This window comes from Vigna unguiculata, chromosome 10, assembly GCF_037176805.1.
Source record: "Vigna unguiculata cultivar grain cowpea cultivar isolate G323 ecotype 2 chromosome 10, ASM3717680v1, whole genome shotgun sequence".
NCBI classification, from domain to species: Eukaryota; Viridiplantae; Streptophyta; class Magnoliopsida; order Fabales; family Fabaceae; genus Vigna; species Vigna unguiculata.
In genome coordinates this window covers 4,369,211-4,513,389 of record NC_140801.1, presented here as the reverse complement: position 1 = coordinate 4,513,389, position 144,179 = coordinate 4,369,211, and the positions used below count along the sequence as shown (strand labels likewise).

Below are 144,179 nucleotides of genomic sequence, written 5' to 3'. Positions count from 1 at the left end.
TTAATATTTGTTGGTGAAAATTATGACTAAGTGGACTGCAAAGTTGAAAACTTATTTGAGAGCTCAAATTTTAGGGAATGTGGTGGATGATGGAAGTAATCAAACTCCATTACAACACAATGCAGCAATGACTCTGATAAGTTTTCCTCCCTTTTACTTGTGCACCTAAAACCTAAAGCTCTCTTATTGTATTTTTTTTTTCTGTTTTTCATCCTTTGTTTCACTGTGTTTGATTTTGTAACACTACCCAATGAAGGGCTTTTTAGCCTTACCTATAAAAGTTAACTCTGTATCACTTTATAAATGTTTCATATATAAAGTTCATTGCTGGATAATTAGTTGACTATTCTTTATATGATGTGTCAATAAAATGGACCAAGTGAAAGGAAAAACAGAATAGTGCTAGAGTTTACTTCATGAAATATTGTACCAAATACATAACAAAAGTATAATCCGAATTGATTTCACTTAATTATCATGATTACCTAAAAAATCCTATTTATGAATTTGTTCTTTGTGTAATACATAAAGTTTTCCTTTCTGCATTTTTAATGATATACAGTAGCTGATAAGTCCATTTGAATAACTGATATACTACCAATTGGTCTTCTGACAAATTTAGTGATATGGTTTATCAATGAAGGGGTTAGAGGGTGGAACTTTCTTTTTTAGTAGCCATGACAGATGGAACGCTGCAGATATATACAGATTAATGATGATCTTGTTTTAACATCTGAGGTAATTTATCTGAGGTCTATTTTTTTATTCAGTTATGTGTAGTTTTAATATCTGTGGTAATATATTTTCACCCAGTTTTAAAACCATTTGAATCAGCAAGTTAGTCTTATGAAGACATGTTTTCACAGGATTTTAGGAACATTTTAAACAACAGTTATGAAAGTCATCTAGTGAAGTTGGACCTGTTTTGAAATAGAACAATTTCTTCCTTATGGTTTTTCATGAATGAGGTTTTCTAATACTTTTGTGTGTTATGTATACAAAAGATAAATGATTAAATATGTTTTTAGGTTCATAACATCCCGTTCCCCTTCCACAATTATTTAGGTCCATAAACTAGGGAACTCGGCGAGTAATTCTTGAATAGACTCCCAAGCTGAGTCTTCTGGATACAATCCTTGCCATTGAATTAAAGCTTGAGTGTTTCTAGAACCTTCTACCTCATGCCAATCCAAAATTCCTAATGGATGAATGTTAGGCTGGTTATTATGCACCTCTTCCGGTAACGAGAGACTAGGCTCTGTAACATCTCCATGACATGGTTTCAATTTGGAAACATGAAATATTGGATGAATTTTGTCTAGTAACGGTAAAAGGGCCATAATAACGTTTTGCCAACTTTTGAATTCACGAACCCCCCACTGATACATGTCGATAAGGCCTTAATTTAACAAATACTTGGTCACCCACCTTAAAAGAGTGTTGGAGGCACTTCTTATCAGCATAAAGCTTCATTGAATCTTGAGCTTTACGTAGTTTAGAACGCAACTTTGCTAGGAGCATTTCACGGTTGGACATTTCTGCGTCAACAACTTCATTTTGACTGGTTCCCGCAATATATTGAGGTAAAGTTGGTGCAGGTTTGTTTTAGACCACTTCAAAGGGAGTCATATCGATGGAACTATGTTTGGCAGTGTTGTAGTGCCATTTTTCCCAATGTAAGTATTTTCCCCATTGCTTGGGTCGATCATGAACAAAAGCTCGAAGGTACTGTTGCAAAACCTTATTCACGGCCTCTGTTTGGCCATCACTTTGAGGATGATAAGCCGTGGACATCCGTAATTTAGTGCCGCTGAGCCGAAATAGTTCTTGCCAAAATTTGCTCATGAAGATGGGGTCATGATCTGATACGATACTCTTAGGCATTCCATGAAGTTTGCACACCAGAACAACAAATAGTTCCGCAAGTATAATTGCAGTGAAGACGGTGGGAAGCATTCCAAAGTGGGTAGCCTTAGAGAAACGGTCAACCACAACCAAGATAACAGTGTAGTTTTGGAAAGAAGGGAGCCCTGTGATAAAGTCCAGAGAGATGTCCTCCCATACTGCCGTGGGTAGGGGTAGGGGTTGTAGCAACCCATAAGGCAATTGTGAGGGTGACTTTATTTGTTGACATGTAATACATTTCTTTACGTATTCTATGGCATCGTGTTTCATGCCCGTCCAATAAAAGTTTTCACTAAGTCTCCCATAAGTCTGGTGGTCTCCCGCATGACCCGCCATAGGTGTAGAATGGAATTCTTCGAGCAACATTTACTTGAGAGGAGAGTTGGCTGTGATGAAAATTCTGCCTTTGTAAAATAAGACTCCTTGGATGATCTTGTACTCCGGATGTTGAGTTGGGCAGCGAAGGACCGCTTGATACTGGTCTTTTAAGATAGGGTTGGAGGAATACTCAGTTTGTATTTTGGACACAAGGTCACATTGGGGTACTGTAAGTCCCAGCAATTGCGGTTCATCTTCCTACATTCTACTTAGGGCATCTGCCACACAATTTGTAACTCCAGGTTTATACACAATCTCATATGAAAAACCCATCAACTTGGATAAATAATATTGTTGTTCAGATGTTTGCACCACTTGAGTCATGAGTTCACGGAGACTTCGTTGATCTGTGTGAATGGTGAATTTTCTGCCCAACAAATATGTCCTCCATTTTTTAACTGCCGCCGTTATAGCATGTAATTCTCTAACATAGGTTGAAGCTGATAAAAGTTTTGGGCAAAACTTCTTACTAAAATAGCAAATGGGATGACCCTTTTGCAATAACATTGCACCCATACCTTATCCTGATGCATCGGTTTTCAAAACAAAGTCTTCCTGAAAATTTGGAAGGGCTAACACCGGAGCTTGAGACATAACAATCTTCAATTCGTCAAAAGCTAATTGAGCCTCGTTAGACCAAACAAAAGCATCTTTCTTGAGCAGATTTGTCAGAGGAGCAGTAATAGAGGCATAATGACGAATAAACTTGCGATAAAAACAAGTCAACCCGAGGAAACCCCGCAACTGCTTCAATGAAGAAGGTGTCAGCCAACCTTGCATTGCCCTGATTTTCTCTGGATTTGGTCCCACCCCATTCCTAGAAATGATGTACCCAAGATAATTGATGGAATGCTGTCCAAACAAACACTTGGACTTCTTGAGAAAGAATTGATTGGAAATCAAACATTGGAAAACAATATCCAAATGCGAACGATGCTCCTCCAGGGATTTACTGTAGATCAATATGTCATCAAAGAAGACTATAACAAATCTTCTCAAATGTGGGTGGAACAACATATTCATTGTTGACTAAAATGAGGCAGGGGCGTTGCACAATCCGAAGGGCATGACCAAGAATTCATAATGCCCTTCGAGTTCGGAAAGCAGTTTTTGGTATGTCAACTAGGCTCATGCGTCTCAATTGATGCGAGGAAGCCTTTTGCGGAGCTTCGCGAGTTTGGCCTTCCAACTGCACCATTTCGCCATCCTTAATAAACTTCATTGTCAGTTTTTCATAGTCTGTAAGTACCGGCCCCAAGGTAGTAAGCCATTGAACTCCCAATACCAGCTCTACTCCACTTAATGGCAAAACAAATAGGTCAACTAGAAATTTGTGTGTCCTTAGGGAACTTGCTTGCACATAGATTTACAAGAAAGCTCTTCACCGTTGCCAACAAGGACATGGAACCCTTGCTCTGGAACCGCTTGAAGACCTAAAAACTTAGCCTTTCGATCTTGTATGAAATTGTGAGTGCTGTCACTGTCCACCAAAACTGCAATGGATGAGGACTGGATGTGGCCCAAAACTCTCAGTGTCCGCAAAATGGAATGGCCCAATAAGGCATTGAAACTAATTTGGGCTGCAACATTATCTAGTGGATCGGGTGGGTCAAGTTGATCTTGGGTTTCAGCCTGCAATAAAAGGGTCAAATCCTCCTCTGCATCTTCCGATTCACCAATCAATAACAGAAATTGCTTCTTACATTTGTGTCAAGGTTTGTACTTGTCATCACAATAGTATCATAAACCCTTCTCTCTTCTATTTTGTAGTTCAGCGGCCGAGAGTCGTTTTATAGGAGGATTGTTTGTGTTTGGGCTTAATTTAGGAGGACAAGAATTGTTTGGGATGGATATTGGTTTTGATGAAGGAAAATCAGTGTTTACTATTGATCTTTGGGCTATTGGTGTGAAATGCTAGGAACGAATAGAGGTTGCAAGATCCGTAAATTTGTCCTCTTGCAACTTGGCTAGGCTAATAGCTTGTGACAATGAAATGGGTTGGAAAGCCTGCTCTTCTAATCTCGGGTTTTGACCCCGAAACAAAACAACTCAAAAAGAATGGAGGAGGTAATCCCACAATTCTATTGGCAAAGGGATTCAAACTGAGCCTAATATTCTCTCACGATGGTCGTTTGGCATAGCTTGAAAAGGGCCCCTTTAGGATCCTTATAGTGCGACGGCGCAAACTTGATTTCTAGACAATGGATGAAAGTTGCCCATGAGGTCAACTGATTATTAGCATGCATCCATTGAAACCCATTGAGAGCCTCTCCTTCCATGGAAAATGAAGTTATTTGAAGTCATTGCTCTTCCGGTATGTTATGTAAGTAAAAATATTGTGTAATTTGAAAAATCCAGCCCAACGGATTAGATCCATCAAAACGCGGAATGTCCAGCTTTACTGTGGTGCGGGAAAACGAAAGAATCCTGTTGTTAGAGGATTCCGGTCCGTTGTTGTGACGAGAGAGAACCTGTGCTTCGAGATTAGTCATGCGATTGCTCATTTGCTCCTGAAAGATTCGTTGATTTGCCAACAGCTGGTTCATAGTTGCTTCGAGCTTATCCTGATTTTTTGATGATCCTATCATGGTCGCTAAAAAAGAACTTTCAACGAGAGCACCAGAATGTAAGACCTTCTTCGAGGGAAGGCTGCCTCCAAGAAGATAAAAGACAAAATAATTGCAATATTCTTCACTTTCTTTATTCAATGAAATATTCACATACAAATAGCAAGGAAATGGTCTAACGGCACCAGGCACGTCACCACTAGGGATGGCAACGGGTCGGGTCGGGCATGGATAGTGTCTACCCGCAACCCAACCCGCCAAAAAAAATTCACCTGCTACCCGCCCGTTTATCCGCTGGGTATCCGCTTAAAAAATACCTGCAGATATTTTTAAAACCCGCGGGTACCCGTGGATACCCGATACCCGTAAATAATTAAGAATATATATTTTATAAATTTTCTAATATAAAATTATATTTATAAAATAAAATAAAATAAAATAAAATTAAAATTAAAATTAAATTTGTCATACTAAAATATACTGTTAAATTTAATTTTAATTAAATTTAACTTAATAAAATATAAATTAAATTTTAATTTTAATTTTTTGCGGGTAACGGGTACCCGCAGGTATGGATAGTATGATACCTATACCCGACCCGTTTATAAGCGAGTATTAAAATACCCGATACCCGTTGCCCGTGGGTAATAAATACCCATAGGTAGTAACTATCTGCCGCGGATATCCGCGGACACGAGTATTTTTGCCATCCCTAGTCACCATTGCTCAGAAAACAAATCTAGCATATATCCTAACAACCCAAGAGAAATAATACCCTGCACCCCAACTCACGTGCACCTCCTCACCCACTAATCAGTAACATAGTCTTCTAGATACTTGGGTTTGGCTCTATTACGCTTGGGCTTAACATGTGTAATTGGGTTGTCTATCTCACAGTCCTCTGAACTCACTGGTTCACCATTCTCATTTAGGTTCATAACACTAATCCAACAGGAAATTGGGTAATTAACAAGTCTTTATAGTCCAGTAACGTCTGAACGCGACCAATAATACGCTTTACAAGTTGAGCATCATGTCTTCAAGAAGAATGATAATGTGTTACCAAAATTAAAGAACAACCTTAACATATGCTTCATTCACCCTTAAACAAAAGAAAGTAGGAAGGTTCATTTGTTTACCTGAAATCTCTGAAATCCTAACCAGTCATACCTGCGACTTTGGTGAGTGCACGTCTCCATCTGGACAATGCATGTTCCACTTGTTCTCCTGAATAACTTTTGTGTGCAGCTTCTTCCAATGCTTTTCCAAAATCATTCTTCTGATCACGTACACCCAATGGGTCAATCTCATAAAATATGGGCATAACTATTTGATCAAAAGTTTTGAGACATGTAATGATGTTTCGGAGAAAACGATTATTGCAATCTTAAAGGCTGCTATTGCTCGCATGTGTTCTTCCAGCTTCATTCCCTCCTGCAGATTCTCCTCGTTAATCAATGTTTTGACTTGAGCTTGTAAAAGGGAGGAATGGAGATGAGAAATGAACCTTCTACTGATGTTGTTGACAAACAAGTCTAAATACTTTCTATATTCAGATTTGTTGTATTTTGAAATGAAGCATTACATGGTTCTTTTATAGGCCTCTAAACATGACCCTTCAACTACATTCATTAAATATAATCATTACCTAACCCACAATTAATGAACTCTATTACATGCTTAATCAATGCTAGACCCACTCTCAACCTTTTGCACTCTCCTAAACAATTATAACAACTTCCAACTACCCACATTTAAGTTTACCTAACAAAATCCCCATGTAAACTTAAATGTTCTTCTTGTCCTTCATTCCAAGTATCATCTTGTTGTTCTCGAACAAAGAGGATGGCAGCAGCTTTGTAAACATATCTGCAGCTTGTGCCTAACTTTTGACATTCTCCAACTCTACATTTCCTTCCTTCATTTGTTCTCGGATGAAGTGAAATCGAAAATCAATGTGCTTGCTTCTCTCATGATTGATCGGATTCTTTGCCAATTCAATGGTTGAATTGTTATCAACTCGGATCACAATCCCCTTTTCTTACTTCAATTCCAGTTTGCTTAGAAGGTTTCTAAGCCAAACTACATGGCAGAGACTCCAAGATGCTGCAACATACTCAGCTTCACATGTTGACAATGTTACAATGGGTTGTTTCTTTGAAAGCCAGGTGAATGTCATGCTCCCCATGAAGAATACATATCCAGACGTGTTTTTTTGATCATCGACATCTCCACACCAATCATTGTCCGAGTAGCCGACTAGTCGGTAGTCATCTGTCCTAGTATACATTAGGCCAAGTGACATTGTTCCTCTCACGTAGCTTAGAATTCTTTTTAGGACCTTCCAATGAGTATACCTTGGTTCCTCCATATACCGACTTGTTATTCTAACACTCAGCATTAAATCTAGTCTGGTATTTGTAAGATATCTGAGACTTTCAATCAGACTTCAGTATTTGCTCGCATCAACTCGGTCTCCATCTGCATACTTGGAAAGTTTTGTGCCCGGTTCCATAGGGGTGGAAACTGGGTTGCAACTCGTCATCTTGAACTCCTTTAAGACCTCCTCAGCATACCTTTCCTGCGAAACAAAGATATCGTCCTTCCCCTAAATGACTTCCAAACCAAGGAAATACTTTATAAAACCTAAGTCGGTCATCTCGAACTCCTTCTTCATCACTTCTTTAAATGCTTCAATTATCTTGACATTATTTCCTGTGAAGATAAGGTCATCAACATAGAGGGCAATGAACATCACATCTTTTCCTTTCTTCTTTATGTAAAGAACATGTTCATAAGGGCACTGCTCATACCAATTCTTCTTGAAGTAAGTGTTGATTCTTTCATTCCATGCTAGTGGAGCTTGCTTCAGGCCATAAAGTGCCTTCTTCAACCTCAACATTTTCTTCTCTTTGCCTCTTCGCATGTATTTGCATTGTTGTTCAACATATACTTCACTAGTGCAGTACCCCCTTTTAGCCCCGGTTATTTTTGAGATTCTGCCTCGGTTTAAGAACCGAGGCATATTAAAGCGAGGCCAAAAGGCACCCCTTTTGGCCTCGGTCATTACCCGAAGCCATAGATCTCTTTTCTGCCTCGGTTGCAGAGAAACCGAAGCCATAGATTCAATATTTAAAAAAAAAAATTCGCAAGACCGAACTTCATCTCGTCGGCAGCACCCATCGCGAATCCTTTGCACAGTTCACCAAGCAGTGACGAGAACTCCATCGTTCAGCCATTAACGTTGCAGCAGCAGCAGAAATCGTAACCACCTGCACCACCGTTTTATCGTTGCACTTCGCCTCATCTTCCAGCAACACCTGCACTTTTGTGAGCCACCGTGAATGCCAATACTGCACCGCTCACCATGGAAGCGTTTGGAACAGTTGCAGCAGTGAAATGCTATGTTGAAATCCTCTTCTCTATTTTGATATTTCATGATTGTGGCCTTTGAAGCGGGAGGGCTCCTGAGGGCTATAGTGTTGGTTCTTTTATACCCTTTTGTTTGCGTAGTAGGAAGCGAGATGGGGTTGAAGATAATGGTGATGACATGCTTCTTCGGGACAAAAGCATCAAGCTTCAGAGTGGGACGCTCCGTGTTGCCAAAATTCTTGTTGGAAGACGTTGGTGCTGAAATGTTTGAGACACTCAAAAAAGGAGGGAAGCAAGTGGGTGTGACCAAACTCCCTCGGGTCATGGTGGAAAGCTTCTTGAGAGAATATCTGGAGATCGATTTCGTCGTAAGAAGAGAATTAGGGAAGAAGATGAATAGTGATTGGGGTTCACGATTTGGGAATTTTAACAGGCTTTATGGCCTCGGTTATTCAAAAAATCGAGGCCTAAAGTGGCTCAATGGCCTCGGTCGAAGGGGACCCGAAGCCAAAGGTGGCGGTGCTGATGAAATTTTTAAATTAGGGTTTCTGGGCAGAGTTATAGGCTTCGGTTCTATTTCAATCGAGGTCTAAAACTGTCCAATATCTCCTCGGGCGAAAAGCAACCGAGGCCAAATGTGTTCTCGCTGGCGCCAATTTTAAAATTTTCATTTCTGGGCTGCCTAATAGGCTTCGGTTCTTAAGGAACTGAGGCCTAAAGTTGCTTGCGGCACCGGTTGTTTGTAGAATCGAAGCAATATAGGTTGCTGAAATTGCAAAATTGCCACCGCCTCCTTATAGGCTTCGTTCCGCCATAACCGAGGCCTATAAGGCGAGGTAAAATATCACATTTGCACTAGTGCTTTCTCCTCCAAGGCTCCATTCAGAAATGTTGACTTCACATCCATCTGCAAGATTGTCCATCTGTGTTGAGCTGCTAAGGAAATCAACAACCTGATTGTTTCCATCCTCGTTACTGGAGCAAATACTTTGTAATAGTCTATTCCTTCCTTCTGCTTGTATCCTTTCACTACAAGCCGAGCTTTATATCGCTCGACTTCACCATCAACATTTGTTTTCTTCTTGTACACCCACTTTATGTCAATAGGCCGAGCTCCTTTGGGCAGATCAGTTAGCTCCCACGTGTTATTGTTTTTGATTGCTCCAATCTCCTCATTCATCACCTTTTGCCACTTCTCCTCCTGCACAGCCTCTTCAAAGCTCAAGTCTTCTAAATCTGCCAAAAAACATACAACATGTACTTCGTCAGTCGAGTTGTATATGTCTTGCAAGCTTCGTGCTCTAGGCTGTAGAGGTTCATCTTCTTCATCAGAAGTCTCATGATTTCTCACAACTGGTGGTGTATCTATTTCCAAGCTTTTAGACTCTGTCTCTAAGTTGTTCCACTTCCACTTGCTCTCTTCATCAACTTGAACATCTCGACTCATAATCACATTCTTTGTTATTGGGTTGAACAACCTATACGCCTTGGTTTTTTCATCGTACCCAATAAACACGTACTTCTTGCTCTAATCTTCAAGTTTGGTTCTTTGTTGAGCTGGAACATGACCATAAGCAATGTTGTCAAACACTTTGAGGTGAGACACACCAGACACACTCAGCTTTCTTCCACTCCAGACTTCTTGCGATGTCTTCTCGTTCAACTTAGCATGTGGACATCTATTTTGCACATAGATGGCACATTGCACTGCTTCCGCCCAAAACTCTTTAGGCACGTTCTTGCTATTCAACATTGTTCGAACCATGTCAAGTATGGTTCGATTTTTTCTCTCAACTACTCCATTTTGTTGGGGTGAGTATGGTGCTGTTAGAAATCTCCTTATTCCTTGCTCCTCACAATACTTCATGAGCTCGGGTGAGATGAACTTGCCTCCTCAGTCATACCTAACCGATTTGATAGGCATGTGGATCTCCTTTTCAACCATTGCTTTGAACTTTTTAAACACTTGGAACACCTCAGATTTCTCCTTCAAAAAATACACCCATGTTTTTCTTGAAAAATCATTTATGAAAGAAATGAAATACCTTTTCCCACTAAAAGATTCAGGGGTAATTGGTCCACAAATGTTTGTGTGAATTAATCTGAGTTGTTCCTTTACCTTGTACTCTTCACAAAATTTCTTTTCAAACTCCACATGCGGGAGTCCTCACACCATCTCCTTTTTCACCAACTCAGCCAACCCACCAAAATGCAAGTGGCCAAACCGGAAGTGCCACATCATAGCTTCATCCTTCACGTCAAGTTTCAAGCACCTTTCTTGGACTATTTTCAAGTCCAACTTGTACATCCTATTCTTCTTCATCTCTACTCAAGCAATCAATCGATCTGACTTGTCTTTCAAGTATAGTACTTAGTCTTTCATCAAAACCGAGTAACTTATCTCCATCAGCTGGCCCATGCTCAATATATTGCTCTTGAGATCGGGTACATAGTACACGTCTCTGATTTCTCCAACTCCATTGTTCTTCTACAGGTACCAGATTGTACCTCGGCCTTTTACTGCCACCTTTGATGCATCTCCAAATGATACGTGTCCAGTCTCAACTTTGGTGAGCTCCTTAAAAATATTCTTGTCCTTGTTGCTTGCTCCTGTATCAAGGTACCAAACTGATTTGTCAGAACAACTCAGACTTAGATCGGCACCTAATCTCCTGGACATCATTAATACTCCTTCTTCCTCAACATCCTTAGAAAGGAAGTTCGTTTCCTTCTTGCTTTTAGATCAGCAGTCCTTCACAAAATGTCCAACCTTCCCACAATTGTAACATTTAACTCCTAAGTAGCAGTCTTTGGCAAAATGACCGTACTTACCACATTTGAAGCACTCAACTCTTGAGTTGTTCGACTGACCTCCTCGACCTCTACCACAATGACCTCTACCTTATCCTCGGCCACGTCAGTTTTGTTGGCTAACCTGTTCTTGACCTCTTTCATATCCTCTTCTGCCTTTACCACCTCGGCCTCGAGTGTTCTGAGTATAAGGAACCTTCTTCTCCCTAATGGTTGCCTTTGCTTGGAGTGCTTGATCAAGGGATTCCTCCTTCTTCCTTCTTCGTGCTCATGTGCTTTAAGCGACCCGACAAGCTCTTCCCCCGAGAGCGTTGTTAAGTCCTTGGATTCCTCTATTGCGTAAATTATATTCTCAAAGTCGTCGGTTAACGACCTCAAGATTTTCTCCACCACTCGGTAAGCAGGCAGCGTCTCTCCATTTCTACTGAGCTGATTCACTACGGTCTCAACTCGGGAGACGTACTCGGTAACCCCTTCATCTTCCTTCATTTTCATCCTTTCAAGCTCGCATCTGATAGTTTGAAGTCAAACTTGCTTCACACCACGGTTATCCCCTTTGTATGCCTTCTCCAAAATATCCCACGCTTCTTTAGAAGACATAACATTTGCTATCTTCTCAAAGCTGGACTCATCAACAGCTCAATACAGCACATACAAAATTGTTTTGTTTTTTTGCTCGTGTTGCTTTTAACGTAGCAAGCTGGGCTATTGTCATTTCTCCAACGTCATCATTTGGTATCTAGAGCCTAGGTTATCTTGAATATGGTGTTTTTCATGTGCTAACCTTGTCTTGTTGTAGCTATCTTTGTATGGTTCAAATCCACTTCCATTGCACACAAAAACAATGCTGGCAGAAACTGTTCACGATTTTAAAAGATTAAACTGCACCTGCTCAGTGATCCAAAAATTACGTTCTTGATGTCAAAAGAAAGCTCTGTTAGTCTAGTTTCTAACAAAAAAAGAAAGCTCTGTTGAAAAACACCATATTCAAGATAACCTAGGCTCTAGATACCAAATGATGAAGGATTAACTTGTTCCTTTTTATGGAGAAATGACCTAGGCTCTAGATACCAAATGATGAAGGATTATCTTATTCTTTTTTAAGATTATTGAATATGGTGTGAGTTGATTAAGAAAGCTATGCAAAATCCCCACTGGACATTAAGATAGCAAGCTATCTAGATGTGAAGGTTCCTTTCACAAAGCTCAAGAGAAGAAGATGATGGATTGATTCAAAACAAAAAGGAAATGGAAAGCACATAAACCATAGAAAACCAAGAACAATTAAAGGAAGAAGAAAACATAAAATGGAAAGGAAAGAAATGGTAAAAATGTGAGAAGCACGCCACTACAAGGCTAGGCTAGAAGCCATGACAACCTTGAAGATGAGTGGATGTGTGCCGCCACTTGCTATGCAAGATAAGGCTTAAAAGTATTCACTCCCTAGGGAGGAAACTCTCACAAATGGTTGAGACACAAGAGTGTTTTTACTTCAAAATGTTCAACCCAAAATGTAACCCAAGTGTTTAGATCACTCTCCCAAAGTAATAAGGCAAGGCTACACTCAAAGCTCCTCCAAAGGAGTGAAGCAAACACTTTTAAAAACTTGTTCAAAACCTTTCAAATGCAAGACAAGTGATTCGGCCACAACATCCCAAGAGTTTCAAGAAAAGAAAACTACTAAGACAAAACAAAGAACACCTAGTGACAAGCAAGAAAAACACAAAAACAAGGAAAGCTAAACTCTAAAGAAGAAAAGTTTGAGACAAAACTTTTAACAAGACTAAAAAAGAAAAGCACATTTTAAAGACTCTATGGAAAGCACTTAACAAGCATCTTCAAGTCTTAAATTATGCATACACCAAGAAAGATCATAACCAAGTTAAAGCATGGAACTAATTAGCCAATATCACCCAATTCTCAAGTATGAAAACTAGTAGCATAACACCTAGTGAAAAACACACTTTTAGTTCACCAAGGAGCAAGGTTGCTCTCGGTTTCTAGGTAAAAATTGGTGCAAATTTTTCTTCTTTCACAACTAGTTTCATAAAATGGTGAGAAAGAGTTTTAGGCCAAAATAAATTTCATGGAGCATACATCAAGCAAGACATAAAGTGAAAGCAAGATTCAAATACTTGGAAAAACAAGAATAAGAAAACTTCAAGCTAACATATGACATATGACTCAAGCAAAAGTTAGGCACATTTAAAGACTCAAACATGTAGCTATCATGCATTTAAACTTTTGGAAATGAAGGTCAATGATTAAGCACACAAAGACATGTTATCCAACAACATTTAGGAGTAAGAAGAGTAACAAAAACAGTAGCCAAAACTGCCCAACATAACCTGAAAAATGTTGATTCGCGGTGATCTCGGCAGCTCTGACCTTTGCTCACTATTTCAATCATAACTCTCTCCAAAGAACTCCAAATGCATTGGTTCTATTTTTGTTAGAAACTAAACTAACAGAGCTTTCTTTTGACATCAAGAACGTAATTTTTGGATCACTGAGCAGGTGCAGTTTAATCTTTTGAAATCGTGAACAGTTTCTGCCAGCATTGTTTTTGTGTGCAATGGAAGTGGATTTGAACCATACAAAGATAGCTACAACAAGACAAGGTTAGCACATGAAAAACACCATATTCAAGATAACCTAGGCTCTAGATACCAAATGATGAAGGATTAACTTGTTCCTTTTTAAGATTATTGAATATGGTGTGAGTTGATTAAGAAAACCAAGGAAATCCCCACTGGACATTAAGATAGCAAGCTATCTAGATGTGAAGGTTCCTTTCCAAGATTCTAGAGAGGAGGAGAATGGATTGATGGGGAGTAAGAAATCAAAAGGAAAAACATATAATAGAAACAATATAAACCAGGAAGAGTAAAGAAACATAAAATGAAAAGCAAGGGAAATGGGACGAATGGAGGATTCACGCCACTACAAGGCTAGGCTAGAAGAAGCCATGGCAACCTTGAAGATGAGTGGTGTATGCCGCCACTTGCCAAGGCAAGATAAGGCTTGAAAGAACTCCACTCCCTAAGGAGGAATGCTCTCACAAAAGGTTGAAACACAAAGTGTATAATTTCTCCAAAATGTTCAACCCTTTTACATGTCTAGGAGCACCCCTTATATAGAAGAGTTTAGGGGCCTCTAAGCAAATAAAAGATACCAAGGATGTCTCTACAAAAACCTAACCCTAGCTTTTAGAAACTAGGTCAAATAAGGTTACAAAAATGAGAGACAAAAGAGCCAACTATGGTGTGTGCAAGGCTAATTTCGTTCTAGCACAAAAGGAGACAAAGAATGTGTCTCATATGTCTCCAAAAAGTGGCCAAAGTGTGCTAAAAATAAATGAGACCAAAGGTACATAGGTACACTTGTTTTATGCCTTTTACTTTATGCTTTATGCATTTGCTTTACTCTCTCATCCACATCATTTATGCTCCCCAATCACCATGCGCCACCTAGCATTGCTTTCTTACTCCTAATTAACCTACAAAGCAAATAAACATAGATTAGCATGTTGGCTTAAGTCAAGTCAACTATAGTCAACAAGTCAAACCTAGTCAAAGGTCAACAAGTCAACTAAAGTTGATTCAACTAAGTCAACTTAGGGAATCAAAAATAATAAACACAAATGAAAGGGATGAAGGATTAGTGAACTTCCTTTCTAAACATGCTAAGTCTTCTTAAGCATGTGCCTCCATCCTTGGTTGGGGTCAATCTTTCATCACTGGGCTATTGTCATTTCTCCAACGTCTCTCTTGCTGCCCATTTTCGACCACCTCCCATACTTCTTAGGAACCAAGGAGAGCCTTCATCTATAGACTCTAATTATCATAGTTCACCAGTGCAGCAAGGGCTTTCTGCCCCGGTTATTTTTCACATTTTGCCTCGGGTCTGCAACCGAGGCATATTGGGGCGAGGCCAAAAGGTACCTCTTTTGGCCTCGGTTATCACCCGGAGCCATATACCCAGTTTTATGCCTCGGTTATTTCATAATCGGTGCCATATACAGAGTTTTCTTCAACGCGTTTTGCACTTTTGAACTCGTTTCAGAGGATGAGTTTCACAGCTTTTGAGTTTCACAGCTTTAGATATTTTATTATACTCAGATGATGGGCTATTAGCCAACTATTTCCCCCATTAATATTTACCTTTGGATAATTTGTAAAATATTTTAAAAATTTCCAGCACCAGTATTATGTTATGGAAGTGCTTCCCATCAATGTAATCGGTGTTTTTTTGCAGCTTTGCAGGTACCTTTAGTGAGAAGGTAACAAGAACAGTAAGGCAATTTTCACCACATTGCACTTTTGAACTCGTTTCAGAGGATGAATTCCAACTCAAAAGTTCCATTCGCGGCCACAGAACCCAGCTTGGAATATCTCTCAACTTCTTCAACATAGAGATTTTGAGTGAATGTTGACCATTTCTCCCAATCCAAGTTTTCTATCATAAATCTCCCAAAAGAGAAAGATTCTCCAAGCGCAGGGATAGGGTTATCCTAAAATCAAAGAACAAAAACAATAAACACAAATATACATTTCACATGTCTCCAAACTCAACAACACAGCAAAATCGTAATATTGATACAAATTGTATCCACAACAGAGCAATAGCAATGGTGAATTTACCATTGACGTCGGAAACCATGGGTGGTCCGTTTCCTCGAGGCCATAGGCGACGCCGCGACAGTGGGTGCAGCGGAGAGAGAGAGAGAGACGTGCGAGAGAGAGAGAGAGATACGCGAAATGGAGGTGCAGCAAAGGGGGCTCGTTCGCGTGGTGGTTGCAATGGCCGGAGGTGGTCGACTGTGGCCGGTGGCCGGAGGGTGTGGTGGCAGTGGGTGCAGCGGAGAGAGAGAGAGAGAGGGGAAAGAGTTGTAGGCGCAGGCGCGGGGAAGAAGGGTTCGCGAAATTTGAACCCTAAATAAATCCTATGGCTTCGGTTGTTACGGGAACCGAAGCCATTGACCCCCTTTTGGCACCGGGTCTCCTTGGACCGAGGCCAAACAGCTAACGTCCAACAACTTTTTGGCTTCGGGTCTTACTGGACCGAGGCCTATACCGCTGTTTGGCACCGGTTTTGAGCAAACCGGGGCCTATACCCCTCTTTGGCTTCGGGTATTTGGAGAACCGAGGCCTAAAACTTGGGTCTAATTGCAAAAATGCCACCGTGCCATTATATGCTTCGGTTCCTGGCCAACCGAAGCATATCAGGCGAGGTAAAATGGAAATTCTGCACTAGTGGTTGATGCCTTTTGATAACTTCGGCAGGGGCATGTTGTTAGCTAAGTTGGCCATCTTGATCAAACTCTTTAACTCACTCAAACACTCAGGCTTTCGAGCTCTGATGCCAATTTGTTGACAAACAAGTCTCTTTGGATAAATACTCTCTATATTCAGATTTGTTGTGTTTTGAAATGAAGCACTACATGGTCCTTTTAAAGGCCTCTGGACATGACCCTTCAACTATATTCATTAAATATAACCACTACCTAACCCACAATTAATGAACTCTATTGCATGCTTAATCAATGCTAGACCCACTCTCAACTTTTTGCAATCTCCTAGACAATTATAACAATTTCCAGCTATTCACATTTAAGTTTACCTAACAGATGTCACATCTCGTATATGAAATGGGGTTCTGATTTTAAGAAGGATGAAAATGATGATGATGAAGCCAACTACATCAAAGGAATTGAAGTGAAGTCTTCAAAGGGTAAAGCAATAATGATAAAAGATGTCAAAATCCAGCTCATATATGTTTATACGTAATCTCGAAGTCGGTTGAAGACTCATATATATTTATATTTTTAATCGAGAACCCAGCTCATTGCGCATAATATTTAAAATAAAAAACCGGTTAGTGCTGCAAAGATTAATATTTATTATATAATCTCGAAGTGCGTTATGATAGACCCACATATATGTTTTATACTTTTGCTCGTGAACCCAGATCAGTGTGCATACTTCTCTTATAAGAATTCACGTTAAACTTATAGAAATACAAGTGTTTTTTCTTTGGTTTTTATTGATTAAAGTGCGTGGCTCAAGACTATGGTTTTGATATTATTTTATAAAGTGGATTTATGCCTAATGTCATTTTAGATGAGATATTGAAGTTCCACACCATTCAAGAAAGAGATGTTCTGATACTGATGCATAGTGACACAAGCAGTTGCTTTTTCATCAGAGCATCTACTAAACTATGAAGCTCGGCCACATTTGATAAAAGATGTGTATCTCTGATACATATCAGACACCGACATATATATGACATTGGTACGATACATATTCGTCGGTAAAGTACTCAATTTGAAAGATATTTTTTTGTCTTTGACATAATTTTGACATGATTTCAACACAATGCATGTTAATAACCATAAATATAACAATTTTCTAAAAAACTCCTGAACTTGTAAATTTATTATGATTATAGAAATAAAGATTAAATCTTACATGGTCACTACTTTTTACTTTTGGATATTAGATAAATAATTAATTGACAATATGTTTAGATTATTATATTTATTAATCTTTATAGATGATTTTGAATATGTAAATACATAATGATCTAATTTATATATATATATATATATATATATATATATATATATATATATATATCTTCCTTACATTTTGGAAACTACACATGTCAAAATATTCGTGTGTGTATCGTGTTTAGTGTTCATGTCAATATTTGTGCTATATATCATTTCCTCCAATTTTACTTTAAAAAAAAATTAAGAAATAGACTACCCAACTCATGGATGTCATTGTCATAAGGATAGACAAAATATAAAAATTGTGAAATTAAATCCATTGAAAGTATATTTAAAAGGATTTATCCTAAATCCAAATTCATATTTTTAGGTTTTAAGTCTTCACTTAATTGGATGTGGATCATATTTAGATTACATCATTTTTTGGATTTTGAAATTTTCAAATCAAGTTGTGTCTAAGCCCGACCAAGGTGGTGGGGTATCATGTCAAGCCTACGCGGTTGAGGAAAGTCGAGTCAAGTCGAAAAAGAGTCAAAGTGCCAACCCGAATCAGGTAGAGCTAAAGAATTGACCGAGTTAGCTCAGACTGAAGGGTTAAGTCAAGTTAGCCCACACTGAATATCGAGATGAGTTGGCATAGACCCAATGTCAAGACATATGTTTGAGTAAAGGTCGAGTCAAGTTTGCGGGTCAACACAAAAAAGCCTTTTAACGTCCGAGATTTTCGACCTTTGACGTCTGCCCAAACACCGACGTCGTATCGGGAGACGTCAAAATAACGTCAGAAAAAAGAGCAGACGTCACTTGACGTCGGCCTTTTAAGTGTCCGACGTTATCCAACGTCGGGGCTAGTAACACAAACGTCCATTTTCGCGCTAAAATGAGGGGAAAACCTAAGCAGTTTAACGTTTGTTAGAGCCCGTCAGACGTTAAATAACGTCGGCCCTGGTACGGTCAGACGTTAAATAACGTCTGTCAGGGCACACCAGACGTCAAACTGTTCCATTTTTTTAAAACAAATTTGACTGTTTTTAAACCATCCATACACCTGAAAATCAGAAAATTCCCAGAACAATTTCATAATACTTTCAGCACAATTCTAGAGTTACAGTTATATATAATAGAACTTAAGTTTCAACATATATTCTAAACTAATATAAATAACAACAAACTAAAAATTTCAACATGAAATTCTTGTACAATAAAGTTTTTGAAAGGAATTCTAATTCATGTGGTATCAACTCCATCTCTCCAATAGATATGCCGCCCATTCCTGTCTTAGTGTGTGGATAATGTCATCTGGCAGAGGTGATGGATTCTTGAATCACTGAAAAGGTAATACAATTTCCTTATGTATGAATATCATTCTTTAAAGTTTGATATGATTTATAATATGTGAAAGATATATATAATTACCTCTATCCATTCATCTTTAACTGTAGCTCGAATGATTGTTCTTATCCAAGACATGACATAATATCCACATTCCCATGAATCTTCTTGCTTGTTACACTGAACATTACAAATAAAATAAACACATCAAAGTCATAAGTTGACATACAGAAATTAATAACTTTAAAATGAATGAGTTCTAACCTTTGGATATATGACTTTAAGTTGTTGGCCTCTAGGCTTACCCACAATTCTAATGAAATTTTGGAAACATAAAACATATGTAAGTTTTTATAACTAAGTACATACATAAGTTAGGATTGAAAAAAAAAAATACTTACTCTTGTAACATGTTTTTAAAAGCTGGTGGAATCTTCCTATGGCATGAACAAAACCATACAACTAGGCATTGTCTTGGAATGATGAGACAAAGTTGCCAATGATACCTACCATCAATCACAAGTACTTAGCCAAAATAATTAATAATACTTCACAAAATATTATTAGCAAAAACACTTACGAATTAATGTATGGTGCAAAGTAGATCTCTCTATTTGACTCAACCATCCATGTTTGCAAATAAAGTTTGATTTGGTCAGGTGAGTTTCCCGAAGGTTGAATTGTTTGAGGTTCAATGAATCCATAGACGGAAGATCGACCTTGGTCCACAATGACTTTGTCCATGTACCTACAAGAAGACAGTTAGGTATAATATTAAAAGGTACCAATTCCTTGCTTTAAATATGAAATACAATAAAAAAAATCTTACATGCACCATAGTTGTATGACTAAAATATTTAACATCTTGTCTCCTGTAATGATCTCTAGTGCATCATTCAGGTTTATGTACAATGGGACATGACAATGGAGGCCAAATACTCTTAACTCCCACTCTAGCTCTACCGGTCCTCTTTTCAACTTGTGTAATTTCAAAAGCAGCTTTCCTAGAGGATCATCTTCTGCTTCTGCCATTTCATCATCTTCACGTATAACACGTGGACGTCGGACCGGTTGTTTTTCAGGACGAGTGGACTGAAATAAAGATTTAGAAAGGTTTGACGTTAAAAGTTTTATAAATTGTAAGATTGAACTACTAAAAACATGATGTCATAATACCTTTGGTGGGCTAAAGTATGGCATGATCAATGCTTTAGGCCAAGCAATAAATGTGCCTAAAGCTTCCCCAACAAATTGGATTTCTGAAGTTGGCACAGGCACTTGGGCATGGGGATCTCGAACTTCATCAATCATCACATTCGCGTAAAGTTAGTGCATCCTGGGTACAATTGTTTCTCTGCATCGGACTTAAGAGAATCATATAAATGAACTTTTCCAAAATTCTCCTCCCCAACATCACGTACCATATCTTCTAAATGATCATTCATCCAGTCGTCTACATAATCTGTTCCTCGTGACGTTGTAGGCTTGTCTATTACTTCTCCATGCCAAGTCCAAAGTGTATAACTTCTCATTATACCAAAGATGAATAGATGATCACGCATTGTTCCTAAGTCATGACGTATTTGATTAAGACAACGAACACAAGGACAAAAATATGTCCCGTTACTTGAGATTGCGTGTTCTTGAACATATTGCAAAAACTCAGAAACCCCCTTTTCATACTCTTCACTTATGCGACGCTCATTCATCCAACTTCGATCCATACTATGTTCGTAAAAAACTCAATCAATCTCAAACTTTTAACTCTCACAAGGTGAGGCCCTACCCATTCGAAAAAATTATTTTTCATAATTTGCTAACACATGTACAAATAAGTCAAACATCATAAATTTCACAAAATTTTGACAGCATTTCGCATTGGTCTCTGAAGTACACGAAATGAAAGTGATTAATCATGATCACAATCAAGTATGCATCCAGAGAACAACACAAATTAGCCTCAATCGAAATTTTATGAAATTTATGCGTAAACCTCAATGTACACATTGTAGCAAATTATGAAAAATATTTTTTTCAAACTGTCCAATCGGACAATTCAAGATTTAATACAAACGATTAAAAATTTAATCATTTGTATTAAATCTCAAACGGGAACTAAGTTTCGCTCACTGTATACTATAAGTATAATAAATCTACATATATAAAATAACATTGCAACAATAATATTCAAAAATAAAATGCAATGAGAATTATTTAAACATGCATATATCTAATAATAAATATAATTTTATTTCCTAATTTTACAAATATTATTATAAAATTTTAAATAAAATAAAAAAATAGGCAAAAAAAATTAACAAAAAAAATAGTCTAAGACTAAAACTATAATGACATTTATAAATTAATACAAGTAATTCTATACATACAATGAACAAATATATACATACAATGAAAAACTAACCTCTTCTAATTGAAAGACGAACTTTGAGAGGAAGTCTAGGGTCTCCGCACACTGCTGGCCAAATGGGAACGAAGAGCAAGTGGGACGAATCTCAAAACGCTGCAAATGGAGATGAAAACGGAAAATAATCGGTTCAAAACGCGTAAAATCAACCCATAATCAAACCCCAACAAGTTTGATGGCGAAAACCTTTTGAAACTCACCTGGAGGGGGTCGGAAATGGCGTCGCCGGCGGGAATCTCGCGTAAACGATGAACAGCGCGAGGGTTTCTGCGTTTCGCGCAGAGATAAACTGAAACTTAACGTCGGGGTGTTATGTCCGACGTTAAGTGACGTCGGGGGTGGGAGGGGCCGACGTAAAGGGATGTCTGGCGCGCTCTGGTCCGACTTCAAGGGACGTCTGGCGCGCTCTGGTCCGACGTCCTTTTTTGAGTGACGTCGGGGTATTTTTTAACAGACGCTAAGTAACGTCTGCCCGCTCCACGTCAGACGTTAAAAAGGTCTCGTTATTTATAAAAATGTCACCGCACATTTTTAACGTTGGGCTTTTTTTAGGCAGACGTTATTGGGGTGACGTTAAAGGCATTTTTTGTGTTAGTGAGGCGACTAGACACAAGTCAAAAGTTGAGACAAGTCGACTTGAGCCAAAGAGTAGAGCTAGGTCATCACATGCCCAAAGTATAGCCAAATTGGTCTAGATCGAAGAATCGAGTCAAGTCGGTCCAAACCAAAGAATCAAGTTGAGTTGACTATGTCTAAAGGTAGAAAGTCGAGCCGACTTGGCCCATGGTGAAATGTCAAGCCATGTCGAAACAAGCCAAAAAATCGAACCAATTCGTCTTGGGATGAAAAGTCGTGCGGAGCCAATTCGAGCCAAAGAATCCAACTGAGTTGACCTGGTAAGAAGGTTAAGATAATTTGGCCTAGGCCAAAGAATTGAGACGAGTCGACATTGGCTGAAGAATTGAGTTGACTCATCCTAGACCAAAAGTCAAGACAAGTTGGCCTAGCCCAAAGATCAACTCAAGCTCATTCCGACCAAAGGTCGACTTAAGTCAACCTTGGTTGAAAGTTGAACCAAGTTAGTCAAGGCCAAAGATTAAGCCAAATCTCCCAGGACGAAAGGTTCAACTGAGTCAGCCTATCAACCAAGTCGACCCAAGATAGAAACTCGAGTTGAGTCATTTTAGACTGAAAATCGATTCAAAACAACTCGCACAAAAGGTAAAGACGTGTGTATTCATACCAAAGATTAAGCTAAGTCTCCCATGTAAGACATAAGAAAAAAATATTTAACTTTATAAAATGAATAAATGACGGGTTAGGTTCATATATATATATATATATATATATATATATATATATATATATATATATATATATATATATATATATATATGTATATATATATATATATATATATATATGTATATATATACATATATATATATATATATATATATATATATGTATATATATATATACATATATACATATATATATACATATATATATATATACATATATATATATACATATATATATATATATATATATGTATATGTATACATATGTATATATGTATATATATATACATATGTATACATATACATATATGTATATATATATATATATATATATATATACATATATGTATATATCTATACATATATGTATATGTATATATATATATATATATATATATATATATATATATATATATATATATATATATATATATATATATATATATATATATTTATTTAAAGCTTTTAATTCTCTCTGTTTTTCTTTTACTGCTGTTAGATTTTTGTGGGGTTATATATGTACATAAACACTAAAGTTTTCCTGTTCTTCTCTTACTCTAATATTTGTTTCTTATATTCTTTATTTCTGATTTAATACAATTTCTTTAATTACATGCTTATACATATATCTTATATCTTACAAAACTCATAGTATTAGTCATCATAAAAAAGAGTGATTGTTAAGATCCGTATGATTTATACTTGTCAAGAACCACTAGACTTTCTTTGTATAAGGTTTTAGTGATAAAAAAGTATAAACACACTTTCTTATGTTATGCTTATAAGCCTTCTGATGTGTATTTTATGAAGTAAAAGTTGTTAGATCTACTAAAAGCATATAAATCAAGCAAGACACTGCCGTATATGGTAACCTTAATTGATTAACAAAACACGTGCTCATAAATATCCTTTTACCCATAAAATCAATTGTATAGAAAGTTTCAATTTGCTCAAATTAACTTAAACTTTGCACTTAAAGTTGAGGCGCAATTTTCTTTTATAAATGCAGAAACAACTTGTTTGAATAATGTTAAAAAATAAACCTATATAAAGAATCACTGGTTGTAAGAAACGTGAAGCAATCAATATTTGTACAATATCATAAACATATTATTCCAAATGTTCTTTCAATATTTCCTTATTTATAAGGAAGCGCAACATTTTACAAGACCATGTAGATGCAAACGATTGTGTTATCAATGACAAAACGATTGTATATTTCTTTATAGATACAAAAAAAACTTCAGCTATCTTTATTTCATAATGCAGCATCTTTTGCGAGGATTTCTCAATGAAATACTATATGCTAAAAGGTAAAAAATTGACAAAACCAACAAAGAGAAAATAAATACAATAAACAACTCAAGTAAAGCTAAGGAAGCACAATGCGAGGAGCAGAAACAAGGTAAAATAAACATGAATTTCTTAACTGTAAGCTAGCCTATACTGAAAGAAACACAAGGAAAGTATGAGGAAACATAAATTGCACTCATGGTCAAAAGGATTAATCCCAAGAGATCTTGCTGTTCTCAAAGAAGATAAATGACTTATCAGAGGTCACATTACAACTTTCTTTACAAATCTAACGAGGGAATTTTTCTTTGGCGCAGGCTCCTTTTGTAAGTCATTTAATTCATCACATATCAGATAGACAATTGTGTTCTTGACTACCAATTCATGAGCAGAAGTCACACAAATCTCCACCTTGTCTCCTGATTCTAAATTTGATATTATACCTTGCCAATCTATATCATTAAAGGAAATTACCGTTCCATGGTTGTGTATCTGAAATGTGCACTTTGTGTAATTAACAATTAAGACACTTCTAAGGCATACAGGGGCCACAATTTCAGGTGTTGATAAATAAAAAACACACAAAGCCATTCCCTTCAAGTCATGATCTCGAGGCACGGTGAAAAAAACAGAACGACCCTCACCCATGTGGCCGAACCAATAAGGATCATTATCACCTGGGAGAGAAACATCGCGTGACTCATTGCTTGCAAATACCTATATCATGAGATAATCATTTTTGATTAAACAAAAATTAATACTTGGTTAAAACAAATCAGGTTAATAGTTTTGTTGAATGTATATCATCACCATCATTTCTTTAGGGATTCAGAATTCGGTTCTGTTTTTTTCTCTCATAGTTTATATTTCTACGATCATTGGGAATAAAACAATCATGTACCAACTAAAGCAAGAAAGTGGGAATCAATTTGCTAGTACTTAGTACAAGCATCATCACTTGGGTAGTTGGTTATTAAAATCAAATACTTTTGGATGAAGTTGTCTGTCTATAGAAGTGTTGGGTGCTAAAAGTTTAGAATTGTAGTTTATGTCACATACTTTATTAGGATTATTGTGTTCTCTTAATTAATAGATAAAATGACTGTGAAGATAATGAACGAAGGGAAAGCTAGAGAAGAACCTTAGAAATGATATCACTGACAGCATTGAAGAAATCCTTGCATCTTCCAACACCAATCAAAGAATACTTGAAGTGCTGCTGTGAAATTTCTGATTTTGAAATATTTACTCCATATTCGATCAGAATAGTTTCAACAAGCTTAGATAATTGAAACTCGGTGTCACATTGTACCGAAACACTTCGAAGATTTGCGAGGGTGCTAAGCAATGGTGCAAAATCATTCCAACCATTATCCTCAATATCCATGCAAATTGAGTGAATATAAGATAAGGGATTCATTATTGGTGATATCCAAGACCGAATGATAGAAGGAAAAAGATTAAATGAAAATCCCTCACATCCACGTAGAAATATATATCCAATGTTTTTTGAGCTTACAATTGAAATGGGCACTTGTTTCACAGCTGCATTTTCAGCAATTAGAATTATCAAGGACTCCATTTGCACTATATATTTTTCCAATAGGTCGATCTTCGAACAACCAGAGAGAATGAGAGTGTTTAATGATTTTAACTTGTATAACTCTCTTGGGAGATTGCTTAGACTTGTACAGTCCTTCAAATTTAGCAATACAAGATTGTTGAGACATCCAATAGAATGGTGTACTTTACGCAAGCTTGGACAATCTTTGAGAATGAGCTGTTCAAGACGTGGTAGTCCGGAAAAGTCAGGAGTTTCTCTCAAGTACATGGAGTGACTAAGATTAAGGACTCTTAGCGACCTCAAAACCTTTACAAGGATAGTATTTGACAAAATATTAGAGAAGAAAATAAAAAATTGAAACAGTTATAAGTGGAAACAAATAGTATTTTTATTTTAATTAATCTAAGTTTTAAAAGAAAATGACACGTGATAAAAACCTGAGGTTCTTTCCAGACGAATCGGAGAAAACTGTTTTTTAAATCAATCGCTATTGCATCATGCAGATAAATGTCTTTAGGTAGGTTTTCTGAAGAAAACCCATGCAAACTGATCCATCTCAATTTACCAAAATCTCTACTGAGTCTCAGAAGCCTTGATGTGTCTCTTACCATTGAAGGATAACGTTCCAATAACTCTCTTGTGGCTATTAAAAACATTTTCAAAGACAATCTCTGAATGACTTTTGTCTGCTGTGATGAGAAGAGCTAAGAAAAACAAATATATTGCACATGAGAAAGCAAACACTTCCAAAAGAAGTTTCAAAACTATAGATAAAAAATGTTCTTACAGTGTTCTCTAACAGATCATTTTCTGCATCCTGACCAAACCATAGTCGAGCGTTCTTTCCAAGTTCCTTTCCTGAAATTTCACGAATAATTTTTCTTCCCATTTTTTGTAGCAACGGTTGCATTCCTAATTTGTTATTCTTTTTTACTTGTATGAGGTTACGCTCAATGAGAATTCTTATTCCACTATCAGCATCTACTCCACAATCATTTAGAATCTTTGTAACAAAGGTTCTGCCTTTACCAACAAAGAAACAACATACATCAAGGAATAAATCTTTTTCCGTTTGATTAAGTAAACCTTCGTAGCTTATTTTCAATGTCTGTGAAACTTCATGTTGGGGACTTTTGTCTAATTGTAACAATAATCTATTCCATTCTTCTTTCGTCCTTTCATACAAACAACTTCCAATGACTTCAAGAACTAGCGGTAGTCCTCCACAATAAACAACTACTCTTTTTGCAAGGTCATTGTATTCTTCTTTTGGTTTTTCTTCTCTAAATGCATGCCAACTAAGAAGCTCAAGGGACTCATTTGTGCTCAACAGATTCATCCGGAAAATAGAATCAACTTGATGTATCCTTAGTAGGTGTTCTTCTCTTGCTGTAATTAGTATGACAGTTCCTTTAGCGAACCAAACATGACTATCGTATAGGTCTAATAATGGATCGTATTTAGTATTGTCAAGTACGATGAGCAATTTTTTCCCGGAAAGTTTTACCCGAATCATTTTTTTTCCCATCTCAACGCTGCGTATCTCCATCTTTGTGTTTAGGACATCCGAAAGTAGTTGTTCTTGTAAATGAACATGCCCTCTTGTTTGAATAACTTGTGCAATATCTTCAATAAAACTTTTCTGTGTGAATGTACCATGAAGTTGATGGTAGATAGCTTTGGCAAGGGTGGTTTTACCCGATCCTCCCTCTCCCCATATTCCTATTATACAAACTTCCCTGGATTTATTTTTTATAATTTGAATCACATCTTTCACGCAGGATTGTAATCCAACTGGAAATTTAGTAGCAGAGAAGACTGGTAAATTAAGAACGCCCTTAACAATTTTGTCCACAAGTTCAGCATCACTCCTTCAAGTTGAATAGCAATTACAGAAGAAGTCACATATTACCAAAATTATATTCCTAGCCCAAAATATGGTTGATTGATTGAGTGAGTGATTTACCTGTAATTGCTCTCATCCCATCCAAATAAATTTGCTGCTTTGGTGAGTGCGTGGCTCCACCTGGACATGCCATGCTCCAGTTGTTGTCCTGAAAATGTTTTTTGTGCAGTTGCTTTGAATGTTTCTCCAAAATCACCCTTCTGAAAACGTACATCGGATGGCTGAATTTCGTAATATACAGGAAAAACATGTCGGGAATAAGTTTCTTGCCATTTGATGATTTGTTGGAGCTGATGAAGACACCAAGCAGATTGAGAATAGGTTTTGGTGAAAACAACTATTGCTACCCGACACAGATTGAGAATAGGTTGTTGGATGTGCATGTCATTCACTGCATTCTCCTCATGAAGGAAAGTAGTGAGCCCAACAGTAGAGAGAGCATAATCGAGATGAGAAACAAATTTCCTGCGGATGTCTTCTCCTGTGAAGTTGATGAGCACATCGTACTTCCGTGGGAGTTTGGAAGTTGAAGAGGCGAATTCTGTGGGAGGAATTGAAGACGCCATGAAGTGTTAGAAGCGAAAGCTATAATGCAACACAGTGAAAGAGATGATATCTGTACCGACACAAAAGCATTCAAAGTAGATAAAGATAGTAACTTTTTTATATTAGTGGAAGCGCATTATGACTACTACAAAACACTTTTTACTTTACCCATTTAAGAAATTAGACCAACACACCACTTTGAACCACAGACAAAAAATATAATATTAAAATAATAAGTATGAAAACTTTTATAATTATATTCTGTTTTTGTAAATTTACATATTAACTACTTTTTATTGTAAAAGCGTTATAGTATCTCTATTTTTATGTTAAGAATATATCTCTTTAAATTTTAAAAAAATAACAAATGCACATTAACGTATATCTATGGAGGCCATTGTAATATGAAAAAAAAAAAAGAAATTATAAATACAATTTAGAGAGATATATCTATTCCTGAATTTACTTTTAAAATAAAATCGAATCAAAAGAGATGTGTCATCATTCCTTTTATTAAAAACCCAAAGTAATGTAATTTTTCCTCCTATTTGAAATACAAAATTATATGGTACACATAACGTTATTTCAATATCATTTTTTGTTGTAATTATTAAACAAATATTTTATTTTTTTTCATTTATATTTATTATGAATTCTAGTTTTCTGGTCTATATCTCAATTTAAGAATTTAATCAGTTCTTGATTTACTAATTTAATCTGTTTTGGATTTACTAAAGCAATCATACCCTTAGCGGTAAAAAATTGCTTATGATTTTTACATGTGAAGTCAAAGGTTAAGGCTTCTAAATTCTGGTAATGACAATGATTCTTGGATTGAAATAATATGACCAATGGCAAATAACTTTTCAAAGATTTAAAGCCAACCAATATCACCAAAGTTCTGATAGGAATTGTGATTATATTTCGGTCAAAAGTAAGGGAATTGATGCAATAACAAGTTGCTCACTTACAAAGTTCATTTTTGACGTGGTTTTTGTACCCTAAATTCAACAAAATCTATTGAGTGTCGGCCAATTGATGGAAAGGGCTTTCAAAGTTGCTTTTGAAGACAATTTTCGCTTGATTAGAGATACAACGAATAAGAATATTTTTAATGTGAAAATGAAAGGGAAAAGTTTTGCTCTAAATCATCGGAGGAGGAGCGAGCTGTTTTCCCAGCCAAGGAAAACATTACAAAAGTTTGGCACAAGTGGCTTGGGCATTATATATCGCCGCAAGGGATCATAGAAATGAAGTCCAAGAAAATGGCAATTGATTTTCTAGAACTTGACGATCACATACCAACATGTCAACTAAACTAAAGAGGATGAATCCAATAACTACCAATAACTACCGTTGATTACCAACTTGAACAAATACTTATGAAAAGATATTTTTAAGATATTATTTTTTAGTTGCACTTCAAATTTGTAAGGTCATCTGTTTGTCTTTAATTTTTTTATATACACATCTATTTAATTATTTTAGTTTATCTAAAAATTCTAATGTAAAATCAGGATTGTATAAAGGTTGAGACACCCCTAAAGTATATATATATATATATATATATATATATATATATATATATATATATATATATATATATATATATATATATATATATATATATATATATATATATATATATATATATATATATATATATATATATATATTATTTTGTTGATAAAAAAAACATACCACCATGCCATGCTTTATTTGGAAAGAAAAGAAAAAAAAAAAAAAAAACCACTTTCCGGTCAATACATTTGAGTTTCTAAGACAGATCGGTGTTTGCATATCCTAAAACAAGGAAGTGTCAATGAGATGCTTTAGGACGGTCTACATTCAGAATTTTAGTTGTTATTGCTTTCCTAGTTTTAAAAAATTAATTTTAATTTATTTATTATCTCTATTTTCATGACTTATTTCTAGAATCACATTATTAGTGTAAGTTCTTCTTAAGTTCTATAAATTATAATATTTTTATTTCAAATAATATGATCAGATATCCTTTGTTTTAATTAAATTCTGCTTTTTCATAAATATTCCAACAAGTTCACAAAGATTCCAATGACCATCAATACATCTTTGGAATATCATAGATTTATCCGAATAAAAAAACGTATTTATAAGTTGAAAATAATTGCAAAAATAATGAAATAACGACATACCTCTGAATAGTATACATTAACACAGTTATACAACCACGTGGAATATACCTCTATATCTTAATATAATAGTATTCATCGATAAACCTTAACATCCTAATCTTACAAGAAATTAAAATCTTCCTGCAACTCTTTTTAGAGGCCAAATTTCTTATTACTGACGAATTTAATGATAAGGTTTATCAATAAAGTGGGTATCGAGCAAAGTATAAGGCCCACTTTTTCGTTATACCCTTTATTTAAAAGGTTGTTCCAAACTATTGGGCCTTATGGCTGGTCAAAAGGAGAAAACAAACTTAAGTCTGCTCTAACTCTCTTGTCTCTCGTCACTTTCATAAAAATCAGCTGTCACCTTTCCTTGCACCTAAAACAGTGCTCTGCTAGGGTTTAGTTCCCGCTCGTTCGTACTAGCTCAAGAGTTCACTCCATCTCACGTAAGTTGATTCCCTAACCACACCTTCCTTATTTCTGATTCCATAATCGTGATTGTAGCGAGGATTCACCGTAGTAACACGCTTTGAATCGGTTCTGCCATATTTTTTTCCAATTCGCGAATCTGCTCCGAGGTCTGTCGTGTTCACTAGCTTGAGGATCGGGGTTTTCTGCTAGCTATTCTAGGTAAGGGAAGCTAGGGTTTCGAGTTTTAAGTTATGCTTGGCTTGTTCTTGAGCTTGCTTGATGTTTGTATGGATTGATCATTTTTTTTTGGTACGTGAAATGTTTTGTATGATTGCTTAGACATGAAAATGCGTATGCTGCAGGTGAGATCAGGGGCAAGAACTGGTAATCTCGCCCAGGCGTGTCAAACTCGCCTAAGCGAGTCTGGCGGAGACTCGCCCATGTCTTCTGCGCGAGTTGTCGCTCAGGCAGGTGGTTCTGGTTTCGAGAGAGAGACTGCCTCGCTCAGGCGAGGAGAGCTCGCCTAAGCGAGCTAGCGCGTTTGGTCCTGCCCAGATTTATCGAGCTCTCGCTTAGGCGAAGGGGAGCTCGCTTGAGCGAGGGTACGCTCTAGTTTGGTGTTTCCTTTCCTGTCCTTTAATGTTTGGCATGTAATTGATGGGGATATTGTATAATGGCATGAAAGGTATAAATATGCATGAATGGGAGGGTGTATGAGTTATGAATGACAAACTTGAATAAATCCTTGGCATGAAATGAGCATGAAATGGTTGGTTGTGAAAGTGGCATGGTAGTGAGATGGGTTGAGATTCTAATTCATGGATGGAGCATGATGAGTTGGTATTGGTTTGACCTGGAATATAAAAGAGGTTGGTTATAAGAGTTGACATATATGCACTGGTGCAGGAAGGCCAAAAGAGCATAGCTTTTGGCCTCGGTTAAGAACCGAAGCCATAGAGCCCCCTTCTGCCTCGGTTCAATGGAACCCGAGGCCATAGAGCCCGGCCTTTTGGCCTCGGTTTTGGTTCCACCCGAGGCCATATGTCCTTTTTTTTTTTAATAAATTCGGTCCCCTTTTGGCCTCAGTTTTCGCTGCACCCGAGGCCATATGTGCTTTTTTTTTTTTAAATTCGATCTCCTTTTGGCCTCGGTTTTGGTTGCACCCGAGGCCAAAAATACGCTTTTTGCTTCAGTTCTGGTATGAACCGAGGCCTAATATGTTGTTTTTTTTAATGCAGTTTTTGTTTTGGTGTTATTCCCACATTTAAACCTGCAAATTTTGTTCAGCATCCAGCACAGACCAGAATAGACCAGAACAGAATATTTTATAACACATCCACAATTCAAATTCATTTAAAAGACAATTGCAAATCATTTACAATCAAGATACATGTCCTAATCAATAGTATTGTACATTTCAATTATATATTTGGCACATGCTATCCTACCAAACTTGATGGACTTTGCGGGAATTGCTGCAGGACTCTTGAATGTCTACAAAATAATAGATTAAGTTAAGTTAGTATGTAAAAAGGAAATATTGCAAAGTATTCGTTTTAATTCAAATATATATTACCGTTTTCCAATTTGTTGTAATACGAGCATGCACAGTGGTTGTCATCCATTGCATTATATAGTAACCGCACTCATATGAGCCGGTTTGTCTATTACACTACATTATATTAACAACGTTACAATTAATTAAGGAAGAAAATCAAGCAAACAATTATGAAGATATGAATAGAAATATCAAACCTAGAGAGAACACCATACAAGACCTTTTGCCTTAGCCGTTGATCTCCCTAACAACATGTTATGTGCAGCAATTGAACTATGATATAGGGAATAAGTTAGGATATTTTTATATAACATGTCATATTCATAAGATTGATATTGAGGTTCTTACCAATCTATCACTTGTCTAAGATGGTTGGGGGGAGGGCGATGCAAAGAGCAAAACCACACAGCAAGGTTCTCCCTTACGGAAACCACAAGTAACTGCCAATGTCGCCTGATAAGAAAATAAATTCATTGTTATGCATTAAAATGACTGATTATATTCATAAGTTAACAAAAATGACTTACCTAGCAACATAAGGGACAAAATAAATTTCTTTTCCACGTTGAAAGCATTTGGTCACATATGCTTGGATGTCATCAAACTTGTTGCCTTCATGGGTGAATTGGGGGTCTATAAACCCATATAGATCATTCAGCCCCATAGTTTGAGTGACACCAGACAGATACCTAAACCAAAAATTGATTTGATATAAGTAAATAGATAAATATATGAAATAACTATATATAATGACTAAAAGACTTACATCATTCATAACTGAATAATGGTAATATTGAGTTCCTCTTGTCCCCGTGCAAGCTCCAAGACATATTGGGAATGCAAGTAAAGTGGGATGTCAAATAGTTGACACAAGGACATCTGAACTTCACCTCATCATCACTTCTCCCCTCATAACGTTGCGCAAATTTTATAAATTCCTCTACTCCATTCTCATACTCAGCGCTAATACGTGGTAAATTAATCCAATCTCGATCCATACTGAAATTGCGTGAACAATTTCAGTAATCTTTGAATCAATGCTCACGTCGTAATCAAGGTGTGACCCTATCCCATTTAAGAAGATTCACTTTCTTTATTTTATTGGTACATATTACTTTTAAAATACATATCTTAAATTTCACGAAATTTTGCCAGCATTTCGCATTGGCCTTCAGGATACACGAAATAAAAGTGATTATACACCACAATCAAATATGCACCCGAAGATCAATACAAAACACAATTGACAAATATTCATGAATTTTAAGATATGTATTTTAAAATATATATATATATATATATATATATATATATATATATTGCACTAATAAATTACTAGAAAGTGATTAATCTTCTTAAACTGTCCAATCGGACAATTCAAGATTCAATATATTTAAATTATTAGTATTGTATCCCCTTATATCTAATTTAAAAAAAATGTAGTTTTTTCAAAATGAAAACTCGGGGACGATACATAATTTACGTATTGAATCTCAAACGGGAAACTAAGGCTAACTCACATATAAGAAAAACAAACAACATGTTTTAACAAATAATTAATAAACTATATAAAGCAAACAACATATTGGCATCATAGGAAAATATTAGAATTAGGAACCTGGGTAAGCGTAAAAAGAGCAGATGACAGCGGAAGATGATGCAATTCAACGCGTTCGAAAGCTACAAGAGATAACAAAAAACACAAGAGAAAGTCATAACAAATAAAAGCAAAAACAACAATTTCCTTAACATCATATATTACCTATTTAATTATAGTGTTTTTACAATTCTCTTAAATTCAGACTTAATGCTCTACATTTGAAGACACAATGCTTTTAAATTGGGACTCAATCCTTTCACAAAATTAATCAAAACACTCCAAACAATTTCAATCTCAATCCAAATTAACACTCACAATAACTAAAATTTAAAATTAACATACACAAAATCGAAAACCAAACAAAAACGCGTTGGAAATTTACCTTAAAGAAACCGCGACGCGACAATTGCGGCAAAAGAACGAAGATGTTCGCGTGGTGGTGGAGGGACGCTGGAACACTTGCAGAGAGACAGAGAGAGGGACGACTGACCAGAGCAGCGTGGCCGGATGCGAGACGAGACGGCGGCAGGGGGCTCGCGTGGTGGTGGCCAGACGCGAGACGAGACGGCGGTGGCAGGGGGCTTGCGTGGTGGTCTCGCGTAGTGGTAGGAGACAGCGACGACGGCAGCGCAACGGTGGCAGTGGCAGCACGGAGCTCGCGTTGTTGGAGTGGCCGGAATTTGTAGAGAGAAATGAAGGAGCAGCTGGCGCACGCGAGGAAGAAAGGGGTTCTGTTTTTGAGCCCTAATTAAACCATATGGCCTCGATTCAATTTAGAACCGAGGCATATAACCCCTATTTGGCCCCGCTTCCCTAACACCCAAGGCCTAAAACACCTTTGGCACCGACTTTTCCACAACCGAAGCCTATAGGTCCCAACGTCAATGACATTTTTGAAATTTCTGGCAACGTTTTTGGCTTTGGGCCTCCTTAACCGAGGCCTATAACTGCTTTTGGCACCGGTTTTTTTTGAACCGAGGCCAATAACTGCTTTTGGCCTCGGGTTTTGTGTGAACCGAGGCATAAAAGTTGCCTTTAATTTCAAAATTGCCATCGCACCGTTATATGCTTCGGTTCCTCGCCAACCGAGGCCTATAAGGCGAGGTAAAAACGCAATTCTGCACTAGTGATGTATGTATATATGCGTGATAATTATTAATTGGTTGTTTGAATATGTTTGGTTTGTGGTCAGTGCGTAATTCCTTGAAATCTCTAGGTGAGATTTCGGGGTCGTGCTTTAGTGGTCGGGACGTAATTCCATGGCCCCTGTTAGTGGGTGTCAATGGTGGTGCCCCATCTATATAACTTGGTAAGGATTCAAGGTAAGGATTGCATCCTAACGCTCTAAGGAGTCAGTTAGTCTCACTTAGAGCAGACTGACTCTTGTGGTGAGAGTAGCAGGAGGCCTGAAATTCATTAAAGGCTAACCTTGTGTGTGAGGGAAATTGATTCATTGTAACACTTGTAACACATAGCTCGGGGGTGAGCAGAGGTATCCACCACAAGTGTAAGCATCCGCTGAATCCGACCAGGTTATATGTATCCGAATGAGTCGAGTCGAGTTAGTGTATTGTTTGAGAAGTCATAACATGCTTGGTTGATATATGTATATCAAACTGTGAAAATATATTTGATTGTATTGATGAAATCTTCTTGGCTCTAGCTTACCCTTTCTTGTTTGAATGTCTTGTATGTTATCCTTCTACTTTTGCGATGATCATCAAATTATTGATGGGAGCAGATGCGAGAGGTACTCGTGGCCAACAAGGGAGAGAGGATTCCGCTGCATAGTCCACTCGGGCTGGGCTTGATGTTTTCTTGTTGGGTTTTTCTTTAGGGTTATGGCCCATGTATCAGTTGGCTTTTGATTTCTTTATGTTCCTCTTAAACTTTATAACTTGTTTTCCTATGACACCGTGGTATGCCTTGAGTCTTAAGGAGTTAATTTAAAACACCAGGACTACGCTATTATGTTATCTTGTACGACGTTTCCGTTAATTATGTTTGTTGATTAAATGGGACGTTGCACAAAGACAAATTAAGAGTTTATGAAATTTAAAACAAATTTAAAAAATAAAATATTTTATTTAGAATTTATTTTTTGAGCTTTATGTTTATACAAAATTATTTATTAAATTGTCATAATTAATTTTGTTTAATATTTCTTTTTGAATAGATCTTAAAGTTAATCCATTTAATATTTCTTGAGACATTGATGGTCTTAAATATATTTTTATTATCTTTAACTTTTAGAAACTCCTTATTTATTAGAAAAATTCACACTAAAATTGTTAACATTATTGGATAAGTTTTATATGCATTTGGAAAAGAATATATATTTTTTATATAATTAAGAATGTAAATTAGTTTATCATTTTTCAAACCTATAATTTTCCTTAAGATATTTAATTATGAAAATAAAAAATTCATCAATATCTAATAAAAATTATAATGTTTTAAAGATTTTTCAAGATTTAAACATTTTTCTTTCAAAAATGTACAATCTAGAGACTTTGATTTTTTAATACTAAATAAAAACCCAAAACTAGCTTCATATATTTTAAATTGTTCCAATCTACTATGAAGCATGGTAATTGTTTTATCTACAATATACAAAAAGTAGTCAATTCTAAATTATTCTTGAAGAGATTTTACAATTTCATTCTTAACATTTTCATTAAATACGTTTTTCACGAAATTTAGGTTCTATATTCATTTCAAAAGAAATTTCCTTGATAGAAATGAATGCATCTTCAAATCTATTTTCTCCATACCTTTCAAAAAAATGAAAGAAGATATTTTAATTGTTCAATAGCTTCATCAATGAATGAGATAAAACAATAAAACTTGGTTCTGCTCGTTAAGAAATCAACTCGATAGTAGACTTATCTTGAAGTGTCAAGTCTCTTTCTCTTTCTCTTTTTCTCAAGTTTCAACTTTTTCACAAACCTGCAGAGTTTATTTTAAGATTAATCATTATTAAAAATAATTAAAAAAATATTTTTCTTCAACTCAATAGTAAGTCTTTTTTTCCTTAAACTTGAATCATCTTCAACAGAAAACCCAGCTTTGAATTATGTTCAAATTAATCTTATCCACCAAAACACTAAACTCTAATCTAATTAATAGTTTTGTAGAAAAAAATGAGTTCCTCGTCAAAATATATGTAGAAAAAAAAACTCTCAAAACTCGAAAATCGAAAAGTACCGAAATACATAATTGGGCAAAAGAAACACATTTCTAATTCTAATACAAATCCAAAACAGAATAACATCTAGCGTAACATAAATAGAAAGAAAAAACATACTAATCAGAAATGAGGATGAAAAAATTGGTACACACAAACAATATGAGATTCAAGGAATATAATATGCTAAAACCCTAAGAAAATGATACTTAGAAGAGAAGGAAATAAGGAGGTAAGAGAAGTGACATAAAAATAAAAAAATAAAATAAAATCCAGAGTATTATAAGAGAATAAAGATAACTAATCATTATTTTTTTTTAAACAAAATTATAATTTTCTAAGAAAAAGTTCTAACTTATTATAATTATCATTTTTAATACCAATAAAAATTAGAAGACACTAATAATAATTAAATTAAATTTTATTCTCAAACATAAATTTATAATTAATTTAATAGAATTATATTAATAATAAAATACTTTTTTAGTTTTTTTTCTTAAACATAATTTTCTAATTAATTTAGTAGAGATATATTAGTACTAAATTTCTTTTTAGTATGAAATATCTAAGATAGCTTTTAAGTAAACGAGATAAAAAAAAAAAGCCATCAATGTCATAATCCAAAATGTAAAAGCTATATTTTAAACTATGACCAACAAAGAAAATGAAATATCAAGCAATAAACTGTCACTCATATAATGCTTGAGCAGAATCAGACAAAGTCTTAATTCTTGTCACACCATTTTTTATCAATCAAACTTAAAGCTAAGTAATTTTTTACCGCTAAAAGTATGATTGCATTAGTAAACTAGGACCTGATTAAATTAAATTAGTAAATCAAGAATTGATTATATTGTTCAAATGAGATATAGACTAACAAGCTAGAACTAAAAATAAATATAAATGATAAAAAATAAAATGTTTGTTTAATAATTACAACAATGTATTGAAATAATGTTACAAGTATGTGTATCATATAGTTTTGCATTTCAAATAAAAGAAAGATTACATTTACTTTGCGTTTTTTTATAGAAGTTTTCATATTTATTATTTTAATCTTTTTTTCATTTCAGTGGTTCAAAGTGAATCTTGGTCTATAACTTCTTAGATGACTAAAGTAAGAAGGGTTCTGTAATGGTATTAACGCGCTTCCACTACTATAAAACAAATATTAAAGCTTCGGCTACTTTGAATGCTTTTGTGTCTGTACCCAGATCATCTCTTCCAATTCCTTCCATGGATTTCGCCTCTTCAACTTCCGAACTCCCAAAGACGTACGATGTGCTCATCCACTTCACCGGAGAAGACATCCGCAGAAAATTTGTTTCCCATCTCGATTCTGCCCTCTCTGCTGTTGGGTTCTCCACTTTCCTTCTTCACCAGAATGCAGTGAACCCAATGCACATCGAAGAACATAATCTGAATCTGTGCAGAGTAGCAATTGTTGTTTTCACCGAAACCTATTCTGAATCTGCTTGGTGTCTTCATCAACTTCAACAAATCATTCAATGGCACCAAACTTATTGCCGACCTGTTCTGCCCGTGTATTACGAAAGTCAGCCATCTGATGTGCGCCTTCAGAACGGTGATTTTGGAAAAGCCTTCGAAGCAACTGCACACCAAACATTCTCGGAACAACAACTGGAGCATGGCATGTCCAGGTGGAGCCACGCACTTACCAAAGCTGCACATTTCTATGGATGGGATGAGAGCAATTACAGGTAAATCACTCACTCACTCACTCACTCTGTAAGCATATTATAAGCTTGTGTTTTAATTTTGATAATACATGACTCTTTCCATAATTGTTATTGAACTTAAAGGAGTGATGCTGAACTAGTGGACACAATTGTTAAGGGCGTTCTTAATTTACCACTCTTGTCTGCTACTGAATTTCCAGTTGGATTACAATCCTACGTGGAAGATGTGATTCGCACTATCGAAAATAAATCCACCGGAGTTTGTATGATAGGGATATATGGAATGGAAGGATCTGGTAAAACCACCGTAGCCAAAGCCGTTTACAATCAAATTCATGATAGATTCGTGGAGAAAAGTTTCATTGAAGATAATGCAGAAGTTAGTCGAACAAAAGGTCATGTTTATTTACCGGAAAAACTTCTTTCAGATCTCCTGAAAACAAAGGTGGAGATACATAGCGTTGAGATGGGAAGAAGTATGATTTGGGGAAGACTTTATGGTAAGAGGGTACTCATTGTACTTGACAATGTGAATGAGTATGAGTATGGTGCATTATCCGACCTATGGGAATGTCGTGGATGGTCAGGCAAAGGAAGTGTTATAATAATTACATCAACACATGAAAGCGTATTAAGGACACGTCAAGTTGATGCTGTTTTTAGGATAAATCCAATGAACGCGAACGAGTCCCTCGAGCTTCTTAGTTGGCACGCATTTAAAGAAGCAAAACCCAAAGAAGAATACTGTGACCTTGCCAAAGCATTAGTTACTCATTGTGAAGGACTACCTCTAGCCCTTGAAGTCATTGGAAGTTATTTATATGAAAGGACGAAAAAAGAATGGCATGGAGTATTGTCCAAATTAGTGAGAATTCCTCAGCTTGCAGTTCTACAGAAATTGAAAATAAGCTTCAACGGTTTACATAATCAAATGGAAAAAGATTTATTTCTTGATATATGTTGTTTCTTTGTTGGTAAAGGCAGAGCTTATGTAACGAAGATCCTAAATGGCGGTGGAATAGACGCTGATTGTGGAATAAGAGTTCTCATAGAACGTAGCCTCATAAAAGTAAAAAAGAACAATAAATTTGGAATGCATCCTTTACTAGGAGATATGGGAAGAGAAATTATTCGTGAAATTTCAAAAAAGGAACCTGAAAACAGTAGGCGGTGGTTTGATGAGGGTATGAAACATGCAATGCCAAAAACTACTGTAAGAACATTCTTAATCTACGGTTTTGAAACATCTTTTTGGAAGGGTTTGCTTTCTCAGGTTCAATATATTTGTTTTTCTTACCTCTTTTTATAACAGCGGACAAAAGTCATTCAGACATTAACAGATTTCTTCAAACCTTATCCTTTATAGGTAAGAGACACATCAAGAATGCTGAAACTCGCTCGACATTCTGAGTACCTCTCTAAGAAATTAAGATGTATCAGTTTGCAAGGGTTTTCTTCAGAATACCTACCTAACGACTTTTATCTGCATGAAGCAATAGTGATTGATTTTAAAACACAGTCTTCTTCGACTTATCTGGAAAGAACCCCAGGTTTTTATTACTTGCCATTTTCGTTTAAAACTTAGCTGAAAATAAATATAGTATTTATTTCCACTTATAACTATTTTATTTCATCATTTTCTTTTCTAATATATCTTATCAAAAAACTGTCTTCTTGAAGGTTTTGGCATCGGTAAAAGTCCTTAATCTAAGTCACTCCAAATACTTGACAAAAGCCCTTGACTTTTCAAGACTACCAAGTCTTGAACAACTCATTCTCAAAGATTGCCCGAGATTGCATGAAGTGCACCAATCCATTGGATGTCTGTGCAATCTTACTTTGCTAAATTTGAAAGACTGTACAAGTCTAAGCGATCTCCCTAGAGAGATATTTATGTTGAAATCATTAAAAAAACTCATTCTTTCTGGTTGTTCGAAAATTAATCTATTGGAAAAAGATATAGTGCAAAAATGGAATCATTGATAACTCTAATTGATGAAAATACAGCTTTCAAACAAGTGCCTTTTTCAATTGTTGGCTCAAAAGGTATTGGATATATATCCTTACGAGAACTTGAGGGATTATCACATAATCTTTTTCCTTCTTTCATTCGGTCTTGGATGTCACCAACAATGAATACCCTATCTTATAAACATTCGTTTTGCATGGATATGGAAGATAATAGTTGGGATGATTTTGCACCAAAGCCTAGCAACCTTGCAAATCTTCGAAGTGTTTTGGTGCAATGTGACACTGAGTTTCAACTATCTAAGCAAGTAGTAACTATTATGACTGAATATGGAACAAATAGTACAAAATTAGGAACTTCAAAGCAGCACTTCAAGTCTTCTTTGATTGGTGTTGGAAGATGCAAAGATTTCTTCAATGCTGTCAGCAATAGCATTTCTCAGGCTCTTCTCTATCTTTTCCTTTGTTCATTACCTTCACCATCAATTTAGTTATAAATTAACAGAACACAACAATCCTAATTACAAATTATGTAGTATAAACTACAATACCAAACTTTTAGCACCCAGCGCTTCTCCAGGCACACAAGTTCATCCAAAATTATATAATTTTAATAACCAAGTGATTATGCTTATACTAAGTACTAGCAAATTGATTTCCACTTTCTTGCTTTGCTAGATTCATGATTGGTTTATTCCCAATTATCGTTGAAATAAGAGAGATAAAAACAGAACCTTACTCAACAAAATTATTAACCAGATTTGTTTTAAACATGTTTTATCTCATGATACAGGTATTTGCCAGCAGTGAGTCATGTTATGCTTCTCTCCCGGGTGACAATGATCCTTATTGGTTGGCCCACATGGGTGACGAACATTCTGTTTCTTTTATTGTGCCTCAGAATCGTGTCCTGAAGGGAATGGCTTTATGTGTCGTTTATTTATCAATCCCTGAAATTGTGGCTACTGAATTTCTTAGAAGTGTGTTAATTGTTAATTATACAAAGTGCACATTGCATATACACAACCATGGCACGTTAATTTTCTTTAACGATATAGATTGGCATGGTATAATACCAAATTTAGGATCAGGAGACAAGGTGGAGATTTTCTTGATGTTTGGTCATGGATTGATAGTCAAGAAAACAGTTGTGTATCTGATATTTGGTGAATCAAGTGACTTAGAAAAGGAGCTCGTGCCAAAGAATAATTCCTTCATTAGAATTATAAAAAACTTGTAATGACTTCTGGTAAGTCATTTATCCTCTTTGAGAATACCAGCATCCCTTGAGTTATAGAATTAATCATTATCTCCTTCAGTGTCTCATACTCTCGTCGTATTTCTCCGAGTTTAGCTTACAGTTAGGAAATTCATGTTTCTTGATCTTCGCATTGTGCTTCCTTGGTTTTATTTGAGCTGTTTATTGTATTTACTTTCTGGTTGTTGCTTTTGTCAATTCTTTTACCATTTAGCATATAATATTTCATTAAGAAATCCTTGAAAGCATGAGCTTTGAAGCAATCTCTCCTAGTTGAATGCAGTTTCAGGGACAATTCCTGGGTAGATTTTCATGGTTTTGGTTCTCTAAAGCCAGGCTGACTAAAAAGCTAAAGTGACTCAATTTCGTTTATAGCATCCATTTTATAAAAATAATTAACTTTGAGTTCGTTCAGCACTTGAACATCTCTGGTTGTAATGATTATCACAGTTCCTTGACCGAACCATTCACGACTCTCGCATAGGTTTTGTAGTTGGCCTAACTCGTTCACATCATCAAGCACAATGAGCAACTTTCTTCGAGAAAGTTGTTTCTCGAAGTCCCTCCAAGTGTTTTTCAACCCGAACTTCAATTTTAGGACATCATAAAGAATGTATTCTTGCAAATCAACATTTCTTTTAATTACTGGATCCCAAACTTCTCTAATATTTTCAACAAAACTCTTACCAATGAATAGACGATGAATTCGATTATAGATGGCTTTGGCTAAGGTAGTTTTACCCGATCCTCCCATTCCCCATATCCCTATCATACACACTTTGGTGGAATTATTTTCAATGTATCCAATCACCTTTTCCACGTGGGACTCCAACTCAACAGGAAATCGTGTAATAGACAACTCTGCATAGTCTAGCTTAGTCTGAACACGACTAACAATTACCTCCACAAGTTCAGCATCATGCCTTCAAGATGAATGGTAATGTATTGAAAAAAAATTGAATGACAACCTTAACATACGCTTCATTCACTCTCAAACAAAAAGAAAGTATGAAGGATTCATTTGCTTACATGAAATGTCTGATATCCAGACCATTGATACCTGCAGCTTTGTTGAGTGCACGACTCCATCTCAACAACGCATGTTCCGTTTGTTCTCCTGAATAGCTTTTGTGTGCAGTTTCTTCCAACGCTTTTCCAAAATCATCCTTCAGATGACGTACATCCAATAGGTCAATCTCGTAAAATACGGGCAGAACAATCTGGTCAAAAGTTTGGTGGCATTCAATGATTTTCTCAAGCTCAATAAGACAGCAGGTAGATTCAGTGTATGATTTGGAGAAAACGATTATTGCGATCTTAGAGCCTGCAATTGCTCGCATGCGTTCTTCCTGCTTCATTCCCTCCTGCAGATTCTCCTCGTTAATCAGTGTTTTTACTTGAGATTGTGAAAGGGCCGAATGAAGATGGGAAACAAACTTTCTACGAATGTCTTCTCCCCAAAAGTTGATGAAAACATCGTATATGAACTGAGGTTCTGATTTTAAGAAGGATGAAGACGAAGATGATGATGAGGAAGAGAACTCCATTTGAGGAATTGAAGTCAACTCTTCAAACCTAAAGCACAAATGCTAAAAGATGATAGAATAAGAGTTGCTAATGGAATCTGATAAGACATTTCAGGATTAAAAAACTATATTAATATTTTGTATCAAAATTTACGCGACGAATTATAACTTGATGGAGGAAGAAATGGAGGATGGAAGAGAGAGAGGTGAGAGGAGCCGCAGCCAGAGGAGGCATGTGTTTGAGGACATTGATGTTGATTTGGTGGTAGGAGAGGAAGAAGAGAAGAAGAATGATGAGGTGGTGGGAGAGGAAGAAGAGAAAGCAAGAGTTAGCATATGTATTCCTCCCAAAAATGCTCTTTTATTGATGAGATGCAGATCTGATCCAGTCAAAATGGCAGCTCTGGCTAACCGTTTTTGGGAATCACCTGTTCACAAAACCAAATGTCAAGAAGAAGAAAAAGAAGGGGAAGAACATGATGAAGAAGACATTGTGGATGAAGATGAACAAGAAGTAGAAGATGATGACACACAGCAACCCATCAAAGTGAAAGAGGATGAGCAACAAGTAGAAGTAGAAGAAGAAGAAGAAGAAGAAGTTGAAAGAGAAACCATAGAAGATACCATTTGCCAAAGAGAAACAGAAACTATGGTGGTGGTCAGTGAAGAAGAAGAAGAAGAAGCCGGGAAGGAAAGCTATGAAGTTGAAAGCGTAGGAAACATAGAAAGCAGAGAGTTTCATGAAGTAAAAGAAGAGGAAGAAAAGAGTGACCAAGAAGCAAATGAAAATGCCATCGAAAAAGGTGAAACTTTAACACATTCTGAAGCTCATTCAGATCTCCACAACCTTAAAACCGAAGGAAAAGAGGTTAATCTCCAAGAGGCTATAGAAGTGAGAGAAAACAACGAAAGCTCAGAAATTTCTTCCACCCCAGAAACGTTCACAGCTTCAGAACCCACCCCAGAAACGTTCACAGCTTCAGAACCGGAAAACGACGACGGAGAGCCAGAAACGGAAGCAGTGACGACCGAAACTTCAGAAGGGTCAACGGAGGAGGAAGAAGAGAAAGTGACTACGGAGACCGAAACGCAAGAACTCTGAACCCCTCTCTCTCTCTTAACCCTTCTCTCTCTACCTCTGCCTTCTCTCTACTTGTGTCCCGCTTGTTTCTCCTCACCTTTCCTCTCTTGTATACTTGCAATCATAAATAAACGAGGAATTTCAGATCTCTCTCCCCTCCCTCTGGAATCGAAGTAAGTTTGTATGGAGTAGTTTCTTTCTAGGCATCTACGGATGCCTTGAGTAATATTTATTAAAAGATGCAATAATCATTTAAAGGCTTAAAAACATTTTATGTACAGAATTTTATCTTTCTGTCTTTATTTTTGTTATCCTAAGATGTAAATTTATGAGAGAATATCAAACCGGCTCTGCCAGATTTATATTCTCATAAGCTTACATTTCCCCTTTTCCATTTTTATTTTCCTCCTTATTTCCTTAAGATGTAAATTTATGAGAGAATATCTAACCGGCTCTCCCAGATTTATATTCTCATAAGCTTACATTTCCCCTTTTCCATTTTTATTTTCCTCCTTATTTCCTGGTATCAGAGCGAGAAATCCTTGGATACCTTTTGAATATTTATGTGATTGAAGTGGCTTGTATTCGCTAGGATACCCTTTGTAGATCGGGCAGGTTATGGCCAGAAGAGCCAATAGAGCCATAAGTCCCATCTGATCTGCCTCTGAGGGTTGAGGAATACTTTGCATATTGCGACACTCTTTGCATATATATTTTCTTGTTAATATGTTTAAAAAAAAAAGAGTTGTTGAGTCTTATGATTATTTATATTCTTTTATAAATATTACTCTACAGTGTATTCCGTAGATTCCTGACTCTTATCTCCTATTACTGCTTTTCCGCTTTGCCTACTTACTATTGTTTTGCTGCCACTACACTGCTTTCTTATTTTTCTGTTTAAAATTTTCTTTAATGGATAACATACAGCCATTCCTAGGCTCCGACTACAAATCAGCTCTAACCGCTGTTGAAAAAATTACAAACTCTCCTCCTGTAGGTTATAAAAAACCTACTTCAGAAGTAGACCCCGTACACACAGTCCTTATAGGACAAAATAACACTATAATAGCTCTTTTAGAAGAAGTTTCTAGAAAATTGAATCATATGATTGATTCTACTAAAGAGACGAACTTGTCCAAAGACATAGATGGTCTTATAAAGCAAGTATCAAAACTATCTTTAGGGACACATACACCTATAAAAACAACTTTTAAAAATTCACAGAAATTTATCAAAGTTATAACTAAAAAAGATTCAAAAGCTGCAAGTACCAACGCAACACCCTCTTCAAACAATGATAATAGTTTGTAATGATAACACAAACCAATACCTCTACACAAACACAAACTGATAATATTAATATGAATAGTACAACAGAACCTAGTAGCACACAAAGATTCTCTGGAACCCCCAGAAGACTAAGGGAACGTCAGACTAGAAGTCAAAATCTTATACAACATCCAGGAATCTTAGATAGATTCTTAAACAGACAAAGAACTACTAACATTAGAAGATTAGAAGATTTAGTAGATATACAACAAAGTACAGATATAGGATCTAACTCAAGGATAGATTCTCTAAATCTTAGACAATTATACAACATAGGGTGGCTAAGTTCGGAACGAACAAGCCTCTATCGATATAGGAGAATAGAAGATTTTCATCTCCCTGACAACACCTATGAGATAATCCCTCTAATATCTCCACAAACAGGAAGACAATTACAAAACCAATAAGGAAGATATGTCCACATGGGATTAATTACCATTGGAGTCAGATCCTTAGCCAGACATATGATTGGAGCTAGAGCTTTGATAGTTCTACACGATTCAAGATTTCAGAATAATGATTCACAAAGTGTAATAGGGATTTTAGAAGTAGATTTAAATCAACCCTTTTCTCTTATTTATCTTGCTCCAAATTTCACATTAACTTTACAAGATTTTATAAATCATATAAACTTAGAAGTACAAACGATAGGTTTTGGACCCAATTGGATTGGTGAAAATCTACATTTAGACATAACCTTCATAGGAAGAATAAGCAACCACATTTCTTCTATGTATAGAATAAACACTAGACCATTAGAAGAAGCCATTAGCTCTTATGGTACACAATTCTTACCAGCCCAAGCTTTCACAAGAAGAAATGAAGGACATTTATGGCAAACACACTTACCCAGAGAAGAAAATAATCCAATTATAACCCCTTCTTCTGCTATTTTACATAACAGGTCTAGAGGACTTAGTCTAAGTTTTGTAGACTACACAAATATACCATGACTGGACTTAGAACAAGATAGGTTAGCTGAAAATAGACATAGCACTTCAGCCATTCCTGATAACGAACACATTTCCATGATGAATATAATACAATACGAAGAAGATGAAAATGATGAAATGACTGATGAAGAATGGAATCATCATCAGGCAATTATAGCCATGTATAGACAAGGATCTTTGAATCCCTCTACAAACACAAATATTGAAAATATTTACGATGAAACAGACGATATCATAAATAATTTTCTTGATAACCTGCATTTAGACAAAGAAGACAGCTCTTCAGTAATCATTTTAAAAAGAAACCTGTAACTTATTGAACCGGTTTTTAAGTGACCGGTTACCTAGAGTCTAAGTCATTTAGTGACGTGGTCTGTATTTGGATGCTGTGTGTTTTTACCCTTCAGTCTATTACCCAGTTATGAGTAAAATTACTGTGTCACAGGTAAGAACACTTTACTGTCCTCTTTTGGAGACTACCGTAGAAATCATGTCTTTGGAATCTTCCTAAAGTATTTGGTCTGAGTCTTCATTGTCAGAAGGGAAAGAAGATCCAGGAGTTCCTTGTCCGTGGCTTCCTGTTTCTTCATAAATTTCTCTATATATCCTTTCTTTTTCGAATCTTTTAACCAGTATTGGACTGGCTTCTATAGGGAAAGGATGAAATTTGTTTCCCATAAACTTTTTCCAGTATATTTTGGTATTTATGGTTTCTTTTAAAAGGATATATTCGGTATTATCCTTTCTGGAGAAATTCCAATTTGACCCTTCAACATAAGCTTTCCAAAGTTGGTACTGGTATAGCTTTTCTTTGTTGAGTGATAAACCTTTTAAGGGACCGTGTTCTAGATGGACATGGGCCTCTGGGTTTGATTCTGTGAATAGTTTTATGACATGTGTTGCTACACTATCAGGGGTTGTGGCGCTTTTTGGGGATGAGGTGATTTGTAAACAGATATTAGTCATATATTCTGCCTGTATTTCATTTACTACCGAGTTTATCTCCTGGGTTAGAGAGTTGAATTTTTCGGTAGGTGGGATAAGAAGTGTTTGGAGACATCCTGCCTCTAATAATAGTGAGGGACATATGACTATGTCTCTATATAATTGATTTTTAAAAGTTTTTAAATCAATTTGAGCCTTTCTAAAAATGAATTTTATTTGGCACGTGCATTTTGTGGTTACTGTTTTGCAATAGTCCGAAGACTCTTGGCATGGTGTTTTTGTGTCAAAATAAGTTTGGGGTTTTACAAATAATCCATTGTAATTTTGTGTTTCTGCATGAACTTCAAACAAGAACTCTTGTATGACTTCGAATTTTGCAAGAAAAATGTTTGGGTTCATTTGTGGTGAGAGGCTACAAGAGGCAGCATAGGTATGTGTTTGGGTTCTTGGTTCAAATGTCAACCCTGTTTTTATTTTTTCTTCATCAATAGTTCCCAACTTTAAAGCCATTTGGGCTTCTTCTAAAGAATTAAAGCCTTTGTAAGTAGACCAGAATTGGTCTTGTTTTGCCTCAGAAAGGTCTTTGAAAGAAGTATAAACTCCTTTATTTGGCCCTGTAATTAGGGCATAATGTGTAAATCCTTTCCCAGAAGGAGAGGCTGGTGAAGTTAACAGAACTCCTTTGTTATCTGCATTGCAGAAATTGTATAGTGCACTAATGATGCTTTGTTTCACCTTAGTGACTTGGTGTTCATTTTGAACTGTGTATTTTGGAATATTCCATATGTTGTCAATTAAAACATTTAATTTGACATTTGTGTTATCTCTACCAGGAAAATGGTAGGTATTTGTGAGTATTGGCAATTCTTGTTTGCCATACTTTGTGTATTGTTCCACAACAAAAGAGGACTTGACTTGTTTAGGACCTAAAGATCCTTTCTTTGTGCTTTGTATAAATTCCATTTTGGAATATTTGTACCTGCAATATAGAAGCAAATATGTTAAGCAATAAAATGTCTGAGCATTTGTAGCTGATACTCCAAAACCCTGATGTTAGCTTTGTAGGAGATAAGTGTAGAATAATATTGGAAGGGATTTTGTTGGCATATTTCTGTTTTTCGTAACCTTAGGTAAAATATCCTTCTTTTAAACCTTTTTATTTGTTTAGCTATTCTGATGACAGGATTAGGACTACAGACAGGACCAATCCCTAGTGATTGTATTGGTATTCTGGCCCGAAATCCAGGAGGGATTTCAGGATCTTGAATTTGAAAACGCAAGATATTCATATATTATGATTGTATAGTCTCACTTTTGTATGATGTACCTGGAAAGGATATCAGCAAACATATTGTCAGATCCTTTGATATGTTCAAAATTTATTATTTTTCCAGAATTTATGTAATCTCTAAAAAGTAACAATCGTCTATGAGGTTTTTTGTCATTATTTATTTGGTTATTTCTGGTTTATTTATCAAAAATAATTTAAATGCTTCTAAGGCGTGTATAATTGCATTGACCTCATAATCAGTGCTGGTCTGATAAACTTGTGGTTTCACAGTATATTTTCCAGAAGCATATCTGCATATTTGTTCATTATCTTTTGACAGATATTTATTTTTCTTCCTTTTTAGGATAGCTCCCCATCCTGATTCACATCCATCGCATTCAAGTACTAAATAATCTGAATCTAATGGTAATTGTAGGGTAGGTAATTTATTTACCTTTTGTTTTATGTTTTGAACCAATTTTATATCTTCAGAATTAAACTTTCTTTCTCCTTTTAGAGAAGTTTTATTGTATAAAGGGGCAGTGTATTTTCCCAAATCTGGGATAAAACTCCTGGCATAATTTAAAAGTCCTAAAAAAGATCTTAGGGTTTTTATGTCTTCCATTTTATCAGGAAAGTCTTGAATTTTCTTAGAAATGTGAGGTTGGAGTTTTATGGTTCCATTACCTATTTCTGTTCCAAGGAATTCTATGAAATTTTTACAAATTTCCATTTTTCCTTTTGATATAATTAAGCCATATTTTTCAAGTTTGTATAATACTTGTTTCAGGTGGAGATAATGATCTTCTTTTGTTTTGGAAAAAAACTAGTATATCGTCTATATAGACACATGTAAAAGTTTTTAAGTCATTGAAAATGTTATCAATTTTTCTTTGAAAAATTGCAGGAGCATTTTTAAGACCAAAAGGCATCACATGCCATTCGTATAATCCTTCAGAACAGGAGAAGGCTGTCCATTTTATAGATTCTGGTTCCATTTTTACTTGATGGAATCCACTTTTGAGATCAAATTTTGAAAACCATTTTGCATTTTGAATACGATTTATAAGAATTTCTTTAGATGGAATTGTATATCCATCTTCAACTGTATTATCGTTTAAACGTTTATAATTGTAAACCATTCTAGATTTACCTCTTTTTTGTTCAGAAGATTTATTTACTATGAAAGCAGGACTCCTGTGAGGACTTTCACTTGGAGCTATTACTTTTAGTTTCAGAAGGTGGTCAATATGCATTCGACATTCTTGCTGTTCCCAATTATTGAACTGTATATCTTTAGTTTTTATAATTAAATCAGGGTTGATTATGTTTAGTTTACAAGTAACAGGATCACGATCCCAAAATTTGGTGGGATCTTCTCCTATTATGCTAGTTTTATTTAACCTATCCAGAATCTGTTGGATATTATCAAAAGTGATTGTTTTAGATATTTTTATGGATGAAAAAGAGTCCATAGTGTCATCTGGACAGTAATCTATGGATTCTAAATCTTCTTTCATACAATCACATTTTTCTGAGGATTTAGTGTTTGTACATGAACATTCATCAGAGGATGGTTTTGTATAGCTGTCTCCACTAATTATGGGTGACATTTGTGTTTTATCACTGATAATGACATAATCCTTGTTTATAGTGATAGTTCTATTATGGCCTAAAATAAAATCTAAACCAATAATCATGCTTTGTTTTGAAGGGACTAAATTTTCTACACGCATGGTTTTAAGATGTATTTTTTGGCCAAATAGGTCACAATTTGTACTAAATTGAAGAGAAATATTGTTTATTTCTTCGTCGTTTATCATTACTATTCCAGACATAGTTCTTGTTTTTTGTATATGTTTACTTTTAATGATGATAAAAAAATATTAAAATACCATAAAACCTTCCCTTTTTTAAGAATAAAAAAAGGAATTAATGTAAACATTATAGGCTTAATCAAATTTAAAAAACATAAAAAGGTTTCAGTATTTAATAAATAAAAACATTAATAAAAATTCAATTGAAAATATCGAAATTAATAGTAGCTTAAAATTTAATTAAATCTACTTTTTATATTCTTCTTATCCTAAACCCAACGTGCATACTATTTTTTCTGTGACCTTCACGTTAAACTTTTAGAATGACATTTTAAACGCCGCAATTATTCACATAGAATTTAAGAAGTTTTTCAATTAATTTATTTTATTTTTAAATATCGATCCCATTTTTGTTCAAAATCTTAAATAGGTTCATTTTCTTTTTTTATCTCAATTAGGTCTTTATTTTGAAAGATTTGTTACAATTAGGTCATCTCCGTTAGTAATGCACTAAGAGTATGTATACATGTCAGCATGTGTTTTTTTTTGTAATTTTTTATAATTTTCTTATAATTTAAAAAAAAAATTGTCATGTGTTAAGTTGACATTGTGCCATGTGACAGAGACAGTGTATTGTGACAATGACAGTATCACGTGTCACTATTGGATGTAAAAATTCTCAATGTAGTCCTTGTATTTGTTATTTTGTCTCAATGTGGTCCCAATTTTTTTAAAATCGAAACATAATGTCACCTTGACACGTAGTATTTTTTAATTAAACAAAAAAAACACGAGCTGACACGTGACACATAATTATCGTTGTTAGTGCACTATTGGTTTTTTGATGTTGTCCTCTGGGCATTAAAAATACATTGTATTAGTATTTTAAATATCTTTTTAATATATTTTAAAACGTTGAAATTAGTGGTAATAAATGTAATATGAAAACACAGTAGAAAAAACAACAGACAAAAAACCAACAAAGAATCCAAATTCCTAACCTAATTGCAATAAATTTTTTAAAATAGGAACCTAACTGAAAAAAAAAAAGTAAAAAAGGAGATCCACTTGAGATTTTGCCAAAAAAATAAGGGTTAATTATGTTTTTCATCCATAAAGTATTGGTAATTTTTTGTTTTCGTCCCCCACCTAACGTTTGCTCTATTTTAGTCCTCCACGTTTTGAATCTCATGGAATTCGTCCTCAATTTTAAATGTTGTTAGTTTTAATTGACACTTGTCTCACGGATGGCCACGTCAGGATCTCGTTTTCAGCTCAGATGATTTTTTAAACAACACGTGGTTTTGAATTTTTATTACTATTTTAAAAGAGGGATTTAGGTTATTTTGGAAACCCTAAAATTTGTGGAGGCTAGTGCAGTTCATGTTGGTTGGTTCGGGGTAAACATTGCAAGCCAAAATTGAAGTCTGAACATCGTTGTAGGGTGATGAAAAGTGGGAGCAGAGGAATTCATTGTATGCAGAAGAATAGTGGTCCTAAAATGTCGCAAAGTTGTACGTCGTCGTCGGATATGTCATCCAAAGTGTGTGGGTGTGGGGAAAGATTATTGTTCCTAAAGGCAACAACTGTGAAAAACAATGGGAGATTATTTTGGAGATGTAGAAATTGGGCTATAAGTGTCAAATTTCATATTTATTGGGCGAACTTGATTTCGTTTCATGTGCTCATGGTTTTTTTTTTTTTTGTCGTCGAATTCTCATTGTAATTTCTTTGAATGGGATAATGAAGAGGAATCTATATTTGAAGGGAACGAAGCTGAATTTCAAGATAGCGGTAGAATAAGAGCTGAAGAAGATAAAGTGTGTTTGGAAAAGAGGAAAGTTATATTAGAGTTGATAAAGAAAAATGAGAAGTTGAAGACGAAATTGTAAGAAGAGAAAAAGTTTGGGAGATTTCTGCAATTTTTTTTTCCTTTTATCGTGGACATTATCAGTTGTCTTGGTTTTTATGTTGCTGTTCAAGTTCAATTGTAATTAGTTTTTTACTAAGTACTATCTAGTCGTGATTGCTTATGTCTGAAAGTTTAATGGTTAAGTATGTTTTAGCTAACTTTTGGTGGGGAAGTGTTATGTATTTGTAATATGTTTTTAATGAATGAAATGAGAGGTTCAAATGTGTTGTTAATTGCATGGTGTTACTGGTGGTGATAGGTGTGTGATTTTGGCATTGATTTTTCTAATTTGTGTCTGTTGTTAATGGTGCTTTGCAAAGTGGAGAGATCATGGAACTTATTTCAGATTTCAGGTCTATGGTGGTTACCAAAAATAGTCATGTGATTACAATTGAATTCATTTTAAAATAAAAAAAACTCTGCTTTAGTTTATCAATTCATTTTTACTGAACAAAAGCGCTATCCTGTGAGGTTAATAAGTCATTTTTTATTCTTCTTTTGCTCACCAATGGTTCTTTGAGTTTTCCCTTTTGATCATAGACATGTAAAAAAATAGACTTTTTGTCATCAATTATCAGAACAAAAAAGTAATCCATTATCACAAAACACAAGTTTCAATGCAACGTCAAAGTGGTCCCTAAGATTATACTGAATAAAGTATTCCACACCATACAAGTGGTCCATAAATCTAAATACAATAAGTTATACTATTGCTTTAATCCAAAAAGTTGTCCACTATCACTATGCCCACTACTACAAAAAAGCGGTCAACATTAAAAGCAACAAAAACAATTTGATTCCTCCTTCAATTTCACGTGGGTTGTGCATAAGTTCTAGTACTTGCTTGAGACCCTATGACTTGTGCAGCCAGGCTTCTGGTTTGTGTTGCTGGTGGTCTTTCTCCTTGGTTCATGTTGGCAGCAACCCTGGGTGTGGATCTTCTTCTACTATTGCAGCTTTGGTTAGATGGACCTGCAGCGCTGCTAGCTCCACTAACAATTGGAGTTCTTTGTGTTTGTCCCTATGAATTGAGTATGTTTTACAGATTAAGATTTGTATTGTTATAACGACAAAAAAAATTTGAATAAGAGGTACACTTTGTGTTCTTACCTTTCTATGTCTGATTCCCTTTCTATAGCTCCCAATGTTGTGTCCCAACTGCTTACACCTGCTACACTTCATGATAAGATTTTTGTTTGAAAGTTTGGAATCACTGACATGCTCATCAGCTTCCCTTCTTCTTAGTTTTTTTGGCCTGGTAGGTGGTGTTTTGTATATGGGTGGGAGTAGTTCAAGTTGGTTGCTTTTAGGCCAAAGTTGTTGTCCATTGATTGGGGTTATTTCTGGATTATAGCAAGCCTCATAAGCATCCCTTTTATAATACGCATGGACATAAGCTTCAGGGTTTTCTACTTTGTAGTTAATTGCTGCCACAACATGTCTACAAGGAATGTCCACTAAATCCCAAAAATAACAAGTGCAACTATGCTTACTTAGATCTACCACAAACTTCTCCATGGTCTTCAAAGTTAGCACCCCCTGCTCAAACTGGAGGCCAATTCCCACTTTTTTCCAATTCCCTATCAAGTCTTTTTTGTGGCTTAGGCATAACAGTACCAGGATATGCATTTAATTTTTCTCTAAGTGTTGCAAATCTACTCATTGTGTAAGACCTAATCCATTCCATCATACTAATGATTGGTTTATCCTTAGCCAATAAGATAGTACTATTGAATGACTGAGACAAGTTGATCATTAAAACATCACATCTAGGATAAATGTTGAATGCATGCTTACACCATGAACTTCTAGGAATGCCAATTAACCAGTTATATTATTCAGGGTTGATGTTTCTTAACTCACCCATCTTTTTTTTCCCAACCTGCGTAGAAAGTTGCCTTTGTTGCCCCCATCATAAGGTCTCTGATAACTACCCCACCACCAAATTTCTTCTTGAAATTGCTATACAGATACCTCAAACAGAAACGATGCTCCACCCCATTCAAGATGTCATCAAATACTGTGATAAATCCCTGCAAAAATGAATAGTTCTATATAAGAATATAGTATCAATTAATTATCATAGTCTAAAATTTCAGTTCATGTAAATATTTTACCTTTTGTTGATCTGAGATGAAAACCCAACGGTGATTTTCAATGTCCCCAACTCATCACTATCTATGTCAGAATCCAACTCCAATATCAGCATTAGTCATAAATGACCCTTCTCCAACATCTCTTTTACTCTTAACTATGGTTGAATTCTTTCTCATTGATTTCCACCTTTCCAAAATAGACCCAATATTTCTAACACGTTGCTGAATGTCCATCCTAAATCCACCATCATCATCTGCCGCCCTTTCCTCCTCACTATCATCTAATTTCTCTACATAAGAACATTCATCATTGTCATCCTCAACTACTACTTCTGCCTCATACAACATTACATCCTCAACTGCCACTTCTTCCTCACCACCAACTCCTGCCTCACCCTTGACAGCTTCCTCACCACCAACTTTTGCCTTACACCCGATAGCTTCCTCACCACCAACTTGTGCCACACCCACGACAGCTTCCTCACTCCCCACTTCTAGCTAATCCAACACATCCTCATCAGCCACCACTTCTGCCTCTTCCAACATATCCTCATCACCCGCCACTTGTGCCTCATCCAACACATCCTTATCAGCCACCATTTCTGCCTCACCTACAACATTAGCCTGACTCACTTCTTCTTCTAATCCACCACCACAAATAAAATGTACAACTTCTGGCTGACTAGGAACATGTTGAACATATATATCAACCTCTTCTTTCCTGTCCTTTGCATACTTAGCCAACGCTAATGCTTCATGATCATCATTCAATAACCGAAGATTGTTTAGTAACTTCTGTTTAGAACCCTTCCACCAAACTTTAACTTCTCCAGCGTATTTAAACTCCTTCACGATGCCTAAAGCTTCAAAGTATGACAAAAAATCTGGATCAATCCCTTTCACAACATGGATTTCACCACCTATGTATTTCAATCCCCTATTCCTTTCAAACCTACCCATATGATGAAACGCAACAACGAACCCCATTTGAAGTCCTACATTTCAAATAAACATAAAAAGCAAGCAAAACCAACCATAATCCATCTCAGCTGAAAACAGGATCCTGACGTGGTCATTCGTTAGCCAGGTATCAATTAAAACTAACGACGTTTAAAATTGAGGACGAATTCCATGAGATTCAAAACGCGGAGGACTAAAATAGAGCAAACGTTAGGTGGGGGACGAAAAAAAAAATTACAAATACTTTAGGGACGAAAAACATAATTAACCCAAAAAATAAAGACCAATAAAATGATTTAACCTTTTTGCTTATTACGGAATTGATCATAATCAACTAAGATTTTTTAACATCATAAGAAATTATGATATTATATCAAAACTATTAAAAACATTTTAGAAAACAATAAAAGTAAATAGAATTTAATTGAAATTTTAAATAAAAACAGTAGATATCAGGCGGAATTTATAGTTTTTCTCATTCTTTGGTTTATTGATTAAAGTGCTCAGCTCTAGAAAAAATATATCTCCGGAAGACGTTGAAGTTTTATTAGAAGGTTTATCTCAGTAGCAGACGTTTTCGGTGGCAGGGCTTGCCTACTCCAAACTTTTTAAATTATTTTTATTATAGTTATTTGAAAATTAAATTAATTGAATTTTTATTTCTTTTTTAAAGCAAATTATTTGATATTAGTAAATACTAAAATATAAAATTAAATATAATTAAAAATAAAATTATTAAGATTTTTTTCTCTCCGATTGTTTCTTGTTTTACTAAATTTGTGTATGGTGTGATGAGTATTACCAAATATAACAAAAATATTTGTGTGTGTTATGACAGACTACAAGATGATACTATCATTATCCACGGACAAATGGTAAAAATATTAAAATTAAAATTATGTTTTATTAAGTTAAATTTAATTAAAATTAAAATTATATTTTATTATATTAAAGTTAATTTAATTTTTATTTAATTTTACATTTTTTTTGTATTTATTTAAATTTAATTTTAAAATTTTATAAAATATATTTATTTAAATATTTGCGGATATCCATGGATACCTACGGGTTTTCAAATACACGCGAATATTTTTTAAACGAGCACCTGCATGGATAACGAGTGCATTTTTTTCTTGTTAGTTGAGTTGCGGGTAGGCATTATCCGTGTCCGACCTAACTCGTTATCATATCTAAATATGATAGATTAAAAAGATATTTTAATAAACAAAATTAAATAATTATCATTTTACCCTTGATAATAAATGTAATATTAATTTAAGTATAATAATAATAATTATTATTATTATTATTATTTATTTTACTATTATTATTATTATTATTATTTATAATTATTAATATTATTATAAGAATAATAATTATTATTATTGTTATAATTAATTCTATTCATTCATTTGTCATGATATTTTATTTTTTCGTAAGGTTGTTTATGTCATTGTGTATGTTTAGATTACATTTTTTCGAATTTCTTCCCATATCGGAGAAGATGGCAACTACTTAAATCTTCTTCTTTCCATGCTTCCAAATCATTGCATTTCGTTTGATCCGAACGAGAGTGACTCCCTCATCTATCCGCATGAACAACACTTGCATGGATCCAAACACAGGCTTAGTGTTTATGTATGTTTCATTCTTAAAGAAAAAAAATGTAATTCTTTTATTTATTTGATAGTGATATATTATTTTTATAGTATAATATTTTTTTATCTTACAAGCTTTTTTTATAATAATTCTTTTTTTGAACATGAGAGAAAAAGTTAATTATTATATATTTTTTTCATGTTTTTAGTTTTAATAGTTTATTTTCTAAGTCTTAAACTTTTATTTAAATAGGATTATTGGTTCTCCTGATCATCCATAATCAAGAATTTATCATTTATGGTTGAATAAGATTGATCTTTAGCAAGAACATGTAAGTCAATGAAATTTTACTTTATTGATCACTTAGTTTGTATAAGTTTAAACTTAGTGTTTCAACAACTAAAAGAAAATTATCAAAACGAATTGCAAAATAAAATAAAAGATGAATTTCTCACTGATAATATAATTATCTAAATTGAAAAGAATAAGATGGCTGAAATTTTAGTTTTAATTCAATGAGTTGAGAACAAATGAAAATCCTATAGATATGCATGATTTCCATTATAGTTATACTCATTTTTATTATATTAGTAATAATAATTAAATATATAAATTTAAATTATATTTTCATCTATTAGAATTTTTGAGTCACATATATATTATTTAGTTAGTGTATCACACCTAACCGGTTCCGCTAGCATATCAACACATATCACCCTTAATCGACACCTATGTCGGTCAAGGCTGGGGGATTGGTGTACCACACCAAGCCAACTTAACAAAATAATGATAAAATGATCACCATATACCAAGGCATTCGAGTAACCGGTCAAGACCGGTAACCTAGACGTCTAGAGGAACTACCTATCTAAAACGGAACACGAGCAACACAAACCGTCAAGGGAAGTAGTCGGTTGAGGCCGATAACTTCAATATACTTAGTAAAATGGAAGCCCCCGCGCTCAATAGGTCTTAAGGGCCTGGGTTAGGGCCCAGGCCCACTCATAGCCCAAGCCAGAGCCCAAGCCAAGGCCCGACCCATGAGATAATCAGATATAATTAATGCTCTATAAATACGCATGGACCCCAGTAATTAAAGGTACGCATTCATTAATCACAGATTTGACCTTTTTGAGAGTTTTGACTCACTTGAGCTTCGGAGTCCCTTCTGCAGGTAACCCCTCCTGGGTCCAAACTGACATGTGTCAACCGAGAAGAGGCTAACTGAGGAGATAGCGGACTACATGGGTAAGGTGACGCTTATGCCTAACTTATCTTGTTTGTTCTCTGCAGGAACAATTGGCACCCACCGTGGGACACGAGACGAACACCTTTAGTACCCGTTTTTCTTCGAAGATGGTTTCCACCCGTAACAAAGCTGGAGTGAACAAGCAGGCGGATGCTGGTCCCTCGGGACCTGCTGGCATCACCCTTGACCTGGCCGCCATCCTAGACGGCCAAGCGAAGATGCAACAAGAGTTGGCAGACCTGAAGAAACGCAGTGCTGATGAGATGGAGGCGCTGCGACAAGAGAACTCTCGCCTTAGGCGAAAGATCGAAGCTGATCCCACCCTGAAGGGAAAGGCCAAGGAAACCTCTGAAGCTGCAAGGTCCCCAGCCTTCCAGCCCATAGAGGAGGAAAGCGAATACAACCCCACCCCTCACACCTTCACCACCACCCAACAAACACTCATTCCTTCCACCCATCCCTATACCGTAGCCCCAACCCCTGCCGCTACCCTTCCTACCACCCAGATCCCCTACAACATACCCACCACCCTACACACCACACATGTTCCACAATACAACCCGCAATACCCTCCAACAAACCACATCCTCCCTCACAACCTTACCTCCACCTTCCCCGCTATGATCACTCATCCCATCCCACCCCATTTGCTCCCCCCCACCAGCACAGACGCCGTCACCCCTTCACCGACTTTATCGCCAACACCCCTCTTCCTACCCAGTGGGAACCCTTCACCCTGGACCGCTATACTGACGAAACTGACCCTGACGAGCACCTCAAAGTCTACATCACCCATGTCGCCTTGTACACGTCCCAAGACACAGTCTTCTGCAAAGCCTTCCCCACCACCCTCAAGGGCCCTGCCCTGGAATGGTTCACAACCCTTCCACCTTACTCCATCGACAGCTTCGACGTTCTATCCCACATGTTCTCCACCCATTTTGCTGGCAACCGTCCACACCAAACTACCACAATCTCTCTCCTGGGCATTAGGCAGGAACAAGGCGAACCACTCAGAGTGTTCATAGATCGCTTCAGTAAGGCAGCTCTTCGCACCCCACACCTCAACCAGGAGATGATCCTCCAATGCATGGCACTTACCCTACAACCCGATCCCATCGCTAACAACGTCTACCTCCACCCACCTGCCTCTATGCACGAACTCAAATTGCGTGCAGCCGACTATGTCCGCATGGAGGAGATGCAAACCCTCCATACCAAATTCTGCAATGACTATGCAGCCACCACCGCCAACCCTACCCCGCAACATCCCCGCCCTGATGCCCGCCCATGCCAGTCCCGCCAACCTCGCTTCACCAGATATGCCCCTCTTACCGTAGCCCACTCCCGCATCCTCGATGAGGCCCTAGTGGCTGACCTAATCCCTCCACCACGCAAAACAACTACACCTCCTAACGCCGATATGACCAAATACTGCCGCTACCACCGCAACCATGGCCACACTACAGAAGAATGCAAAGCACTCCAGGATAAAATAGAAGAACTGGTCCGTGCTGGTCACTTTTGCCGTTTCATCCGTCAAGATGACCATCCCTCTCGATCCCGCCACCCCCTCGATCCGACCACAGACGCCCTCCACACGACTTCCGTTATGACAGACGCCCCACCCAACCCACCAACCAAGATCCCGAACCGGCCCGAACCAACATCACCCCTGCTGATAATGTTAATTTTTACCATTATCCAAGCTATATTTCATTAGCAAAATCATCTCTTTCAAAGCTTTTAACCTAAATATATTGTGGGTTACATTGATCTAAATATACCACTAATCCCCATTTTTTGTGTCTTTTTTGTAGATTGGAAGCTTTGCTCCAAAAGTCCAGACAAATGAGTGACCCGGAATAGCAAGGACAAGACCAAAAATATCAACAGGAAGCGCCCGGCGACACATAGACAACGCCAGGTGCAAAAGGCCACCAGCGCCAGGCGCCAGACAAGCGCCAGCCAGGCGCCACTGCTGGTCACCGCCTGGCGACACTTGGTCACCATCGAGCGGTAGCGGGAAGATTTGCCACTGTTTTTTTGGGTAGCGCCTGGCGGTGAGACCCTTCCGCCAGGTGTCAGTGTTCGCTGATGTGGCAAGTTGGCTCTTTTTCTTCTGTTTTCGCGAGGGGAAAGGGATCTTTGGCATTTTGGAGGCACGAAGAACACATTTGGAGAGCTTGGAGGAGTGCTAGGGCTTGTGGGAACAGCTCCATCTTCCTCTGTGTATCTCTTTCTCTTCCATTTCTTTCATTTGCAAGCTTGAGCTCTCCATGACAATGGAGAGCTAAACCCATTTTTGTTGGGATTAGATGTAGCCACGAAACTCTTGTGTAAATGCAGATGTTTTGATTATATATATGACTCTTTCATTAATTGCTAGTCTTCTTGTTTCTTCACTTAATGCTTGTATTGATTTAGCCATCTATTGCATGATTTTTGGTTCATTGGGTGTGGAAATATCTTTTGAAACCTAGATTTGGAATAAGAAAACTCAATGAAGCTTGTACCTAGGAATGGGGCTTGACCCATTGGTTGTCTTAAACCTTAGTGCATAAAGCAAATTTGCTTATTAAGAGTTCAAGGAATTGACTTTTAAAGGAAAATTTAGGGTCAATCCATTAAGGAATTAGGGTTTGAGTAAAATTGTGGGTTGACATTAGCATATTAATGAAGAGGATGTTAAATTGTAGTTGCATGAGAGCATAGTTGGTGAATTCTAACCCCGGCAATATAAAGTCATTTCATTTCTAATCTTTTCCATTCACTAAGTGCCTATAACTTCCAAAGTTCAATTTTAATTATTTATGCAAAATTTAATTTCATACAAAAATCCAAATTATGAATTTATTCATTAGTTTAAATTAGTCACTAATTATGCAAATATTTAGTATACACGAGTCTCCTGGGAAACGATATCCCGGTCTTACCGGTTACTACTTGCGCGACTTGGTACACTTGCCAAAGTCTTAACACCTGCCGACCCTCCCCAACGTGGCACCATCAACACCATCTCTGGTGGCTTCGCTAGTGGAGGATTGTGAGAAAAGAAGTCCCACATCGACGAGAACTTACTTTGGGGCTTACTTTTAATGTTATAAAAGAAGACTAGTGTTTCCTTAGGAAATCATCCCAAAGTCTCTCTCATCTTATTCCTTTTACTTTATATGCTTGAGAGAAGAATTAAGAGAGAATATTAGTTTCTCCTCTAAGAGAGAAGGTTAGTTTCTCCTTTAAGGTTCTCCTTGTATTAGTTTTTTCTATTTCCAAGAGAGGGGTTGTCAATGTTTTCTCCTTGAGATTAGAGAGAATGATATGTAATTTTTCCTTTTCTTGAATAAATTATATTTGTTGCCTATTATCTATTTTTGTTCCTTTATTTTCATCTTGTATTTTAGTTGTGAGTACTTGTGCTAGTACTCTGATACCCAACAGTGGTATCAAAGCTGTTGGTTCGTATGATTATATTCCGCTACTATTGTCATTAGAATAGTACTGTGATAGTGGATAAAGTGTGGTAGTGTGAAAGTGCATGTCTAGGAAAATTCTGGCTAGGAAAGACTTGGTACTTAAGCGTGTCCATTAGTGACCCACCTCTCTTTCCTGGGAATTACCTAGTGCACTGGTTCACGTTCTGCCTCCATTGTTCTAGTAGAAAGTACTATTCATAGTGAGAAGTGCATAAGTCGGTTTTAAAGCCATGACAACAAGATACGAGATAGAGAGGTTCAATGGGAAAAATTTCTCATTGTGGAAACTGAAGATGAAGGCAATTTTGAGAAAGGACAATTGTCTAGAAGCAATTGAAGAAAAACATGTGGGCATTACAGATAAAAAGTGGAAGGAAATAGATAACAATGCTATAGCAAATTTTCACTTAGCATTGGCAGATGCGGTTTTATCCAGCATTGCGGAGAAGACTACAGCGAAGGAGATTTGGGATACTCTCACAAGCCTGTATGAGGTTAAGTCACTTCACACAAGAATATTCTTGAAGAGAAAACTCTATACTCTTCGAATGAATGAGTCCACATCGGTGACAGACCACATAAACAATCTAAATACGTTGTTTGCCCAACTTTCAGCGGCAGATTTCAACATAATTGAAAATGAACGTGCAGAGCTTCTACTACAGAGTTTATCTGATTCGTATGATCAGCTTGTCATCAACATTACAAATTACAACGTTGTTGACCTCTTACACTTTGAGGATGTTGCCGGAGCTGTTCTTGAAGAAGAATCCAGGCGAAAGAACAAAATGGTGGAAAGTGCAAGGCAAATAGAAGCTTTGGTGATGACGAAAGGTAGATCAATAGAACGTGGATCTAGTGGGAGTCAGTCTCATGATAGATATCAAAGTAAGAAGCATCTCAAATGCTACCATTGTGGCAAAAGAATGCATGTGAAGAAAGATTGTTGGCATTTGAAGAATGGAGGAAAGAACTTTGAGGCATCAACCTCACAAGGTTGTATGGCAAATACCTTGGAGGACGAAGATATTCTGTGAAGAAGAGGAGAGATCTGGTAAGTCATGAAAGCTCAGAAGATCATGGCAGATGTGTATGTGCTTTTGGGAGATACGTTGCAGGAAGCTAATACAATGGTTGCATCGACAAGTCAAGAAGAAGCGATGTTGATGTGACATCGTAAACTTGGGTATATGTCAGAGCAAAATTTGCAAATCCAGGCGGAACGTAATCTCTTACTCGGGCTCAAGAAGGTTGTTTTACCTCTATGCGAGCACTATGTGGTAAGCCAACAAACATAGTCATAGATCGCAGATTGCTAGTTTGACTACCAGAAAAAGGAAAACACAAGAAGACTTGGTTTATTTTGATGTAAAGGAATCACCAGAGTTATCACTAGGAGAATCAAAGTTTACTCCAGGAGATTGTGGGTGTACTACATCAAGAGGAAGTCAAATGTGTTATTACCAGTTCAAGGAATCCAAAGCACGAGTAAAGCTTGAAACTGGGGAAAATTAAGTGCTTGGGCTATGCTAACAATGTGAAGGGGTACCACCTGTGGGTCCCACTACCCACAAGGTTATTGTTAAGCAGAAATGAAATGATGCTCCAACCAGAAGGCGTTAAAGAACAAGAAAACTTGGTTTGCATGGTTGAACAAATCTCAGTACGGTTTAAAGAGGGCGCTCAGGTGTTCGTACCAGAGATTTGATTCCTTCATAAGCCTCTGTACAACAGACTGGGTGTTTAGACCATTGATGTTGTATGTGGATGACATGTTGGAGGTAGGCCCCAACAAAGTTCAAATCCAAGAATTGAAGGCACAATTGGCTAGGGAGTAGAAGAAGGACTTGGAGCCAGCAAACAAGGATTTCAGGGATGCAAATTCACCGAGACAAAAAGATAGGAAGGTTTGGCTTTCTCAGAAGAAATACTTACTGATAATCTTGCGGCGCTTCAACATGCAAGATTGCAAGCCAATTTCTACCCCACTTTCTATCAATTGTTCCTCACGTATGAGTCCTAGCAGTGAAGCAGAGAGGATGGAGAAGTCTCGAGTACCGAGTGCATCGGTGGTGGACAGCCTTATGAATGTTATGATGTGTACAAGACCAGACATTGCACAAGCAGTGGGAGTGGTTAGTAGGTTCATGGCGAGTTTGGTGGAGAGCAGTGAAGTATTGACAAGAGTGTTGCATTGTGTTTTGGAGGATCAGAATTATGTGTCAATGAAGTCTACGTGGATTCGATCCTACTGAAGTCTATAAGAAGAACAAGCAACATGAAGGCGGAGAATAAAGCATGGTGTGAAGATTTGATTAATTTCATCAAAATCTTCAAGTGGGAGATTGTGAGAAAAGAAGTCCCACGTCGACAGGAACTTACTTTGGGGCTTACTTTTAATGTTATAAAAGAAGACCAGTGTTTCCTTAGGAAATCATCCAAAGTCTCTCTCATCTTATTCCTTTTACTTTATTTGCTTGAGAGAAGAATTAAGAGAGAATATTAGTTTCTCCTCTAAGAGAGAAGGTTAGTTTCTCCTTGTATTAGTTTTTTCTATTTCTAAGAGAGGGGTTGTCATTGTTTTCTCCTTGAGATTAGAGAGAATGATATGTAATTTTTCCTTTTCTTGAATAAATTATATTTGTTGCCTATTATCTATTTTTGTTCCTTTATTTTCATCTTGTATTTTAGTTGTGAGTACTTGTGCTAGTACTCTGATACCCAACAGGATCCACTTCTTCTGCCAGAAAGAGACACCTCCGCCATATCCAATCCATCAACCATATCACCATTCCCACCACAGACGCCGCATGCCTCCCATCATCTTCACAGATGACGACTTTCATGGCCTCGACCATCAACAAGATGACCCCATGGTCATCACTGTTGAAATCGAAAACTACGCTGTTAAGAAAGTCCTTGTTGACCAAGGCGGCTCCGTTGACATCCTCAATTGGGCCACATACCAAAAACTCCAACTTCCGGACACAACTATGGTCCCGTATGACGAACCAATCTATGGTGTTTCTGGCGAACAAGTATCCACCCGCGGTTACATCGACCTCCACATCATTTTCCGCGATGGCACCAAAACCAAAACCATTCCAATACGTTTTCTTATCGTCGACGCGCCAACATCCTACAACGTCCTCCTAGGTCGTCCTTTCCTCAACACCCTTGGCGCTGTCGTCTTCACCCCTCACTTGGCCATGAAGTTCCCTTCCCCTTCCGGTGACATCCTCACCATCCACTGCGACTAACGCTTGGCACGCGAATGCTACATGGCCAGTCTACGCCCACAACTCCCAATTCAACAAACCAACCACATTGAGCGACCTCCTGGATCCGGCATCGCCCTGTCAGGCGAAGATCTAGACCCTAGAGTAGGCCAGGATGTTCATCTAGAACCAGTTGAGGAGACCTCCCCCCTAGAGCTTCCCAACGGTCACTCTATCAACCTAGGCACTGGTTTGAACTCTAACGAGCGTGTCATCATCACACCCATCCTCACCAGCAACACAAACCTTTTCGCCTGGTCAGCCGCTGATCTACCTGGGGTGGACCCTCTAGTGGCATCCCACAAGCTATCCATCTACAAAGAAGCCCGCTACGTATCCCAGAAAAAATGTAAACTTGGCGAAGAGCGCCGACTAGCAGCTAAGACTGAAGCCGACAAGTTACTGAACGCAAGATTCATAGAAGAAGCTCAGTACACCACTTGGCTTTCTAACGTAGTCATGGTGAAGAAAGCCAATGGCAAATGGCGGATGTGTGTAGACTACACGGATCTGAACAAGGCCTGCTCTCGTGATGCCTACCCCTTACCCAATATCAATCGACTTGTTGACGGTGCGGCAGGGAATAAGGTGCTTAGTTTTTTGGACGCATATTCCGGATACAACCAAATTACCATGGTCGTATCTGACATGAACAAAATTGCCTTCATCACGGACGATGCCAACTACTTCTATAAAGTTATGCCTTTTGGTCTCAAGAACGCCGGAACGACCTACCAACGGCTAATAGACAAGGTTTTTAGTCACCTAATGGGACAATGTGTCGAAGTATATGTTGACGACATGGTTGTCAAGTACCCAAGCCACCACCAACATGCCGAGGATCTCTCGACAGTCTTCTCAGCGCTACACCAGTACAACCTCCGCCTCAACCCAGACAAGTGTGTATTCGGTGTCGACCGGGGTAAATTCCTTGGTTTTATGTTAACCCAGCGCGACATAGAAGCCAATCCCGAAAAATGCAAGGCCATTATCGAGATGCGCAGTCTCACTACCATCAAGGAGGTCTAACGTCTCATAGGCCACCTCACAGCCATTTCTTGCTTCCTACCCAAACTGGCCGAACAAACCCAACCCATAGCCCAACTCCTAAAGAAATCCACCCGGTTCATGTGGACTGATGATTGTGAACAAATCTTTCAAAAACTGAAAACCACCCTCACCTCACCACCTATCCTCTACAAGCCGGACACCCACCAACCCCTCCTCGTATACATCACAGCCACCGACTACACCGTCAGCGCCGCGCTTGTCCAAGAAATAGAAGGCACGCAGCATCCTGTCTACTTCGTTAGCAGGACGCTGCAGGATCCCGAAACCAGATATCAAATGGTGGAGAAATTGGTCTTATCTTTAGTCCACGCAGCTCGCCGCTTACGCTCATACTTCCAAAACCACAGCATCACCGTCAAAACCGACTACCCAATTCAAAAAATTTTGCAAAAACCAGATCTAGCCAGACGGATGTCATCCTGGGCCGTCGAGTTGTCAGAATTCAACATTCGCTACGAATCCCATGGCCCCATTAAAGCTCAATGTCTCTTAGATTTTGTCAACGACCTCCAGCACACACCCACAGAGGACCAGTGGACACTTCATGTAGACGGTTCCTCAAACCCAAAAGGTGTCGGTGCTGGCATTGTGTTAGAAGGACCCAACGACATCCTCATCGCACTTTGCCTTCAAAACGTCAAACAACCAGGCCGAATACGAAGTTATCCTCGCTGGCCTTTCCCTTGCCCGCGAAGTAGGTGTCAAGACGCTAACATGCAAAACCGACTCCAAACTCACTGTAGGGCACCTAAATGATGAATTCCAGATTAAAGACCCCATCCTTCTACAATATTACCATCTGGTCCGAACAGTCATTCAATCCGCTTTTGAGCGAGTCTGCATTGAACACATCCCAAGAATTGACAACATCAGAGCTGACATCCTCTCTAAATTAGCCAGCACCAAATTAAAAAGCCGCCACTGATCCCTGTTGCAGCAAACACTATCTACACCCTCTATAACACATACTTGTCAAAACCTAACCCACACCTCAACGGACAGCATCGCTCCCCCCAAAACCATAACTGGACCACCCCCTATATCCAATACCTAAAAATCGGCAACCCTCCACTGGATGCAGACAAAACTTGGTTGGCTAAGGCCGCTAGGTATACCATGATAGGCGATGACCTTTACAAACGCGGGTACGACCAACCCCTCCTCAAATGTGTCACGGTAGAACAAGCACAATATATTATTAAAGAGCTACACAAAGGCATTTGCGGCTACCATTTCGATGCACGCACCATGGCCACTAGAGTTCTTAGAGTCGGGTACTTCTAGCCGACCATAGAAGCAGACTGCTAGGACTATGTCAGAAAGTGCAAACCATGCCAAAAACATGGCAACCTCATCCACCAGAAGCAAGAACAACTCCATCATATAATATCCTCATGGCCCTTCGCAAAATGGGGAATGGACATCCTTGGCCCCTTCTCACCCGGCAAGGGACAAGTGAAATTTTTGATTGTAGCCGTCGACTACTTCACCAAATGGATAGAAGCCAAACTACTAACCACTATCACGACCCAGCAGGTTCAGCAGTTTGTTTGGAAGGATATTGTATGCAGATATGGCATCCCACACACCATCATCACCGACAATGGCCGACAATTTATAGATAAGGAGCTAGCCAAATTCTACACTGGCCTGGATATCAAACACATTACAAGTTCTGTAGAACACCCATAAACTAATGGACAAGCAGAGGCGGCCAACAAGGTTATCCTAATGGAACTGCGCAAATGATTAGATAGCGCCAAAGGCCGATGGCCCGAAGAGTTAGTAGAAGTGCTATGGACTTATAGGTACACCCCTCAATCAGCAACAAACGAATCCCCTTTCAGCCTAGTTTACGGTGCAGACGCCATGATACCAGTTGAAATTGTCGAACCATCCCTGCACCGAGAACTGTACGACCCAACCCATAACCACCAAAACATGGCCACCCATCTCGACCTCCTACCCGAACTCAAAGAAAAAGCCCAGATACGAAACTTAGTTGCCAAACGAAGAGCTGGCAGAAAGTATAACGCAAACATATGTCTGCGATCATTCACCATCGGGGACTTGGTATGGAGAATGGCCAGCAGTGCTAGAAAGAAGGATGGCAAGTTCTTCGCCAATTGGGACGGCCCATACTGCATACGCGAAGACGCAGGAGGAAGAGCTTATCGCTTGTAACACTTATCTGGGGAAGAGATTCCCAACACTTGGAATGTATCTCACCTCAAATTCTACTTTAGCTGAGTGTATACTGTAGTTGAACCAATACTTGTAACCCTGGGTGTACTTTTTTTCCTCACTTGGTCTTTTTTCCCTAAGGAGGGTTTTGGCCAAGGAGGTTTTAACGAGGCACCCCATATTCAATAAATAAAATGAAGGGTTCTCAACTATACAACTTTTCTACATTTTTACTCTCATATTCGTTTAAGTTCCCCACCCTTACCACAATTAAGCAGCCTGGGTCGAACACCCTTAACTTGTACTTAATTCGTTTAAGTTCCTCACCCTTACCACAAGTAAGCGGCCTGGGTCGAACACCCTTAATTTGTGCTTAATTCGTTTAAGTTCCCCACCCTTACCACATGTAAGCGACCTGGGTCGATCACCCTTAACATACAATCGAACGCGCCATACATACAGCACAAATCATCAAAATCCATCATACACAATTACATACAGAACCATAATCGCATTTAACAACAGTGCAAGAATATACCAATGTAAAGTAATGTATATAATGTAGTTCTTCAAGTCATCAAGCTCACCTGTAGCACCTTCATAATTGTCTTTTAACTCCTTATAATCTTCCTCCAACTCTTCTATTTTCTTCTTCAACTTTCCCTCTGTGTCCAAACAGCGAACCCTCCAAGTTGCCAACCTTTTTCTCTCTTCCTCCCAACCCTCCATTTCCTTCTTCCACGCCGCCCTCTCTTCCTCAAACTTGTCGACTTTTCCATGTAACTCCTCCACCTTTTCCCGACCTCCCTCCTTCAACTCCCTTCGATATAATGACCCCACACGGCGGCTTAGTATCAAGGCTTTGCTTCCAAACTCCACCATCGTCCTCACAATATGATCAGCCTCCATACTATCAATAGAATTTATAATGGTATCTGGGAGGTTGATCGCAATATCCTTCCTCACAGATACTTCCGGCAACTCGATCAAACCATACTTCAGCCCTTTCTCCCCACTAGCCGACTCTGCCCCACTGGCCGACCCTGCCCCGAGCAAGACCGCCCTCACTTTCTTCACGTCCTTCCTCTTGCTGGGACGAGGCGGCAACTCGGCTTTCCTTTTCGTCCCACCATGAACATGTACTTCTACCACAGACTCTTGCAGATTGGGAATGTCAACTTTTCCCGCTGCCTTAGCCTTAGCGGCCATCTCCTTCCTCAGCGACTGAAAGAGCGCCAAGTTCTTCTTCCCAGATTGCGCCATGTGCCCTACAATAATATATTAAACCCCGGATTAAAACAACTTAGAATCATTAACACAGTTTAAGTAACAAACACATACCTTCAATATCTATAATCGGATGCACCGAATTATAAACTCTAACTAAGCCCTTAGTGGGCAACTTATCAACAAACTTCATTAGGATCTCCACCACCTCCTTATCCCCCGCCGATAACTCATCCATCCCCATATCCTAATACCGAGAAGGGGTAACCGTCTAGCTAAATGGGAATTTTGTACTCCCATCTGCATTCAAGAAATAAGGCTTGCCTTCTCCCTTCACCACCACTTTGAAGTATCCGTCATTGAAGTGCTTGAAAGACTGGAAGAATGCGTCCAGTCTGCTGATACTAGGACGACTGATCAGAGACAGCCAAGTAGTCGCCTGCCGGGGTCTGGTGTCATAAAAGTATAGGAAGGCGTAAGGAGAAGGCTCCAAGTATAAAGATTGGCACAAGATGCGAAAGGCTTGCAAGTAAGCCCAACTATTCGGGTGCAACTGTGTAGGTGCCACGTTCAATGCACGCAACACACCCATAGTAAAAGCATCAAACGGTAGCCGTACATGTAGCTGCGAAAAGTGACACATGTACATATAGAAGAACTTCTCCGCGGCCCCCTCCTGCCCGTGACATACACGGTCAACAGTGCTAACCCTCTCCAGGGAAACGATATCACCGCTTACCCCATTCGAGATGACAGGCGTACAGTTCAGCCAGGAGTTCAATAAACGAGACCATCGGAACAAAGATGATTGATTACGGACATCGGCAGCCACTCACCCGTAACCGCCTTTGGCCGGCCAGTCACTTTCGGCCAACTCTTCAGGGGGATCTTCTCGAACCTCCCTCATTGTCTCCATGGGAATCCCACTTATCATACCTCCACAACTAGTACCCTCTTCATCTACTTGCCTATCTCTACTCCTCTCCGACCCCATACTCTCACTACTAGATGTGGACAACGATATACTATCGCTACTAGACATACCTTTTTCGTGTTTACGGAAAGATGTCGACTAAAATTGGGAACTAGTCGGATAGTAAAATGCACACAAGATATCTGAATACAAAACTCTGGCAAATGAACCAAGTAACCCCTCACTCGTTTTGAAATCTGTATTTATAGGCCAGAATCCCAAACGACGAAAACCCCTTCCCGCCAAAACAACAACTCATACCAATCGACACCATCATTACAAAATACATGATTCTTAAAAACGATGGCGCCAGAACTTCCTGATTTGACCCCTGACACCCCTTCACCTACCTTCAAACGGTTACCACCTTTTAGCCTTAACACTGTTCATCACACTTAAAGGCTGGGGGACTGGTGTATCACACCTAGCCGGTTCCGCTAGCATATCAACACATATCACCCTTAACCGACACCTATGTCGGTCAAGGGTTGGGGACTGGTGTACCACACCAAACCAACTTAACAAAATAATGATAAAACGATCACCATATACCAAGGCATTCGAGTAACCGGCCAAGACTGGTAACCTAGACGTCTAGAGGAACTACCCACCTAAGACGACACACGAGCAACACAAACCGTCAAGGGAAGTAGTCGGTTGAGGTCGATAACTTCAATATACTTAGTAAAATGGAAGCCCCCGCGCTCAATAGGTCTTAAGGGCCTGGGTTAGGGCCTAGGCCCACTCACAGCCCAACCCATGAGATAATCAGACATAATTAATGCTCTATAAATACGCGTGGACCCCAGTAATTAAAGGTACGCATTCATTAATCACAAATTTGACCTTTTTGAGAGTTTTGACTCACTTGAGCTTCGGAGTCCCTTCTGCAGGTAACCCCTCCTAGGTCCAAACCGACATGTGTCAACCGAAAAGAGGCCAACTGAGGAGATAGCGGACTACATGGGTAAGGTGATGCTTGTACCTAACTTATCTTGTTTGTTCTCTGCAGGAACAACTAGAATCATATCTGGTTAAAATTATAAAGTGATATGTTAATAATAAATTTATACCTAAGGTCACATAAAAATAAAATGTATTGAAATAATGTTATGTATCATACTTTTGCATTTCAAATAAAAGGAAAATTAAATATACTTTCCGTTTTTAATAAAATGAATGACACTCATCTCTTTTGTATTTTTAATAAATGACACTGAACTTCCTAAATTTTAATAAAACCGTATCTACTTTATTTTATTTTAAAAATAAATTCAGGAATAGTTACGTTTCTCTAAATTGTATATATACTTTCGATTTTTCTTTTCATTATATAGCCTCTGTAGATATACTTAATGTGAAAAGAAAATGTATTTTTTATTCTTTTAAAAATTAATATGTAAATAAAAAAGTTAATATATGAATTTTAAAAAATAGAATTTAATTATCAAAGTTTTAATACTTATTATTTTAATATAATTTTTTCAGTGGTTCAAAGGGTCTGGTGTCTAAAGTCTTAACGCGCTTCCAGTACAGTAAAATAATAAATATTAAAGATCTGGCTACTTCGAACGCTTTTGTGTCCGATACAGATCATCTCTTTCGATTACTTACTTCCTTGGAATTCGCGTCTTCAACTTCCAAACTCCCAGATATGTACGATGTGCTCATCCACTTCACTGGAGAAGACATCCGCAGAAAATTTGTTTCCCATCTCGAATCTGCTCTCTCTGCAGTTGGATTCACCACTTTCCTTCTCCACCAGAATGCAGTGAACCCAATGCACATCGAAGAACATAATCTGAATCTGTGCAGAGTAGCAATTGTTGTTTTCACCAAAACCTATTCTCAGTCTGCTTGGTGTCTTCATCAGCTTCAACAAATCATTCAATGGCACCAAACTTATTGCCGACATGTTCTGCCCGTGTATTACGAAATTCAGCCATCTGATGTGCGTCTTCAGAACGGTGATTTTGGAAAAGCCTTCGAAGCAACTGCACACCAAACATTCTCAGAACAACAACTGGAGCATGGCATGTCCAGGTGGAGCCACGCACTCACCAAAGCTGCACATTTCTATGGATGGGATGAGAGCAATTACAGGTAAATCACTCACTCACTCTGTAAGCATATTATAAGCTTGTGTTTTAATTTTGATAATACATGACTCTTTCAATAATTGTTATTGAACTTAAAGGAGTGATGCGGAACTAGTGGACACAATTGTTAAGGGCGTTCTTAATTTACCACTCTTGTCTGCTACTGAATTTCCAGTTGGATTACAATCCTACGTGGAAAGAGTGATTCGCACTATCGAAAATGAATCCACCGGAGTTTGTATGATAGGGATAAGTGGAATGGAAGGATCTGGTAAAACCACCGTAGCCAAAGCCGTTTACAATCAAATTCATGATAGATTCATAGAGAAAAGTTTCATTGAAGATAATCCAGAAGTTAGTCGAACAAGAGGGCATCTTCATTTACTAAAAAAACTTCTTTTAGATATCCTGAAAATAAAGGTTGAGATACAGAACGTTGAGATGGGAAGAATTATGATTCGGGAAAGACTTTATGGGAAGAGGATGCTCATTGTACTTGATGATCTAAATCAGTATAAGTATCATGAATTATCAGACCTATGGGAATGTCGTGCATGGTCAGGCAGAGGAAGTGTAATAATAATTACTTCAACATATGAAAACCTACTAAGGACAAGTCAAGTTGATGCTGTTTTTCGGATAAATCCAATGAACCCAAATGAGTCCCTCGAGCTTCTTAGTTGGCACGCATTTAAAGAAGCAAAACCCAAAGAAGAATACCATGACCTTGCTAAAACAATAGTTACTCATTGTGGAGGACTACCTCTAGCCCTTGAAGTCCTTGGAAGTTATTTATATGAAAGGACGAAAAAAGAATGGCATACAGTATTGTCCAAATTAGTGAGAATTCCCCAGCTTGAAGTTCTACCGATATTGAAAATAAGCTTCAATGGTTTACGTAATCAAATGGAGAAAGATTTATTTCTTGATATATGTTGCTTCTTTGTTGGTAAAAGCAGAGCTTATGTTACGAAGATCCTAAATGGTTGTGGAATAGACGCGGATTCTGGAATAAGAGTTCTCATAGAACGTAGCCTCATAAAAGTAAAAAAGAACAATAAATTTGGAATGCATTCTGTGCTACGAGATATGGGACAACAAATTGTTCGTGAAATTTCAGGAAAGGAACCTGAGAACTGTCGGCGGTGGTACGATGAGCGGATGAAACATGCATTGTCAAAGAATAATGTAAGAACATTCTTAATCTACGGCTTTGAAACTTCTTTTGGTAGGGTTTGCTTTCTCATGTTCAATATATTTGTTTTTTCTTAACTTTTTTTTTATCACAGCACACAAAAGTCATGCAAACATTAAGAGATTTCTTCAAACCTTACCCTTTAGAGGTAAGAGACACATCAAGAATGCTGAAACTCGCTGGACATTCTGAGTACCTCTCCAAGAAACTGGGATGTATCAGTTTGCAAGGGTTTTCTTCAGATTACCTACCTAACGACCTTCATCTGCATGATGCCATAGTGATTGATATAAAACACAGTCTTCTTAGACTTGTCTGTAAAAAACCACAGGTTTTTATTACTTGCCATTTTCTTTGCAAACTCAGCTCAAGATAAATATAGTACTTGTTTCCACTTATAACTATTTTATTTCATCATTTTGTTTTCTAATATATTTTATCAAAAAACTATCTTCTTGAAGGTTTTGGCATCGCTAAAAGTCCTTAATCTTAGTCACTCCAAGTACCTGACAAAAGTCCTTGACTTTTCAAGACTACCAAGTCTTGAACAGCTCATTCTCAAAGATTGCCCAAGATTGCGTGAAGTGCACAAATCTATTGGATGTCTCTGCAATCTTACACTGCTAAATTTGAAGGACTGTACAAGTCTACGCAATCTCCCTGGAGAGATATATATGTTGAAGTCTTTAAAAACTCTCATTCTTTCTGGTTGTCCGAAGATTGACCTATTGGAAACAGATATAGTACAAATGAAATCCTTGGTAATTCTAATTACTGAAAATACAGCTTCGAAACAAGTGCCTTTTTCAATTGTAACCTCAAAAAGCATTGGATATATATCCTTATGTGGACTTGAGGGATTATCACATAATCTTTTTCCTTCTATCATTCGGTTTTGGATGTCACCAACAATGAATACCCTATCTTATAAACATTCGTTTTGCATGGATATGGAAAATAATAGTTGGGATGATTTTGCACCAATGCTTAGCAGCCTTGCAAATCTTCGAAGTGTTTTGGTGCAATGTGACACTGAGTTTCAACTATCAAAGCAACTAGAAACTATTATGATTGAATATGGAGCAAATAGTACAAAACCAGGAACTTCAAAGCAGCACTTCAAGTCTTCTTTGATTGGTGTTGGAAGATGCAAATATTTCTTCAATGCTGTCAGCAATAGCATTTCTCAGGTTCTTCTCTAGCTTTCCCTTTGTTCATTACCTTCACCATCAATTTAGTTATAAATTAACAGAACACAACAATACTAATTATAAATTATGTAGTATAAACTACAATACCAAACTTTTAGCACCCAACGCTTCTTCATACGCACAACTTCATCTAAAATTATCTAATTTCAATAACCAAGTGATTATACTTATACTAAGTTCTAGCAAATTGATTTCCACTTTCTTGCTTTGCTACCTTCATGATTGCTTTATTCCCAACGACAAAAACAGAACCGCATTCTGAATCCCTAAAGAAATGATGGTCATATATACTCAACAAAACTATTAACCACCAGATTTGTTTTAAACATGTATTAATTTTTGTTTAACTAAATAAGCCCTTATTTATCTCATGATACAGGTATTTGCAAGCATTGAGTCATGTGATGCTTCTCTCCCGGGTGACAATGATCCTTATTGGTTGGCCCATACAGGTGAGGGACATTCTGTGTCTTTCATTGTGCCTCAGAATCGTGTCCTGAATGGATTGACTTTATGTGTTGTTTATTTATCAATTCCTGAAATTGTGGCAAGTGAATGTCTTAGAAGTGTCTTAATTGTTAATTACACAAAGTGCACATTACATCTACACAACCATGGCACGGCAATTTTCTTTAACGATATAGATTGGCGTGGTATAATATCAAATTTAGGATCTGGAGACAAGGTGGAGATTTTCTTGATTTTTTGTCATGGATTGGTAGTCACGAGAACAATTGTCTATCTGATATTTGCTGAATCAAATGACTTAGAAATGGAACCTGTGCCAACGAAAAATTCCCACGTTAGATTTATAAAAAAAGTTTAAGTCATTTATCCTCTTTGAGAACAGCAGGATCCCTTGAGTTATGGAGTTAATCCTTGTGTCTTTGCGTGTAATTTAGTTTTTCTTAAACTTTTGAGAACAGAAGTATCCCTTAAGTGTAATTTCTCAAAATTGTAATGTGACTTTTGAGCCATTTTTTATCTTGTTTGAGAACAGCAGAATCCCTTGAATTATGGAATCCTTGTGTCCTTCAGTGTCATATATTGTCTCATACTTTCGTTGTGTTTCTTTGAGTATAGTTACATTTAAGAAATTCATGTTTATTACATCCTATTTCTCGCTCATCGTATTGTGCTTCCTTGATTTTATTTGAGCTGTTTATTGTATATGCTTTATGGTTGTTGCTTTTGTCAATTCTTTTACCTTTTATAGCATATAACATTTCATTAAGAAATCCTCGAAAAAAAAATACAAAAAAATCCTGCATTATGAAATAAAGAGATCTGCGATTCGATCTTCTGTTACGTGTTTTGCCTTGGTATCAGTTAGAAAGTCTCTGTTTTAGTTTCAATATAGTGAGCACCGTGGCCTCATCCCTTTGTTTAAGGCTAAATGAAACAAAGTTTAATTTTATTTCTTGTTATTTTCGCTGATTCTATTTATTTTATGTACGTTTTAAATATATCATTTTTTATCATTTATATTTATAAGTTTTATTACAGTTTTCAGTTACGTACAAGGCACGTAACTCTATTTGAGTTTATCATGTAAAAAATGATATTCAAGCAAAAAGCTTTGTATTTCTTGTAATTCTTTATTTGAGTTTATCATGTAATACCTTTGTCCTTTATAAAATTTAAGTGCAATGCTTAAGTTAATATGAGCAAATGGAAACTTACCATATATGATTGATTTTATGGGTAACAAGATATTTATGAACACATGTTTTGTCAATCTTGAGAAGTATAAATTATACGGATCTTAACAATCACTCGTTTGTGATGAGTAATTCTATGTGTTTTGTAAGATATAACATAAAAAACAAAGATGCAGAAAGAAGGTGACAATGCAACATAGTTTATAGTGTTTTATGTATTGAAGACAAAACACATTTTCTCCCACCTCACTTTTGTCAGATCAAGAAGGATAGAGAGAAAAACAAAACTATATTTCCATAATTATGGTAGTTGATGGGTTACCTATGAGCGCTTTGAGAAGGGCTAAGCCATAGAAACATGCAGATATAGATAGCAAATGGAGAGGCTACACTGATTTACGGTTTGTTGTTTAGGAAAGGCGTGAGTTGAAGCAGTACCGTTAAATAAATATGAAACGCTTCCCTGAACTTTTATACTATTAGAAAAGAGTATAAGGGAGAAAAAGTAAACATGAAACTGTGAATTGTATAGTATTTCACTTGCATATCTAAGAGTATAAACACAGTATATATATAGGCTTTGTAGCCTATTGTCAGAAAAATAGAATAGGAAAGAAACAGGGCATTCAGTTGAATAACTGAATGCTGTTACACTTCTCTAATATAGACCGACATAACCTCAAAAATCTAGCTATAATAGTTTATACTACCAAATTTGTTAGGTATTTGTTATCCTCATGCGGAGAGAAGAAAAGAACTCAAGCAGGTTACCAGATATGTCTCTAAAACAAAATCAGACCAAAGAGAAACAAAGGACATGAAAAAGAACCTTAGCCTCAATTACTCGCTGGTTTCAGCTTCTTTGATTTAACCTTGGCATCCATGAAAAAATAGGCCCATTCGCTCTTAATGGACAGTTAAAGATCAAGGAATTGCCACCTACATATTACTCCAAGGCAACTCAGAGGCCAGTTTAAGGAAATATAAACACTTCAACATACAGAAATTAAGAACATATAACCTCAAACTTTATTTTACATACAAAAATATTAGGGACTTATTGATGAAAGAAATATTTTACATTGCCATTGCTTAAGACAAATTGAACAGAGGTGCTTAGTATACACCAAAGGTGTTAAACAAAAGTAAAGTCTCAAGGATACAGAACAAAATTGAGCAACTTCTCCAACATGAATAATCAGTTTCTCTACACAAGAAGAATCAATTGTGTATGACATGTGTTTGCTATGTAAATTGTATTGGAACTTACATTATGCACAATTTTTCTATCTTAAGCTACAAAAGACTACACAAGGGTCCATAATTTGAGTCCCCAATGGCTCTCTGCTGGCGTTTTCTCCAACAATAATGTTTCATTCCAAAATGGTATTGTTTTTCGTTAATTTTTATGTTCTGTTGGCCTTGGTTGTGAATAGAGCAGAGAATTTATAACATGATTATTGGTTACTGGCTGTGTTGTACTTGATAGATACGACACTCACACTAGAGATTTTAGTGTATGGCAAATTTTAAGCAAGCAAAACATTCATATAGCACTTGCAGTAACAATAATGAATTAAAATGTTCTTTGTTGGCATAAATGGTTATAGATTTTCAACGTTAAAGTTTGCCGATATTTCTATGCCTTCTTCTCTCGCTAACATTCTTATTTTCTAAGAACTGAACAGAGTACTTGCAGATAAATAATATGACTAGAAAAGTGAGTTGAACAAAAGTAGAAAGAAAATGCACCTAACCTAACTTTTTCTTAAACTACATTTTAAAGATAGGAAGCAATCCTACGATAGGAAGGGGATGCCATACCCAAAGCTAATTCTAAATTAGAGTCATATACTACAACTTGGGAGGAAAATAAAACATAAACCCTAAATTCAAACAAATTAACCAAGACAAACACCTAAATTAAAATGGTGAGACAATGAACTTAATTTGCCAAACAAGAACTGCACTTTTCATAACTGCAAAACAAAGTGTTGCCTTTTCAAAAACAATAAAGCAATGAGATGCTGTGAGGAATACGCACCTGGGGACGAGGACGGCCCAATGAAGACTGAGATGTGTTGAGAGGAACGTTGACAGCGAGACACAGATTATTTACCATTTTTTTTAGTGTTTCTTATGATGTTGTGACAGGGGTTTCTGATTTATTTATAATTACGTGAAAAACTACCTCTATTAGATAACAAACTACTACCCTAAAAGTCATTTTAAACCAATGAATTCTCCGTCTATAAGAATTTTTAAAATTATGAATATTTAATAACACAATGCAAAGAAAATGAAATCTATTGTTAAAGAATGAATGTATAAATCAAGCAGCAATAAAACACGGTATTGAGAAACAGACGAAGTCTGAACATTAACATAAACTTGTTTCAACAACAAATTTTTGCTAGGTAATTTTGCTTTATGTTTGGGACAGGAGAATGTACACAACTCTTCATGTGATGGAAATTCGGTAGTTTTATTACTTGCAGAAAACCATTCTCCCTGCATGACAATTCCACAAACGGATACCAACTAAAAAGCTCAAGGGCTTCATTTTGGTTCATAACATCCAGTTTATAAACATAATTAACTTTGAGTTGGTTCAGTACCTGAAGATCTCTAGTTGTAATGATTATTACAGTTCCTTGAACGAAAAATTCACGACTCCCGCATATATAGGTTTTCTAACTGGGGAAACTCACTCACATCATCAAGCACAATGAGCAACTTTCGTCGAAAAAGTTCATTCCCCATATTAATTCATCCCTTCCGGGTGCTTTGCAACACGAACATGGTTAGGTCACGATAAAGATGACTTAGCAAATCAAAATCCCTTGTTTGATTCCAAACTTCTCTAATATTTTCAACAAAACTCTTACTGATGAATAGACGATGAATTCAATTATAGATGGCTTTGCCTAAGGTAGTTTTACCCGATCCTCCCATTCTCCATATCCCTATCATACACACTTTGGTGGAATTATTTTCAATACATCCAATCACCTTTTCCACGTGCGACTCTAATCCAACAGGAAATTGGGCAGTAAACAAGTCTATATAGTTCAGTAATATCTGAATGTTCAGAACAATTCGCTCTACATGTTCAGCATCATGCCTTCAAGATGAATGATAATGTGTTACCAAAATAAATCACAACCTTAGCATATGCTTCATTCACTCTTAAATGAAAGAAAGCAGGAAGGATTCATTTGTTTACCTGAAATCTCTGACATCACAACCAGTGATATCTGCTGCTTTCGTGAGTGCACCGCTCCACCTGGACAACGCATGTTCCACTTGTTCTCTTGAATAGCTTTTGTGTGCAGTTTCTTCCAACACTTTTCCAAAATCATTTTTATGGTGACGTACATCGAATGCTTCAATATCGTAAAATACAGGCACAACTATTTGGCCAAAAGTTTGGTGGCATTCAATGATTTTTTCAAGCTCAAGAAGACAGTTGATAAATTTAGTGTATGTTTTGGTGAAAACGATTATTGCGATCTCTTAAGATTTTAAACATTTAGAAGAAAAAGATGAAAGATAGAATTTCAATGATATCTCCAGAAGGAAAAACTGTTACAACAATTAAAATTGCCTTTATTTATAATAAAAGAAGGGTGCAGTAAAATCCTATTCTAGATGATGCTCCATCGTAACATTGCCAGCCTATAATCTGTTGAGGTTGTTAGCGGTGGATAGTGGAAAAGATTCTGCAGCTGAGTGGGATGATTTGATTGTCTGCAGCTGAGAACTCAAATTTAGACCGTAAATTTCTTGTTGCAGCTCAGATATTCTGATAAGGTCTCCTTGAGAGAATCGTTCTTTCAAATCATTCCACATATCTATAGCATTTTCCAGAACTATGATGCTCTGGCCAATGAGACTCAATCACGGAGTTTATAATCCATAAGTGAATAATCATGTTGCAGCGACTCCAACTCTTATAACTTGGATCAAAAGTGCTGGGAATCGGTATACTCCCATCAACAAACTCAAACTTATTTTTGGCACCCAAAGCACGTTTCATGGTTCGTGCCCACGCATGATAATTTGAACCATTCAACATGGGAGTGACAATAACAGAGGAAGGGCCATCACATGGATGAATATAATAGGGATTAGTGGGATCTTGTGATGGATCTATTTGACTACCACCAGTATTGGAACCGGAACCACTACCTTGGGCCATCAGAGTTACAACCTGGCTCTGATACCATCTTAAGATTTTAAACATTTAAAAGAAAAAGATGAAAGATAGAATTTCATTGATATCTCCAGAAGGAAAAACTGTTACGGCAATTAAAATTGCCTTTATTTATAATAAAAGAAGGGTGCAGTAAAATCCTATTCTAGATGATGCTCTATCGTAACATTGCCAGCCTATAATCTATTGAGGTTGTTAGCGATGGATACTGGAAAAGATTCTGCAGCTGAGTGGGATGATTTGATTGTCTGCCCTGCTGAGTTGGTGTATTTGTGAAAATCCAATTTTACCCTTTTCATCATTTTCGTAATTTAACACGATCTTAGAACCTGCTATTGCTCGCTTGTGTTCTTCCAGCTTCATTCCCTCCAAGTTCTCTTCGCTAATCAAAGTTTTGACTTGAGCTTGTAAAAGGGCAGAGTGGAGATGAGAAACGAACCTTTTACCGATGTCTTTCCCTTCAAAATTGATGAATGCATCGTATATGAAATGGGGTGCTGATTTAAAGAAGGATAAAGATAAAGACGAAGATGATGATGAAGAAGAAGAAGCGAACTCCATCGATGAACTTGAAGTCAACTCTTCGCAGGTAAAGCAATAATGTTAAGATTAACACGTTCTGTATGTGGTCTCCGAGTGCATTATTATGACCCACCCGCAATCGCTCTATGTTAAATGCATATACGTTTGATATTTTTCCTCCTGAACCCACCTCAGTATGCAATTATTCTGCAACCTTCACGTTAAATTTTTACAAAAACACTTTAAGAGCTGCAATTACTCACTTTCGATTTCAAAGAAAAATTTCAAATCACTTCTTTTTATTAAAATATTTATGGTGTTTAGTTAAGACTTTTAAAGAAATTATGATATTCTACCAAACCTATTAAAAATATTTAGAAAAGGACAAACTTAAATAACATTTTAAAGAAAAACAATACATGTGGGGAATTCATAGTTTTTCTGTTCTTTTTTTTTTTCATTCTAACACAAGAAAGATGACTACCACTGAAAATTGGTTTAATTGATTAAAGTGCATAGCACAAGTAAGAATATATTTCCACGGGACATCTTAATTTTTTTAATAGAAACCTTATATCAGGTTTATTAAGTAATTTTTTATTTAATTTTTGTTTACGTTTCTTGTGATGCTGTGACAAGGGTTTATCATTTTTTTTCTTTAATTACGTGAAAAACTACCTCTGTTAGATAACAACTGCTAACCTAAAAGTCATTTAAACCAATGAATTCTCCATCTATAAAAATTGTTAAAATTAATAAATATTTAATAACACAATGCAAAGAAACTGAACATTATTGTTAAAGAATGAATGTATAAACCAAGCACCACAATACAAAACATATTATTGAGAAACAGAGGAGCAGTCTGAACATTAACTTACACAAGTTTCAAGAGCAAAATTTAATTAAATAAATAGAACATGATTTATCATGAGTAAGACAAGTTATAAATTCTGATTAACTCTTGGACGTTGTTCTCATTATTTGTTCTTTATTGACCTTTACACAAGGAATATGGGTTCTTTATTTCATAGCTGTCTTGTAACAGAGGATATTCACTTGTGCTAATTACATAAGACATTTTTCACCTTGGTTTGCTTAGTTCTATTTACAATTGTAATGTTTGACATGTTGTCCACCTTCATCATGTAGCTGTCCCATATTATTCAAAACGTTTCTAAGTTAGCTCTTCATTTCCATCAAAAGCATATGAGGTTTGAAGTGAGCTCTGCTGGTTGAATGCAGTTTCTAAGACAACCCCTGGGTAGCTTGTCTCCTGCGATGAATATAGCAAAGACAAACAATTGATAAATCCTTAAATATGTGTTCATCATTGATACTCAGTACTGAGTCTCACAAGTTAACAACACAAGCATTGTACTTAAAAAGGAAACACATTCCAGAGAAGTTTGAAAATCATATAATGTTCTTACAATGTTCTTTGTCAATACATCTTTTACGTCACCCTGAAACCATAATAGACTTCTTTTCGCCGATTCTTTTGGCCATCTCTGACGGATAATTTCTCTTCCCATGTCCTGTAACAAAGGATGCATTTCAAGTTTGTTGTTCCTGTCAACTTGTATGAGGCCACATTTTATGAGAACTGTTATTCCAATATCAGCATGCTCTTCCCAGTTATTTAGCATTTCTGTAACATAGCCTCTCTCTCTACCAATAAAGAAAAAACATACATCAAGAAATATATTCTGTTCCATGTCACTTAAACCGTCAAAACTTATTTTCAATTTTTTTTGAACTACACCCGTAGGAATTATTTTTAGTTTTGACAATACACTTTCCCACTCTTCGATTGTTCTGTCACATAAAAAGGAACCAAGGACCTGAAGAGCTAGTGGTAATCCTCCACATTGAGCAACTATGTTTCTTGCAAGTTCCTTCACGTCTTTTCTTGGTTTTGCTTCACCGAAGGCATGACAACTGAAAAGCTCAAAGGAATCATTTTCGTTCATACCATCCATTTTATAAACATAATCTACTTTGAGTCGGTTTAGCAGCCGAACATCTCTAGCTGTAATGATTATCACACTTCCTTGACCGAACCATTCACGATTCCCGCATAGGTTTTCTAATTGGCTAAACTCATTTACATCATCAACCACAATGAGCAACTTTTTTAGTGAAAGTTCAGTCTCGATCATAGTTCTTCCCATCCCATGGCTTTCCACCTTTAACGTGGATTTTAGGACATCATAAATAAGATTTTTTTGCAAATCAACGTCCGTTCTATATACTCGATTCCGAACTTCTGCAATATTTTCTATAAAACTCTTACCAATGAATTGACGATAAATTCGATTGTAGATGGCTTTGGCTATGGTTGTTTTACCTGATCCTCCCGTTCCCCATATCCCTATCATACAGACTTCAGCGGAATGGTTTTCAATACATCCAATCAGCTTTTCCATGTGCGACTCTAATCCTACAGGAAATCGAGTAATAGACAATTCTGAATAGTCCAACAATGTCTGAACGCGGCTAACAATTACTTCCACGAGTTCAGCATCATGCCTTCAAGATGAATAGAAACGTTTTATCACAACCTTAACATATGATTCATTCAGTCTCAAAGGAATGAAAGTAAGGATTCATTAGTTTACCTGAAATATCTGGCATCCCAACAAGTGATACCTGCAGCTGTGGCGAGTGCACGGCTCCACCTGAACAACGCATGTTCCACTTGTTCTCCTGAATAGCTTTTGTGTGCAGCTTCTTCCAACGCTTTTCCAAAATCACCCTTCTGATGATGTACATCCAATGGGTCAATCTCGTAAAATACGGGCAGAACTATTTGGCCAAAAGTTTGGTAGCATTCAACGATTTTTTCGAGCTCAAGAAGACAACAAGTAGATTCAGTGTATGTTTTGGAGAAAATGATTATTGATATCTTAGAGCCTGCTATTGATCGCATATGTTCTTCCACCTTCATTCCCTCCTGAACATTCTCCTCGTTAATCAAAGTTTCGAATTCAGCTTGTAAAAGGACAGAATGAAGATGAGAAACGAACTTTTTACCGATTTCTTCTCCCCCAAAGTTAATGAACACATCGTATATGAAATGGGGTTCTGATTTTAATAAGGATGAAGATGATGATGATGAAGAAGCGAACTCCATCGAAGGACTTGAAGTCAACTCTTCAAATATAAAGCACTAATGTTAACATGTCATCCCATAAGAAACATCAGAATAAAAAGACTGTATATTTAAAATAAAACAGAAAATGCTAATAAAAGAAGTAGATATGCGTTACGAAACCCACCAATATTTTCCTCCTGGACCCACCTCAGTGTGCATATTTCGTTTCCTGCCACCTTCTCCTTGAATTTAAGATACTTTTAAGGGCTGCAATTATTCACTTTGAATTTCAAAAATAATTCAAATAACTTTATTCTATTAAAAGATTTATTGTATTCCTTTAAGACTTTTAAACACAGAAAGAAATTCTATTGAAACTATTAAAATGATTTAGAAAAAGACAAATGTACCTAATCGACACTGTTTTAGTATGGAATCAGACGATCTCAAGAACTTTGTGTCAATTCTCCCTTTGCTCCTCTCTGAACTCTCCCTGAATATGCTCGTTGCGTGAACTCCGAGGGTGGGGGTACCTGCAGTACTCTGACGCTCAACTTAAATATGTTAGTTTTGAAATGGTTAAAATGCCAAGAAGGGGGGTTGAATTGGCTAATTAAAACTTTACCTTGTGTTTGGATAGAGCATTTCAACAAGGCTTAGAAATTGAAATGCTTTGTATTTGAATTGCTTGTAATTAAATTCCATTCATTTTTAAATAACTTGTTTGGATAAGGAAATTAAAATACCTTACATTTCATTTTGTTATTTAGAAAAAAAATTGAATTTATTGTGAGATAAAATTTAATTTTAACAATATTTATTTTACGCTTAATTATGTCTCGAGTTCATGATAAATTTGGAAACATGCTCGACAACCCAGATGGGTCGAGCAGACCCAACTACGCAATCGAATTGGTTAGACCTGGCGACCCACCCTAGCTGGACCGACTACGAAGCCCAGACAGGCTGGGTGGCCCGATGATCTAGAGGCCTGACGGCCCATACTGTATGATTGTGCCGTCAAGTTCGTCAATATGGCCTAGTCAAACCCGTCTAGGTCATTGGTCCAATGCTCCAGACTGGTGGAAGGAACATGCTTTTGTTCTCATTAAACTTTAATCCATAATGATTGAATAATAAGGGATATGACCAAAACTGGGTTTGTTTGGGTCACAAACACATAAAATATTGTGATGTTTATTTGGTTTATTAGAAGAGAGAAAATTGAAATGAAAAAGGAGAGAGTGATAGAGTAGAACTAAAAAAGAAGAAACCGACATGTGTAGCCATGGTAATAAGATGGATCATATTATTAAATTATGTAAGTGCATTCATATTATTATTATATAATTTTGACACTCCAGCTAAGCATGCATTGACTCAAAGGGGTGAATTGAAATCATAAGTAAAATTGCAGTGTGTGCCTGCCCTCAGAAAAAGACAAGGCCATTAGCAGTACATGGAACTAAGACTAGGTATTTGGGTTTTCTAATTAATCATCCAGGTTTTCAGGGAGGAATGCACTTACATAACACGTTTATGGAATTTAATACATAGAGTGATTGGTATCTTTCCAGAACTAATGGTTTCTTTAATCACATAGTGTTTTACGTTCTTAATAAAAAATTCAAGGTTCTATCATATTTCAAGTCTTTTTTATTAGCGTTCTTTGTTTTCGGACAACTTTGTATTCGTCAAGTAATTTTAAATTTTGATGCAAAATATATGGTTTTTTAATCCTGAAATTCCTTACCAGATTCTTAGAAGAGATGACAAGTGCAAGAACTGTGATTTTAACATCTTTTATGATTATCGTTGTACATTTGAACAGTTGACTTCAATTCTTTTGATGGAGTTCGCTTCTTCATCATCATCATCATCATCCTCATCCTTCATAAAATCAGAACCCCATTTCATATACGATGCATTCATCAACTTTTGGGGAGAAGACATCGGTAGAAAGTTCGTTTCTCATCTCCATTCTGCCTTTTTACAAGCGCAAGTCAAAACTTTTATTAGCCAGGAGAGTCTGCCGAAGGAACTGGAGCTGGAAGAGCACATGCGAGCAATAGGAGGCACTAAGATTGCAATAATCGTTTTCTCCAAAACATACACTGAATCTGCCTGTTGTCTTCTTGAGCTAGAAAAAATTATTGAATGCCTCGAAACTTTTGGCCAAATAGTTTTGCCCGTATTTTACGAGAATGAACCACTGTATGTACGTGATGAGAAGAATGATTTTGGAAAAGCGATGGAAGAAACAGCACACAAAAGCTATTCAGGAGAACAACGGGAGCAAGTGTTGTCGAGGTGGAGGCGTGCACTAAACAAAGCTGCAGGTATCACTGGTTTGAATGTTAGAGAGTTCAGGTAAACAAACGAATCCTTCCTACTTTCTTTCGTTTGAGACTGAATGAAGCATGTGTTAAGGTTTTGATTTAATTTTGGTAATACATTACCACTCATATTGAAGGCATGATGCTCAACTTGTGGCGGTAACTGTTAGACGCGTTCAGTCATTGCTGGGCTATCAAGACTTGTCTGTTATCCCATTTCCTGTTGAATTAGAGCCGCACGTGGAAAAGGTGATTGGATGTATTGAAAATATTTCCACCAAAGTGTTTATGATAGGAATATGTGGAAAGGAAGGATCGGGTAAAACAGCAATAGCCAAAGCCATCTATAATCGAATTTATCGTTTATTCATTGCTAAGAATTTTTTTGACTATATTAAAGGAGTTTGGGATCCAGTTGATAAAAGGTATGTTGATTTGAAAGAATTTGTTAATGATGTCCTAAAAGACAAGTTGGAGTTTGAAAGAACTGTGATGGAAAGAGTTATTATGGATTACAATGAACATTCTCGAAGGAAGTTGCTCATTGTGTTTGATGATGTGACTGTGTTTGGCCAATTAAAAAACCTATACCGGAATCGTACACGTTTCGGTCAAGGAACTCTAATAATCATTACAACTAGAGATGTTCGAATACTGAAGCGACTCAAAGTTGATTATGTTTATAAAATGAATGTTATGAACTAAAATGATTCCCTTTAAATTTTCAGTTCTCATGCTTTCAGATAAGCAAACCAAGAAAAGAACTGAAGGAACTTGCAAGAAACATTGTTGTTTATCGTGGAGGACTACCCGTAGCTCTTAAGTTCCTTGGTTCCTTTTTATGTGTTAGAACAATGGAAAAGTGGGATTGTGTATTCTCAAACCTAAAATTAATTCCCACTGGTATACTTCTTGATGCGTGTATTGTTAAAGAGAGAGAGACTATGTCACAAAGATACAAGTTGAAAGGAACAACCCTTGAAATGCATTCTTTGTTACGTGACATAGGCAGAGACATTATCCGTAAGAGATGGCCAAAGCAACAGAGGAAAAGAAGTCGATTATGGTTTCAGGATGATGTTAAAGATGTAGTACTGACAAAGAATATTGAAAGAACATTCCTTATATGATTTTGAAACTTGCTTTTTGTCTCTTCCTGTTTGTAATTGAGATTTTCCTATATATTTTAAGGTCATATTTGCATTTTATTTTTCTTGGGTTTTGTTGAGTTGAAATTTGTGATAATCTTAATTTATGGGAATTTGTTAGTCCTTACGTTTTTGCTGACTTAAATCCTTTTGTAATATATATTATCTATTTACCTATTACACAAAGTAATGAAATGAGTTTTTCTCCTTCATTACTTCTGAATCCAAAACCAGCTCTCTTCTCTGTTTTTTCACATTCTCTTTTACTGTGTTTGATTTTGTTACCTTCAATCAAAAGTTTAGTTGATCTTTAAGGACATGTGACAGGGAATGGAAACTAGTTAAAATTTCATATAATCCAAATCCAAAAAGGGAATGCTCAAAAGAGAGCATGTCATCAAGCAACAACTTTCTTCATCCATCTTTAGTGTTTGTAGGAGAAAATTATGACTTGTGGGCTACCCTACAAAAGTGAAAACTTGCTTGAGAGCTCAAATTTTAGGGGATGTGGTGGAAGATGGAAGTAATCTAACTCCATAAGCACACAACACAATAATAGCTCAAAGAAGAACACATAATGAAGAAGAGACAAAGGATAGGGATTTGTTATTTCAGATAGTGAAATCAAAGTCTACAAGCTTTAAAAAGCTCCATATATATTTACATAGGAACCAAGAGCCTGATATATTAGAATTGACAATTATCTTTTACCTTAGGTATTTAAACGAAGTGAAATAAAGCTACCTATGTAAGAAGATTATGCAGTGAAGTATAACTTATTGTGTCATTGTATGTTAATGATTATCTAGTTATTGAAAATACTTCAGGTTCCTTGAGAAAATTTTAATGTGACATGTTATCCTAGTGAAAAAATAGGTGCTTCTGTTTATAGAAGATTAATTGGAATTTTATTGTATCTTTCACGCCACTAGACCAGACAGAGTGATTGTTCTGGTTAACATCATTATTGTAGCAAATCGAGTATTATGAACGCAAGAGGCATATCTAATTATGATTTACAAATTTTAAAGGACGAAAGTGAAGATCTACAAGCATTTGCAAATAGTGCTTGGACAGGAAGTTTAGATGATTCCAAAAGTATCTCTGGTTATGTTTTTGATTGGTAGTGGTATGTTCTCTTAGGTTGAAAATACTGATAATTTTCTAGGTCTGTTCTCTTGTAATCGAGTATTACAAGGATACTTTATATTTTCTGTTTGCTCTGTTTTCTTAGGTTGAAAATACGGATAATTTTGTTTTTACATCAGGGTTGGTTTGTGGTTGTATGGTGTTTTTGTAGAATATACTGTTGGTCCTTATTTTGTGCTAATTTACATCCTTTTGTAATATATATTACCCACAACACTCAATTATGAGATGAGTTTTCCTCCATTCTGACTCGCTCACTGTCTTTGATTTTGTAACTCTATCCAAGGAAAAGCCTTTTAGCCTTACCTATAAAAGTTAACTTTGTATCTTCATTTTGTTAATGTTTTATATACAAAGTCCATTTTTGATGATTAGTTTACTATTCCTTATACGATGCCACAATAAAATAGACTGTGTGAAAGGAAAAACAGAATAGTCTTGGAGATTAATACATGCTTGTTTTTTTTCCTCCTGCCTTATATGACTACTACATGAAGTGTTTTTTCCTCCACATCCAATATTGTACCTGATACGTAACAAAATTGTAATCGAATTAGTTTCACTCAGTCATCATGATTACCCAAAAACCCCACTCATGAGTTTGTTCTCTATGTAATACATAGTGTGAGATCTTGGAAAATAGTATCAAATTAGTATGTGGCACAGTTAGTTAAGGTAACTGAAAATGCCACAGTTGTATCTTTGTCACACCACGAGAATATCAACCAGTTGTCTGATTCTCTTTAAAAGCTCTTACACTAAAATCAAGAGGTTACCTCACGGGACATTGTACGACATGATACCAGCTGTACAATGTCCAAACCTTGCTGCTATCATGTTGTTCATACCTACTTGAATTGCCTCATGACATAGACAAAGTGATTAATCTGCATCACATGGATCTAAGTGGAGCCAAGTTGAAGAAGAATGGCCACAAATGTAATTTAAAATGTCTCAAAACTTTGACTTCCTTTGTTGCAAGAAAGAAAAAGGGTAGATTAAAGGTTTGAGCATTGAAAATTGGAGGAGACGTTCTCGCATATGCCTTGATGCAAAAGCAATTGCTTCCAACTGTTTGAATGGTGTGGAACTTATACATGTCATCACTCTTGAAAATCTAGAGATTGCAAACTGTCTGAACCTTAAGTTGTTGCCATAATTGATCCCTCTTTCTCTTTCAGTAATTAGCATAAGTGAATATCGTCTGTTACAAGAGAGCTATGAATGGAACGGGGGATGACTTGGCCAAGGATTTCCCATATTCCTTGTGTAAAGGTCAATAAAGAAGAAATAATGAGAACAACGTCCAAGAGTAAATCAGAATTTATAACTTGTCTTACTCATGATAATCATGTTCTATTTATTTAATGAAATTTTGCTTTTGAAACTTGAGCTAGTTAATGTTCAGACTGCTCCTCTATTTCTCCATGATGTTTTGTATTGTGCTGCTTGGTTTATACATTCATTCTTTAACAATAATGTTCGGTCTCTTTGCATTGTGTTATTAAATATTTATTAATTTTAACAAATTTTAATAACATGTTTTGAAAAGTCTCACATCCTCTAGAATAATCAAGGGGATGGGTGTTAGTGACTATATAATGGGCTCTAAGTCTATGATGTTCCTTGCTCTAAGTCTATGATGTTCCTTGCTCTAAGTTTATGATGTTCCTTCCCAGTCAAATACACTTTAAGCTTGTATTTGACTTTTCTTTTTTTGTATTCTTGTAGTAGAGTGTTGTGAGGTTTGGTGTTAATTCTTGCTTTGGAGAGTGTGGGTGTACTTGGGGTCAAAGGGCATGGGAGGGTAGTGTATGTGTTGTATAAATTTTCACATATTGTTACCCTTTGGTGGTTGTGGTTTTTCTCCGATTTTGGAGTTTCCACGTTTTCTTAGTATACTTTGTGGTTGCAGCGTAGTCTGATCTTCCACATCAGAAATGATTAATTCTTTGTTGTTAGAGAATCATCCTTTGTTACTGAAGTTGCAATGAGAAATTTGATGGAAGCTTTATTGTCAATGTTGTATTGACGCGGTGAATCTACAACTAGGTTCATGGAGGTGCAAGGACTGTGAGTCGAGTTGGATCTGCAGCGGTTTGCAGCATGTGCGTGGAGAGTCAATGGAGGTGCTACACTGACAGGTGTTGCGTCTCCGGCGAGGGAGTCAAACGACATGGTGGATACGAAGTGCGGACAGTTATGTGCTTTTCGCAATGTTCTGTGGTTTTGCGTTGTGGTTGCGGAATGGTTCCAACGAAGGGTGTACGGTGTTTATGTGCAAGCATTGACTAATATTTATGCAAGGTATGTGGTGATTATACACAGGCATTAATTAGCATTGATGCGGGATGCACGGAAAATCTTGGGATGACTTAATTCGGAATGAAAATTCTTAGGATGGTTTAAATCCAAGTGAAAATTACGGGGTTTGGCAGAGGCTCGAGCAGAACCCTTGGGCTGGGATTTTCTCCATGAAACCAGGTGGAACTGTGCGAGAGATTCACTGCAGCAAGAAGAGAAAAGCTAGAATCAAACATTTAAAAAAGAAATAATTTGAAATTGGATCCATTCAAATATAATATACTTTAAAATTGAAAATTTCGTATTTAAAAACAAGGTTATGTTTAAAAATATTAATTGAATATCAAAAAGTTTTTAATAAAAAGTTATTAAACCAAAGTGAATGATTGCGGTCCTTAAGAGTGTCTTTCTAAAGCCTTAAGGTGATGGCAAAACAAATGAAGCAAAAAAAGAAGCACAGTGAGCGGGGTTGAGGAGGAAAACTATAACACGTTTATGGAATTTAATACATAGAGTGATTGGGATCTTTCCAGAACTAACGGTTTCTTTTATCATTAAGAATTGCTTATGTATTATACAGTCAACTATCTTCTCACCTACTATTTTACGTTCTTAATAAAATATTGAAGGTTCTGTCATATTTCAAGTCTTTTTTATTAGCATTATTTGTTTAAGGAAAACTTTGAATTCGTCAAGTAATTTTAAATTCTGATGCAAAATATATAGGTTTTTAATCCTGAAATTCCTTACCAGACTCTTAGAAGAGATGACAAGTGAATGAAATGTGATTTTAACATCTTTTATGATTATCGTTGTACCTTTGAAGAGTTGACTTCAATTCTTTTGGATGGAGTTCGCTTCTTCATCATCATCATCATCCTCATCCTTCATAAAATCAGAACCCCGTTTCATATACGATGCATTCATCAACTTCGGGGGAGAAGACATCGGTAGAAAGTTCGCTTCTCATCTCACTTATGCCCTTTTACAAGCTCAAGTCAAAACTTTTATTAGCGACGAGAGTCTGCCGAAGGGACTGGAGCTGGAAGAGCACATGCGAGCAATAGGAGGCACTAAGATTGCAATAATCGTTTTCTCCAAAACATACACTGAATCGGCCTGTTGTCTTCTTGAGCTAGAAAAAATTATTGAATGCCTCGAAACTTTTGGGCAAATAGTTTTGCCCGTATTTTACGACAATGGACCACGGTATGTACGTGATCATGATCGGAATGATTTTGGAAAAGCGATGGAAGAAACTGCACGCAAAAGCTATTCAGGTGAACAACTGAAGCAAGTGTTGTCAAGGTGGAGGCGTGCTCTAAACAAAGCTGCAGGTATCATCCATGGTTTGTATGGTAGAAATTTCAGGTAAACAAACGAATCTTCCTACTTTCTTTCGTTTGAGACTGAATGAAGCATATATTAAGGTTTTTATTTAATTTTGTAATACATTACCACTCATCTTGAAGGCATGATGCTGAACTTGTGGAGGTAACTGTTAGACGCGTTCAGTCTTTGCTGGACTATGAGGACTTGTCTGTTTTTCCTTTTCCTGTTGAATTAGAGTCCCACGTAAAAAAGGTGATTAAATGTATTGAAAATCATTCCACCAAAGTGTTCATGATAGGGATATGGGGAAAGGAAGGATCGGGTAAAACTATCTTAGCCAAAGTCATCTATAATCGAATTTATCGTCGATTCATTGGTAAGAATTATTTTGAATATATTAAAGGAGTTTGGGATCGAGTAGATAGAAGGGATGTTGATTTGAAAGAATTTGTTAATGATGTCCTAAAAGACAAGTTCGAGATTGAAAGCATTCGGAGGCGAAGAGTTATTATGGAGAAGACTGAACTTTTTCGAAGGAAGTTGCTCATTGTGTTTGATGGTGTGACTGAGTTTGGCCAACTAGAAAGCCTATACCGGAATCGTAAATGGTTCGGTCAAGGAACTGTAATTATCATTACAACTAGAGATGTTCAAATACTGAAGCGACTCAAAGTTGATTATGTTTATAAAATGAATGTTATGAACGAAAATAATTCCCTTTTAACTTTTCAGTTCTCATGTCTTCAGATAAGCATAACCAAGAAAAGAACTGAATGAACTTGCAAGAAACATAGTTGTTTATCGTGGAGGGCTATCACTAGCTCTTAAGTTCCTTGGTTCCTTTTTATGTGTTAGAACAATGGAAAAGTGGGATTGTGTATTCTCAAACCTAAAATTAATTCCCACTGGTATACTTCAAGAGAATTTGAAAATAAGTTTAATTTGACGGTGACAGGGAAAAGGATATATTTCTTGATGTGTGTATTGGTAAAGAGAGAGACTATGTCACAAAGATACAGTGTGAAAGGAAAAACACCCTTGAAATGCATTCTTTGTTACGTGACATGGGCAGAGACATTATCCGTCAAAGATGGCCAAAGCAACAGAGGAAAAGAAGTCGATTATGGTTTCAGGATGATGTAAAAGATGTAGTACTGACAAAGAATATTGTAAGAACATTCTTTATATGATTTTGAAACATACTTTTTTTCTCTTCCTGTTAGTAATTGAGATTTTTCTATATATTTTAAGGTCATATTACATTTTATTTTTCTTAGGTTTTGTTGAGTTGAAATTTGTGATAATCTTAATTTATGTGAATTTGTTAGTCCTTACGTTTTTGCTGACTTAAATCCTTTTGTAATATATATTACCTATCACCTATTACACTAAGTAATGAAATGAGTTTTTCTCCTTCTTTATTACTTGTGAACCAAAACCAAAAACTCTCTTCTCTGTTTTTCACATGTTCTGTAAAATTATGACTATTGGGCTATAAAAGTGAAAACTTACTTGAGAGCTCAAATTTTAGGGGATGTGGTGGAAGATGGAAGTAATCCAACTCCATTACCACACAACACAATAATGGCTCAGAGAAGATCACAATGAAGAAGAGACAAAGGATAGGGATTTGTTGTTTCAGATAGTGAAATCAAAGTCTACAAGCTTTAAAAAGCTCCATATATATTTACATAGGCACCAAGAGGCTGATATAGTAGAATTGACAATTATCTTTTACCTTAGGTATTTAAACGAAGTGAAACAAAGCTACCTATGTAAGAAGATTATGCAGTGAAGTGCAACTTATTGTGTCATTGTATGTTAATGATTATCTAGTTATTGAAAATACTTCAGGTTCCTTGAGAAAATTTAAATGTTACATGTTATCCTAGTGATAAAATAGGTGCTTCTGTTTATAGAAGATTAATTGGAATTTTATTGTATCTTTCACGCCACTAGACCAGACAGAGTCATTGTTCTGGTTAACATCATTATTGTAGCAAATCGAGTATTATGAACGTAAGAGGCATATCTAATTATGATTTATAAATTTTAAAGGACGAAAGTGAAGATCTACAAGCATTTGCAAATAGTGCTTGGACAGGAAGTTTAGATGATTCCGAAAGTATCTCTAGTTATGTTTTTGATTGGTAGTGGTATGTTGTCTTAGGTTGAAAATACTGATAATTTTCTAGGTCTGTTCTCTTGTAATCGAGTATTACAAGGATACTTTATATTTTCTGTTTGCTCTGTTTTCTTAGGTTGAAAATACTGATAATTTTTGTTTTATATGAGGGTTGGTTTCCAGTTGTATGGTGTTTTGGTAGAATAGACCGTTGGTTTTGTGCTGATTTACAATTTTTTTTTTTTACGAAATTGAAGATATTCAATTAAGATTTTTTAACATTGTAAGAAATTATCATATTCCATCAAAGCTGTTAAAATCATTTTAGAAAACAATAAAATTAAATGTTATTAATTTGAAATTTTAAAGAAAAACAGTAGACATTATGCGGAATAGTTTTCTCCTTCTTTTGTTTATTGATTAAATTGCTTAGCTCAAGCAAAAATTTATTTCCGGAAGGTTTATCTCAGGTTAGTTAGGATTTTTCATATACTTTTTGTTTGTTTCTTGTAAAGCACTGACTTCATCATTTCTTAATTACGTGAAAAGCTACCTATTTTAGATGACAAACTGGTACCCCAAAAGCCATTTTAAATCCAACAACTCTCCATCTTCAAGCATATGATTACAATTAATGAATACATGATAACATAATGCAAAGATATTGAAGTTTAATCCTAAACAATAAATGTATAAACCAAGCAGCATAAGACAACACATAATATTATTAAGTAACGGAAAAGCAGTTTGAACATTAAGGCACCTAAGTTCAACAATAATTAATTAAAGTGAATGGAAGATGATTTACCACGAGTAAGACAAGTTATAAATTCTTGATAAATTCTTTTCGATTGTTCAAATTATTACTTTATTGATTTTAACACATGGAATATGCGAAATGTTTGGCAATTCACCCCTCCATTCCTTTCATAGTTTTTTTTAAGAACAAAATTGTGCCAGAAAATAGGCTACAAAGTAGATAGTAGCTCGGATTCTTAGTGATTGATCCTAACAATGACAGTCGATTGACTTCGAATCAGAACATTGACATCCACTGTGGGGCCGATAACGAGATTCTAAGATGAATCATCAGTCCCTTAAGTCCTCCAATGATGATGAACAGTCATTCCTCTTAGACCTCGACTAGGGGGACTTATGTTCCTACCACTCCAAAGAGACTTTAAATACTCCTTCTTCCTTAAAGACGAATCATCGGTTCCCTTAAGCCCTCCATTGGGGATGAACCCTCATTCCCTCATGACCTTGTCTAGAGTCTTATGTTCCAGTACGCCCAATAGTCTCACATCATTTTGGAGTCAACGCTTAAGACAACTTTATTCCTTTTACACTACAAGACACCTTTTAAGGACAACACTGTGACGGAACACAAGCTCCAAAGCAAACAATATCTCAGATGATGGGTGGTTGACTGTAATGATATCACTCGCACGAACATTAACGCCTACCGTGGAGTTGGTAATTAGGATCTAAGATGAATCATCAATAGTCTCACATCACTTAGGAGTTGAGACTAAAGGTAGTTTAAATACTTCTTTCTTCTTCCACTCTTTGATGAGCCTTTTAGGACAAAACTGTGAAATGGCGATGGCACAAAGATTGGTGTGGGAGGAAACCACACTCCATGCAAATGCGAAATGAGCCCTCATCGAAAAGCCACAACCTTGGTGGCAAGACAACTCGAGAGCCTTAGTGATACAATGATTATCAAACTTGAAGGTGCAACATACGATGGGCTTGTAGGGGCGACGTGCAGGGAGAGAAAATGGGAAATAAGAAGAGGAAGAAGTTTCCCGAAAAACAAAAGCACAACATGAGTAGGAAAGTGAAAAAAATAAAATGAATATGTTTTTAGTCTCTAAACTTTAATGTGAAATTAAAATTCGTTATTATTAGAAATTTTAATATATTTTTGTCTCCAAATTTAAAAAATAATAAATATAGTATTTTTAACCAAATTATGTTAACGGTTGACCATAAAACCATCTTGTGTGTTTGTCATGTAATCGTCGTTGTTTGTAAGTCTTTTCATGAATATAATCCTCGTCGTATGTTTTGGTAGCATTTTTAATGATGATTCCCTAATTAACCGTTTTAAAAACTTTGCTATAATTACATTATCGTCACCGTGTCTTTTTTTAACGGTGGTCCTATTTTAGTAACGATTTTTGCACCAGTGAAACAAAAATTTTGAAAAACGAAGTTGGTGGAGATATTCATGACAATGAGTAAGATTGTCAAAAACAAGCACGATTTCAATTTCAATAGCATTTACCTCAATGACGCACTTAAACCCAAAAAACATCGATGTAATAAAAAAGAATTTCCACCACCACAAAAAATCCACAACTACCTATATTTAGACCACAAAAGTTGTTTTCAAAACGTCCACAACACTCAAGCAGTAGCCATTGCCTTCGAAGAGAGAAATGAAAAGAAGGGGAGAAATAACGAGAAAACTTGAAAGTAATATATATTAATATTAACATAAAGAAATTATATTTCATAGGGATAGAAAACAAAATGTAGATATTTGTAAAGATAAAACCAATATCCAAAATTCATCACCATTATATAGGTGTCAAATTCCAATCTTTTAAACCTTTTGTCTCTTTTAACATGCTAGATAAAACTTAAGATAATGTGTAGCTATTTATTTGTAATATTATCCAACTATATTGAAGTTTATTCTGATAATCCATCATGTAATTTATTCTATTCAGTTTTAATATATATCATATGCGTGATATTCCAACTTTGACTGGTAAACAATAGAAAAAAAGTGTATTTAATTTTCGTCCTAAAATACGCTAACACTCGAGTCTTTTTGTGTCATCTTTTTCATTAACCTACATATCAAATAAGTACCAGAAAAAGGGTTCGAACTACAAACTCAATCGTCACGAGTTCTTGACGCATGTGAGATGTAGTTAGAGATGTTAAAAAATTTTTATGGATGTGGGTAACGGATATGGATATGTTATATCTGGATGTTAACGGAATAGGTACGAGTATTATAATATCTATATCCGTAATACCTGTACCTGTCAGGTTTTACAGAGGGGGACACCACTCTCAACCCAAAACCTTAAGGCGATAGGTTTATGGATCTTTATTCTTATATAGTGCTCTATTTTCTCAATTCTAGTCAATGTGGGACTTAGACTCACACTTGGATTCTTAACAGTACCTGCTATACTCAAATTTAAATTAAAAAAATTAAAAAAATATGATTAAAATATTAACACAATGATTTTTAAATGTTTTATTTTTTATTAATTGTTTTAAAAAACCTCTATTTCTTTGTACATTGTCATTCAACACTATTTAAATGAGTTATTTAGACTTTGTTTGAGATCTATGAATGTTATGCATTGTATTATTATTTGAATGTATCGTTAAAATATGTTGTTAAATATTAAAATTTTATTTTTGTAAATACTCGCAGGTAATCATAAATATTTAAAAAGTATGCGAGTACCCACATAAGTACCTGCATAGATATGGATATAGGTACAAAACATATATTTATCCAATAAATAAAATACAGAGGAACTACTACTGATAACTTACCCGCTTTGGACATTCCTAGATGTAGCATTAAATTTCCACTGATTACTTTATTGTCATCACAAGAGATTTTTTACCGCTAAATGTAGATTACATTTATTAAACAAACAATTGATTAAATTGTCAAAATGAGACATAGACCAGCAAACTAGAATTGAAAATCAATATAAATGAAAAAAAAGGAAAATGATTGTGTAATAATTACAACAAAATAATATTGAAATACTTTTATAAAACTGCGGATCATATAGTTTTGTATTTCAGAAAAGAGAAAAAATTACATTTAAAATTTTCGTTTTTAATAAAATGAATGCGACTCATCTCTTTTGTGTTTTTAATTAATGATACTAAACTTCCTAAATTTTAATAAAACCATATCTACTGATTTTATCTTATTTTAAAAATAAATTTACGTACAGTTACGTTTTTATAAATTGTATCAATGATCACTTTAGATATACATTAATGTGAAAAGAAAATATATTTGTTATTCATTTAAAGGGACAAATATCCCTAACAAAAAGAGAGATAACAGAAATCTTTTAACATAAAAAGTAAAGGTGATATGAGAATTTTAGAAAACACAATATAACTATAAAGGTTTTCATACTTATTATTTTAATTTTTTTTCTATGGTTCAATGTGGATGTTGGTCTGAATTCTTGAATGGCTAAAGTAAAAGGTGTTCAGTGATGGTCTTAACTGGTTTCCACTAACATAAAAAAGTTATTGTCTTTAGCTACTTTGAATGGTCGTGTCTCTACAAAGATCATCTCTTTCACTGTGTTGCATTACTGCTTTATCTTCTAACACATCATGGATTCACCAATTCCTTCTATGGAATTCGCCTCTTGTGTTGGGTTTATAAGGAGGGGGTATTACTGGGGAGAACAAACACTAATGAGACCTGAGTTCAACCACATAAGGCATTGACACCACTCTCAACCCAAAACCTTAAGACAATGGGTTTATGAGTCTTTATCTTTATATAGTGCTCTAATTTTTTATTTCTAGTCAATGTGGGACTTAGACTCACACTTGGATTCCTAACAATCTCCCCCTCAAGGGTGAGTCCCTTCAACCACATTGATACACTCCTCCTCTAGCGGAAGCATTCCCAACCACGAGTACTTCTTTTATGCCCTTTTCTGTACCGTCGTTCTTCTTAATGGGACACGCTTACCTGGAACCCTTACTAGGAAGACTTTCGATACTAGGACCATACTGCACTCGTCTGAGTCAATTTTAACCATCGGCTCTGATACCACTTGTTGAGATTTTTTTTTGGGGTTTTTTGATAATATGAGAGATATATGTGATATGTTATACGGAGAAACATATCTTTCTATTTTATTGATATACCCTATATATAGAGCAAAATATAACAAAATATTAAGTATAAAATATTTAGAATATCTCACTCCTAATCTAAACTAATAACTAATTTCCTAAAACTGAAACATATATTTAAAACTAAAATATTTCTTAAAAACTAATTTAAATAAAAAAGATATTAAGTAATATTCTCAACATCTTCAACTTCCAAACTCCCTCGAAAGTATGATGTGCTCATCAACTTTAATGGAGAACATATTGTAGAAAATTTATTTTTCAAACCCAAATTTATTAATCTTTTTTACTCAAGTACTCTCACAAAGTTAATTATATATCTTTTTGGTCATTTTACTCCTTCTAAAAATTATAATCAAAACATAACTGATAATTTTCATAATTATACTGAATTAAATTTTGTAGGGTCTTACAGTTGTCATGAATCTTGTTTATCACTTTCCAAATGTTTCATGATAATATTTGAATTACACTGTTTGACATATTTTCACTATAATGTTATCTAAGAAACATGCGTATGTAATGCCAAATAAACTTAACAAAATTTGATTAAAAAACTAAACTTACACATTTCTAAAGATAAAGGACTAAATATGTCAAAAGTTTCAAAGATGGACCAATTCTAATTTTAACTAAAATTTTAGGGACCAAAAAGATATTTAACTCTTAAAAAAACTAGAATATGTCCTTTTGATATTGAATATTTGATAATATTATGTTTCCTTTGTCATAATTTTGTAACTTTTTTATAAAAGTTAATTAATTGATATTGAAATAATAAAAAAGTGGATATGAATATGAGTAAGAATATATACTCATGATGCGGATGGGGATGAGATAAAGTTGTTATACTTGTTCATTATGGGTATGGCAGAAGATAATGATGTTTTTTTTTTTAGGATGGATATGAGATAGTAAAATTTGTCTCGTCCTATTTTGTTTGTCATCCCTAATTTTTAGCCCACCCTAATAAGCAATTTTTATGGTGCCTGTATTCTCACTTAAACATGTTCATAATCACATTAAGGTAGAAAACACTCTCACTTAACACCCACATCTCTACTATAAATAAAACACTGTTTCTTTCTCTCATAATGTCTTCTTGTCATGCTTTATTCTAGGGGTGGGCATGGATTGGATTTTTAATGATCCAATCCAGATCCAATCTAGATCCAAATAACTAGATCAGATTTTGGATCCAAATTCATTTTTGCAAAAAATTTAGTTTTGATTTTCTTAAAATCTGGATCCAAAGATTTGAATCAAATTTTAAATCTAGATCCAAATATTTGGATCAAGTTTTCAATATAAAATTCACTTTTATTATAAAAGAAATTAAAATTCAATTTTTTTAAACTTGTGTTGACAACCCAACTCAACCATCTCGATCCTTGATGTGGTCCAATCGGTCTTGACCTAGGCTTCGGTCAACCCGACTCGACTTTCGGTCCAAACTCGTTGTCTCGACCAAATTTCAGCTAGGGTTGATTGAGTCGAATTCGAAAAAATTTCGACAAGAATCGACTTGGTCCAATATGTCCAAATATGGGCTGAGTTGACTCAGACAAAATTTAGCCAGACTCGAATTAGCCGAATTTCAACCGAGGCTGAGTTTATCGAACACGACCTAAAAAGTAATGACCGACTTGGCCGAATTCGACCAAATATTAGTTGTGTATGACACAATCAAATTTGGTCGACTTTCAATTGCTTGGCTTAGTCAAATTCGTGGTTGACATAGCCGAATTTTGCCTGAGGTCGACTTAGGTGAAGTCGGCCGAATTTTTGCGATTGCTAACTCGATTGAATTCTCCCAAATTTCGGTCAAGAATGACCGGGTTGAATGCAACTGAATTTCAATCGGGAATGACTTGGTATTGCTCCAAATTTTCGTCATAAGCGAGTTAATCAAATTTGCCCAAATTTTGATTGTTACCAACTCGACCAAATGTCGACAGGGATCGACTTGGCAGAATTTGGGTCGATGCTGACTCAGGCGAATGGGATTAGTGCTGACTCGGTCGAATTCGGCCGATGCTGACTCGAATGAATTTGTGTTGTGAATGACTCAACCGAATTCGACCAAGTTTCAGTCGGGACCGAATTGATCATCTTGACCTTTGATCCGAGTCGACCTGTCATAACCTTTGTTCTGGATCATCCCATCTCGACGTTCACTCCGACCCAACTAAAAATTTATATTTAAAATTTGGATTGGATATTGAAATTTTTCATATTTAAAAATCTAGATTCAAATAATGAATATTCAATCTAAAAGAATTACAAAATATAGATTAAATTAAAATTCAGATCCATTAAAATTGATTTGTGGAATAAAATTTTAATAAATAAATTTTAAATGGATCGGACCAAAGAAAAATAATTAGATTGAGAAAAGTGGATTTTTTTGTCTTTTCCTACTTTGGCCTATGTGGTTGTGTATAAACACGTGTCGCTTAAAGCAACCATAGATCAAACAATTCTTTTGACAAGTCTTCATTTTTCACATAATCTCCCAATTTCAATACAAGATTTTCTCTCGTCTGGTCAGAACCAATTAGAAACTTTAAGAAAAAAAAGTACGATAAAAGCAGATAGAAGAAAAAGAAAATAAAAATGTAAAGATAGGATGAAAGTGTATGATATTTTTTTAAGTAATCATCATAGTTTTTTTCTTCTAGTCCAGTTTTTTTTTTTTTTTTTTTTATTTTAGGGCTCACTTTTGCTTTAATTTATATAAATATGTCAATTTTCATTTTAAATCTAACCATATTTTTTTTATATATTATCATCGTTTGTCACTTCAACAATTTTACTAGAAAGTAAAAACATTTTTAAAACTTCAGGGACATAAAAATAAGAACAAAATTAGACGGATAAAAAATAAAAATAGATAAAGTTATGAAATAAATATTTGACTCCAACTAGGGTTTAAAAATAGACGAAGTTAGCGTAATCGTAATGAGTGCAAAGTGCATATGAGATGTAGTAAAAAATTTTCTCTAATTGCTTCGGTGTTATCGTGAGTAATTTTGTTACAGATCAAATCATTAAATTAGTTAACCAAGAATTGATTAGTGTAATATTTTCTTTTCCATGATTCATAGTGAGTGTTAATTGGTCTAATGATGCTAAAGTAAAAAAGGTTCTGTGATGGTGGTCTAAACGCGCTTCCACCACTGTGGTCTATTTTTCAAATGGGTAAAGTAAAAAAGGTTGTGTGATGGGTATGTAAAGATCATGCATCTGACAGTATTGCATTATTGGTTTCTCTTCTAAAACTAGTGACTTCATCAGTTCCTTCCATGGAATTCGCGTCTTCATCATCCAACCTCCAACGGAAGTACGATGTGCTCATCCACTTCGATGGAGAAGATATCCGCAGAAAATTTGTTTCTCATCTCGATTTCACCCTCTCTGCTGTTGGACTCACCACTTTCCTTCATCAGGAGAATGCAGTGAAGGGAATGAAGATCCAAGAACCTATTCTCGACTTCTGTCGTGTAGCAATTGTTGTTTTCACCAAAACCTATTCTGAATCTGCTTGGTGTCTTCATCAACTTCAACAAATCATTCAATGGCATGAAACTTATTCCAGACATGTTCTGCCGGTATATTACGAAATTCAGCCATCTGATGTTCGTCTTCAGAAAGGTCATTTTGGTAAAGCCTTCAAAGCAACTGCACACCAAACATTCTCAGGACAAGAACTGGAACATGGCATGTGCAGGTGGAGCCGCGCACTCACCAAAGTTGCAAATTTCTTTGGATGGGATGATAGCAATTACAGGTAAATCACTCACTCACTCAATCAACCATATTTTGAGCTTGTACTTTAATTTGGCAATACATGACTTCTTCTATATTTGCTATTTAACTTGAAGGAGTGATGCTGAACTAGTGGACAGAATTGTTAAGAGCGTTCTTAATTTACCAATCTTGTCTGCTACTGAATTTCCAGTTGGACTAGAGTCCCAGGTGAAAGATGTGATTCGAACCATCAAAAGTAATCCCAGGAAAGTTTGTATCATAGGGATATGGGGAATGAGAGGATCGGGCAAAACTACTCTTGCAAAAGCCATTTATAATCAAATTCATGGTACATTCACGGAGAAAAGCTTCATCGAGAATATTTCAGATTTTAGTCAAAGAAGGCATCTTAATTTACAAAAACGACTTCTTTCAGATATCCTGAAAACAAAGATAAATATACATAGCGTTGAGATGGGAAGAAGTATGATTCGAGAAAGACTTTATGGGAAAAGAGTGCTCATTGTACTTGACGATATGATCGATGAGCATTATCCATTATTAGACTTAAGGATATGTCGTGCATCGCTCGGTGGAGGATCTGTAATAATCCTTACAACAAGATATAAAGACATACTGAGGAAACATGGAGTTGATGCTGTTTTTGGGAAGAATCTATTGAACTCAAACGAGTCCCTTGAGCTTTTTAGTTGGCACGCATTTAGAGAAGCAAAACCAAAAGAAGAATACCATTTCCTTGCAAAAAGTGTAGTTGCTTATTGTGAAGGAAATCCTCTCTCTCTTGAAGTCATTGGAAGTTATTTATATGAAAGGACGAAAATAGAATGGCATAGAGTATTGTTAAAATTAATCGAAGTTCCCCAGTTTGAAATTCTACCGATTTTGAAAATAAGCTTCGATGGTTTACGTGATCAAACGGAAAAAGATTTATTCCTTGATATATGTTGTTTCTTTGTTGGTAAAGGCAGAGCTTATGTAACGAAGATCCTAAATGGCTGTGGAATAGACGCTGATTGTGGAATAAGAGTTCTCTTAGAGCGTAGCCTCATAAAAGTGAAAAGAAACAATAAATTTGGAATTCATCCTTTGGTACGAGATATGGGAAGAGAAATTATTGATGATATTTCAAGAAAGGAACCTAGGAAGAACAGATGGTTGTGGCTTGATGATGATATGAAACATGCACCGTCAAAGTATACCGTAAGAACATTTTTTTATCTGTGGTTTTGAAACTTCTATTGAAATGGTTTCCTTTCTCATGTATGATATATATGTTTTTCTTGTCTCTTTTCATCACAGACTGGATATTCTAAGTACCTCTCTAAGAAACTGAGATGTATCAGTTTGCAATGCTTTTCTTCAGAATACCTATGTAACGACTTTTATCTGCATGATGCAATAGTGGTTGATTTAAAACGCAGTCTTCTTGGAATCATCTGGAAACAACCCCAGGTTTTTATTACGTGTCATTTTCTTTTGAAACTCAACACAAAATAAATATAGTTTTTGTTTCCACTTATAACTATTTTATTTCATCATTTTCTTATCTCCTTGAAGGTTTTGGCGTTTCTAAAAGTCCTTAATCTTAGTCACTCTAAGTACTTGAGAAAAACCCCTGACTTTTCCGGACTACAAAATCTTGAACATCTCATTCTCAAAGATTGCCCAAGATTGCGTGAAGTGCACCGGTCTATTGGATGTCTATGTAATCTTACACTGCTAAATTTGAAGGACTGTACAAGTTTAAGCAATCTCCCCAGAGAGATATATATGTTGAAATCTTTAAAAACTCTCATTCTTTCTGGTTGTTCCAAGATTAACTTGTTGGAAAAAGATATAGTGCAAATGGAATCCTTGATAACTCTAATCGCGGAAAATACAGTTGTGAAACAAGTTCCTTTTTCAATTGTAAGCTCAAAAGGAATTGGATATATATCCCTACGAGGATTTGAGGGATTATCACATAATCTTTTTCCTTTTATCATTCAGTCTTGGATGTCACCGTCAATGAATTCCCTATCTTATAATCCTTCGTTTTGCATGGATGTGGAAGTTAAAAGTTGGGATGACATTACACCATTGCTTAGCAGCCTTGGAAATCTTCGAAGTGTTTTGGTGCAATGTGACACCGAGTTTCAACTATCTAAGCAAGTGAAAACTATTCTGGTTGAATATCGTGGGAATATTACAGAAATAGGAACTTCAAAGCCACACTTCAGATATTGTTTGATTGGTGTTGGAAGCTGCAAAGAATTCTTTAATGCTTTCAGCGATGGCACTTCTGAGGTTCTTTTATAGCTTTTCCCTTGTTCATTACCTTCAGCATCATTTTCGCTATTAATTAAGAGAACACGAAATAATCCTAATCAAGTGTCTAATCTAATAGAAACTACAATTCTAAACTCTTTGCACCTTTCGCTTCTACAGCCACACAACTTCATCTAAACATATCAAACTTTAGTAATAAACTAACCAATTGATTATCCTTATAATGCCTATATTAAATGAAGGGTTGGATAGTTCTCTTCTCTTATTTCCCACAGAGACTAACATACGTATAGCACAAAAGTCCAGAAGGGTAACATCGAAATATGGAAAAACAAATCAATGAGATATCTTAACAACCTGAAAATACTACTCTACCCTTAGCCCTAATTTGGATTCTCAACATTTACTTCAATCTACCTTTCATAGGTTAATTTTGTGCAACTTCATAATCATGATCTTTTGTTACGTGGAGCCACGTCAAAGTACTAGCAAATTGATTTCAGCTTTCCTGCTTTACTAGTTTCATGATTCTTTTATTTCCAATGATCTAGAAATATAAACTGAAAGAGACAAAAACAAAAATGCATTCTAAATCCTTATTAACCAACAATATACACAACAAAACTGCTAACCACATTTGTTTTGATCATGTACTACATTTTTGTTTAACTAAACATGCCCTTATTTGTCTCACGATACAGGGACTTGCAAGCAGTGAGTCTTGTGATGTTTTTCTGCCAGGTGGCAATGATCCTTATTGGCTGGTCCATATGGGTGAGGGACATTCTGTTTCTTTCACTTTGCCTAAAGATCACGTCTTGAAGGGAATGGCACTGTGTGCCATTTATTCACCAAACCCTGAAATTTTGACAACTGAGTGTCTTAGAAGTGTCTTAATTGTTAATTATACAAAGTGTACATTGCAGATACATTATCATGGCACGATAATTTCCTTTAATGATATAGACTGGCAAGGTATAATATCAAATTTAGGATCAGGAGACAGAGTAGAGATTTTTGTGATTTTTTGTGATGGATTGGTAGTCAAGAGAACAGTAGTCTATCTGATATGTGGTGAATCAAATGACTTAGAAAAGGAGCCTGGTTAGATTTATACAGAAATTTGTAATGTGAGTTCTGGTAAGTCATTATCTTCTTTGAGAACAGAAAGATCCCTTTATCATGATGTTCTTGATTGCAATTTATTTTTTCTCATCCATTTCTTGTTTTTCTTGTTTATTTCACCCTGTTTCTCGCTCCTCGCTTTGTGCTTCTTTGGCTTTATTTGAGCTTTTTATTGTATTTGCTTTCTCGTTTTTGATTTTGTTATTTCTTTTACCTTTTGGCTTATAATATTTGATTCAGAAATCGTGGTAAAAAATTCTGCATTATAAAATACAGATAGCTGTGGTTCGCTATTCTGTTACGTGTTTCGCTTTGTTGTGTGCTAGAAAGTCTCAGTTTCTGTTTATATGCAGTAAGTACCGTAGCCTCATTCTTCTATTTAATACTAAATGAAACAAACTTTAATTCTATATATTATATCATTCGAGGAAGATATAAACAATGTACATGTGCATAAACAAATTATTAACAATGCAAATCCTAACATTCAAAAACAAGGTATGGACTATCATAAATAAAATTACTAAATCTATAAGTTATATAATGAATAAAACTATTGAAATATACAATCAAAGAGGGGATAAATTTTAGGTTTCTTTATAGGAGCGTGACTGAATGTATAGAGGTTTGAGACTTCTACAAATGAAAAAAAAAAGTATTGTATTCCTTGTAATTCTTTCTTTGAATTGATCATGTAACAACTTTGTTCTATTTATGTAGGTTTTGAGAAATAAGACGGTTTCTTGCATAATATTTACAGATATTATCCTTTTGTACTTAATAACAATTATTAATCATTTGCATAGATATGGACTTGATATAGCTTTAATTATATATATCCAAGTCTATTTATATAGAATGTTGCAATTCCTTATAAATATTGTATGCTATAAAAAAGGAAATATGCACTGAACATTGGCAATTATATGTTTATAGTCTAGGAATTGCTTATATATATATATATATATATATATATATATATATATATATATATATATATATATATATATATTTTTTTTTTTCTATTTTTTTAATAACTACTTTTCTTTTAGTATTGAGATCCTTTATAGATTTTTTTTTCAATGAAAAATTTGTCGACTTTATCGATTGAATTGAAATGGTTGCTTCAGAAATCATTGAATTATTCTTCCAAATTGTTGAATCTTTTTTGTTTTCGCTCAATTCATCGAGTTTTGGGGGTTTCCTTTTAATAAAAAAATATTTTAAATTTAAAAATTCTTGTTTTTTTTTCGTGAGGATATATATATATATATATATATATATATATATATATATATATATATATATATTTGAGTCTTTCTTTTAACCAACTATTTGTTGTTTTTAATAAAAAATATATATAATTGAAGGTTCTATCGTATTTGAACTTTTTTATTAGCATTTCTTGTTTTATGAAAACTTTGAATTCCTCAAGTAATTTAAAACCTTGATGCAAAATATATAGTTTTCTATCCTGAAACTTATCAGAGTGTTAGATGAGATGTAAGCCCATAAGAAATTATTATTTGAACATCTTTTAACATCTTTATCACAAATAAATTTAGCTATATAGTTACGTTTCTATAAATTGTATCAATGGTTACTTTAGATATACTTTAATGTGAAAATAAAATGTATTTATTATTCATTTAAAGGGAAGAGAGATGATACAAAGCTTTTAAGATAAAAAGTAAAGGTAATATGTGAATTTTAGAAAAACACAGTATAACAAAAAAAAAAATTGGCTTAAATACCTTTTTTTTTTTCTGTCCTCATATTTTCATAGTGTTTGTTGCGGATAGTTCTCATCTTGATAGAATGTTTAAAATGGTTCTCATTTTCACCTAATGTTTAAAATAGTCCTCATTTTCGCAATTGGTGTTTTATTTGGTCCTTTTCTGCATGGTTTCTAAATTACTACATCTGTGCAGTAGACATAACACATCCCAATGCAACGTAATACAAACAAAGCCACTTATACAATACTCCGTTGCTGATTTAAACGGCGTCACACGTCATAGAAAAGGACCAAATAAAACACGGATTGCGAAAATGAGGACCATTTTAAACATTCGGTAAAAATGAGGATCATTTTAAACATTCTGTCAAAATGAGGACTATCCGCAACAAACACTACGAAAAATGTATTTAAGCCAAAAGTTTTCATACTTATTATTTAATTTTTTTTTCTGTGGTTCAAAGTGGATGTTGATCTACTTTCTTATATGGCTAAAGTAAAAGGTGTTTGGTGATGGTCTTAACTGGTTTCCACTGATATAAAAAAGGTATTGTCTTTAGCTATTTTGAATGGTTGTGTCTCCACAGAGATCATCTCTCTCACTGTGGTGCATTATTGCTTTCTCTTCTAACACTTCATGGCGACACCAATTCCTTCCATGGAATTCGCCTCTTCAACTTCCATATACTCCCACGAAAGTATGATGCGCTCATAACTGATAATTTTTGTAATTATAATTAATTAAAAAATTTTAGTGTCTTACAATTGTCAATTTTGTTTATCACTGTCCAACACGTCTTGTTATACTGTTTGACAATTTTTACTTCAATATTAATTGAAAAGCAAGTTTCAGACATCATAATCACATTAAACTAAAAAACACGCTCAGTTAAAACCCATATCTCCCGAAATAAAACATTGTTTCTTTCTCTTATAATATAATGTCTTCTTGACATGCTTAAAGCTAGGGTTGGACATGAATTGGATTTTTAAAGATCCAATCTAGATCTAAATAACTTGAGTGGATTTTGGATCCAAATCCTTTTTTGTAACAGAATTTGTTTTGATTTTTTTCAAATTCAAATCGAAATATTTGAATCAAATTTAGATCTAAATATTTGGATCAAGTTTTCAATCCAAAATTCATTTTTTTAATGAAAGCAATTAAAATTTAATTTTGTAAAAATTGTGTCGTCGCCTGACCCAATACATCTCGATCCTCGACTTAGTCTAACCAATCTCGACCCTATGCTCCAGTCATCCTGTATCAACCTTCGGTCCAAACTCGTCATCTCAAACAAATTTTGATTAGGACCAACTAAGTCGAATTCAACCAAATTTTGACAGACTAACTTGATCGAACTTGACCAAATATTGATTGAGTTGACTTGTTAAATTTGATCGAATTTCGGTCGGAACCAACTTAGCCAAATTTTGATCAGGTTCAACATAGTTGAATTTTAATCGAGGCCGACTAAATCGAATCCGACCACATTTGGTAAATGTTGACATGTGCAAATTCTACCAAATATTAGTCTAGGCTGACACAGTCGAATTTTCCATATTTGAAGGTCTTTATTAAAAAAATTGATATCCCATCCAAAATAATTTATAAGATGTGGATCAAAGTAATAAAAAATTATTTTGGTGCTCGCAAATATTCCACTTTTGCTTTAATTTATGTAAATATGTCAATTTTTATTTTAAATCTAACCATATTAATTTTATATTATCATCGTCTGTCACCTCAACAGTTTTAGCAGAAAGTAAAAAACATTTTTAAAACTACAGGGACATAACAATAAGAACAAAATTAGACGGATAAAAATAAAAATAGATAAAGTTAGGAAATAAATATTTGACTCCAACTAGGGTTTAAAATAGATGAAGTTAGCGTGAGTGCATGCATGTGAGATGCAGTATAAATGTTTCACTAATTGCTTCGGTATTATCGTGAGTAATTTGATACAGATGAAATCATTAAATTAGTTAACCAAGAACTGATTAACTTGCTCAAAACTAGATAACATTTCACGAGTTTAGATACACTAACCAAACTAGAATTCAAAGTCGATATAAATGAAAAAGAGAAGAATGTTTGTCTAATAATTACAACAAAATGATATATATGTGCATAATATAAAAAGAGAGGTGTTTCTAAAAAAGAAAAAGAAAAAGAAAAGTTTTTGTCATTTTAAAAATACATTTTAATTCGAAATTTTTTCTAGATATTAGTGTAATATTTTCTTTTCTATGATTCAAAGTGGGTGTTAATTGGTCCAGTAATGCTAAAGTAAAAAAGCTTGTGTGATGGTGGTCCAAACGCGCTTCCAGCACTGTGGTCTATTTATCAAATGGCTAAAGTAAAAAAGGTTGTCTGATGGGTATGTAAAGATCATGTAGCTGACTGTGTTGCATTATTGCTTTCTCATCTAAAACTTAGTGACTTCATCAGTTCCTTCCATGGAATTCGCGTCTTCATCATCCAACCTCCAACGGAAGTACGATGTGCTCATCCACTTCGATGGAGAAGATATCCGCAGGAAATTTGTTTCTCATCTCGATTCCGCCCTCTCTGCTGTTGGATTCACCACTTTCCTTCATGAGGAGAATGCAGTGAAGGAAATGCAGATCCAAGAACCTATTCTCGATCTCTGTCGGGTAGTAATTGTTGTTTTCACCAAATCTTATTCTCAATCTGCTTGGTGTCTTCATCAACTTCAACAAATCATTCAATGGCAAGAAACTTATTCCCGACATGTTCTTCCGGTGTATTACGAAATTCAACCATCTGACGTACGTCTTCAGAAGGGTAATTTTGGTACAGCCTTTAAAGCTACTGCACACCAAACTTTCTCAGACAAACAACTGGAGCATGGCATGTGCATGTGGAGTCACGCTCTCACCAAGACTGCAAATTTCTTTGGATGGGATGAAAGCAATTACAGGTATATCACTCACTCACTCAATAAACATAGTTTAAGCTTGTACTTTAATTTTGGTAATACGTGACTTCTATAATTGCCATATTGAACTTGAAGGAGTGATGCTGAACTAGTGGACAAAATTGTAAAGAGCATTCTTAATTTACCAGTCTTGTCGGCTACTAAATTTCCAGTTGGATTACAATCCTACGTGGAAGATGTGATTCAAATTATAAAAGATAAATCCGCGGAAGTTTGTAGGATAGGGATATGCGGAGTGGGAGGATCGGGTAAAACCACTCTTGCCACAGCCATCTATAATCAAATTCATAGTACATTTACGCACCAAAGTTTTATTGAAGATATTTCAGAAGTTAGCGTAACAAAAAGGGATTATTATATACAAAAACAACTTTTTTCGGATGTCCTAAAAACAAATTTGAAGATACATTGCATTGAGATGGGAAGAAGAATGATTCAGGAAAGACTTTATGGGAAAAAGATGCTCATTGTACTAGACAATGTGAAAGACGATATTTCACTATACATATCGGAATGTAGTGCACTTTTGGGTGAAGGAAGTGTAATAATAATGACAACTAGAAATGAAGACTTACTGAAGAAACTTCAAGTTGATTCTATTTTTCGAATAAAGCTAGGGAACCCAAAAAAGTCAATTGAGCTTCTTAGTTGGCATGCATTTAGGGAAGCAAAACCAAAAGAGGAATACTATTCGCTTGCAAAAAGACTTGTTGCTTACTGTGGAGGACTACCTCTGGCTCTTGAAGTCGTTGGAACATATTTATATGAAAGGACGGAAGAAGAATGGAATACAGTATTGTTGAAATTAGATAATGCTCCTCAACATAAAGTTCTACAGATATTGAAAATAAGCTTTGAAGGTTTGCCTAATCAAATGGAAAGAGATCTATTCCTTGATATATGTTGTTTCTTTGTTGGTAAAGGCAGATCTTATGTTAGGAAGATCCTAAATGGCTGTGGAGTAGACGCTGATAGTGGAATAAAAGTTCTCATAGAGCGTAACCTCATCAAAGTTAAAAAGAACAACAAATTTGGAGTGCATCCTCTGCTACGAGATATGGGAAGAGAAATTATTTCTGATATTTCAAGAAACGAAACTCGTAAACTGTTAGAGAATACTGTAAGAACATTCTTATTCTATGGTTTGAAACTTCTTTTGGAAGTGCTTGCTTTCTCACGAGCAATATATTTGTTTTTCATAGCTCTTTTCATCACAACAGACAAAAATCATTCATAGATTGCGTGGCACAGGAGATTTCTTCGAACGTCACCCTTTAAAGGTAAGAGACCCATCAAGACTGCTTGAACTCCTTGGAGCTTCTGAGTACCATCCTAAGAAACTAACATGGATAAGTTGGCAAGGGTTTCCATCAGAATACCTACCTAACGACTTTTATCTGCATGATGCCATAGCTATTGATTTAAAATACAATCTTCTTCGATTCCTATGGAAACAACCTCAGGTTTTTTTTACGCGCCATTTTCTTTTAAAACTTGTTTCCACTTATTTATTTTATTTCATCATTTTCTTTTCTAATATTTTATCGAAAAATCATCCTCTTGAAGGTTTTGGAGTCGCTAAAAGTCCTCAACCTCAGTCACTCAATATACTTGACAAAAACCCCTGACTTTTCGACACTACCCAGTCTTGAACAGCTCATTCTCAAAGATTGTCCAAGATTGCGCGAAGTTCACCAATCTGTTGGATGTCTATACAATCTTACACTTCTAAATTTGAAGGATTGTACAAGTCTAAGCAATCTCCCAAGAGAGATATATAAGTTGAAATCTTTGAAAACTCTCATTCTCTCTGGTTGTTCAAAGCTAGGCCTAATGGAGAAAGATATAGGGCAAATGGAATCCTTGATAACTCTAATTGCTGAAAATACAGTTGTGAAACAAGTGCCTTTTTCCATTGTATGCTCAAAAAGCATTGGATATATATCCCTACATCGATTTGAGGGATTGTCACATTATCTTTTTCCTTCTATCATTCGTTGTTGGATGTCGCCAACGATGAATCCCCTATCTTATATTCATTCGTTTTGCATGGATAAGGAGCATAGTAGTGGGGATGATATTATGCCACTATTTAACACCCTTCCAAATCTTCGAAGTGTTGTGGTGCAATGTGACTCCGAATTTCCACTATCTAAACAAGTAAAATCTACTCTGGTCGAATATGTTGTAAATATTTCAGAATCAGGAATTTCAAAGCATCACTTCAGGTTATCTTTGATTGGTTTCGGAAGACATGGTGAATTCTTCAATACTATGAACGAGAGCATATCTAAGGTTCTTCTCTAGCTCTCTTATTTCTTTAGTCCTTTACCATTAATTTAGTTATTAATTAAAAGAACATAAAATAAAATGAAACTACAATATATGAACTGTTAAAACCCTTCGCTTCTATCTGGTTTTTGTAATCAACTAACCTAGTGATTATACTTACACTAACTACTACTTCCTTTCTTTACTTGCTTCATGATTGCTTCCTTCCAAATGATTGTAGAATTATAAACTGAAAGAGATGAAAGTTGAAATGCATTCTAAATCTCTAAGGATATGGGATGAACTATATTTACCATTTTTGAGCACTTTTGAGCTTTATTGATGTGAATAGACTACCAGGAATTTTTTTCCCCCAAACTAAACTCTTTTTTTTGTTCAATTACAATTTCTTTTATTTGATGCTGAAAATCTGTTTGTTGAAAAACGAATTATTACTGACATTTGTTTCTAATGTTTTAGATTTATAAATTTATTTATAATAAATTACTTTATTTAAAATTTATCAATTTTTTATAAACTCATGTGAATATAAATTAAAAATATATTTAATCTAGTATTTATAAATTAATTTGGAATAAAAACTTTGAGGATTGATTATTATAAATAAGATAATTTAAATATTTTGTAATTATGGTAGAAAAATTATAGTAATAAAATATTGTAATTATATTTTTTTGTAAAATAAATTTTGATAAATGTATATTTATTTTGTAAAAAGATTTACGTAATAATTTTTTCTAATTATTAATAAAAATAAAATAAATTACTTAGTAATAAAATTTTAGTTTTGTGAATAAGTTAGTAATTTATTTTGAAAAATAAATTACAAAGTAATTTATTTTTCTAATTATTAAGTTTAATTCAAATAACTAATAACTTCAACAAATAATTATCTAATCTGAATGTGAATTTAAATTTAAATTTTTTAATTTTTTGCCTTTTGTATTATAATTTTTTTCTAAAATTCTATTAAAATTTTTATATTTTACTTTATTTTAAATTTATATATTTTTTGAAAAAATTCTAGACTTTTTTAATATTTTCTTAAATAATTTGTTTATAAATAAATCTAAATGTTTTACATTCATATTACTAATTTTTAATTTTACATTAAATTTCTTTTCAAATATTTTCACATATCAGTCGTATTATTATTTAATTTTTTGTCTAACTTATAACACACAATTTTTTTATTCATTACCATTAATATGTATTAATTATGTGTTACATTGTTGTTTGATATTATATTCTCAATTCATAATATTAATGGTAATATAATGATTGCAGAAGACAATTTGAATAGTAAAAATTACATAAATAACTAAGCTTTTCATCTCATGGCACAGGTATTGACAAACAATAAGTCAGGTGATGTTTCTCTCCCAGGTGACAATGATCCTTATTGGTTGACCCATATGGGTGAGGGACATTCTGTTTCTTTTACTTTGCCTCAGGATCGTGTCATGAAGGGAATGACTTTGTGTGTTGTTTATTTATCAACCTCCAAAATCATTGAACCTGAACTTACTGCTGTCTTAATCGTTAATTACACAAAGTGTACATTGCAAATGCACAACCATGGCTCAACAATGTCCTTTAACGATGAAGATTGGGATTGCATAATGTCAAATTTAGGATCTGGTGACAAGGTGGAGATTTTTGTGACTTTTGGTCATGGATTGATGATCAAGAGCACAAGTGTCTATCTTATATATGCTGAATTAAATGACTTCGAAATGGAGCATTGTCCTGAGCCAAAGGAAAATACGTTAAATAAATTCATTAAGAAAATGTTAATGTCTCACTTCTGGTAAGTGCACGTTCTGCTTTGAGAACAGAAAATGAGCCAGAGCTAAGGACCCCTTGAGTTATGGAATTAATCATGGTCTTTATTGGAACACAACCCTTCAAAAGGGTTTTTTTGTTTTTGTACAAAGGTTAACCATTTGTTTAAGCGGTTCCTGTTTTTTTGAGAGTTTGTTTTCCTTGTTGCATGATTAAAGGGAAAACCTTATATATATTAGGGAGTGGATCCATATTGATTTTTCACGTTATTATAATTTTCATTCAAGCCTTTCAAGAAACAAATAACATACTCAAGTTCTCTTTACTTCATAAAGACCTTGCCTCAAAAACAAATAACAAAAAGTAATAAATTGGTATACAAAACACAATTAAGTGGCGAGCACATTTTTTACTAACTTGCATCTAGTAAAGCTTTTGTGCACCAACAAGGGTTTGTAGTTCTTAACCATCACGTATGTGACTACAATCAACAAATGACAAGGTTCATTACTTCCATTGCGTTACCTGTTTGCAAAAAAATAAGTCTTAATAGGTCTGATATATAATTGGTGCACATAACACAATTAAGTGGCGAGCAACTTAATAATTTTTGTACTATTTTAACTAACTTGCATCTAGTAAAGGTTTTTTAACCAAGGGTTTGTAGTTCTTAACCATCACATATATGACCAAATCTAAGAAATAACAAGGTTAACTATTGGATTAGTGGTTTGCAAAAATAGAAGTCCTACCTGGTCGGATACATAACTAATGCATGAAACACAATTAAGTGGCGAACAACTTATTATTTTTTGTACAATTTTTACTAACTTTGCATCCATTAAAGTTTTTTTTTACCACTAAGGGTTTGTAGTTCTTCATCGGCACATATGTGACTACATATGAGAAATAACAAGGTTAACTACTTCCATTGGGTCACTGCTTTGCAAACAAAAAAAGTTCTACCAAGTCTGATACATAACCAATGCACAAACAATTAAGTGACGAGCAACTTATTAATTTTCCTACAATTTTTACTAACTTTGCATCAATAAAGGTTTTTGGACCACTAAGGGTTTGTAGTTCTTAACCATCACATATGTGACCACAATTGAGAAATAACACGGCTACCTACTATAAGTAATAATAGAAGTAATTAGCCTAGAGTGGGAGACAAGGTTGAATTGGCCTTTTCAAAAACTTTAGTTCATTTTTATCTTGTAAAAAGCCTTTTGATTGAATCAGAAAGACCAAGAACTCTATACAATTACTTCTGGAACATTGATAATTTGCATTATCATATTTTTATTTTATTTATTTTTATATCTTTCCATTATTTTAGTTATGGGTTTTATTTAATATTTTGATATTTATTAAATAAAAGTGGAAAGATAAATGTGTGGATTATATTATGCAAATAAAGGGAAATGTTAGAGATTTTGGAAGATTATCAACAAAATGAGTGAAATATTGAATAGTCAAAGATTATCAACATTAGATATCCACAAAGTTGGTTACTCAAATTACAAGTCAGAATAATTGAGGAATATATATCAAGGATTATCTCTTACAATTTATCCAATTACCAAATCAAGTCTAAATTGTAGGCCTAGACCAATTATGAAAGTCTATAAATTGAGGGTATGGCGTAGGTCAAAAACACAATCTGAAGGATGAAAACATTCAATTTCAACATCAGTCTAGCTAACTCCCTCATTCACAAGGGTTGGGTATAATGTATTCTTAATTCTCTGTGAATTATGCATTTAATATAATTCTTTTCCATAATCTCTTATGTTTTATTCTTAATTTTACTGCAAAGTCTATGAATTTTGCAAATTGGAGTCCATACTGATATGAAAGATAGTTTTGAAACCCAGATTATGATCTCTAATTGCATGTTCTAGATATATGGTGCATATTTGTGGGTGTCTAATAATTGGACACGATATTAGAACCTAGATTAGAATAGATAATTAATTGATTGTGCATATAGACATAGAGTACATCATTGGTCATTATTAATATCCGACTAAAGGCTCGGTGCAAACTTTTAATAAGGAAAGGTCTAAAATATTAGGGTTCTTATTAAAGTTTAAACTTGTCACTAAGACATTACGGCTTGTTAAGTAGTGGTGTGAATGTGAGAGACGGAAATAGAAACATATTGTTTGTTGTTTTTACTTTGCACGAAATCATGAAACCCTATCCCGGTGAAGTTTTATCCTAAATTTTTCTAAATCAAACTATTTGTTTCCATTGTGCCAATTTATGTTTATTCTTTACATTTAATTCTAAATTTATATTTGTCCTTTATACCACAAAAAATCATTATTCTCACTCTTTATCAGTAACTAACCAATTAATTTAGACCACATTAGTCCCTGTGGGATACGATATCTAGATGTGTCCTCTTTATTACTTCTACTATTTTGTACACTTGCCAATCTTATAATAGATATGCATTTTCAATCGATTGGAAACAAAGTTAATAGGGTGATTTAATTATATAGAGAGTCAACCAGATAAATCAGTACTTGTTTAACAGATTAAAACACTAAAAGAACATATTAAACTACTGAGAAATTATGCAAAAAAATGAAATTGGTTATAAACTCAAAAACAATTTTAGCAACTCATCAAGATTTATTCAAATCAGTAATACAAAAAAAGTTATAACTTTTGATTATATCAAATCACACGAATATCATACAAAGATTCCTAAAACCATATTTCTTGAAACTTTTATCAAATAACAACCACAGAGAGAAAGATCAAACACGTGCAAACAATTTTTATAGTAATTCACTCAAATTTGAGCTACATCTAGTTAGTCAAGGAACATGACCCCGACTTTGCACTATTTCAAAAGTTTTACAAAATCTACCAAGATTACATTTTCGAAATACAGAACAACACCAAGATGATGTTGTTTTAGGAACTGCAACTCACATTGGGAACCGAAGTCAATGCCACCCTCTACTTCAACTACAGTTGAACAACGACCTTTAGTGTTGACTCTGACAACATCGGGAGAAAGGTTAGGTTGTACTACAGTGGGGAGCTTTTTGGAAAGTATTAGGTTATCTAGCCACTTGTAAAATGTTTCCATCATCGTTTGAAGCTCTAATCTCATCTCCTGGCGCTCTTGCTTGATCTACTCCCGTTCTTGTCTCATCTCCTCTCGTAGTTGCTCTACCAAGTCAACTTTCATTTTTTGCAAGGTTTCCTCCGTATTCACATTAAATGACGACTAAGATTGGCAGTGCGATGACCTTCCAAAGTAACTTTGGATCCCCACACCATATCCAACAATATCAACACGTCCAGGGTGTTCAGGTCATCCAAGAGCAGTATTAAGAATATGATCTCGACCATGAGGATTGAAACTACCCTTGGTCTTCTGCTCAACTAAATCCTACAACAATGAAACATATATAATTAGAACACTTTATACACAATAAAAGGTTTATAATTAAAAGATTACTTACAATCCGCTCTACAACTCACTGTGATTCATCAAAAGTCCATGCTTCCGATCTTGTTAGACCGACTTGTTTCCATTTCTCATGCCTCGATGGTGGGCTTGGAGTTTCAATTGAATCTGCACTACCACCATTATTGCTATAAGTAGAACATGCCTTAATCTTTTCGCTAGTCATCTTATGTTCTAGCTTATGATAACCAACACGAGAAAGTAAGTGCGGAGTCTCATTATGTACTTGTATGTCTTGTGCTTTTCTTCGAACACCCTATAAACATTTGAATGAAATTTACTTAGTATTTAACATTAAATGTAATAAAATAGATATAAGTGATGATACTAACCTCCCATTTTCAGTTTTTCGAGTCAGTACAAATTATTGCCAAGTTTCTTCATCCATGCAAGTATACTTGGGGCAAGGACTTTCCCCTTTTCTAGCACCATATCATACACTTTTGTAAATTTTGATTTAAATTGACATCATTTGGTGGCAACCAAAGACAAAATCTTTGACTTTAGCGTTCTCACCTTAGGGATATCAAAAACCATCTTCATATATAAGGACAAAATATATATATATATATATATATATATATATATATATATATATATATATATATATATATATATATATATATATATATATATATATATATATATATTAGTGCATCGCCTCATATTTCAAGTTAAGTTTTAAAGACATTCACAGTGTCTTACCAAAATATTTTTTCAGATGATGTTTCTCTTTTGCTTGGTAACATGATCCCAAGATGGAGTCAATAAAGAAATCTTCTCACAAGCCTTTATACCAAGATAGGTGCTAAAGTTCTACATTAGGCCAATTGCCCTACCAATATGGACATGACATTCACTGGTCTCCTCTCCCCACTAGCTAACTTCTTTGTGAGGGCCTTCATTAGTAGACATCTTCTTATTTTAAAGTGAAAATGACAAACATTAATAACATTACTTATAACTAACGACGATAAATATAATTAATAACAAAAAAATGACAATAAATCGTACAAATATATAGTCAATAATGGTCAAGCTGCATGGTCGGAGAAAAGAAGAAACTGGAAGAGGATGTTAAAAAGTTAAAGGATTGGAAATCACAATGTTTGGAATCTGAGAAAAAATTCAAGAGAAGAAGGAGATGGCCAAGTTGAAGGAGGCGGTCAATGTAACTTAAAATGCTCTTTGGTGTAATTGGTTATCTTTCTAAATAATCGATTATTTTGTTCTTAGAACCTCAAGATCAGTTTAATCGAAAATTGAAAATTCAATGCAATTAAAATCACTAAAAAATATTTTAAACTTAGTTTTGCTATCAAGAAACATGTTCTCTTATTAACATAGGTTGTATTAATTAATAACGCGTTTTTCCCAATAACAAGAGACACATCTTCAACGTCTTGAACATCTTTAATCATTATCGAAACATCTTCACTTGGAACTTGAGACTTTGAAGCTTCGCTTCAAGTTCAACATATATACACCACTTGATTTTACATTTTTGTTGGACCCTCTCTCATTTGTGTGGAAGACAAGGAAACATGTCACTGTTTCGTGCTCATCCTCTGAGGCTGAGTACATAATTCAATGGCCAAATTTTCTTCTTCAAGATCTCCACATCACTCGTGTTTCTCCTGCAAGTCTTTAATGTGATAGTCAAGCTATTAGGCATATATATTACAACAAATGCTACCTTCCATTAACATTGAATGTTATGTGGTCCGTGAAAAATTGAAAAGTAATTTGATCCATCTTCTTTCTATACAGTATATTGATCAACCTGATGATGTCTTCACAACATCCCTTGATCACAGCAGTTCCTTGAGAATGTACGTTTGCAAGCTAGGAATCCTTAGCATACACACCTTCTAGCTTAAAGCAGTGTATTAAGTTTTAATGTTTTGGTGTTTTTGTTCTCCCCGATTGTTCTTCCTCTTCCTCGCAGCCGAACCGAGTGAGGTTTTATTACTTAGCATCAGTGAATGTCCTTTTTTATAAGAGAATTATGAAAGGAAAGGAGGGAGTTGACCTAAGATTTCCCATATTCCTTGTGCAAAGATCAATGAAGAAATAATAATTTTAACAAACGCAAAACTTTTATGATCAGAATTTATAATTTTTCTCACTCATTATAGATTTTGCTCCATTTATTTTGATTAAATTTTGTTTCTAAACTTATAATCCTTGATGCTCAATCTGCTCCTCTGTTTCTCAATAATTATGTGTTGTATTATGCTGCTTGATTTATACATTTTTTGTTTAGCACTAGATTTCAGTACCTCTGTCAAATATTCATTAATTGTAATCATGATTAACGATGGAGAATTGATGGCTTTAAAATGGATTTTGGGGGTACCAGTTTTTTATCTAACAGAGGCAGCTTTCCACGTAATTAAAAAATTATAAACTCCTTGTCATTGCATCAGAAGAAACGTATAAACAAAAATTATACGGAAAATGACCTCAAAAACCTGAGATAAACCTTCCATTAAGCTTATAATATGTCTTCTGGAAATATATTTTATTTTGAGCCAAACACTTTAGTCAATAAACCAATTTTCAACGGTGCCATCCTTTTTGAGATAGTATGAAAAAATAAAGAGAAAAATACGAATTCCACACAACATCCGTTGGTTTTCTTTAAAATCTTAATTAATACCATTTCATGGTCCATTTTCCAAATCTTTTTATTAATTTTGATAGAATATCATACTTTTTTTAATAAAAAATAGTTATTTGAAAATGTTTTGAAATCCAAAGTGAATAATTGCAATCCTTGAAATTGGCTTTCTAAAAACTCAACGCGAAAGTCGCAGAGAAAAATGAAGTATAAGTCATGGAATTCTTCAAACAAAGAGTGATTGGGATCTTTCCCAAAATAATGGTTTTCTTTTGCCACTAGGAATTGCTTATATATAATAGATCTATCTTTGCACCAACTATTTGTCGTTTTTAAAAAAGAAAATTTGAAGGTTTATCCTATTTCAACATTTTTTATTAACTGTTTTATAGAAACTTTGAATTCGTCAAGTAATTTAAAATGTTGGCGCAAAATATATAGAACCATAAGCAACTGTTATTCTACTATCTTTAACATTATTGCTTTATCTTTGAAAAGTTAACTTCAATTCCTTTCGATGGAGTTCACATCTGCTTCTTCTTCATCTTCATCATCATCATCTTCATCCTTCCTAAAATCAGAACCCCATTTCATATACGACGTGTTCATCAACCATTCGGGAGAAAACATCAGTAGAAAGTTTGTTTCTCATCTCCATTCTGCCTTTTTAGAAGCTCAAGTCAAAACTTTGATTAACGAGGAGAATTTGCAAGAGGGAATGAAGCTGGAAGAACACATGCGAGCAATAGCAGGCTGTAAGATTGCAATAATTGTTTTCTCCAAAACGTACGCTGAATCGACCAACTGTCTTCTTGAGCTTGAAAAAATCATTGCATGCCACCAAACTTTTGGCCAAACTATTTTGCCCATATTTTACGAGATTGACCCATTGGATGTACGTGATCAGAAGGATGATTTTGGAAAATCGTTGGAAGAAACTGCACACAAAAGTTATTCAGGAGAACAAGTGGAACATGCTTTGTCCAGCTGGACCCGTTCGCTCACAACAGTTGCTAGTATCACTGGTTTGGATGTCAGAGATTTCAGGTAACTAAATGAATCCTTTGTACTTTCTCTTTGAGGCTCAATGAAGCATACGTTAAGGTTGTGGTTTGTTATTCATAATACATGTATCTTTCATCTTGAAGGCATGATGCTCAACTTGTGGAAATAACCGTTAGACGCGTTAAGACATTGTTGGACTATGCAGAGTTGTCTACTACCCTATTTCCTGTTGGATTAGAGTCACACGTGGAAAAGGTGATTGGATGTATTGAAAAACATTCCACTAAATTGTGTATGATTGGGATATGGGGAATGGGAGGATCGGGTAAAACTACCTTAGCCAAAGCCATCTACAATCGAATTTATCGTACATTCATTGGCAAGAGTTTTAGTGAAAATATTAGAGAAGCTTGTTCTAGAGTAAACAGAAGCTACGTTCATTTGCAAGAAAATCTTCTTTATGATGTCCTAAAATCCAAGTTGGAGGTGGAAAGCGTTGGGATGGGAAGAACTATGATCCAGAATAGACTTTCTCGAAAAAAGTTGCTCATTGTGGTTGATGATGTGAATGAGTTTGGGCAATTAGAAAACCTATGCCTGAATCGTGAATGGTTCGGTCGAGGAACTGTGATAATCATCACAACCAGAGATGTTCACCTACTGAATCGACTTAAAGTTAATTATATTTACAAAATGGAAGGTATGAACGAAAATGATTCCCTTGAGCTTTTGAGTTGGCATGCCTTTGTAGCAGCAAAACCAAGAAAAGAATTGAATGAACTTGCAAGAAACGTAGTAGCTTATTGTGGAGGACTTCCACTAGCTCTTAAGGTCCTTGGTTCCTTTTTATGTGGTAGGAGAAAAAAAGAGTGGGAAAGCATACCGTCAAAACTAAACCTAATTCCCATTGATCAATTTCAAGAGAAATTGAAAATAAGTTTTGACGGCTTATATAATGAAATGGAAAAGGATATATTTCTTGATGTATGTTGCTTCTTTATTGGTAAAGAGAGAGGCTATGTTACAGAAATTCTAAATGCCTGTGGACTACGTGCTGATATGGGAATAAAAGTTCTCATAGAGCGGGCTCTTATAAGAGTTAAACGGAACAACAAACTTGAAATGCATCCTTTGATACGAGACATGGGAAGAGAAATCATTCGTCAAAGAAGCCCAACAGAACTCGGGGGAAGGAGTCGATTATGGTTTCATGAAGATCTAAAAGATATACTTGAAAAAAATACTGTAAGAACATTCGTTATAATGAAAGTTTTTCCTTTGTTAGTGCAATGCATGTGTCCTTAATTTGTTAGACTCAGGATTTAGTACTAATAATCAATAGATATTGCGATCTTTCCTAATTGCATCTCTTTTCTCTTTCATCAAAGGGGACAAAAGCTATCGAAGGATTGTCCTTGAAACTGCCTTCAATCAGCCAAGATTTCTTCGAATGTCATGCTTTTAAGGAAATGAAGAGATTAAGGATATTAGAACTGGATCATGTACGACTTACTGGAAATTATAGGTACCTTTCTAAACAACTGAGATGGATTTGTTGGAAAGGGTTTCCTTCTAAATACATTCCAAACAACTTTTACATGAAAAATGTAATTGCAATTGATTTCAAACATAGTCATCTTCAACCCGTCTGGCAACAACCCAAGGTATTTGTTACATGCTCTTTTTTTTTTTTTTCTTTTTTTTAATAAAAAACTCATAGGTTAATTAAAATAAAAATAGTATAATTATTCAATTTATAACTATTGCATTTATTTTTTAATTTCTTCCCTTCTGAAAAAAACTATATTTGTAGGTTTTAAAGTGGTTAAAATTCCTTAATCTTAGTCACTCCAAATACTTGAGAGAAACACCTGACTTTTCAACACTACCAAGTCTTCAACGGCTAATTCTTAAAGATTGTCCAAGTTTGTGCAAGGTTCATCCATCCATTGGAGATCTCTATAATATTCAACTGATAAATTTGAAGGACTGCACAAGTCTAAGTAGTCTCCCCAGAGAGATATATAAGTTGAAATCTTTAACAACTTTCATCCTCTCTGGTTGTTTCAAGATTCACATATTAGAAGAAGATATACTGCAGATGGAATCCTTGATAACTCTGGTTACTGAAAATATAACTGTGAAACAAGTGCCCTGTTCAATTGTAAACTCAAAAAGCATTGGATATATATCCCTGCGTGGATTTGAAGGATTTCCACCTAATATTTTTCCCTCAATCATTCGATCTTGGATGTCATCAACAATGAATCACCAATCTTATTTTAGTCCGTTTTGCATGGATACGCATAATTGGCGTGACTTTGCACCATTGTGTAGCAGCCTTGCAAATATTCGAAGTGTTTTGCTTCAATGTGACACAATGTTTCAACTATCCGAGCAAGTCAAAAAAATTGTTGTCGAATACAGTGTAAATTTTACAGAGCCAAGAATTTCAAATCATCAATTGAGGTTTTCTTTGATTGCTGTTCGAAGATACAATCAATTTCTCAACTCTCTTAGAGATAGCATTTCTGAGGTTACTTCTCTACTTCTTACCTTTGTGTCCATACTTTCAACATTCACTTATAAGTATTAGTTAAGACAATATTGTTGGATAATCTTTAATTTTGTTAGATAATATTTAGATTATGTTTTAGATTATAAAGTTGTTTTTATTCAGCAAAGTGATGGGGTATATTTAGTGAATTAAATTTAAGTTAGTTGTTATTTTAGTTAGGTGGAATATCTAAGATTTAGTTTGATAATATTGAATATTAGATAAGATTAGATTAAATTAAGATTTGGTTTGGTTTGTTAATATTTGTTTTGTAATTGGCTATATAATAGTCCATTCTCCATCAATGAAAACTACCACAGTGAGTTACATTGAATATTCTTCTAGTATGCGTGAGTTTTTTCCAACAAAGTGGTATCAGAGCTTTATGCTCTGAGTACCGAGTGAAAAGAAAATGGAGAGACAGTGCGAAAAAAAAAAGGAAGAGAGAGTGAAACAGTGAGAAAAAAAAGTGTGCGCTTGAGTGCTTTGGAAGAAAAAAAAAAGAGGAGAGATGGCAAAAGTTGTGAATGGTATGACGGTGCCACAATTAACGAAGAAAACCAATTATGATAATTGGTGTCTGCAGATGAAAACCCTTCTGGGATCCCAAGACATTTGGGATATAGTGGAGAGCGGATACGAAGAACCCGCGGAGGACGCAAATCAGACGGTGGCCCAGATTATCGCATTAAAGAAGACGCGAGTGAAAGACAAGTCAGCTTTGTATTTTTTCTACAATGATGTGGATGAGTGAGGCTTCAAGAAGATTGCAAATGTTGCATCCTCAAAGGAAGCATGGGATATTTTGGAGGTTGCATACAGAGGGAATGACCAGGTCAGACAAGTCTGGCTTCAAGCTCTTAGAGGAGAGTTTGAAGGGCTGAAGATGGAAGATAAAGAGCAGGTAACCAAGTACATAACTCGGGTAGAGAAGGTAGCCAACCAACTCGGCAGGAATGGAGAGCCAATGTCAGCAAGCCGGGTTGTGGAGAAAATCTTGAGGTCATTGACAAATGATTTTGAGAGCATCGTATGTGCCATCGAGGAGTCGAAGGACCTGTCAGTTCTGTCAATGGAAGAACTTGCTAGGTCATTAGAGGTCCATGAATAAAGGAGAGGAAAGAAGCACGAACTGCGTGATCAAGCACTACAAGCGCAACTTGATTTGAATGAAACTCGGAATAGTTAGAGTCGAGGTCCTGGTGGTAGAGGACGAGGTGGTATAGGAAGAGGTGGCAGAGGTCGAGGTAGACGTGAAAGAGGTGATGTTGAAGGGAGCACGGATCAAACCAGGCAACAGAATTGGCATGGTCGTGGTCAAGAAAAGGACCAAGGAGATTGGTCCAAGTCAAAAGTGGAATGTTTTAGGTGTGGCAAGTACGATCATTACACAAGAGAATGCAGATTGGCAAGTTGCTACAACTATGGCAAGGTCGGCCATATAGAAAAATATTGTCAATCGAAAAAAGAAAGGAGAAATATCTTCTCACAAAGGAAGACGACGAGGAGGAGATAAGGATTCTAATGATGATGCAAAATTTCGATACCAAACTCAAGAGTGGTAAATCGGAAGCTGAGTGGCGTTCAGGCCATGTGAAGGAAAGGAGATCAGGTGACGAGCTTAGTTTGGGTTATTTAAACTCGGTATGGTATCTGGACATAGGAGCGAGCAATCACATGTGTGGAGATGAGAGTTTCTTCAGCGAACTCATCCAGATGTCGGAGTAGTGTCATGTGGAGATGATTCCAAGAAGGTGATAAAAGGGTGCGGAACAATCTGACACATGCAGAAGGATGGACGGGTTGGAGAAATCAGGGATATCTACTATGTTCCTGAGCTGAAGGTAATATTTTTAGCATAGGTTAGATAGTGGAGAAAGGAATCTCGATTTTGATAAAGAACCAGGTACTCTACTTGAAGGACAAGCACGGTCGACTAGCAGCCCGGGTACAAAAGAAGAAAAATTGGATGTACAAATTGGAGTTGAGCATCCTGCAGAAAAGGTGTTTGAAACGTGTGGACAGTGAAGGCGGTGCAGGCACTAGTGCAGAATTCCCATTTTACCTCGCCTTATATGCCTCGGTTGACCAAAAACCGAAGCATATAATGGCGCGGTGACATTTTTGTTATTAGAGTCAAGTTTTAGGCCTCGGTTCTCCAAATACCCGAAGCCAAATAGGGGTATAGGCCCCGGTTCGCTCAAAACCGGTGCCAAAGAGGGGTATAGGCCTCGGTCCAATAGGACCCGAAGCCAAAAAATTGCTGGAAGTCAGGGGTATAGGCCTCAGTCCAATGAGACCCGGTGCCAAAAGGGGGTCAATGGCTTCGGTTCCTCTAACAACCGAAGCCATACTCTTTATTTAGGGTTCAAAATTCGCGAACCCTTCTTTCGCCCCGCACCACCAGCGCCTCTCTCTCTCTACGAGCACGAGCCTTCCCCAAAATCTTCCACACGCTGTCACCGGCGCCCGAGCCCCACCGCCGCGTCGACTTCCGTGTCGATGACTTCCAACGCGATGGCGCACATGCCGAGGCCGTGCTTGGCGGCGAAGGAGAGGCAGGCGGCAGCATCGCAGGTTGGAATGGCGGCACCGACGGAGATGAAGGGAGAAAAAGTCGCGGAGACCTCCAACGGGAACGTTTCTGAGAGGCAGGCGACAGCATCACAGGTTAGAATGGCGGCACCGGCGGAGATGGAGGTGGTGGCCTGCTGCAGCCGTTTCCCTGTGCTCACAAAGGTGGTGGTGCCAGTTGCCCGATCTGGTTTTGGGTCTTTATCGCGGTGGCCTGCGTTTCGTATACCAACAGTGTTAGGGTGGCTTGCAGATATGTGGTTCTGGTTATGGTTTTTTTTGCAGGTCCGGTGATGGTGCGTCAAGGCGGTGGAACTGCTGGGGAGGACTTGCTCTCTCGTGAGGGTGGCTTCGCGAGCGTCGTCCTGGTTTGCAATAGCCTCGCGATTTAGGTGAAGATTTGGTTCGCGACAGCCTTGCGGTGCTGGTTCGTCGCCAGTGAAAGCTGCGGTGGCATTTGGTTTGTGTTGGCTCGTGGTGCCAGTCGCAGGATAGGCTCGCGTTTTGGGTTCGCATTAGTGCTATCAAAAACCCCAAGGGCACAATGATTGGTCTCACTTATTGCAATAATGGATTAAGGATGGGCTTTTTTCTTCCTTTGTTGATTTGAACTCCTGGATCAACAAGTCAAGCTACAGAATTAAGTTCGTCTCTCGGTTATTTTACGCTTGTGAATCCGTTTGACATAATGAAGAATTTTGGTTTCACATAAGATGACTTTGTGGTGTTGCCCAAAATGATTAAGGCGACCCAAATGAGTATCCTATCCTATCAATTGGAATTGTTTTGAAAATCAAAAACCCTTTCTCGTATGCCGTTTATTTATAACTATTCTGTGATTGGAAAAGTGTGCATTTGGAAGCACCGTATATAAGTGCATTAAAGCAATCAAAGCTTCATCACGTTGAGCTGTGATATGGGTGCTTGCTTCTTTGGTTATGTGCTGTGATAACTCTGCAGCAGCCATGAGCGAGTAAAAGGGTGAGGTTCAGTCTGGCATGGTGGCCTGCAAAAGTTTGAATTAAAAAAAAATATTTATTACCTATGGCCTCGGTCCTAACTGACCCGAGGCAGAAAGCTGTGTATATGGCATCGGTTTCAAAACAACCGAGGCATAAAACTGGGTCTATGGCTTCGGGTGATAACCGAGGCCAAAAGGTTACCTTTTGGCCTCACCCCAATATGCCTCGGTTCCAGACCCGAGGCAAAATGCGGAAAATAACCGGGGCAAAAAGCCCTTACTGCACTGGTGAGGATCTGTTAGGAACGGTGTGGGATTTGTTCAGAACGGCATGGTGAAGAAAAAGACTAGTAAGCAAATTAAAGTAGTACGATCTGAAAGAGAAGAGACAATCGATCTTGCTGAAGAAGTTGAAGAAGAAGCAGTGTTATTGATGATGGGATGTAGCTCGGGGGACGAGCACAAACAAGTGGAGAAGTTAGTAAGAAGGTTGAGTGTCATAAATCAGTCTACTAGCATGGAGAGGTCGTCAAGACATACGAATAGCTCGGAAAGCTTAGCAAAGACTCTGGAGATCTTAGACAGCCTGAAAAGGGACTTGGAGAGCTCGGCGGAGTATGTGGAGAGCTCGGTGAAACATCAAGCCAACTTAGTTAGCTTGGTGGGAAGTCTGAATTGCTTAATTAAGTCAGTGGAGCAAGTGGAGTGCACAAATCGTTCAAGGGAGCAAGTGAACATCTTAGAAAGCTTAGTAGGAAGCCTTAATAGCTCGGTAGAGCGTCTAGAGAGCTCATATAGCTCGGTGTGGAGTGTGGATAGCTCGGATCTTAAAGAAGACGAATAAGAAGTGTTAAGTTTGCAAGAGCACTTGCGTGCCGAGAAAGATGGTAGAGTAGTATAGGAGAACCAAGATGAGAAGTGGCGACTTGGAATGGATGATGAGTTTGGTGTCAAGAAGGCGTGGGAATTGTCTAATCTCTTAGGGAGAGTTCGGCCTATTCAGAGGATCCCGGTTAATGGCAAGTCGGCCACAAAGACCATAAAGAACCCAACAAAGGGTAATTCAATCAAGGTTAAGATGAAGTCGACCAAAGAGAAGATCAAGTCAGACAAAGAGAAGATCAAGTCGGTTAAAGAGAAAAGAAAGTCAGCTATGGAAATAGAAGATTGTTCGGGATGAGAGAAGAAAAAATTTAAGATTATGGGGGAGTTTTGTTGGATAATCTTTAATTTTGTTAGATAATTTTTAATTTTGTTAGATAATATTTAGATTATGTTTTAGATTATGGAGTTATTTTTATTTAGCAAAGTGATAGGGTATTTTATATTTAGTTAATTAGATTTAAGTTAGTTGTTATTTTAGTTAGTTGGAGTATCTAAGATTTAGTTTGATAATATGGGATATTAGATAAGATTAGATTAAATTAAGATTTAGTTTGGTTTGTTAATATTTGGTTTGTAATTGGCTATATAATAGCCCATTCTCCATCAATGAAAACTACCACAGTGAGTTACATTGCATATCCTTCTGGTGTGCGTGAGTTTTTTCCAACAAATATGAAGTGATCCTAATACAGTATCTAAAAGAAACTACAAAACTCACCATTTTGCACCTGTCGTTTCTATAGTAGCAATGCTTCATTTAAAAATAACTAACTTTAATGATCATTAAGCCAAATGATCATGCTAGACTTTAATCATGTTTGTTAGATTCCCCTTGATCATAAAAGTATACTACAAAAGAAAGTTGAAAGAGCTATAATACTTAAACAGAAATGCTGAACAACAATTTGCTTAAATTTGATTTGTTATTGTAATTTGATTCAAAAGCCTATTTTCTGTATCCATGGCTTCGAGATTGGGACGAAAAAGAATGGTTGGGATAATAAATATTCATCTCGTAGCATCGAAGACTATTGAGGTGACTGATTCCGTGAATACATTGAAACTTGAAGAAAAAGGCCCATATTTGTAATTTTGAATGATAAAATAATCATTTTAGGTGATCATTTAACTGGAAAAATTATATACATGACTAAGTCTTTGATATGCTGATACAGGGATTGGAAAGCAGTGAGTCTTGTGATGTTTGTCTTCCACATGACAACCATCCTAACTGGTTAGCCTATATGGGTGAGGGACATTCTGTTTCTTTCACTGTGCCCGAAGATGATGACTTAAAGGGAATGGTTTTGTGTGTTGTTTATTTATCAGCCCCTGAAATCATGGCAAATGAATGTCTTCAAAGTGTCTTGGTTGTTAATTACACAAAATGCACATTGCAGATACACAATCATGGCACAATAATTTCCTTTAACGATAAAGATTGGGAGGGTATAATATCAAATTTAGGATCAGGAGATAAGGTGGAGTTTTTTGTGAGCTTTGGTCATGGATTGGTGGTCAAGAACACAGCTATCTATCTTAATATATGGTGAACCAACAAAGGCTTGGAAATGGGACCTTGCACTGACCCAAAGGAAAATGCTTTGAATAAATTCATTAAGTAAATGGTAATGTGTATGGAACAAATTCTGTGAGTTATTGTTCTTATTGTTCTTGTTTAGTTCTTTGCATCGTCTTCTTGAGTCTTTTAGGTAGTAGTTTATAGTTAAGAATTCAATATTTATTTTACTCTGTTTCTCTCTCACCCAACTTTGCACCTAACAATCCCTCTCATGGATTTATATTCAGACACACTCACCCACAACCCTAAAGAGATTGTAGAGGATAAACTAAAACACTTCTTATTATTTCTAAAACAACAAAGCCTATATATAATTCTAGCTTCCAATTCAATATGTTTCCCTAAGCCAAAATTACTTAACAACTGTAGAGTATAATTTTTCTTTACAAACTATTTATTACACTCACATTATACCTTATTGTCATTGAGTTGTTTATTGTATCTCCTTTCTCGTTGTTATTTTTGTAAATTGTTTTCCCTTTTTGGTATGATTAGTACTACATCAACATGTAAACACAGTTGCTCTTTGGTATCTTTTTCTTAAGTGTTTATGATTTGTTGCCTATTAGTTTCTGTTTGGTTCAACATAAAATGTGTTTTATCCCTTTATTGAATTCAATTAACACATTTTAATGTTTCGTTACTTTCTTTCTCTTGGTTTATTATAATAATAATAATAATAATAATATTAAAAATTATTATTATTTTTCTCATTAGTTTTGTAATAAAATCCCGTGTACAGGAACAGTTTCTGAAGACGATATAATTATTTAAACAAGCTGTTGGTAAATATTTTAATATTTACAATTTATAATTTAAAGTGAAAATGTATTTTATTTATTTAGTCAATTGTAACAGATAAAAAATTGGATTCTATATTTTAGGGGTTCAATTGGATCATATTTTATTAGCATTTTTTTCAAGCTTTTGATTCCTTTTTCTGATTACCTATTACTAATATGTGGCTAAAAAATAGATATCGAAACGTATAACTTAGATTCAGTTCAGGGATAGCTGGCTACGACATCTAAAGACCGTCTCCGATTAGTACTGGGACCATCTTGATATAGATTTAACATTATTAACATAGCAACTATGCATCAATACAAACTTAAAGTCGGTAATAGCATTAGGAGACGACTAAACCAAGATTATAGAGGATACAGATTCATTATTAAGCTCATGTTTATAAAAGTCTGTTGAGAACGATCCAAATATTGTTAATTTAATACCACAATGAATAACCTGTCATAACATTCGTTTTGCATGGATATGGAAGATAATAGTTGGGACGATTTTGAGCCATTTAGCAGCTGTGCAGATATTCAAAGTATTTTGATGCAATGTGAAACCGAGTTTTAAGCATGTAATTGGTAGTAGTAGTTTAAGTGTGAGTCAAAGTCTCATATTGGATAAAATAGACAAGTTAAATATTATACAAAAGTAAAGACTCATATCACCATTGTCTTAAGGTTTTGGATTAAAATTGGTATCAAATACCTTAAATATGTAAGATTAATTTCATATATATACTCGATGACTATAACAATCAGCAGCTGTTTTGGAATCTCAACCATCCACACACCATTCTCATTTAAATTCGTGTCTCCGTCTCCAATCTTCAATATCTAATAAGCAAATTCTTTGATATCATTGGTTGTTTGAGTATCTGTTGTAGTACTTAATCTCATGTTCTTTGAGAGTTTGAGCACTTGACAACACTTCCATAACTCAGAATAGTTGATTGCTCTAGAGTGTGTTGTTTTTCCATCACGAAGTAGTAAAGAAGCAATTCCACTTGATGCTACGTTCAAAACAATCATGCCCTTGCTTCATAGAGCAGCTGATAATGTCTTCCACATAAAAGTTTTTCGTGTACCACCATAGCCATATAAAAAGAAGAATCCTCCCTCTTTTGAAAGAACTGCTGTCATGATATCCTCGTATACATGAACTTGTTCATCATTAAGTGCTTTAAACAAAATGTCATGTTCTTTGGCCACATCTTCTTTATTACATTGCAGCTCATCAACAATAAATCTATTCTAGAATGTATGTAGGTCTGAAATATCAAGTTGAGATAATGAAGGATAATCTTTCAAACATCTACCATTTGACACTAGTGCATTTTAGAGTTTCTACATCGTAGTATACGCCTCGGTTCCTGCGCACCCGCTGCATATAAAAACGCGGTGGCATTTTTGTAATAAAAGGCACCTTTTATGCCTCGATTGTCATACTAACCGAGGCATATAGCTCAAAAAATTTTACAAATTCCTGTCCAGAAAATTTGAAATTTTTTTACTACTTTTATGCCTCGGTTACTACAGAACCGAGACCTAATACCTTTCTTGCTTCAGGTTTTTATTACCCGATGCAGTTTCTTGGTTGTATTTTTTTTAATTCACTGACAGAATATGCCTCGGTTTCGAATTAACCGAGGCAGTATGGCTTCCTAGGGTTAAAAAAAACCCAAATCCTTTCGCAGTCGCACAAAACATCTTCTTCCATTCTTCTTCTCCGAGCATTCCCACGCAGTATCCAAATTATTTCTTCTTCTTCCACTGCGCCCCAACCGTTTGTTTCGGCTTCACCACCGCTGCACCGTGGAGGAGGTGGTTTCGTGGCCACCGCTGCTGCGTCATTCCACCAGCGTTGCTGCTGTGCCATTCTACCAGTACCGCTGCTGCGCCGTTTCGGCAACACCATTTTTGCGCCATTCCGCCAGCACCACTGTGCTGCCACTTCACCGCAACGAGATTGGGCAGTTCCTTCTCGTATTCTCCGATCAATTTTGGTAGGTCTTCGTGGAAGAGGGATCATAGTCTCGTGTCTGTTTTTCATGGCCCTGTTTCGTGTAGTGGTAGCAGCAAAGGTTCCATTAGTTCTACCTCTGTGAGAAGTATTAGGGGTGGGACTAGTGGGTTGTTTCATGGGTTTGTGAGGAATGTGTTGGGGTCTTGTTTGGATTATTACTTAGATGCGGGTGATTAGTCTACCGCGCTTACGGATGAGTTGAACTTCAATTTAGAGGATAATTGCGTGGAGGGTGGGTTTCATTTTAAGCCCTACGCTAAAAAGTTGTTGCTGGGGGCACAGTTGAGACACACGATTCTGCAAGGAGTTTGTCATCAAGGCCTTTTGTGAAGGAAGCTGAGAAGGCACACAGAGGGCAGGTACGCGGAATCATAGAATGAAACTTAATTTCTTGTGTTTTGGAGTTTGAGGGTGTGCTACGTGGTTTTGGACTTTTGGTGAATTGATCTTTTGTTTGTGTTTTTTTTTTTAGATGCAGGCTAGTGGGGCAGAAGAGAATTCAATTTTTTTTTTAAATAATTATATGCCTCGGTTGAGAAAAACCCGAGGCAGTAAATGTACCTTTCTACCGCGGTTAAAATAGACCCGAGGTAGTAAATATTAAATATGCCTCGGGTTTGTAACCGAGGCATAAAGAACTACCTTTTTACCTCGGCCGTATATGCCTCGGTTGCGGACCCGAAGCCAAAAGCTAGAAATAACCACTGTCATTTCCCTTCCCTGCACTAGTGTGACATTAGCATTTCTTATATTTGAAGTAGACAAATTTTCTGTAACTCAACATCTTCAATTTGAATAATTGCATCAAAAAGTTAATGCAATCAGAAATTATATTTCTATTCATTTAAAGAAATGACAATATACAATACCTGGTAAGTTCATCTCCTTTCTTTTTTGGTACAAAATTCCATCACATAAGACACTCCAAGTAGAATTCCAAACTACATCAGGTTTAGAAATTGTATTCATCAACAACAAAGTAACAAATAATCTTCTAAGTTGATAGCCAAAAGCAAATTCACTTGCTTCTTTGATTGCATCAATATATTCTTTGTCGTTAGCCAACAATCCCAAAGCATAGCAAGCTTCTTGGTAGGTTAAAAAAATTTACCATCAATGGTCTTTATGTTGTCATAATCAATACAACCTTTTTGAATGGCCAGTAATATCCTCAAATAATAAAGGTCTCTAGAGCCAGGAGGAATATAAGTAAGTCTACCAATCTTCTAGCCTTTCTTCCTTGGTTTCCATTCTTTTTCTTTAGCAAACCGCACAAATTTGCTTGGAAATTAAGAATAAGTCAATTATGGGTAAAAAAACAAAATATAAGAACTATTTGCTTAGGAAAGTTGTAAAAAATCGAAATCTGGGTAAAAATATGAACTTTACATACCACTTAAATTCTGCAACCAAAAAGAGTTCATGTTTTTTGCTCTTTAAGACTCTTGCATGTCTTTAACCTCTTCATTTCAAGCATTTAAACAAAAAAAGTTAGCATCAACACAAAAAACACTTCGATAAAACAAATTATAAGAAGAAGATGACTGTTTGCTTGAGAAAGATGAAAAAAACGAAATATAGATAAAAATATGAACTTTACATACCACTTAAATTCTGCAACCAAAAAGAGTTCAAGTTTTTTGCTCTTTAAGACTCTTGCAATTCTTTGACCTCTTCATTTCAAGCATTTAAACAAAAAAAGGTTACATTAACGCAAAAAACACTGAGATAAAAGAAAATAAAAGAATAAAATGAAATGTTTGCTTGAGAAAGCTGAAAAAACCCAAATCTGGGTAAAAATATGAAGTTTACATACCACTTAAATTCTGCAACCAAAAAGAGTTCAAGTTTTTTGCTCTTTAAGACTCTTGCATGTCTTTCACATCTTCATTTCATGCATTTACACAAAAAAAAGTTAGCATCAACAAAAAAAACACTTCGATAAAAGAAAACATAAGAAGGAGATGACTGTTTGGTTTGGAAAGATGAAAAAAACGAAATCTAGATAAAAATAAGAACTTTACATACAACTTAAATTCTGCAACCAAAAAGAGTTCAAGTGTTTTGTTCTTTAAAACTCTTGCATGTCTTTGATCTCTTCATTTCAAGCATTTAAACAAAAAAAAAAAAAGGTTAGCATCAACGCAAAAAACACTTAGATAAAACAAAATAAAAGAATAAAATGAACTGTTTGCTTGAAAAAGCTGAAAAACACCGAAATCTGTGTAAAAATATGAACTTTATTTATCACTTAAATTTTGCAAGAAAAAAGATTTCAAGTTTTTTTGCTCTTTAAGACTCTTGCATGTCTTCAACCTCTTCATTTCAAGCATTTAAACAAAAAAGGTAGCATCAACACAAAAAACACTTCGATAAAAGAAAATATAAGAAGAACATGACTATTTGCTTGAGAAAGATGAAAAAAACAAAATCTAGATAAAAATATGAACTTTACTTACCAATTAAATTCTGCAACCAAAAAGAGTTCATGTTTTTTGGTTTTTAAGACTCGTGCATGTCTTTGATCTCTTCATTTCAAGCACTTAAACAAAACAACGGTTAGCGTCAACGCAAAAAACACTTAGATAAAAGAAAATAAAAGAATAATATGAACTATTTGCTTAGGAAAGCTGTAAAAAATCGAAATCTGGGTAAAAATATGAACTTTACATACCACTTAAATTCTGCAACCAAAAAGAGTTCATGTTTTTTGCTCTTTAAGACTCTTGCATGTCTTTAACCTCTTCATTTCAAGCATTTAAACAAAAAAAAGTTAGCATCAACACAAAAAAACACTTCGATAAAACAAAATATAAGAAGAAGATGACTGTTTGCTTAAGAAAGATGAAAAAAACGAAATATAGATAAAAATATGAACTTTACATACCACTTAAATTCTGTAACCAAAAAGAGTTCAACTTTTTTGCTCTTTAAGACTCTTGCAATTCTTTGACCTCTTCATTTCAAGCATTTAAACAAAAAAAGGTTACATTAACGCAAAAAACACTGAGATAAAAGAAAATAAAAGAATAAAATGAAATGTTTTCTTGAGAAAGCTGAAAAAACCCAAATCTGGGTAAAAATATGAACTTTACACACCATTTAAATTCTGCAACCAAAAAGAGTTCAAGTTTTTTGCTATTTAAGACTCTTGCATGTCTTTCACATCTTCATTTCAAGCATTTACACACAAAAAAGTTAGCATCAACAAAAAAAAACACTTCGATAAAAGAAAACATAAGAAGAAGATGACTGTTTGGTTTAGAAAGATGAAAAAAACGAAATCTAGATAAAAATAAGAACTTTACATACAAGTTAAATTCTGCAACCAAAAAGAGTTCAAGTTTTTTGCTCTTTAAGACTCTTGCATGTCTTTGATCTCTTCATTTCAAGCATTTAAACAAAAAAAAAGGTTAGCATCAACGCAAAAAACACTTAGATAAAACAAAATAAAAGAATAAAATGAACTGTTTGCTTGAAAAAGCTGAAAAACACCGAAATCTGTGTAAAAATATGAACTTTATTTATCACATAAATTCTGCAACAAAAAAGATTTCAAGTTTTTTGCTCTTTAAGACTCTTGCATGTCTTCAACCTCTTCATTTCAAGCATTTAAACAAAAAAGGTAGCATCAACACAAGAAGAACATGACTATTTGCTTGAGAAAGATGAAAAAAACAAAATCTAGATAAAAATATGAACTTTATTTGCCAGTTAAATTCTGCAACCAAAAAGGGTTCATGTTTTTTGCTTTTTAAGACTCGTGCACGTCTTTGATCTCTTCATTTCAAGCATTTAAACAAAAAAAAGTTAGTATCAACGCAAAAACCACTTAGATAAAAGAAAATAAAAGAATAAAAGGAACTATTTGCTTGAGAAAGCTGAAAAAAAACTGAAATTTGGGTAAAGATATGAACTTTCCATACCACTTAAATTCTGCAACCAAAAATAGTTCAAGTTTTTTGCTCTTTAAGAGTCTTTCATGTCTTTGACCTCTTTCTTTCAACATTTGAACAAAAAAAGGTTACCATCAACGCAAAAAACACTTAGATAAAGGAAAATAAAAGAAGAAGATTAATTGTTTGCTTGAGAAAGGTGAAAAAAACCGAAATGTGGGTAAAAATATGAACTTTACATACCACTTAATTTTGCAACCAAAAAGTGTTCGAGGTTTTTGCTCTTTAAGACTCCTGCATGTCTTTGACCTCTTCATTTCAAGCATTTAAACAACAAAAGGTTAGCATCAACGCAAAAAGCACTTAGATAAAAGAAAATAAAAGAAGAAGAAGAACTGTTTGCTTGAGAAAGCTGAAAAAATACGAAAACTGGGTAAATAAATGAACTTTACATACCACTTAATTTTGCAACCAAAAAGTGTTCGAGTTTTTTTGCTCTTTAAGACTCATGCATGTCTTTGGCCTCTTCATTTTAAGCATTTAAACAAAAAAAAAAAAGTTAGCATGAACGCAAAAAACACTTAGATAAAAGAAAATAAAAAAAAAATGAACTGTTTTCTTGAGAAAGCTGAAAAAAATCGAAATCTGGGTAAAAATATGAACTTTACGTACCACTTAAATTTTGAAACCAAAAAGAGTTCAAGTTTTTTGCTCATTAAGACTCTTGCATGTCTTTAACCTCTTCATTTCAAGCATTTAAACAAAAAAAAGTTGGCATCAACACAAAAAACACTTCGATAAAAGAAAATACAAGAAGAAGATGATTGTTTGCTTGAGAATGATGAAAAAAACGAAATCTATATAAAAATGAACTTTACATACCACTTAAATTCTGCAACCAAAAAGAGTTCAAGTTTTTTGCTCTTTAATACTCTTGCATGTCTTTGATCTCTTCATTTAAGGCATTTAAATAAAAAAACAATAGCATCAACGCAAAAAACACTTAGATAAAAGAAAATAAAAAAATAAAATGAACTGTTTGCTTGAAAAAACTGAAAAAAACCGAAATCTAGATAAAAATATGAACTTTACATACCACTTAAATTCTGCAACCAAAAAGAGTTCAAGTATTTGGTCTTTAAGACTCTTGCATGTCTTTGGTCTCTTCATTTCAATCATTTAAACAATAGAAGGTTAGCATCAACAAAAAAAAACACAGAGATAAAAGAAAATAAAAGAATAAAATGAACTGTTTGCTTGAGAAAGCTAAAAAAAATCGAAATCTGGGTAAAAATATAAACTTTATATACCACTTAAATTCTGCAACCAAAAAGACTTCAAGTCTTTTGCTCTTTAAGACTCTTGCATGTCTTTCGCCTCTTCATTTCAAGCATTTAAACAAAAAAAAGTTAGCATCAATACAAAAAACACTTCGATAAAAGAAAATATAAGAAGAAGATGATTATTTGCTTGAGAAAGATGAAAAAAACAAAATCTAGATAAAAAGATGAACTTTACATATCGGCTAAATTTTGCAATGAAAAAGAGTTCAAGTTTTTTGTTCATTAAGACTCTTGCATGTCTTTCATCTCTTCATTTCAACCATTTAAACAAAAAAAAGTTAGCATGAATGCAAAAAACACTTAGATAAAGGAAAATAAAAGAATAAAATGAGCTATTTGCTTAGGAAAGCTGAAAAAAACCGAAATCTAGTTAAAAAGATGAACCATTTGCTTGAAAGAGCTGAAAAAAACCGAAATCTGGGTAAAAATATGAACTTTACATACCACTTAAATTTTGCAACCAAAAAGAGTTCAAGTTTTTTCATCTTTAAGACTCTTGCATGTCTTTAACCTCTTCATTTCAGGCATTTAAACAACAAAAGTTAGCATCAACACAAAAAACACTTCGATAAAAGAAAATATAAGAAGAAGATTACTGTTTGCTTGAGAAAGATGAAAAAAACAAAACCTAGATAAAAATATGAACATTACATACCACCTAAATTCTGCAGCCAAAAAGAGTTCAAGTTTTTTGCTCTTTAAGACTCTTGCATGTCTTTGATCTCTTCATTTCAAACATTTCAACAAAAAAACAGTTAGCATCAATGCAAAAAACACTTACACAAAAGAAAGTAAAAGAATAAAACGAACTGTTTGCTTGAAAAAGTCAAAAAAAACCGAAATCTGGGTAAAAATATGAACTTTACATACCACTTAAATTTTGCAACCAAAAAGAGTTCAAGTTTTTTGCTCTTTAAGACTCTTGCATGTCTTTAACCTCTTCATTTCAGGCATTTAAACAAAAAAAAGTTAGCATCAACACAAAAACACTTCGATAAAAGAAAATATAAGAAGAAGATGATTGTTTGCTTGAGAAAGATGAAAAAATGAAATCTAGATAAAAATATTAACCTTACATACCACTTAAATTCTGCAACCAAAAAAAGTTCAAGTTTTTTGCTCTTTAAGACTCTTGCATGTCTTTGATCTATTCATTTCAAGCATTTAAACAAAAAAAGGCTAACATCAACGCAAAAAACACTTAGAAAAAAGAAAATAAAAGAATAAAATGAACTGTTTGCTTGAAAAAGCTGAAAAAAACCGAAATCTGGGTAAATATATGAACTTTACATACCACTTAAATTTTGCAACCACAAAGAGTGCAAGTTTTTTTCTCTTTAAGACTCTTGCATGTCTTTCACCTCTTCATTTAAGGCATTTAAAAAAAAAGTTAGCATCAACACAGAAAACACTTCGATAAAAGAAAATATAAGAAGAAGATGACTGTTTGCTTGAGAAAGATGAAAAAAACGAAATCTAGATAAAAATACTAACCTTACATACCACTTAAATTCTGCAACCAAAAAGAGTTCAAGTTTTTTGCTCTTTAAGACTCTTGCATGTTTTTGATCTATTCATTTCAAGCATTTAAACAAAAAGAAGGTTAGCATCAACGCAAAAAACACTTAGATAAAGGAAAATAAAAGAATAAAATGAACTGTTTGCTTGAGAAAGCTGAAAAAAACTGAATTCTGGGTAAAATTATGAACTTTACACACCACTTAAATTCTGCAACCAAAAAGAGTTCAAGTTTTTTGCTCTTTAAGACTCTTGCATGTCTTTAACCTCTTCATTTCAAGCATTTAAACAAAAAGAAAGTTAGCATCAACACAAAAAACACTTCGATAAAAGAAAATATACGAAGAAGATGACTATTTGCTTGAGAAATATGAAAAAAACAAAATCTAGATAAAAATATGAACTTTACATACCAGTTAAATTCTGCAACCAAAAAGAGTTCATGTTTTTTGTTCTTTAAGACTCCTTCATGTCTTTGATCTCTTTATTTCAAGCATTTAAACAAAAAAAAAGTTAGCATCAACTCAAAAAAGACTTAGATAAAAGAAAATAAAAGAAGAAGATGAACTGTTTGCTTGAGAAAGCTGTAAAATTCCGAAAGCTAGGTAAATATATGAAATTTACATTCACTTAATACTGCAACCAAAAAGAGTTCGAGTTTTTTGCTCTTTAAGACACCTGTATGTCTTTGACCTCTTCATTTTAAGCATTTAAAAAAAAAAGTTAGCATCCGCAAAAAACACTTAAATAAAAGAAAATATAAGAAGAAGATGAAATGGTTGCTTAAGAAAGCTGAAAATAACCGAAAGCTTGTTAAAAGATGAACTTCACATACCACTTTCATTCTGCAACCAAAAAGAGTTCATGTTTTTAGCTCTTTCAGACTCTTGCATGTCTTTCACCTCTTCATTTCAAGCATTTAAACAAAAAAAAAAAGTTAGTATCAACGCAGAAAACACTTCGATAAAAGAAAATAAAAGAATAAAATGACTATTTGCTTGAGAAATATGAAAAATACAAAATCTAGATAAAAATATGAACTTTACATACCAGTTAAATTTTGCAACCCGGCTCGTGGTGAGCCAACCCGTGTGAGCCGGGTTGGCTCACTTTGACATGTCTAAAAAAAACTGAAATTTGGGTAAAAATATGAACTTTACATAACACGTAAATTCTGCAACCAAAAAGAATTCATGTTTTTTGCTCTTTAAGACTCTTGCATGTCTTTGATCTCTTCATTTCAAGCATTTAAATAAAAAAAAGTTAGCATCAACGCAAAAAACACTTAGATAAAAGAAAATAAAAGAATAAAATGAACTGTTTGCTTGAGAAAGCTGAAAAAAACTAGAGATGTCAAAATGGGTTTCAACCTGTGAGCCAACCCGGCTCACCACGGGTTCGAGCCGGGTTGGGTTGAGAAAAATTTAACTTTTTCAAAAGTGGGTTGAACTCAACCCGGCTCACTTAACCCACGGGTTAAACGGGTTCGAGCCGGGTTGAAGGTGGGTTGGCACCTTAACCCACCAACATTTTTTTACAATTTTTTTTTTTTTTTTTAAATATACTTTTAATTTTTTTTTAAAATTATTTACTACTCCAATTATATTTGTTCACAATTTCATATTTTTAAATGCTAGAATGTTGCTTAATTATATTTGAATTATTTGAATGTTTAATTAATTTGATTGTCAAGTTATATATATGTTGATACTTTAATCTTTAACTATAATTTTTATAGTAAAATTGCTCAAGTAACCGTCTTATAAACAATTTTTTCTAAATTAGCATGAAAAAAATGTATAGTTATTTTTATTTATATTTTGTTGAATAGCATGACAGAAAATTTGTAATATTAGTCATGCTTTCTTAGACTAATGGATACTTTCTTGGAAATAATTCTTCATATATTGGTGGTGAGCATGATCAAAACATTGGTTCTTGATTTTACTATGATTGTCATCTCATGGGTTACTTAAAAATTTATTTAAATATTTGAATAATAAAAAAAAATAATAATAATTTTTTTAGGTGGGTTGGTGAGCCAACCCACTTAACCCACCAACCCGTGGTGGGTTGAGCCGGGTTACAAAATTTCTGGCTCACCAGAAAGTGAGCCGGGTTGGGTTCACTCATTTTGAACCCGGCTCGTGGTGAGCCAACCCGTGTGAGCCGGGTTAGCTCACTTTGACATGTCTAAAAAAAACTGAAATTTGGGTAAAAATATGAACTTTACATAACACGTAAATTTTGCAACCAAAAAGAGTTCAAGTTTTTTGCTCTTTAAGACTCTTTCATGTCTTTGACCTCTTCATTTCAAGCATTTAAACAAAAAAAAGTTAGCATCAACACAAAAAACACTTCGATAAAAGAAAATATAAGCAAAAGATGACTATTTGCTTGAGAAGTATGAAAAAAACCGAAATCTGGGTAAAAATATGAACTTTACATTCCACTTAAATTATGCAACCAAAAATAGTTCAAGTTTTTTGCTCTTTAAGACTCTTTTATGTCCGACCTCTTTCTTTCAAGCATTTAAACAAAAAAAGGTTAGCATCAACGCAAAAAACACTTAGCTAAAAAATAATAAAAGAAGAAGATTAACTGTTTGCTTGAGGAAGCTGAAAAAAACCGAAATCTGGGTAAAAGTATGAACTTTACATACCACTTAATTTTGCAACCAAAAAGAGTTTGAGTTTTTTGCTCTTTAAGACTCCTGCATGTCTTTGACCTCTTCATTTCAGGCATTTAAACAAAAAAAGGTTAGCATCAATGCAAAAAGCACTTAGATAAAAGAAAATAAAGGAAGAAGATGAACTGTTTGCTTAACAAACCTGAAAATTACCGAAAGCTTGTTAAAAGATGAACTTCACATACCACATTCATTCTGCAACCAAAAAAAATCAAATCTTTGTCGTGACCCATCTTCTAATCATTTCA

General features: G+C 35.4%; 9 protein-coding genes and 4 pseudogenes across 14 annotated transcripts; 9 read left to right on the top strand and 4 right to left on the bottom strand.

The window, feature by feature from the left end:
• Positions 1-24,078: 24,078 nt before the first annotated feature.
• On the bottom strand, positions 24,079-27,940 carry LOC114167222 (disease resistance protein RUN1-like). Of its 3 annotated transcripts, none has more exons than XM_028052237.2 (5): positions 27,435-27,940; positions 26,256-27,339; positions 25,906-26,172; positions 25,046-25,774; positions 24,079-24,621 (listed from the first exon to the last, which is right to left on the bottom strand). In XM_028052237.2, the coding sequence occupies exons 1-5, from the start codon at positions 27,938-27,940 to the stop codon at positions 24,169-24,171; spliced, it is 3,039 nt and encodes a 1,012-aa protein (XP_027908038.1). In that variant the 3' UTR covers positions 24,079-24,168. The 3 variants fall into 3 exon arrangements, with proteins under 3 accessions (XP_027908038.1, XP_027908039.1, XP_027908041.1); XM_028052238.2 differs by having other exon boundaries at positions 26,077-26,172; XM_028052240.2 differs by having other exon boundaries at positions 24,255-24,581.
• Positions 27,941-37,975: 10,035 nt separating this feature from the next.
• Positions 37,976-41,796, top strand: LOC114167008 (TMV resistance protein N-like; annotated as a pseudogene). Its single transcript, XR_014985106.1, has 5 exons — positions 37,976-38,556; positions 38,659-39,719; positions 39,858-40,085; positions 40,216-40,430; positions 41,308-41,796. The product of XR_014985106.1 is annotated as a TMV resistance protein N-like (transcript).
• A 195-nt stretch (positions 41,797-41,991) lies between these two features.
• Positions 41,992-43,308, bottom strand: LOC114167011 (disease resistance protein Roq1-like). Its single transcript, XM_028051905.2, has 2 exons — positions 42,791-43,308; positions 41,992-42,684 (listed from the first exon to the last, which is right to left on the bottom strand). The coding sequence occupies exons 1-2, from the start codon at positions 43,306-43,308 to the stop codon at positions 42,111-42,113; spliced, it is 1,092 nt and encodes a 363-aa protein (XP_027907706.2). The 3' UTR covers positions 41,992-42,110.
• Positions 43,309-43,442: 134 nt separating this feature from the next.
• On the top strand, positions 43,443-44,404 carry LOC114167010 (uncharacterized). Its single transcript, XM_028051904.2, has one exon. It carries the CDS (start codon positions 43,460-43,462, stop codon positions 44,387-44,389), a length of 930 nt encoding a protein of 309 aa, XP_027907705.1. The 5' UTR covers positions 43,443-43,459; the 3' UTR covers positions 44,390-44,404.
• Positions 44,405-72,274: 27,870 nt separating this feature from the next.
• On the top strand, positions 72,275-76,897 carry LOC114165123 (disease resistance protein RUN1-like; annotated as a pseudogene). Its single transcript, XR_014985397.1, has 5 exons — positions 72,275-72,810; positions 72,905-73,994; positions 74,096-74,332; positions 74,463-75,191; positions 75,592-76,897. The product of XR_014985397.1 is annotated as a disease resistance protein RUN1-like (transcript).
• A 1,375-nt stretch (positions 76,898-78,272) lies between these two features.
• On the bottom strand, positions 78,273-81,074 carry LOC146882025 (disease resistance protein RPV1-like; annotated as a pseudogene).
• Positions 81,075-82,562: 1,488 nt separating this feature from the next.
• Positions 82,563-84,808, bottom strand: LOC114166788 (disease resistance protein RPV1-like). Its single transcript, XM_028051617.2, has 3 exons — positions 84,233-84,808; positions 83,045-84,143; positions 82,563-82,887 (listed from the first exon to the last, which is right to left on the bottom strand). The coding sequence occupies exons 1-3, from the start codon at positions 84,745-84,747 to the stop codon at positions 82,789-82,791; spliced, it is 1,713 nt and encodes a 570-aa protein (XP_027907418.1). The 5' UTR covers positions 84,748-84,808; the 3' UTR covers positions 82,563-82,788.
• Positions 84,809-86,483: 1,675 nt separating this feature from the next.
• On the top strand, positions 86,484-88,206 carry LOC114166789 (disease resistance protein RLM3-like). 2 transcript variants are annotated; one of them, XM_028051620.2, is made up of 3 exons: positions 86,484-87,078; positions 87,182-87,293; positions 87,773-88,206. In XM_028051620.2, exons 1-3 carry the CDS (start codon positions 86,558-86,560, stop codon positions 88,172-88,174), a joined length of 1,035 nt encoding a protein of 344 aa, XP_027907421.2. In that variant the 5' UTR covers positions 86,484-86,557; the 3' UTR covers positions 88,175-88,206. The 2 variants fall into 2 exon arrangements, with proteins under 2 accessions (XP_027907421.2, XP_027907420.2); XM_028051619.2 differs by having other exon boundaries at positions 86,504-87,078; positions 87,182-87,982.
• Positions 88,207-91,447: 3,241 nt separating this feature from the next.
• On the top strand, positions 91,448-94,203 carry LOC114166790 (disease resistance protein TAO1-like). The gene is made up of 2 exons (XM_028051622.2): positions 91,448-93,016; positions 93,118-94,203. The coding sequence occupies exons 1-2, from the start codon at positions 92,493-92,495 to the stop codon at positions 93,752-93,754; spliced, it is 1,161 nt and encodes a 386-aa protein (XP_027907423.1). The 5' UTR covers positions 91,448-92,492; the 3' UTR covers positions 93,755-94,203.
• A 9,059-nt stretch (positions 94,204-103,262) lies between these two features.
• Positions 103,263-107,294, top strand: LOC114167062 (TMV resistance protein N-like). Its single transcript, XM_028051982.2, has 5 exons — positions 103,263-103,830; positions 103,925-105,011; positions 105,111-105,263; positions 105,369-106,097; positions 106,781-107,294. Exons 1-5 carry the CDS (start codon positions 103,346-103,348, stop codon positions 107,186-107,188), a joined length of 2,862 nt encoding a protein of 953 aa, XP_027907783.1. The 5' UTR covers positions 103,263-103,345; the 3' UTR covers positions 107,189-107,294.
• A 4,023-nt stretch (positions 107,295-111,317) lies between these two features.
• Positions 111,318-116,319, top strand: LOC114167061 (disease resistance protein RPV1-like). The gene is made up of 5 exons (XM_028051981.2): positions 111,318-111,890; positions 111,984-113,028; positions 113,111-113,371; positions 113,475-114,203; positions 115,547-116,319. Exons 1-5 carry the CDS (start codon positions 111,406-111,408, stop codon positions 116,012-116,014), a joined length of 2,988 nt encoding a protein of 995 aa, XP_027907782.1. The 5' UTR covers positions 111,318-111,405; the 3' UTR covers positions 116,015-116,319.
• A 6,265-nt stretch (positions 116,320-122,584) lies between these two features.
• Positions 122,585-125,705, top strand: LOC114167060 (disease resistance protein RUN1-like). Its single transcript, XM_028051980.2, has 4 exons — positions 122,585-123,151; positions 123,253-124,354; positions 124,498-124,773; positions 124,923-125,705. Exons 1-4 carry the CDS (start codon positions 122,622-122,624, stop codon positions 125,703-125,705), a joined length of 2,691 nt encoding a protein of 896 aa, XP_027907781.2. The 5' UTR covers positions 122,585-122,621.
• A 472-nt stretch (positions 125,706-126,177) lies between these two features.
• On the top strand, positions 126,178-127,394 carry LOC146882024 (uncharacterized; annotated as a pseudogene).
• Positions 127,395-144,179: the final 16,785 nt, after the last annotated feature.

What these genes read in the sequence shown, in the direction of transcription:
- LOC114167061 (XM_028051981.2), top strand. Translation starts at nt 111,406, where the DNA reads ATGGAATTCGCGTCTTCATCATCCAACCTCCAACGGAAGTACGATGTG. An exon ending in GTAAACTGTTAGAGAATACT is followed by an intron (nt 113,029 to 113,110) that starts GTAAGAACATTC and finishes TGTTTTTCATAG; the next exon opens with CTCTTTTCATCACAACAGAC. An exon ending in TCCTATGGAAACAACCTCAG is followed by an intron (nt 113,372 to 113,474) that starts GTTTTTTTTACG and finishes ATCCTCTTGAAG; the next exon opens with GTTTTGGAGTCGCTAAAAGT.
- LOC114167011 (XM_028051905.2), bottom strand. Translation starts at nt 43,308, where the DNA reads ATGGAGTTCTCTTCCTCATCATCATCTTCGTCTTCATCCTTCTTAAAA. An exon ending in CTGGATATCAGACATTTCAT is followed by an intron (nt 42,685 to 42,790) that starts GTAAGCAAATGA and finishes TTCATCTTGAAG; the next exon opens with GCATGATGCTGAACTTGTGG.
- LOC114166788 (XM_028051617.2), bottom strand. Translation starts at nt 84,747, where the DNA reads ATGGAGTTCGCTTCTTCATCATCATCATCTTCATCCTTATTAAAATCA. An exon ending in TGGGATGCCAGATATTTCAG is followed by an intron (nt 84,144 to 84,232) that starts GTAAACTAATGA and finishes TTCATCTTGAAG; the next exon opens with GCATGATGCTGAACTCGTGG. An exon ending in ATGTATTGACAAAGAACATT is followed by an intron (nt 82,888 to 83,044) that starts GTAAGAACATTA and finishes TATTCATCGCAG; the next exon opens with GAGACAAGCTACCCAGGGGT.
- LOC114167062 (XM_028051982.2), top strand. Translation starts at nt 103,346, where the DNA reads ATGGAATTCGCGTCTTCATCATCCAACCTCCAACGGAAGTACGATGTG. An exon ending in TGGGATGATAGCAATTACAG is followed by an intron (nt 103,831 to 103,924) that starts GTAAATCACTCA and finishes TTTAACTTGAAG; the next exon opens with GAGTGATGCTGAACTAGTGG. An exon ending in ATGCACCGTCAAAGTATACC is followed by an intron (nt 105,012 to 105,110) that starts GTAAGAACATTT and finishes TTTTCATCACAG; the next exon opens with ACTGGATATTCTAAGTACCT.
- LOC114167060 (XM_028051980.2), top strand. Translation starts at nt 122,622, where the DNA reads ATGGAGTTCACATCTGCTTCTTCTTCATCTTCATCATCATCATCTTCA. An exon ending in ATATACTTGAAAAAAATACT is followed by an intron (nt 124,355 to 124,497) that starts GTAAGAACATTC and finishes CTTTCATCAAAG; the next exon opens with GGGACAAAAGCTATCGAAGG. An exon ending in CCGTCTGGCAACAACCCAAG is followed by an intron (nt 124,774 to 124,922) that starts GTATTTGTTACA and finishes CTATATTTGTAG; the next exon opens with GTTTTAAAGTGGTTAAAATT.
- LOC114166790 (XM_028051622.2), top strand. Translation starts at nt 92,493, where the DNA reads ATGGAGTTCGCTTCTTCATCATCATCATCATCCTCATCCTTCATAAAA. An exon ending in TTGTATGGTAGAAATTTCAG is followed by an intron (nt 93,017 to 93,117) that starts GTAAACAAACGA and finishes CTCATCTTGAAG; the next exon opens with GCATGATGCTGAACTTGTGG.
- LOC114167222 (XM_028052237.2), bottom strand. Translation starts at nt 27,940, where the DNA reads ATGGCGTCTTCAATTCCTCCCACAGAATTCGCCTCTTCAACTTCCAAA. An exon ending in ATGATCTGTTAGAGAACACT is followed by an intron (nt 26,173 to 26,255) that starts GTAAGAACATTT and finishes TGTTTTTCTTAG; the next exon opens with CTCTTCTCATCACAGCAGAC. An exon ending in TCGTCTGGAAAGAACCTCAG is followed by an intron (nt 25,775 to 25,905) that starts GTTTTTATCACG and finishes ATCCTTGTAAAG; the next exon opens with GTTTTGAGGTCGCTAAGAGT.
- LOC114167010 (XM_028051904.2), top strand. Translation starts at nt 43,460, where the DNA reads ATGGAGGAAGAAATGGAGGATGGAAGAGAGAGAGGTGAGAGGAGCCGC.
- LOC114166789 (XM_028051619.2), top strand. Translation starts at nt 86,558, where the DNA reads ATGGAGTTCGCTTCTTCATCATCATCATCATCATCCTCATCCTTCATA. An exon ending in TTGAATGTTAGAGAGTTCAG is followed by an intron (nt 87,079 to 87,181) that starts GTAAACAAACGA and finishes CTCATATTGAAG; the next exon opens with GCATGATGCTCAACTTGTGG.